Genomic DNA, 144,179 nt, shown 5'->3' with positions numbered 1-144,179 from the left:
GGGTCCCATAAGATCAATGTGTAATAAATCTAATGGCCATTCAGCCAAGATAGCCGTTGTTTTCTTGTGAGTTGTTTTAACTTGTTTTCCCAATTGACAGGACCTACACACAGAAGTCTCCACTTTACCCAGCTAAAGCATTCCTACCACCATCTCTTTCTTGGCAATCTTAGACAGATTTTTATGATTCACATATCCAAGTTTTTGGTACCAAAGGTCTGTAGCGTCACTCTTAGCACTATTGCAATTGTACTAAGGGTAGGAGCGATGCCATAATAATTTTCAGATGTCCTAATTCCCTGCATCATACAGTTCCTATTATTATCTAAAACAATGCACATTTCTTTTGAAAAATGGACTTCGGCACCATTATCACACATTTGACTTATACTGAGGAGATTTGATTTTAGTCCATCAACAAACAAGACTTCCCTCAAGATAGGCAATCCAAGTATTTCAATTTCACCCCTTCCAATTATATCAGTTTTTCCACCCTCTCCAAATGTTACTATTCAACACTTGTACTCTTTAATTATTTTAAACAGACTTTTATCACCCAATATGTGAAGAGAACATTCGCTATCAAGGTACCACACATAGGTGTCTCTGGTCTTTAGAGCAATGTGTGCTACATCGCACATGTTTCTTTCTCCATTTATGACCCACATGTTTCTAACTTTTGGAGGATTGCCCTTTTTGGTAGTCGACAGTCGATCTAACTTGATACTTAGCTTCCCATTCTATCTAGTTAAGGTCTTGACTTGACTCCAAAGATTCAAATGCCCTCTTCTTGATTGTCTATTTTAATCTCTCATGGGATTCCTTCTAAGCTCATAGCAATTTGGTCGGATGTGACCAACCTTACCATAAATATGGCACACATAGTTCTCTTTGATATCTCTTTGTCCTCTGAAAGATGAGATATACTTAGGAGCAATTATGAGATTTTTACCCATTTTTAGATAGTACACACTTCTGCTTTGAGAAGTTGTATGATCATACACGATGTATCTTTTCAGTTTAAAATAGTCTGTTACAACATGACCAGTCTTACCACAGTGGTGGCAAATGGGACTTGTATTTCTAGCTCTTGATTTCTCGTGAGACGAAACACCCATTTATACAACTGAGGATTTCTTACCCTTGTCATATGGGTTAGCATTCCCATTAGCAGTTGATTCACAAATAAGCACAATTTTCTTCCTATTTTTATAGGAGACCTTTGAGGTGGTAGCAGCATCAGATTTCTCTGCATCATACCCCAGTTCACTCTTGTCACTAGGGGGCTTTCCTGAGCTCAAGATTTCATCCAGCTTTTGTTTCCTGATGGAGAAAGATTTCAGTTTATCCTTCAGCAAAATTATCTCACTTTCTTGAATCTTTAATTTATCTTCTAGAGAAACATTCTTCATTTTTAACAAATCAGCTAGACCAATGGCTTCATTTAATTTGCATTGAAGCCCTTCATTTTCTCGTTTGGTAAAGTCTATCTCCTCAATGTACGCTTTGTTGAGTTTTCTCAATTTAACACATTCCTTGTATAACTTCTCATAGACTTCTTGTAACTTATCTTCATACCTAGATTCATTTCTGGATATACTCTCATCATCAGACAATTTTTCACTACATTGACTTTTACTATCAACAGAGGTAGTGAATGCCATGTAGTTGAGATTTCTTTTTGGAGAAGAGTTCTCTGATGAGTCACTTGACTCTGATTGACTCACTCTCACTCAGAGATGCAATCTTAGCTTTTTCTTTTGCCTTTTTGTAATTTGCACATTCCAGGCGAATGTGTCCAAATCCATGACATTCATGACACTACACACTAGATTGTACCTTGTCTTTATTTGCTCTAGTGTACTTCTCAATGCTTCTCTCCTTGTTCCCTGAACTTGAGCCTCTATTATATTTTTCAAACTTTTTCTTCTCTGGCCTTTGGTTCTTATTATTTCTAGCCACAAACATTCTCCTGAATTTCCTAGGATAAAATGTTATATCTTTGTCACTCATAGCTAACTCATCGGATGACTCATTTGACTCCTCTCTAATAGTATTGAGGGCTATGGACTTGTACTTTTTATCCACAAGAAGAGTATGTTCATATGCTTGTAGGGAGCCCACCAACTCTTTAATTCTCATAGTGTTTAAATCTTTACTTTATTCAATAGTCGTAACTTTAGGGCGAAACCTTTTAGGAAAAGATCTGAGAACTTTTCTCACAATTCTGTTCTCAAGAGTTCTGTTCCCTAAATTAAAATGAGAATTGACAACATCATTTAGTTTGGCATAGAAAGTATCAAATGTTTCATCATCCTTCATTCTCAATTTTTCAAAACTAGTGGTCAGCATTGGAAGCTTAGAATTATTTACAGCCTTGGTACCTTAATGGGTAACCTCAAGAATATTCCTAGCCTCTTTGCAATTTTGACACATGAAGATCCGCCTGAACTCCTCCTGGGATACAGTCATGAAAATTGCATTCAGGCCTTTGCTATTCCAACCACACTCATTTATTTCATCCCTATAGTAATTTTTCACACTTTTGGGGGTTTGACCTCCCTCAATAATAGCAACTGGTTCTTTCCATCCTTTTGTTATGGAAACCCACACTCGTTCATCCACAGACTTTAGGAACGCTCTCATTTGAACTTTCCAATAAGTGTAATTGTTTCCAACAAAATATGGTGGTGATGTGAGAGATTGAGACATATCTATTTAAACCACTACAACAGGATCACACTCAGGAACTGAATCCTAGCGGACTAAACCCGCTTTGATACCAACTGAAAAAGTAGTGGTTCTACCAATCACTATACTTAGAGGGGGGTGAATAGGTGTAATCCAATTTTGATGGCCTTTTCAAAATTGTAGTCAAACAAACAGTTAATCCATGAATCAAATAACATAAATAATCAACACAATGATTTTGATCACAACTCATTTGAAGAATATCTTCAAAATCTAAAACCACCCTGGGTGTAAGACACCACCTCAAATCCACTATAGAAAAGAAGTTTGTTACAACCAATTTAGAGACACTCATAAAACTTTTGTAGTAGCTAAACTTGGCTTGCAATACCATAAGTGACCCACTCGATCTCTACATGCATGTAGTGCCGGAACTCCAACCTTTCCATAGCTTCCCAAGAGAACCTCTCAATCTCTGTATCAATAACAGCTCCAGACTCTTCCGGCCAATGAACATGTCCACTTCAATGAACTCATATAAAGTTTGATCTTGAGTGTGGTGTGGTAGAGATGTGCTTATCCAAAAGAGAATCAACCATGTGGAGGAGAGGTTCCTCTCAAAAGCTCTTGGAAGCATTTAGAGTTTTTGCCTGATTCTCCACACCAAAGAACACAAGTGAGCTATTCTATTTATAGTCCCAAGTGAAAGAGGTGCTCAAAATCCTAAATTTTAAGTTGTTTGGAATATTGGCTCGAGCGAAATGTCGAGCGAGTGTCAAGCACATATTGTCTTTTAGAAGCTGCTCAAGCACCCCGTTTAGCGCACATCGAGCGACCCACTCTGGAAGGGTCTCACTCGAGCGCCACGTCGAGCACACATCGAGCGACCCAATCTGGAAGGGTCTTGCTCGAGCTCCACGTCAAGCGCCAATCGAGCGAGCGATCCACTTTGGAAGGGTCTCGCTCTAGCGCTAGTTGAGCGAACTCTCTGTTTTGAGTTCTGCTTGACCCGTGTTGAGCACACTTCAATCATTTTCATGTTATACAACTTCAACACTTGTTACAACACTATTTTACACATGTTTTCACAAAAATATGTCAATCAACTCATTTTTCCCTCGACAAATCCATTTCTCTTTTCTCTCACAAATGATTTCTACCGAATGGAACATCATCCCGATATTCTAATCTTGTAGATTTTGTCAATTCCTTCCTTAGGAAAATAAATATTCACGGGATCTTGTAGTATATCTACAAAAATCTCATATCACGATATTGGTGTTCTTGCTTCCTTGCTACCTATTGGGTGCTTATTTTTTTGTAATTAGATCAAAACCTTTAGTCTCCAGGTGTATTTCCTACGTATTGTTTTTTTGGTCTCTTGGGGGTAAGTCAATGGTTTTTTTTTTTTTTTTTCTTAAAGTAGTGTGTTATTAATTTTCTTTTTGGTTTCTTGTAAATGGCTTGATCTAACACAAAGTGTGTCTATGGGCACAGGGTGAGTCACAAGAATGTGAAAGGGTGTTACGTCATAACGAGGAGTGATGGTGATCATGAGGTTTTCCTTGATTCACAAAAATTATTAATTACTCCACTTTCTATGCTAAAGGCAGGCTGATTGGTGTATCATGTGATAGAATGTATTTGCACATTTTCTATAATTGTTCAAATGTTAGCCTATAAGTCGTTTAATTCCCCCCCTCCCCATGACTATAGTTTTGGTTGTATCATTTCTCTGCCATTGGTGCTATTTATTCTATCTTAAGTACTTATTCATGAGTTTCTCACGTTAATTTACATTTTTTATAATTAGCTTTGGGTCAATATGAATATGCAGTCCTTCTAATTTCTATATTTTTCTATGATTACTAATTTAATTGCACGAGTTAGCCTGTCTTGTTGCTATAGGTGTGTGTATATGGGACTTTTGTTGCTCTTTTATAACATTATTGTTCATGAACTTTTAAGAAATTTATGTTGTTTTTGTATGAGCATAGATTTATGCACAAATTGAATATCTTTAAATAAAATTATGGATGGTATCAATTAACTTGCACAATTATATTGCACGCATGTACATTTCTCGTAAATACTTTTTTACAACAACAAAACTCGCTGCAAATAAGTGTTTGCAACTATATTTAATCATGGTTTGCATAGTTTTTGCCTCTTGATATATGACTTTTGTGACAACAAATAGTGCTGCAAATGTACATTATATTTGAGGCCAAAAATTTATCGTTGCAAAATACCTTTTGTGGCACTTCTTTCAAGGCCACTTTGCGGCCATAAAAAATCTATGGAAATACTATTTTATGGCAAAAGTAGCTACTTATTATGGCTATTTTGGTTACCGCAAATACTTGTATTTCTTGTAGTGATGGCTACACACCTTTTAAAAAGAGCACACACGTACATGCACTACGTTGAGGAATGATAATGCGAGAACAGTAAAGAAAACTAGAGAAAAACAATCACACTGTTTGCCTAGTTACGTCCGCTCGAATATAGAACCAATCTCCATGCTCAACATACATGAGCTCACGTTATTCTGAGGCTTGATCCAAAGCATAAGCAGCACTACTTTATTAGAAGAAAGCATAAGCAGCACTACTTTATTAGAAGCGGCTAGAGCATAATTTATAAGTTACTTCCCCTTCCCGCACACACCTTTCACAGGAATATAAGGGCAAGCATTAGGAGCAGAGGGTGGCACCGGCCCTTTTCTGAGCGGAACTTTAGTAGCATAAACAGGTTTGGCGGTGACAATTAACAACATAAACAACGTAATGCTGCACAACTTGCTGAAGAATATAATTGCCTTGCGAAGTTCCATTAATAACAGCTGGTGTTTCAATCTAACGAAAGATCGAAAACGTTAGGGCGTGGTTGATTGAATCTTTGAGTTCCTCATGAAGCCAAGGCCCAGGGGCTTTTATAGATGGATGCGGCTTGCCAACATTAATACTTGATCGATCAACATGATCTGGATTTAATAATTATTTTCTCCTAGTGGGATAGATGAGTGGAAGTGTACTTCATAGGGCTTCTTTGGAATTAATAGATCTCATTTCAAAATTATCATCTAAATACATCTTATCTCTTTTCCAAATATAATTCAAATATGCAAAACTTTCAAACTAATCATTATAACTTTTTCAAACTAATTATTACAATTTTTTCAAACTTTCAAACAAAAAATAAAAAACAATTCAATATTTTCAAATTTTCAAATAAAATAATATTATAAAATTATATTCTAATAATATTTTAACTTTATAATATTTTTATTTAACTTTTTCTTTTTCCTTTTCTAAAACTCAAAAAACACTCAATTTAAATTATCTTACTACTATTCACAAACTATATTACTACTCTATTTATAAAATTATCTCACCTCATCTCATTTGTTAAATGAGACCAATGTGATCTTGTCATGATTGAATGCGTAGGAGCGTATGTAGAATAATGACGATTGCATTAAACTAGTGAAATCGAATGGCTGCTCTCTCTCTCTCTCTCTCTCTCTCTCTCTCTCTCTCTCTCTCTCTCTCTCTCTCTCTCTCTCTCTCATGTGAAATGGCTTGAGTTCTTTCTTAATTTGGGATAACAGTCACCAGGGGGCAAATTAAAGCAATTCCTGATGATCGCCACTCCTGTACATGATGAACACCATCGATGATGATAATTCAAACTCCCATATTACAACCATATAGCACAAACATTAAAAATTGTACTTCATGATTGGAATTAACATAAAAACAAAATGCATGCTAGCTAGCTAGTTGGTGAATATCTTTGATTATTTTTAATTCTATGGTCAATAGAGAACATTAATAAATGACCGAACTTCTGTGAATTAATATGATTGCTTATCTACAGTTAAGGGTGCGAGGTTGAGCACTTATAAGCATTTTGGGGCCTACAGGTTCTGTACTACCATTTTGATAAAAATAAAAAAATAAAACAACTTATGTGGAACTGATAATTGTCACGTACAGTTGTACGTTTTAGAGTACTACTAATATTGCTATCTATTCATTCTAAAACAATATTGCTATCTCTAGAAGGTAGAAGCTTCTACCTTCTAGAGAAGTGCAGAGATCCCCTTCCAATCATTGTCAGCCTCTGCTCCTACCTTCTAGTTCCGGTAAGAAACATAAAGCTATGGAAAAATGATATTTGTAGTCATAGTTGTACAAGTGGCGTGCAGTCGTTTTGAAAAAAATGAATTAATATAAGACCCACATGAAAAAAAAAAAACTAACTTTTTAATCGTGGACCACACTCTTTTTTAAAGAGATTGCGCAACGTTTACAATTCCACGACTGTATGTAACATTGCTCCTGTAGAGCTATAATACCGTTCAAAATCTGGTTCAATATCTAGTTTAAAGCTGCAATACCATTCAATATCTGGTCTATGTATACCATAAAGCTGTAATACCAGATGCAATATCCAATCTTTCTTCCCTCGTAATCATCTATCCCTTCTTTCTTTTACCGAAATAATTTTTTGTATGACAGTTTGTCTATGTAATACATATATTTGCACAGTGTATGAGTATATGACTGCGCATTAAGTGTAAAGAAGGCATTGGTATTCTTCCTTGAGCAAAGGTTACATAAATGTTGCCATAAATATTAAAAATTGCTTAAACCTTCTTGAGGATAGATGAAGGCAAAATATTAAAAATTTTATTTTTGATGATTTGGGCAAGTTATGGGCAATTCACCATATTAAAAATATTATTTATATTCTTTGATTTGTTTCAAAAGTCTTACATGAATGATACTGAAACCCACAATTTTGAGATCCATATGATGATGATGGCTAACTTATTTAGGCTTCTTATGAAAATGACTGAAGTTGATAGAATGCAGATGTGTAGGTTAAGTAATATTTGATATATCTTTGTTCCATAGTCATGAGTATTATTCTATTTTTTCTTGGCCCATGCATAGTCATGAGTTAGATTTCAATTTTTTTAAGATTTGTTTTTCATATTTTCTTGTGGATATCCAAAGTGTAAAGCAGTAGCTGTTGTGAGAACTAAGTGCCATGTTTGGTCAAGCATTATCGACCATTTTTTTCATTACTTTATTACCTAATATTAAACACCTCAGCCATTATTTATTTATTTATTACCTAATATTACTTATATGTTTTTTTTTTTTTGGTCCACATAGATAGTTGGAAACTAAAGTGAAAAAATTTCATCCAAATTAGGGCTTCCCCTAGTTTTCATTGATGGAAAATTACTGCTTATATTTCTTTTTTTTTTATATCTATAGAATCGGCCTAGTCAAAATTGAGTTTGATTTGTTTTGGAAACTATGTGGGTCATTTCTTCTAACATGCATACCATTTGGTCCAAAGACCAATGTCTTTAATATCATTACAAATAAACTTAGTTGTTGATCTTAATTATTTAATGTCATAGAGTTAGAAACTCTTATTTTGCCACCAATTATTCTCTCTTTAATGGAGATATTTAATAGATATACTGACTCAGCATTTGTCTCCTTCTCAGCATGGAAAACGAGAAAGAACAGCTAACTAGTCCAAATATCCCAAATTACATGCCTGATTACTATAGACTAGTGCTTGCGTGGTTACCGTTTTACATTTTATTGACAAATAAATGATTTAATCTATTTTTATTTGTTACTTAATTATTAGCAAGATGGAGGAGATACCCGAGTCGTGGATAGATGAGATACACCTGTTGTAAAAGTACGTAGGAATTTATTTGGCCCTTTTGAGATAGATCTGTCCAATGTTGGACACATGCATGTATATTAATAAGTTTATATTTGTTACTGATTTACAATATTTAGCTGTATATTTACTACTGATTTTGAGCAAGCTGTTCCAGAAAGAGGAAACGTGGCTTTAGACATTACTGAAACCTAGCCCCAAGAAATAGTGATGCAAAGGCAAGAAAGCGTAAGTGGATCATAACTTTTTTCCCTAGTTTAATACTAATATTTATTAGCTGATTAATATTTGGAGTTTATTATTTACAGATGTAAATTGGGTTAGATGGATCACAACCGTTGGAATGATGTGATTCTTATTTGATGGATGGGGTTGTGGATGTATGTTTTTGTGTATTGAATGTATTCCAAGAAATTTTTGGGATTGAATATTTTTTGTGTATTTGATGAATTTGTGGATTTTTGTGGATATATTTTGTGGATTGAATATCATTTATTTATGATATTGACACTAGGATTGCTTTATTGTAGCATTGAAATGTTTATAATTATATGGGAACTGTATTTAACTTGTGTGTGGCGATTGCTTAGCAATTCTATTCTTGTATGTCCACTTTGATTTTCACTAACTAATTTAGGGAATCTTATTATGGATATGTGCTGATATAGGCAACAAGATTGATATTGTAATTCTTTTAATGTGCAGTACCTTGATTAAAACAAAAAATTGATTATGGCAATATTGGACAATCAAAACTTTGGAAAACTTGTCTAGAAATAGGATCTGCTTCACATGGACAATCACAAGTACTTTTGGCACCACTTTTACGACCGTGTACAGGCTAATACAAATGTACAAGTCCCTCAAATACACAAAAATGTACAAGTTCAATACCTAAACACACAATTCTATTAGCATAATGGATCCTACTCTTGTCACATGCATAGATGCACAAAAAGTAGCTGCTTTAAATCATTTATTCTATTGCCTCTGCTTCCTTTTCTTCCCTCAAAATAAAAAACGACTTGGATTAGTTCACCTATAAAGTGTACTCTTGGAAACATTTGTAGTAGAAGTGGCATCACAATAAAAGATCAAAAAAAAAAAAAGAAAAAAATCAAATGGAAAACAAGGATATTGAAGATTACCAGAATGTGTACATGTATAATTCGACTACATCTTTAAGGAATACAAAGAACTCCTCATTTTCTGTGTATTAAGTACAGCCATAGTTTTAGGGGATAAATAAAATGGAGGGGTCGCAGCAACACTCATCCAAGAGGCAACAGCAACACAAAGCTGCAAGGCTGCATAATCACACAAAATCTGTCAAGATTGGAATATCCCATAGATATATAAATATATATATATAATATGTATGTATATGTCTAATAAACACTAAGAATCAATTATTAGATACAAAACTAGTTTATGATGCATATCATCCCTCAAGAAAACCCGTTTCTCTTCGAGGTGGTGCTGGAGCCGCAGCATACTGAGGAGGAGCCATCACAGGAGGTCCTTGATAAACACCTGCACCAAATTATGCCTTTTTCAATAAAATATTCCATCTTTTATCTGCTATTTTTTTGCTCCTCAAATAAATAACATTCCATCCCTCTATGTGAAATTACAAAGTAGATTTCTTAGATTTCCTATATGAAAGATTACAGAGAGGAACAAAGGATCAAGAGGTTGAAGACGACGGGTTTGTGGGTTTTGTTTATTAGGTAATAAATTAATAAAAAAAAATGGTCGATAATGCTTGACCAAACATGGCACTTAGTTCTCACTACAGCTACTGCTTTACACTTTGGATATCCACAAGAAAATATGAAAAACAAATCTTAAAAAAAATTGAAATCTAACTCATGTCTATGCATGGGCCAAGAAAAAATAGAATAATACTCATGACTATGGAACAAAGATATATCAAATATTACTTAACCTACACATCTGCATTCTATCAACTTCAGGCATTTTCATAATAAGCCCCAATATGTTTGCCATCATCATCATATGGATCTCAAAATTGTGGGTTTCATTATCATTCATGTAAGACTTTTGAAACAAAGCAAAGAATATAAATAATATTTTTAATATGGTGAATTGCCCATAACTTGCCCAAATCATCAAAAATAAAATTTTTAATATTTTGCCTTCATCTATCCTCAAGCAGGTTTAAGCAATTTTTAATATTTATGGCAACATTCATGTAAGCTTTGCTCAAGAAAGAGTACCAATGCCTTCTTTACACTTAATGCGCAATCATATACTCATACACTGTGCAAATATATGTATTACATAGACAAACTATCATACAAAAAATTATTTCGGTAAAAGAAAGATGGGATAGATGATTACGATGGAAGAAAGATTGGACATTGCATCGGGTATTACAGCTTTATGGTATACATAGACCAGATATTGAATGGTATTACAGCTTTGAACTAGATATTGAACCAGATTTTGAACGGTATTACAGCTTTATGTTTCTTCCCGGAACTAGAAGGTAGAAGCAGAGGCTGACAATGATGGGAAGGGGATCTCTGCACTTCACTTCAAAAGTTAGAGGAATACCGTTAAAAAAAAAAAAAAAAATGCAGATGGATGAAGACCCAAAAGGAACCCAGACGACGGCGACAACGACGGAAGACGACGGCACTTTAGTGAGGCGATCAAGTTCTTCAAAATCTAGTTTTGGTGGGTTCGTGGGTCTGGGTTCTTCAAAATGATTTTCCCTCTCTCCCCGCTCCGCATTTTGTTTCTACTTTTCAGTCTTTGGACTTCTTCTTTTTTAATATAATATTATCCACGTCAGCCACCAGGCCGCACCGAGGATATGGGACGTTTGTCCCTAGTATTTTTCTTGATCTATTGGCCGCCTAACCAATTCTTTTTTTTTTTTTTTTTTTTGGATAACCTTGGGTGTCCGGGCCAGCTTACGCGCACCTCGACTAATCTCAAAGGGCCCTGAAGTTAACGACCAGGTAAATCCTCCAGTGGCCCTGAGGGGACTCGAACTAGTGACCATTGGAGAGCAAACCCAAGGCCTGACCAATTGAGCTACCCCTCGAGGTTCCTATCCAATTCTAATAAGAACATGGACCACCACCTACATGATCACTTTCATTAGTCTAAATTCAGCCCACAAAACAATTCCGCTCTATATTATTCCTGAAAACACGATAATCATGCATACGCTTAGAAATTAGCAGCCCAAAAGTAACCCTGGCCTGCTGTTACAAGCTGGTCCACAGAGAAGTAAACCGTAAAAGTACTAGAAGTTGATGATCAAAATGATCATGATAGTCATCTCTTGTTACCTAGCAGCTAACGACTATATAAATATATATATATATATATATCTGAATTCATAATTACCTCATGATTTACTCACTAACTCACCCTATCATCGAAATCATGTTACGTACCTAAACATGAGCTCATCTGAATTACCCGATTAATCAGTATCCTGAGTGAAAGATATGCGTGAAAAAGAATACTTACAATGAATTAGTATTGTGTCGTACTGTCATTGCATGCGTTGTGCGTACAAATAATGGCCAGCCTCTTAATAATTTATTGATCAAGTGATCTGATTGATAATCGAGATCATCTAAATTGAGATATAAACCTATATATTTTATATATATCTCATTTAATTTAATTAAGGTCTTATATATATTTCTCGAAGTAAATGGACCTTAATTGTGATGACCCGCTTTTGAGTGTATTTTTGCTGAAATAATTGTTTTTATTTTAATTAATATTTTAGTTAATTATTTTAATTTATTTGCGTTTTAAAATTGTTTTTAATTTAATTGACGTTGTGTTTTATTTCTTTTAGTTGTTTTGTGAGTTTTAATCTCTTTTTGGCGGTTTAGTTTTGTTTCCCAGAATGAGGATTAGACCTCATCTTTTCCCTACATCTCTTTTCCTTTTTCTCTTCTTTTTCCTTTTTCTTTTTTTTCCTTTCTTTTCTTTTTCTTTCTTTTCTTTTTTTTCTTTCCTTCTTCCCGCTCGAGCACCCCCCCCGGTTTCTCTCTCTCTCTCTTCTCTCTCCCTCACGCCGGAACACTTCTCACCCCCGATCTACCGCCGTCCGGCCACCGTGCGGCTCACCGCCGGTCCCATTCGCTTCGTCTCCCTCCGGCGCACCTCCCCACCGAATCTCACCTCCAACCGGCCGGCCGTTTGGCCGGAAATCCTCCTTAAAGCCCGCACGGCCTTGGCTTTGATCCGCCGCCGTCGCTCCACCTCCAGCCACCATTTCTTCACCACTTCATCACCGGTCCTTTGCCGTCCTAACCCACCTATTTCTGGCCTCCAACGACCACCGAAACAGCTCCTACGAGCTAGCTTTCCTTTTTGGGAAATCCGGCCTATTTCCGGCGATTCCGCCGCCACCCACGGCCAACCACCACTTCCAATAGCTTCACAACCATCCCTAGACCATTCCCTATCAATCCCAAGCCCTAGTTTGTTCCCGTTCAAAAGTGGGTTTTTCACAACCCACGGCCACAGTGAATTTTCACTGTGACGTTGCTTTTTCGCCGCCGTTTGCAACACCTCGTGTTTTCTAAAATTGTCATATAGCGCTGTAAGTATTTTTCAAACCCTATTTTCAAATTTAAATATATATTGCTCTTTCAATTAATTAATCTGCTGGTTGGTTGATTCCGGATTGAGTCCGAGGAGTTCGGGGGTCGGATGGATGGAGAACGGAGTTGCTTGTTTTATTGATTTATGTTGTTGGATTATTTTATTATGCATTGATATGGCATTACATGGTGCATGCACGTGTGTTTTTGTTTAAGTGTGAAAAGCTTGTGTATTGGCGTAAGTGGTCTTACGAGTGCGTGTGTATCACGACCTCAAGCCGGGATGGGGTATTATCCCGGTGGAGCTCCTCTGGTCACTCGGGAGCGGAATAAACTGAGTGATGTCCCCTGAGTTGTCGCTAGACGACGGGAGCGGGGGCTAGGGGTTGCTTGGCTACTAACGCGCCGGGCGCGGAACCGGGCATCGCTCTACGCACCGACTCCGTGGCCCTTCGCTGGTGAGGGCTAGAGGATGCTTGGCTACGAACGTGCGGGGCACGGAACTGGGCATCGCTCGTTAGGTGTCACATGCGTGGTGATACTCTACAGTGTGGCACTGGAGCCAGGGTGTGCGGATGACCCCTAGGGGAGGTCATGGTGCATACGGATAAAATGTGACTTTTAGCGTGTTTTTCGGAAAGGATGTGTTTTTGGGCCAAATGGGTTTTTGGCGTGTGTGGAAAACTGTGTCTTTGGGTTTTGTGTATTGGGCATGTTTCATGCATATTTTTTGAGTTTTATGTGTTTTTATCTGGTAGTGTTTGGGTTTTTACTTACCTGTGGTACCATTTTTAGTTCCGTAGCTTTTGGTGCAGAGTTAGAGGACGAAGAGGAGGAGGCTGAGCCCGAGGATGCGACTCCGCCGGGTTGCTGATGCTATGTTTTATATTTGTTTAAAACTGTATTTGTGTTTTTGTAATATTTTATCTATGTACGTTTTAAACAGCTTGTATTACGTTAAGAAAAATTCTGGTACTTAGTTATGACTTTCGTTATCCGCTGCGTGTTTCTTTGTACACATATGTTGCCTTGCACACTCGGCACCCGTCGTTAGGATGGTGACCCGGGTTGTCACCGTCCGGACTTCTCGATTTTCCCGTGTTCGGGCGTGGGGATTTGGGGGCGTCACAGGTGGTATCAGAACGGTTTGGCTCTGGGTAAAACCACATGTCCCGTAGGCAGTACCAGAATGCTTTTTAAAGTTGTGTTTTGGAAATTATGTTAAGTACAGTTGTTTTATTTGTTTTATTTGTTTGAGCTTGTTTGTTTGTTTGTATTTATTTGGTTATGTTTTTGCAAGCTGGTTTCTTTTGTTTCTTGCTGTGTGGTGTTGGTTTTGTTTTTGTTGGTTTTATGATGGTTTTATCTGTTTTCTTAAAGGAGGGTCAAGTGTGGTGTTGTGACAGGAACATGGGGAGACCAAGGAAATCTACCCAAGAACCACGGGACAATACCTCCAAGGATGACTCCCTAGCCGAAGCAATACGGCAGATGACAGAATTTATGCAGCAGAGTGCGAGGTCTCAACAGACAGGGCCTTGGCCACAACAATGGGGTCCTTGGCCACCATCAGGAGGGCCTTGTCCACCATCAGGAGGGCCTTATCCACCGTCAGGAGAGCCTTGTCCACAACAAGGAGGGTATTGGCCACAACCAGGAGGTCCCTGGCCATATCAGGGAGGGCCTTGGATGTATCCAGGAGGGTCCAGTAGCATGGTGCAAGCCGGATGCACCTATGAGCGCTTCCTGGCGCATAGGACTCCACAGTTCACTGGAAATGAGGATCCACTTCAGGCTGGAAAATGGATCAAAGATCTGGAGAAAACCTTTGAGGTGTGTGGATGCACTGAGGCACAACAAGTACTCTACGCCAGCTATCTCTTGCAAGGTACTGCTTCTGATTGGTGGGATACCAAGAGGGTGTTGTTGGAATCTGAACTGGGATCTTTCGCTGCGGTGACCTGGCAGCGTTTCAAGAAGGAGTTTAATGACCGCTTTCCCGCATTGGTAAGGAAACAAAAGGCAAGAGAGTTCTCCAATCTGGTCCAAGGGGGCGCGACAGTGGAACAGTACGCCCGGAGGTTTATAGAACTTGAGCGATTTGCTCCTCACCTTGTCGCCACTGAGGAGATGCGAGCAGATCATTTTCAGGAAGGGCTACGCCATGACATACGCCGTATGGTGGTCAGCCATCGGATATCCACTTTTCAGGAATTAGTGGATGTGGCTACCCTTGTGGAGCGGGAAAATAATCTGAGTGTGGGTTCCCCTCTAGGGCATAAGAGGCGGAGTTTTTCTGGTGAAGGAAGCAGCTTGGGTTCGCCCCAGAAGTTTGTTCAGCGGACCGGAACTCGACCTCCAACGTCCTCAGGTGTTCGTATGGGAGGACGGGTGCCTATTTGTAGAGCTTGTAATAGAGCTCATGAGGGCGAGTGTCGGATGAGTAACGGACCCCAGTGTTATCGGTGCGGCCAAGTGGGACATATCGCTCGGAATTGCTCCGTCAGAGTTCAAGAAAGCCGTGGAGGTAGACACGGTGGAAGAACCAACCCGAGACAAGCAGTACAAGCCCGGGTTTATGCTGTCACACCCGGAGAGGTGGATGATGAGGCACCAGCGACCCATGATGCTGGAGTAATTACAGGTATGGTTTAATTTAATTTTAAGTTGGATTTAATTCTTGGTGTATGTGGTTTATTCTTTGCTTTTTTGGATTTCATGGGTTGATGTGTTTGGTTCAGGAAGAGTCCGTTTGTATGAGTTTTATGCTTGTACTTTGTTTGATTCCGGTGCTTCACGGTCGTTTGTATCTTCCACGTTTGCTCGGGTGTGTAATTTGGTCACGGAACCATTGCCGAAGTCTATGGTAGTGGCTCTACCCGATGGTGAGATGGTGTGGTGTTCCAAGGTTGCTTTGGGATGCCCGTTAAATTTTGAGGGAAGGTTCTTGGATGCTAATTTGGTGGTGTTCAAGCTGTTGGGCTTCGATATCATCCTCGGGATGGATTGGCTATACCGATATTCTACGAGTATTAATTGCAGAAGTCGGATAATTAGTTTTCAGCTTCCAGATGGTGATTGTCTGGAATTTGTGGGGAGTAGATTAAAAGAAAAACCAATAATTATATCGGCGATTCAGGCAAGATGAGAGATTGCATAGGGAGCGGATGCATTCTTGGTGCAGATGGTGTCCACGCCATCTGAGAAGAAGTCTTTGGCAGACATTCCAGTTGTGGAAGAATTCCCCGATGTGTTTGTGGATGACTTGCCCGGACTACCCCCTGTTCGGGAGATGGAGTTTGTTATAGAATTGGAACCTGGAGCGGCTCCTATGCATAAAGCTCCTTATCGCATGGCACCGGCTGAATTGAAAGAGTTAAAGACTCAGTTGCAAGAACTGGTAGAGAAGGGATTTATTCAGCCTAGTACGTCGTCGTGGGGTGCATCAGTTTTATTTGTTAAAAAGAAAGATGGAACCCTCCGTATGTGCATTGATTATCGGGAATTGAATAAGGTGACCATCAAAAATAAATATCCTCTCCCGCGGATAGATGATTTGTTTGATCAGCTTTAAGGAGCAGCCGTGTTCTCTAAGATTGATCTGAGGTCGAGATACTACCAGTTGAGAATCAGAGACCAGGATGTGCCTAAAACTGCTTTCAGGTCGAGGTATGGGCATTATGAATTTAAGGTGATGCCTTTTGGGTTAGCTAATGCCCCTGCAGCTTTCATGAATTTGATGAATCGAGTGTTTCGACCTTATCTGGATTCCTTTGTGGTAGTATTTATTGATGATATACTGATTTATTCTCAAGATGTTGAAGAGCATGTGTATCATCTTAGTCTGGTACTTGAGAGGTTGAGAGAACACCAGCTATACGCCAAGCTCAGCAAGTGTGAATTCTGGTTGGAAGAAGTTAAATTTCTTGGGCATGTAATTTTCCGGGGCGGAGTGGCTGTTGATCCTAGTAAGGTAGAAGCCATTTTGTCATGGCAGCGCCCGACTACAGTGCGCGAGGTCAGGAGTTTCTTGGGGCTGGCCGGGTACTACCGAAGATTTGTAGAGGGTTTTACTCGCCTATCCGGACCTCTCACAGCTTTGACTCAGAAGAATACAGAGTTTGTTTGGTCAGAGAAATGTGAGAGAAGTTTCCAGGAATTAAAGAACAGGTTGACGACGGCACCAGTGTTAGCACTCCCAGAACCGCATAAGCCATTCGTAGTCTTCAGTCATGCGTCTAAGTTCGGTTTGGGTTATGTCCTTATGCAGGAAGGACGGGTTGTAGCCTATGCATCTCGTCAGCTAAAGGACCATGAAAAGAATTATCCGACGCACGATCTAGAATTGGCTGCGATTGTTTTTGCCCTTAAGATCTGGCGGCACTTCTTGTATGGGGAAGCTTGCGAGGTATTTACTGATCACAAGAGCTTGAAGCATCTGTTTTCCCAGAAAAATCTGAATATGAGGCAGAGGCGATGGCTGGAGCTAATCAGTGACTATCAGTGTGAGATCAAGTACTATCAGGGAAGGCTAATATAGTTGCTAATGCTTTGAGCCGGAAGTCACACTTGGAAGATGAAGCCGAGCCATCAAAATTGGATTCGTTGCTTTGTGGGATGAGAAGGCTCCTTATAGAGAGTTCGCAGCAAGTGGAGATTTTGTCTTCAGTTCTCGATATTCGGGTAACTGATTTTGAAGAATTGAAAACTCTCCAAAGAAAGGATCTGAAGCTGCTGAACATCAGGAAAAGAGTCAGAAAATCTCGAGGGCCGTTGCATTATAGCATGGATAATTTATTTGCGTTTTAAAATTGTTTTTAATTTAATTGACGTTGTGTTTTATTTCTTTTAGTTGTTTTGTGAGTTTTAATCTCTTTTTGGCGGTTTAGTTTTGTTTCCCAGAATGAGGATTAGACCTCATCTTTTCCCTACATCTCTTTTCCTTTTTCTCTTCTTTTTTCTTTTTCTTTTTTTTCCTTTCTTTTCTTTTTCTTTCTTTTCTTTTTTTTCTTTCCTTCTTCCCGCTCGAGCACCCCCCCGGTTTTTCTCTCTCTCTCTTCTCTCTCCCTTACGCCGGAACACTTCTCACCCCCGATCTACCGTCGTCCGGCCACCGTGCGGCTCACCGCCGGTCCCATTCGCTTCGTCTCCCTCCGGCGCACCTCCCCACCGAATCTCACCCTCAACCGGCCGGCCGTTTGGCCGGAAATCCTCCTTAAAGCCCGCACGGCTTTGGCTCCGATCCGCGGCCGTCGCTCCACCTCCGGCCACCATTTCTTCACCACTTCATCACCGGTCCCTTGCCGTCCTAACCCACCTATTTCCGGCCTTCAACGACCACCAGAACAGCTCATACGAGTTAGCTTTCCTTTTTGAGAAATCCGGCCTATTTCCGGCGATTCCGCCGCCACCCACGGCCAACCACCACTTCCAATAGCTTCAGAACCATCCCTAGACCATTCCCTATCAATCCCAAGCCCTAGTTTGTCCCCGTTCAAAAGTGAGTTTTTCACAACCCACGGCCACAGTGAATTTTCACTGTGACGTTGCTTTTTAGCCGCCGTTTGCAACGCCTCGTGTTTTCTAAAATTGCCATATAGCGCTGTAAGTATTTTCCAAACCCTATTTTCAGATTTAAATATATATTGCTCTTTCAATTAATTAATCTGCTGGTTGGTTGATTCCGGACTGAGTCGAGGAGTTCGGGGGTCGGATGGATGGAGGACGGAGTTGCTTGTTTTATTGATTTATGTTGTTGGATTATTTTATTATGCATTGATATGGCATTACATGGTGCATGCACGTGTGTTTTTGTTTAAGTGTGAAAAGCCTGTGTATTGGCGTAAGTGGTCTTACAGGTGCGTGTGTATCACGACCCCAAGCCAGGATGGAGTATTATCCCGGTAGAGCTCCTCTGGTCACTCGGGAGAGGAATAAACTGAGTGATGTCCCCTGAGTTGTCGCTAGACGACGGGAGCGGGGGCTAGGGGTTGCTTGGCTACTAACGCGCCGGGCGCGGAACCGGGCATCGCTCTACGCACCGACTCCGTGGCCCTTCGCTGGTGAGGGTTAGAGGATGCTTGGCTACGAACGTGCGGGGCACGGAACTGGGCATCGCTCGTTAGGTGTCACATGCGTGGTGGTACTCTGCGGTGTGGCACTGGAGCCAGGGTGTGCGGATGACCCCTAGGGGAGGTCATGGTGCATACGGATAAAATGTGACTTTTGGCGTGTTTTTCGGAAAGGATGTGTTTTTGGGCCAAATGGGTTTTTGGCGTGTGTGGAAAACTGTGTCTTTGGGTTTTGTGTATTGGGCATGTTTCATGCATATTGTTTGAGTTCTATGTGTTTTTATCTGGTAGTGTTTGGGTTTTACTTACCTGCGGTACCATTTTTGGTTCCGTAGCTTTTGATGCAGAGTTAGAGGACGAAGAGGAGGAGGCTAAGCCCGAGGATGCGGCTCCGCCGGGTTGCTGATGCTATGTTTTATATTTATTTAAAACTGTATTTGTGTTTTTGTAATATTTTATCTATGTACGTTTTAAATAGCTTGTATTACGTTAAGAAAAATTCTGGTACTTAGTTATGACTTTCGTTATCCGCTGCGTGTTTCTTTGTACACATATGTTACCTTGCACACTCGGCACCCGTTGTTAGGATGGTGACCCGGGTTGTCACCGTCCGGACGTCTCGATTTTCCCGTGTTCGGGCGTGGGGATTTGGGGGCGTCACATTAATAATTAACATGACTCAACAGGCACAAATCAACTGATCAGCACACCATTGCAATAGCCCAAAATCATGTTTATATTCAACTTAATTAACATTAATATTTGGGCCATCGATCCAGTACTTGAGCCGACTGATCAAACGGCCTCTCCCTTCAGTTGAGCCAAAATTATGAGCTAATTCAAATGATCGACAATCCAACTTTACTGAAATTTAGTGTCATCCCATTAATCTTCAAATTAATTAAGTAGAAGCAACTAATTGCATCCCATGAGCTATTGATCATCAATCATAAATGAAACCATGCAAGTATTAAAAAAACAAAAAAAAAAAAAAAGGAAGTGTCTTTGGTAAACTTAGGACAAAAATAAAAAAATACAACAGCGAGAAGCGTAAACTACCTTGAAATGTATACCTTATTTATTAGGCCGACGTACAGAGTCTGACGAAGTTAGAGGTGGCCTGTAGTAGAGAGATGGTGGTAGCTCAAGCTTGGGTGGAAAATCGTGTGTTGGGCCATGTGTTTTACTACGTACGACACCGGCCTTGTTCGTTTCAAATTAGAACTCATTTGTGCAATTATCAATATGATATATAGAGAAGTACTAATTGAGTGTGGTACTACTTAATTATTAATTATTTATAGTTCTAAATCCTATTGAGACTTGGATTATATCCTAGCTCGATCCCCTCTCGAAGAAAGGTGATATATAGCTAGAGAGGTTGACATAAATAAAACACCAAGGGAGACAATCTTATTACATGGAAAGAGAGATAATTATAACAAAACCATGCATGATATCTCGGGCCTTATTCGATTAATTCACTAGTAATTAGCTAGTTTATTATGGAAGTACTGCATGGGACATGCAGGCGGGCGAGACTTGCATGGTGCTGAAAAACCTTCCTTGTATATTGTTCTTGTCTTGCTATTTACAGAATGAGGCAAGACCTCAATATATAGTGATTACAAATAAGAGGAATATTCCTCTGTCACAAAATTACAAAATGCAGTGCAGTGTGTGTGTGTCCTTCTATAACGGATGGTTAGTGGAGATGAGTCTGGCACAGGCAATGCAGGAGGAGAAGTGCTTTGTTGGCTCTACATGGTGTGGTCCTGCTTTAGGTGGTCCTGCGTGTAAGGCTTTGTTGAGCATTCTGCACCTGCACTGTACGTTGGTGAGTCTGCTGTGTAAGACGTAGCATGGCATGCATGGTTTGCATGTGATGCCTTAACAGGCCCCCTCAAATCAAGCGGCAAATAATGCAAGCGAAGATTTGAATAGAGGTATTGGAACCGTGCAGCAGACAAGGGTTTTGTAAGCACATCAGCTAACTGGTCTTTCCCAGAGATAAAAGCCACTGATAAAGACTTGTTAAGGACTCTGTTACGCACAAAGTGGAAGTCAATTTCCACGTGTTTTGTGCGTGCATGAAAGATGGGATTTGAGGAGAGGTAGGTTGCTCCTATGTTGTCACAGTAAAGTGTTAGTGCTTGAGTAATTTGAATCCCAAGATCTCGGCATAAATGTTGAACCCAGATAACCTCGGCAGTGGCATTGGCAACTGCTTTGAACTCTACTTCAGTTGAGGATCTGGCTATGGTTGCTTGTTTCTTTGAAGACCATGAAATGAGGTTGGATCCTGAGAAGATGCAGTAATCTCCCAGGGATTTTCTGTCATCTGGGCAGCCTGCCCAATCGGCATCGGAGAAGGCTGTTATGTTCATTGATGAAGACTTTGAGAAGAGCAACCCGAGGTTTGGTGTTTGTTTCAAATATCGAAGAATCCTTTTTTACTGCCTGCCAATGTGGAACACGAGGAGAGTGCATATATTGGCAGACTTTGCTCACTGCAAAGGCCAAATCAGGTCGCGTAAAAGATAAGTATTGCAGGGATCCCACAGTGCTTCGATAAAGTGTAGAGTCTTCAAAGAGATTGCCAGAGTTGATGCTGAGTTTCTCAGAGGTTGTCATGGGAGTCTTGACTGGTTTTGCTTGAGACATGTTGGTGCGTTGGAGAAGGTCTTCTATGTATTTCTGTTGAGTGAGCAGCAGTCCTTTTTCTGTGTATGTGGCCTCAATGCCCAAAAAATAGTGAAGCTGTCCAAGATCAGTAATGGGGAATTCAAGACTCAAAGCATGAACCAGGTCACTTATTAGGCCCATTTTCGAACCTGTGATAAGAAGGTCATCTACATAGACCAAAACATAGAGAACATTTGTGTTATGAATTCGAACAAAGAGGGAACTATCTGCAGATGATGAGTGAAAGCCAAGATCAATGAGTTTGTCACTTAGTCTCGAGTACCAGGCCCTTGGTGACTGTTTCAGTCCATATATTGCTTTCCTAAGCTTGCATACATGTGTTGGGTATTGAGGGTGAGCAAATCCTGGTGGTTGGCACATGAATACAGTTTCTGTTAGAGGGCCATGGAGAAAGGCATTTTGTACATCATATTGGTGTACTGGCCAATTTCTGGTGACTGCAAGAGCTAGGACAAGCCTTATGGTTGTTGTTTTAACAACTGGACTAAAGGTTTGATCATAGTCTAATCCGAGTTGTTGAAGGAAACCCTTAGCTACTAACCGAGCTTTCCTACGCTCAACACTACCATCGGCAAGTTGTTTTGTTTGAAAGACCCATTTACATGAAATAACATTAGGAGCTTCATCAGCTGGTACAAGTGTCCAAGTGTTGTTTGCAAGGAGTGCATTGAATTCCCGTGTCATTGCATCTCTCCATTCAGGGAACTTTTGTGCAGTTGAAAAGCAAGATGGATTTTCTGGTATTGGAGACAGCACAGATACATGTGCACGTGGTGGTGGCCACCTGATAGTTCCATCAGTGAATTGACGAGGTCTTTTGTTGCCAGTTTGTGAGCGAGTCATCACAGAATTTAGATGCTGTTGAGTATCTGGTATTGAACTTGGAGTTGAGGAGGGTATGGCTGGAGAAGGTTGGGGTATTGGACCAAGTATTGACTGAGGTTGAGTGTTGACAGTTTGAAGAAGGGGAAGGTTGACATGTGTAGGCTCAGTTGTGATGGTGGGGTTTGGAAGAAAGGAGAAAGGAAAGTGGGTCTCATTGTATTTAATATCCTTAGAAATATAAATACGATGAGATGAAATGTGATAACATATGGATCTCTTGTGGGCTGGACTTAAATCGAGATAAGCACATTCAAGAGCTCTATAATCAAATTTATGATGATTGAAAGGTCTGGTGAGGGGCCAACAAGCTAATCCGAAAACTCTAAGGGACTTAAAGTCAGGTTCAGTTTGATGCAAAATGAAGAAAGGAGAGATGTTGTGAAGTGTTGGAGATGGAAGCATGTTGATCAATTTGACTGCATGCTGAAAAGCATAGGGCCAAAATGACAAGGAGATTGAGGCATGTGCAAGCAATGCCAAGCCCGAGTCCACTATATGTCTGTGTTTCCTTTCTATGATTCCATTTTGAGTGTGTGCATGAGGACATGTTATTCTATGTATGATTCCCAGGTTTGAGAGAGTTTCTTTGAATGGTCTAAACTCACCTCCCCAATCTGTCTGAACTTGTTGGTTTTGAATTGTGTATTAACATAAGCATGGAATTTGATGAATGTAGACAGTGCTTGAGACTTTGCTTGTAAGGGAAAAATCCATGTGTAGCGAGAGTGGTCATCAACAAAAGATATATAATATTTGAAGCCTTCATTAGAAACATGGGGGGATGGACCCCAAAGATCACTAAAAATTAAGGAAAAAGGTTCAGTTGATTTGTGGGATCTTGCATGTGCTGGCTGTCTATGATGTTTAGCCATGGCACAAGCATTACAGAAATTTAAAGAAGAAAAATGATCAAAAAGAAGACCATGCTTGTGTAGAACAGAATGGACTATCTTTAGGGAGGGGTGGCCGAGCCTTGAATGCCAAGTTGGTAGGGAAGTCAGTGAGCTTGTGTGAGCTTGAGGTGGTGAGGAGAAGGTGTATAACCCATTAGTTGTGCTCCCTTGGAGTAGAGTTTTCCCCGTGATGCAATCCTTGACAAAGAAATGATGGGAGAAAAATTGGAAAAACACATTATTATCTAAGCAAAACTGTCTAACAGAAATTAAATTTTTGGTGAAAGAGGGAACACATAACAGTTTTGTTAAGATGAAAGTGGAAGAGTTGGAGGGAAAAGTGGCAGAACCAGAATGTGAAATGGGAATGGGTGTGTCATCACCAACTCGAAGTTCATCACCATGATGTTCCTCAGCATGTAAATTCAGGTTGGCAAGCTCACTGGTGACATGATTGGTGGCTGCCGTGTCGGGGTACCAAGGTCCATTAGATGAGCTGTAGTTTGCAGATGGAGGGGCTGCTGCTGTATATTCTTGGTTGAATCTGTTAAGACAGGTGAGGGCCAGATGTCCCACTCTGTTGCAAACTTGGCAAACGGGTCTTGAGTCAGTCATTGATGGAGAAAAATGGGATGAAGATGTACCTGAATAACGGGATGAACCACGTGCAGATGAAGAGTTTGAACGACTCCCACGTCCTCTTGAGCCTCGTGCTCGTGAACCACGGCCACGTCCATAAGAGGAATGGGCAGTGAAGTTGGCAGATGCTTCAGGTGTAGATAGCAGAGATGCATTAGTTGAATGATGATTCAAGCGAGCCTCATGAGTGAGTAAGTGGCCTAGAAGAACCTCAGTGGGAATAGGATCTATTCTTAGTGTAATGGATGAGACTAATGCATCATAGTCTGGTCCTAGACCAGCAAGTAGATAAGGAACAAACTCATCTGCAGGTAAATGTTTTCCAGCAGCAGCCATCGTATCAGCATGTGTTTTGGCATGTTGGTAGTAGGTTGCAATAGAATATGTGCCTTTCTTGAGGCTAGCAAGTTGGAGCTTAGTTTGCATAAGGCGAGCTTGGGAGGCAGAGGCATAGGTTGATTCAATGGAAAGCCACACATCTCGTGCTGTTTTGCACCCTACTACTTGAGCAATGATGGAGTTAGACAGAGAGGAGATCAGTGCAGACATGACAAGCTGATCTTGTTGAAACCAAATTTCATGTTTTGGATTTGGTGAGTTATTGGGAAGCAACCTGGGAGGGGCAGGACATGACCCATCTACATATTTGAAGAGCCTCTGACCTCGTAGATATGGGACTATTTGAACTTTCCATAAAAGAAAGTTTTCAGGTGTTAGTTTCACAGAAATAATGTGTGAGAAACTAGGTAGAGGAAGGGTGGGAAGGGAGGTGGGAGTAGACTCAGACATGGTGCCTGTAGAGTCAGACATGAGGTTTTAGAGCTGGACGATTAGTCCTTAGTGAGCTTTGATACCATGCTGAAAAACCTTCCTTGTATATTGTTCTTGTCTTGCTATTTACAGAATGAGGCAAGACCTCAATATATAGTGATTACAAATAAGAGGAATATTCCTCTGTCACAAAATTACAAAATGCAGTGCAGTGTGTGTGTGTCCTTCTATAACGGATGGTTAGTGGAGATAAGTCTGGGCACAGGCAATGCAGGAGGAGAAGTGCTTTGTTGGCTCTGCATGGTGTGGTCCTGCTTTGGGTGGTCCTGCGTGTAAGGCTTTGTTGAGCATTCTGCACCTGCACTGTACGTTGGTGAGTCTGCTATGTAAGACGTAGCATGGCATGCATGGTTTGCATGTGATGCCTTAACACATGGAAAGCACACAAGAGGAGCAAGTTCAGGAGTGATTTGGGCAGTGTCCCCGGTGATCGTCCCCAGGCACATAGGTGCAGGCAGAAGTAGCAGATGGAGCCACTGGAGTTTTTGTAGGCAGAAGTTTTGTCACTTTCCCATTGACTTGATCTAGCTTCTGATCTTCAGTTAAAGGCCTGAAAGCTGAGACAGATTTGGCTGTGATAAGAATTAAAAAGAGACAGAATATCATCTTGCAACACCTTTAGTTAATTTCATTACAAACTTCCATTGTTGAAGACATAAAAAGTATTAATGGATTACACAAGTAATGAATTCGATGGACTGGCTCTGAAATTTATAGACGTACGAATAGGATCCAGTCAATACCCTGTCTTCTTACTCTCTTGTCATGTTAGTGTGACTGTGAACGTGAGGTGTAACATTTATCTGCTCATAGAAAGTGACATCTTAGTTTAATTGATACCACGTCGTCATCAGTACCATCACCACCGAAAGAGATGCTGTTGAACGCATCCACGACTGGAATTCCTAAAAGGAGCCGATGGGGATCTGATTTGGATTCTAATTTCATTGGGTTTATGAACTTTTGACTGTCAACGCTAATCACTATTTGTAGATAGCATGCTAAATGGATATATAGCGTAAGATCACGGATCCCTGATCTCACTAGATAAGCCTCAATGCCATTTGTCGGTTTTCCCTTCCACTATTACGTAATGCTCTCCTCACAATATTTCACCCATATCAAGGATTCCATTCTCTGTTTTCCCCTTTTTGAAGTAGCTAGGCAACTTAAGACAAATGCTCTTATCCTAAGTTTTAAGTATAGGGAAGGGCTGTCGGTACTTGGAGCGGTATGGTTGATTCCCTAGTGCATAAAGATATGGACCCTTTGATTTCTCTGAAGTAGTGAGACACCGTAGCTCTAAATTAGAGGGTGAGCTTCTAGAGATATTATTAGATAAAGCTACGTTCTTTGACGCAGATCATAAGGAATATATATGTCTATTTTAGTTTTAGAAAATTAAACCATAAGATAATTAGGTAGGCAGAATCAGACAAAATTGAAATTTGGCTGCATGAGAGCAACGTTAGTACTACTGCATGGACACTCCGGTAGGGTTAGCGTAAGGGTGGTCGAATCTCGAAAATCTAATGTCGAGAAAGCATACAGATAGAGCAGCTTGGACAACACTAGAGACTCACAGGTTGTTTATTATTTTGATACATGAGTACGTACCCGCTTATAATTCGTGTTGTAGATGTTGACACTTGACATAGGTTTAGGAAGTGGTACACGTGTGTATGAAGAGGTCCCGGACGTAAACGATAGATCAACCTCCACCATATTCAAAGTTGAAGAAAAGAATATAAAAAGCTAGGTTTCTGTGCACCAAATAGGGAAGGGGAAGTGGCCTCGGACGTACACGATAGATCAACCTCCACCATATATACTCAGTCGAATAAAGCAAAGAAAAGAATAAAAGTTAGATTTCTATGGACAAAATAGGGTAGGATAGGTGGCCTCCGATACGGGATATGGTAATTAAAGTGTAGAAATTAGCTGGTTTTTAATCTTTGTTATAGATGGTGAGGCAAAAGTGTTTATCCCTGCGCCTGCCGGCATTAATATTTGAAAAGTAATGTTATATTTTATACTCTCATTCTATTTTTAGTCTATTATATAAGATGTAACATATTTATTATCATTAGATGATAAAAAATTATCTAATAAATAATTATTTAATGATGATAAATATGTCACATTTTATATAATAAGATGAAAATAAAATTGTCGTGTAATGTATAGAATTTTTTATATTTTAAAGATTCTACAAAAATATCATTATCCATAAAATATTCTACCTTCCTTTATTATAATATAATGTTGGGTAATTGCATGTAGCTGATGTAAGTGTTTTTTTTTTTTTAAATACAAGATCAAGAAACGCTTTTACTTTTTAATACAAGAATTAGAAACACTTTACGTACGATAGTGTCCATCTATAGAGTGTGGTGCAATAAATATTGCGTCAATATGCTATTATGCATGTAGAAATCACATATTTGGATTCGAGCTGTAGCTGATCAACCAGCTGACATAACCCTTTTTTTTTCAACAAAAATGTTTAGTAAATTTTCTAAAATAATGTGGAAAATGCTACTTATGAAGTAAGAAATCATGATCACGGGGGAAATGGAGACGAGTCTTCAAGTTCGGAAGAATTTGACTACTCTTCTTCAAGAGTAATCATCATTCTTGATCCGAGTAATCATCATTCTTGATCCTAAATTATTGACAGCTAGGTATATTTCTATATGTATATTTTCATATATTTAGCCTCCATGAAATCAGCACCAATTAGCTCCTTTACCATATGTGATTATTTCCATTTTAGTTCGTTGTAAAAGTCTATTTATTTATAAATCACCGCCGACCAATACAAGATATTCAACTCAAATCATTCTCTTCTCTTTAGTTTTAACATGGTATCAACCTAATCGATTCTTACACCATAGCCATATGGCCAAGGCCCCCCCCCTCCTCCCCTTCTCGTTCCCTCTCTTACCTTTTTCACCCATCAGATTCTCCCAATCTCATCCTCATCACTGGTCTCCTCACTGGTGACAATTTTTTCAAATGGTAGACACGGGCACTCAATGCAAAAAATAAATTAAGTTTTGTTGATGGCACTCTCACCCATCCTGACCCCTCTTCAGCAGCATATTCTCAATGGAACCAAACAAAAGACATGGTTCTTACTTGGCTCCTTAACTCCATCAGTCCATCCATTATCAATTCTCTTGAATACCATACTGATCCTCATACTGTATGGGTTGATTTATCTTCCTGTTTCTGTCATGGCAACAACACCCGAATTTATCAACTCAAACGAGCCCTCTCTTCCCTGCAACAAACAACCAACTCTTTCCATGAGTATTATAATCAATTAAACAGCTTTGGGATGAACTTGGTCATCTCCAGAGTAGTATCGACCTCAAAGATCTGCAACAACAGGTTGAAGATGAGCAAGTTTTTCAATTTTTCCTTGGCCTCTACGATTCTTACTACAAGAGAATTGGTTTTTTGAGACAAAAAATTGTCTCAAAAAATCCAAATTTCATCCCTAGAAGTTTTTGGAGACGAAAAAATTTTGTCTCTATTTTGTCTCAAAAAGACTGTCTCAGAAAATTTTTGGAGACAAAAATAAAAAGTACTTTTATGGATGAAATTGGGTAGAATCAGTCGAAACCATTTGAAAGGAATTTTTTTTTAGACAAAAAAATATCGTCTCAGAATCAAGTTCAAATGAAAAAATTTCTGTTCGAACAACATGAAATGTTAATTCGAACCAATAACCATATCTAACTAAGGTCGTTCAAACCAACACATTTTTCAGTGACTTTTGTTCTAAAAAAATAGTAACTGTTCAAACAGACAATCAAATAAATATTTAATTGTTCAAATGAACGTACCGAATGTATTTCTCGATACGTTCAAATGGGTTTTTTTTTTTTTGTTCAAATGGATCTGTTTTTATTCGAATATATGCATAAATGGTAATTTACCATTTGAATGAGTTATTTAAAATTCGAACGGTATTGATCAAACAAAATGAAATTTAATTAAAAAGAACATACTAATACAAATTGTAATCTATAAACATCAATTGTTTAAATGTTTACAAACATCATAAATAAAGGCAACTAAAAAAATTAAATGAATTATGATTGTGGTGGTAGTGGTGGCATAGAGTTTTGAAACATCATTGACTGGAATTGTTCAAATATTTTTTGGTTATTTAATTGTAGCCTCTCTTCTAATCTTTCATCTAAATCTACTGCTTGATTTAATCGGATCAGCAACTCTTTTTCCTTTGACCCCAATCGTTCTATCTCAAATGCAGCTTTTTCTAATTTCTTAGTCTTGTCGTCATTCGATCTGGTTTTAGAAGTGGATGACGATCTTGAGGATAGTTTCACACCACGTCCTAAGTCCCTCAAATATCTAGAATATGATTCAAGAACTTGAAAAAAGATTTGAGCATCGTTAACAGATGATTCATCAAATGGATCCGCAACAGCTTTTTTAAGAGATATCATCTTGTCCTATTAAAAGGAAAACATTAAAATTAGTATATGTAACAAAAATATTTTTAGACAATGGAATTAAATATACTTAAATTTGCATAATTTGCTTCTACCTCAGAATTGCTCCAAACACCATCACAATTTTTATATATTTTAGCATACAATTGGGTCAGATCATAGTCAGCAGGAGTTTCTTCTTGCTGCAAAATGAAAATCAATATCAGAATTTAAACCAGAAAAGTGTATATATTAATATTTAATGAGGACTAAAATAACTAACTATTTTTTTACAAGCGATAAAAAGATCGAGAACCCTCATGATGGTGTATCGTTAAATTTGATTTATTTGCTTTGTTCACCATACTCCGTTTCTAAAAATAAAAGTATTATAATTTTATATTTAATACATCTATCATATATTATTAAAAAAAGATAGCAACGAAATTACCTGATAAGCAGAATCTTCAAACAAATCACAAACTTTCTCCCATTCGTTTGGCGACATTGTTTGGAATGGATTTTGACACGCCTTTGGCATAGTACTGAACTTCTGATAGTTTGCATGGCATCGACCTTTGTACTTCTGGAATGCATTCGACATCAGTTCCTCAATCGTTAGTCGATCCTCTCGCCGACTAAAATTTAGTTCAAACTCGTCCTTCAAAAAATTATAAACAATTAGTATAATTTCATAAGTTATTTAAATAAAAATGTTATACAAAGTAACTTATTACCAAACAACGATTTTTAATGTGATCTTTCACATCTTGGAGAACTTTAGCCCAGGAAGATGTAGTCATCGATGCATACATGCGAGTAAGTGTACTAACGTAAGAAATAAGCTAAGCTGCCGAATCCCTAGAGCCACCGGTGTGATTATCAGGTATATCAACTTTAATTTTACCCACTTGCCTTACTTTCTCTATGCAGACATCTCTCGTAATGCCTCTAACTCGGCGCTAGTTTATAACAACTATATATACAAAAATTAAAGCATATATTTTAATTAAACTATTTTATTTGAAAGATATACAGTGATAAAATATCTTGTTCTAGTTCTGGTGATGTTGGCCCACCATTGTTGACAGGTTAATCACACGAGGAGTTAGTAAGTGGTGGGGATGGCTCACGTATTCTTTTGTGTTTAGTAGGCATATCTATTTGAAATTATAATAAATTATTATTTGAACAAGATATTTTTCATATTTTTATAAGAATTATACCTACACAAATATATGTTTGAAAATCATTCAGTATCAGTTTTGTTGGAGTAGTTGCTCTCATCCTCAGTGGACACTTCAGTTGATTCATATTCTTCCGACATGTCACCTTCAATTATTTCAGGTTGACCATCTTCTCTGCACAATGGGACCATGTCATATTGGCTTAGATCAACAAATAGATTGATGTTTTATTCATTTTCTTGATATGCTGCTTCATGGTCTGAACTATCAATTTCTTCATATGGTTTTTCTACCTCTGAAATATAATCATATACATTTCTTGATGCAAACTTCTCGACTATCCACCATAGATTTCTGAACTTTGGATCATCTAAATAAAAAACTTGATTTACTTGGCATACGAGAACAAAATGATCTTCCTCATACCATTTACAAGATATATTGACACTTACAAAATATTCATCCTTACGCACCCCCAACCTAGGATTTGAGACATCCCACCAATTACATTTAAATAATCAGACCATATATCCCCACACATATTTTAACGCTATAATATCTTCCACAATTCCGTAAAAATCAATATTATCATCCTCATGGCTTCCTTCGACTACGACCCCACAATATTGAGTTTTCCTATATCGTTCTCTATCTTCTATGTGAAATTTATATCCACGCACCAAACATCCTGAATGTTGGATAGCCTGCTTAGACAAACCACATGCCAAAGCATATACTTCTGGTGAGATTTCACCTGAATGTTCACTATATTTCGATGCAACCTACATAAATAAATATTATTCTACTTATATCAATATCATATATAAATATGGTGATACTTACAAAATGTATAAAGTTCAATATAATTGTGCATGTTTTTTTTAGTAATACTGTATGTTCAAACCACGAGGTAAATTCTTCTTTGTGTGTCTTTTTTACGTCAGTCACACCATTCGTGCGAAGTAATTGTATATATTCATTGCGTATGTTAATGTGAACTATTAATTTGTATCAATATATACTATATTATTATAAATGCACTTAAAAATACTATTAAATTAGATAATCATCACTAACCTTAAATAGTATTCAATCTCTTCATAGTTATTCAAGACGCACTATCGAACTCTTTCAAACTCTCACTCACATAGGTCATAGCCCCCTTATGCACATATGAGACATACTTTCTAGGAAAACACAGTAAATGCTGACGAAACTCCCAGTTGTCCACCTTCATAATTTCGATCTAATCTTGTAAATCTAGTATCAACCCCACGAAAATATATTGAACAAAATGTATGCCACTCATTATGAATGTATGATTCTGCGATCGATCCTTCCAGACTTATTCCCCACAGATCACTTAAGTTTTTCTAAAAACCATTCAATAGGGTACATCCATCTATACTGAATGGGGCCAGCAACTAAAGCCTCATGAGATAGATGCACAACCAAATGAACCATTACATCAAAGAATGAAGGCGAGTACAAACTCTCCAACTTGTACAATATCAATGCAATATCAGCTTCTATTTTTAATAAGACATCAACTTTCAACGTTCTACTGTAAATACTCTTGAAAAATCGTCATAAGTCTATAAGAGCTATACAAACATCTCGAGTAAGCTTTTTGAGCACACCGACTGGCAACAATCGCTGCAGAAATATATGGCAGTCGTGACTTTTGAGATCAGTTATCTTCCAATCATGATTTCGGACACATTTTAACATGTTTGAAGCATAACCATCGGGTAATTTGATTGTCATGAACTAGTCACAGAATTTCTTTCTCTCATCACTTGAAAGTGTATAACATCCAAGAGGCATATAAGCTGACGACCCAGTATCTTGCAAATGTAACTCTGATCTTATTTCCAACTCTTTCAAATCTTTACGAGAGTTGACTGTATCTTTTGTCTTCCCTTGCATTGACATCAGGGTATCCAAAATATTCTCACATAAATTTTTTTTCAATGTGTATAACGTCTAAATTGTGACACAGTGTCAAGGTAGACCAATATGGCAACTCAAAAAAAATATTTTTTTTTTACATTACACTTATCTGATGTCCATCTTGACTCATGACACACCAAACATGAATCAAATTCTGCATATTACTTCCAGAAGAGAACACAATCATTCTTACATGCGTGGATGATATTATAATCAAATCCTAACCCTCACTTCAATTTCTTCGTTTCATAAAAATTTTGAGGTACTACGTTATCTTGTGGGAGAGCCTCTTTAAATAATTCAAGCAGCATATCGATGGTGTTTGCAGAAATATGATAAATAGACTTAATATAGAGTAGCCTGACAATGAATGACAACTTGCTATGACGGGTGCACCATTTGTACAATTCTCATTGTGCATCCTTACACAATGATCCAAAGTCTTCATTTCCCTCAAATGATTGTGTAGATATTCCTTCTACATCCTTGGCACCAAATATGCCTGCGTCAAGATCCCCTAACATTTCAGTCATATCTTCACTATTATCATAACTATCATCAAAAGCATTAATATTTTTGTCCTCCGTGTCGATCTCGTTACATTCATCCATTTGATTAAGATGACTGCCAAATATAACTCTTTTAGGAAATGGTTCACCATGTAAAACCCAATGTGAGTATTTAGGATCAATTCCATTTATGAATAAATGATCCTCCACTACGATCATATTATATGAACTAAGGTTTTTGCACTTCTTGCATGGACATCTTATAAATCCTCAACTGTCAACACTCCCACAAACAAATTCTAAGAAATGCTTCACCCATTGTGCATATCTAAGAAATGCTTCACCCCTTGTGCATATTGCTTATAATCTCGACCAAGTCCATCTCCCAACAACATCCAACTCTTATCTATCTATCAAAAAAATCCAATTCATGAGATAAACACTATCAAGAAACTATTACAATACACGTGTTTAATTACCATCTATTTTTAAAATAGTTGGTCCTAACTCATTCGAGAGACTATTATCTATATTGCATATATACTCAGTCCAAAACTTGTATGTTAGTAAAATTTTTAGCAACATTTCCCCACAATTCTCCAGGTATGCTAGTCACGATAAGTCGTCGACCCTATTCATGGGCCGAGAAACTTACAAACTACATACTCGAAGAATGTAAGAAAATGCTAAACCAAAATTTTAATTAACTAATATAAGAGTTTTAACTAAATATATATGCCATATAGATGATAGAATCCCAAACTGTCCACTTTGGACAATTCAAGAGTTGTACCCAAATATTCTTTAAGAGAATATTTGGCCACAACTCTCGAATGGATTTAAGGTTTAACTGCATATAAAATAACTAGAAAATTCAACAGCTCAGTAGTAAACATAATAATGTTATAATCACATTCCAAATCAAAAATACATTGCAAAATTATATTACAAGTATACATGATGGGCCGTTAAAGATTTTGAAGTCGACCCTATAATTATTTACTTAAATATTTTATAAGTATAAAATGAAGTATTAATCTATTTAATTAGAGTACTTAACTATTTTCAATTATACATTATAATTCTTTAATTAAATATTTGATAAGAATATTTCAATTAGACTGCTTAAATATTTTTAATTATACATTATAATTCTTTAATTAAATATTTTATAATTATATTTTAAGTATTAATCTATTTAAGTAGAGTACTTAAATATTTTCAATCAGACATTATAATTACATAATTAAATATCTTATAAATATATTTTAAGTATTAATCACTTTAATTAGGGTGCTTAAAGGGTTTGATACTGTTTGAACAAACACTCCAAATGTTCGAATGGAATTCTGGTCGAATCAGATTCCGTTCGAACTGAGTAAATTCAATTCAAACGGGATTCAGAGTGTTCAAATGGGATCAAGCCAAAAACCAGTCACAAAACAAAGCAAAAAACTTAACCACAAAATCCAATTTTTACATACATGATGGCATATTTTAATACAATATATTGAAAACTATATGATTATCTCTAAATATGATTATTAAATAACTTAGAAAACTATAAAAACTTACATTTAATTTTTGCAATCCAATAAAAATATCAATCCACAATACCTATATATGCATAAAACACATTAAACCTCTGTTCTATCTGAGGAATAAATGCAACAAATAATTGAATAAAAAATAACCAAAAAAAACATATTACCTTTTGTGCACCTCTTTTCTCTCTCCAGAATCTCTTTTCTCTCACTTCTTTCAAGCTCTCTCTCCCCACAACACTCTCTCAAAGCCTTCTGCCACTCTCTCTCTCTCTCTCTCTCAAACTTCAATCTGAGTGAAAATGAAGTGAAAGGACCGTGTTAATAATATGTGAATTTCCGTTTGAACGGATTTTTTAGAAGTTGGAACGTGAAAATCAAAAAATTACGAATTTTTTCCACAATATTTTCCCATTCAAACCAATAATATTAGAGTTCGAACAAAAAAAAAAAGAATATTCTCTAGTATATACCGATAATTTGTCACGAATTTTTCCTCCAAACAAAAAAAATTTATTCGAACAGACTTTATCTCTATTCGAACTATTTTTATATTCGTTCGAACAAATAATTATAGCAATATATAAATATACACATAATACACCCAATATTATTATTAGTATATGTTAAAGCTATATACACTATATAATACTAAGTGTCACTAATAGTATAATACTAAGTTTCTTATCAATCTATAATATTAAGTATTACTAATAGTATAATATTTTATTTAGTATCACTAATAGTGTTATACTTATAATTAGTATCACTATAAGTATAATACTAAATATCACTAATAGTATAATACTAGGTGATATTATAGTACAGATAGCATAAATATATGAATACTAATAGTACTATAATACTTTATAATATATTCTAAATACTTAGTTTATTACTAATCTACAAACTAAATATATGTATTTTATACTTATATTTAATGCAATGCTTTACACAATACTGATTATACTCATCTAATGCATAATAATATAGTGTTATATATATACTAGCTACTTATAATATATATAGGTTTTTAATTAAATACTCTATACTATATAATATAGTTATCTAATGTGACGCCCCCAAATCCCCACGCCCGAACACGAGGAAATTGAGACGTCCGGATGGTGACAACCCGGGTCAACGTCCGGATGGTGACAACCCGGGTCACCATCCCATCGACGGGTGCCAAGTGTGTGCAAAGGCAACAAATGTGCACGAAAGAACACGCAGCGGATAGCGAAAGTCATAACTAAGTACCAGAATTTTTTCTTAACGTAATACAAGCTGTTTAAAACGTACATAGATAAAATATTACAAAACACAAATACAGATTTAAACAAATATAAAACATAGCATCAGCAACCCGGCGGAGCCGTATCCTCGGGCTCAGCCTCCTCCTCTTCGTCCTCTAACTCTGCACCAAAAGCTACAGAACCAAGAATAGTACCGCAGGTAAGCAAAACCCAAACACTACCAGATAAAAACACATAAAACTCAAACAAGATGCATGAAACATGCCCAATGCACAAAGCCCATAAAACACCAGTTTTTCACACACGCCAAAAACCCATTTGGCCCAAAAACACATCCTTTCCGAAAAACACGCCAAAAGTCACATTTGGCCTTTATCCGACTCAAACCATTATCCATATTAACCGCATGCACCATGACCTCCCCTAGGGGTCATCCGCACACCCTGGCTCCAGTGCCACACCACAGAGTACCACCGCGCATGTGACACATAACAAGCGATGCCCAGTTCCGCGCCCCGCGCGTGCGTAGCCAAGCATCCTCTAGCCCTCACCAGCGAAGGGCCACGGAGTCGGTGCGTAGGGCGATGCCCGGTTCCGCGCCCGGCGCGTTCGTAGCCAAGCAACCCCTAGCCCCCGCTCCCGTCATCTAGCGACAACTCAGGGGACATCACTCAGTTTATTCCGCTCCCGAGTGACCAGAGGAGCTCCACCGGGATAATACCCCATCCCGGCTTGGGGTCATGATACACACGCACCCGTAAACCACTCACGCCAATACACAGGCTTTTCACACAATTCCACCAACACACGTGCATGCACCATGCAATGCCATAACCATGCATAATAAAATAATCAAACAACATAAAACAATTAAACAGACAACTCCGTCCTCCATCCATCCGACCCCCGAAACTCCTCGGACTCAGTCCGGAATCAACAACCAACAACAATAAATAAATTGAATGAGCGATATATATTTAAATCTGAAAATAGGGTTTGGAAAATACTTACAGCGCTATATGGCAATTTTAGAAAACACGCGGCGTTGCAAACGGCGCCGGAAAAGCAACGTCACAGTGAAAATTCACTGTGGTCGTGGGTTGTGAAAAACCCACTTTTGAACGGGGACAAACTAGGACACGAAATTGATAGGGAATGGTCTAGGGATGGTTGTGAAGCTATTGGAAGTGATGAACGGTCGTGGGTGGCGGCGGAATCGCCGAAAAATGGCCAAAAAACCCAAATCGGAAACTAAGCTCGTAGGAGCTGTTCCGGTGGTCGTTGGAGGCCGGAAATGGGTGGGTTAGGACGGCAAGGAGTCGGTGATGAAGTGGTGGCCGGAGGTGGAGCGACGGCAGCGAATCGGAACAAAATCCGTGCGCCCTTCTTGGAGCTTTTCCGGCCAAACGGCCAGCCGGTTGGGGGTGAGCTTTGGAGGGGTGGTGCGCCGGAGGGAGGGGAAGAAAATGGGACCGGTGGCGAGCCGAGTGGTGGCCGGACGGCGACGGTCTGAGCTGTTGAAGGGACGTCCGGCGTGAGGGAGAGGGAAGAGAGAGAGAGCTCGGGGGGGGTTCGGACGCGGGGGAGAGAAAGAAAAAAAAAAGAAAAAGAAGAAAAAGAAAAAGAAAGGAAAAAGAAAAGAAGGGAAAAAGAAAAAAAGAAAAAAAAAAAAAAGAGAAAAAGGAAAAAGATGTGAAAAGAAATGAGGTCCAATCCTCACTCCGAGAAAACGAAACAAACCGCCGAAAAAGATTAAAAACCACAAAAACAACTAAAAGAAATAAAACACAACATCAAATAAATTAAATTAACTTAAAAAAATCAATTTTAAAACGCAAATAAATTAAAATAAATAACTGATATATTAAATAAAATAAAACAACCATTTCAGCGAAAATACACTCAAAAGCGGGTCATCACATCTAATATATATTATATATATACTATATTATATATACTAGTCTAGAAATTTTCTTATTAGTATTATATACTAGTATTAGTAATATAAAATGTATTTTTTTACCTCTTGTACTTATATATATTTTTTTTCATTATTATATAATTCATTCGAACTTATACCATTTCCGTTCGAACTTATACCATTTCCGTTTGAATGAAATTACGTTATATAAGTAGTGATACAGTTTCTTCTCCATTCATTTCGTGCATCCTCTCATTTGAACCGTTGAATCAAAGCCTCCGCCGTTCGCAGCCACAATACCGTCACCAATTCCGACCAAGTCCTCAAATCTCCTAGAACAAGAGGTATGGGTTAAATAGTTGTTATTTTTAATTAAATTTTGTTGGTTTTGGGGTGTCATATTTTGAATTAATCTGATCCCATTTTGTTGTTTTGGGGCCAAATGACACAAAAGTAATTGGTAGAAATAACAGGGCTTTACTCCTAAATCATTTCTACCGATTAAAATCTTGGATTATAGTGAGTCCAATAATTGTAGATTTGGGACTGAGTCAACTCAGCCATGTCTGTTTGACTCAGTTCCGTTCGAATGAACCTAAATTCCATTCGAATGAAATTCAAGGTCATCCGAATGGAATTTATTGTTATTCGAATGGAATTTAGGCTCATTCGAATAGAGTTTTATAAGGTCATTCGAATGGATTTTAACGTCATTCGAATTGAATTTTAATCATTCAAACTAAAGATGATATTTGGCAACCCTTATTCGAACAAGCAGTTGCCAAACACTGCAGCACAACATCATCATTCCTCTAATTCACTTTAATTAGATTACATAACTATTTTGTAGATTAACAGTATACTAATGGCAAGCAGCAGCAGAAGAAAACGTTCCCGACCCCAGACAGGCCAAAGTAGCGAAGCAGCTCCTTCTCAACCAACCTTGAGGCCTATACTAGTTGAGTGGGAGATCATTCTGGATGATTTTCTCGATTTCACTTGGAAAGGACAAAGCATTCACGACATCATTACCGATCGTGGATGAACCCCGATCTATTGGCAGAGGGGCATGGCATATCCTGAGATAGTCGATGAGTTTTACCGTGCCACAGGAGAGTAGTCTAGTGATGCTCTGTGCTACAACTTAGTAGTCCAGGGAGTGAGTATTATCTTCCCTCCCTGCATTATTGTTGAGTTTCTTGATCTACAGCGGGAGCTTGGTGCATATCCTGCAGCGAGAGCCCGGTGCATATCCTGGAGCAGCAGCGAAAGCAACGACTGTACCATCTGGAGAGGACACGCCAATCGTATCCTCATCACCAGCGCCAGATGTAGAGACCACAGAGCTGGATGCTAGCTCGAATGATAGTACGAGCGGCGATGAGGTACCTGATGATGGTCTCACAGACAATCAGGTTCGTGACCTAGTGCGAGACCCTTCGGCTCCTCCATATGATGCAGTAAAGTGATCCAACAAGCCGACTGTATAACATTTTTTAAAATGCTTAATCTAATTTTTTGGTATAACATTGATCCGAAAAAATACAAGACTGATTTTGAGATCGAGCAGACCAGATTTTTGTTACGATTAGCACAGGGAAAGTCGATTAATCTGGCATTATATTTCTTCCTCCACATTCGAACAGAGTCACGCTATTCGGGTGGAAGTAGTCTACCATTTGCACTGCTGATATCTAACCTCCTACTCCAATCGGGGGTTACAGTGACTTCGATTGAGAGGAGGTCGCCACAAATGGGGCCCGTTAACAAGATCACATTTAGCAAGAGCAATGGTCACTTGCCAAAGACTCATACAGTACAAGATCAACCTCCACCTACTGATCCAGCTTCTACTGCTGCTGCCTCTGTTGAGAGACAGCCTGCTGGGACTACTCCAGCTGAGGTACAAGCTATATTAGCAGAGCACCACCAAATTATATTGAGGGAGTTCATTAAGCCCATCATGGAGAAGCTTAAGGACTTGGAATGACGCTTACATACCTTACAGGAGGATTTTGATTTACTTAACAAATAGATATTATTAGTTATTATTTTACTTTTTTTATGTTGTATAGAAGGTCTAACTCCTTTTGGGATGTAAGTAATGTATGATTTTTATTTTTAATATTTGCTAGCCTCTTTATTGTTAATTATATTTTCTTCTCATTATACTTAATGTTCACGATAATAGAAAAAATGACATTATCTTTAAAGTAATATTTATTTAACTAAAATATTTTTAAATTAATTATATAAAATTAATTTATGAATTCATAAATATTTTAATTCATTGTAAATCATAATATATAATATATAGACATTTTTATTTACTTTGAAAATGATAAAAAATTAATAGAAAAAATATGTATTATTACAATTTTAACAATATATTATTACAATTAAATAATACCGTTCGAATAAGGTAATACTCATTCGAACCTATTATATTGCATTCGAATATATTAATTATCTATTCGAATTAAATTTTATTAGTTCGAACGGTTTAGACTTTTGGAGACGATCTAATTCATCTCAGAATCTCCGGTTCGAACTAATATATATTAGTTCAAACGGATTTATAAGGTTTTTCATGTTTTGAGATTAAATTTCATCTCTAAAAAATATTTTTAGAGATAAAATAAATTTCGTCCCTAACAAATTTCGTCCCTAAAAATCAAATTTGTTGTAGTGCCTTTCACTTTTCTCTGAACTCAAATCTTGGCAATGGATCCTCTTCCCTCCATCATCAAAGTGTTCTCAATTATTTTCCAAGAGGAACAACAATGGCTGCTTCATTTTCACAGCACTCCATCTGAAAGTTTGGCTCTGGCTGTTCGTCCCTCTGGTCTGCCCAAATCCACCTTCAAATGCACAGTATGCGACAAGGATGGTCATACTGATGACCGGTGCTGGAAAGTCGTGGGCTAACCACCGGGTAGCGAACCACGTCCCAAGCCGCAGAGCTCCATTCTTGGTCAACCTCCGCCGTTGACACACCAGACCACCACCATCCACTTGGCATCGAGCCCTATCCCTGGTCTCTCACTGGATCTCTATCAGAAACTCATCTCCTTGCTAGCGCCGATGACTCCATCTCCTTCATTCTCCACTGCCCATTTTGTCAGTAACACTTTCTCCCCTCCTTCCTCTGTTTTTCCCTTCAATCAGGACCACCATTGGGTGGTAGATAGTGGCGCAAGCCAGCATATTTGTCATCAAAAATCTTGTTTCCGTGACTTAAAAAGACTGGAAACCAGTCACTTCGAACGGCTTCCCAATGGACATGAAGTCCTAGCCGAAGGCATCGACACGTCCATCCTTTCTCCCATTCTCATTCTCTCAAATGTCTATTATATCCCCACTTTTTCTTTTAATCTTTTATCTATTTCCCAACTTACCCTTCAAAATTCTTATGTTATTTTATTTTCTTCTAACACTTTTATTTTTCAAGACCCACAATTGATGAGGCCGATTGGAACGAGTGATCTTTGCAATGGACTATGTATATCGCCTTGACCCTCCTCTTGCATTCGCTGCACCCACTACCATTAATAAGCTCCTATGTCATCAACATCTAGGTCATCCTTCTAGTTTTATTATTTCCAGTCTTTTTAATTCTCCTTGTATTCTTTCTGATTGCGACATTTGTGCTCGTTTTAAGCATACCAGATTGTCTTTTTCTAATTCTTCTAATAAAAGTATTTTCCTTTTTAATCGTATTTTCTATGATATTTAGGATGGTTATCATACTTCTTCTTTATGTGGGGCTCATTTTTTTCTCACTATTGTCGATGATTTTTCTCGCACTACTTGGATCGATCTCATGCATTTTAAATTCGAAGCCTATACTCATTTAATGCATTTTTTCGCTCTTGTTCAAAATCAATTTAACACTACCGTTAAAATCATTCGAACTGATAATGGACAATAATTTTTATCTCATCAATTTCAAAATTACCTCAAGGATCACAACATCATTCATGAACGTACCTGTGTTGAAACTCCTCAACAAAATGGTGTTGCAGAGCGTAAACATCGGCACCTTCTAAATGTTGCTCGAAGCCTTCACTTTCAAGCCCACCTACCCTTAAAATTATGGGGTGAATGCGTTTTCACTGCTACTTATCTCATCAATCATACTCCTAGTCGCATTCTCCAAAATAAACATCTTTTGAAACTCTTTTTGACAAACCACCCAACTATGATCACCTTTGCGTGTTCGGGCGTCTTTGCTATGCTCAAACTCTATGTGCGCATCGTGACAAATTTTCTCCCCGTGCTACCAAATTTGTATTTCTAGGCTATCCTAGTACTCATAAAGCCTACAAACTCTATAACCTTGACACTCAATTTATTTTTTATTCTCGTTATGTCACATTTCATGAGTAACAATTCCCTTTCCAACATATTTCTAACTCCCCTTCCCGCTCCACTCCCATCATTCCCCTTCCTCTTCCTGAACCTATAGTGTCCTCTCCTCCCTACTTTGATTTCCCTATTATCTCATCTTCTCCACCTCCATCACTTCCCTCTCCTCCCCCCTCACCTGTTCCTCGTCCTCATTGCACCATTACTCGCCCCACATATCTCCACGACTATATATGTCCCACCTTATGTACGGAGCCCACGGCATCCTTACCTGCTCTACCAGTCTCAGGTATTGCTCATCTTTTATCTGCTTTTCTTTCATATTCTCGTTTTTCTCCCTCCCATATTTCTTGTTTAACTACTCTTACCACTTGTATTGATCCCACATATTATTCTGAGGCTATTCGTCACTCTCATTGACGTGAGGCCATGTCTTCTAAACTTCGAGCCTTAGAAGACAATTCGACTTGGACCTGTGAGTCCCTTCCTCCTGGTAAGAAACCCATTGGCTGCAAATAGGTCTTCAAAACCAAACTCAAAGCTAATGGTTCTATTGAGCGGTAAAAAACTCGTCTTGTTGCCAAGGGCTATACTCAAATTGAAGGTCTTGATTATCATGAGACTTTTGCACCTATTGCCAAAATGACCACTGTATGGTGCCTGTTAGCTGTTGCTACCTCCAAACATTGGATCATTCATCAACTAGACGTTAATAATGCCTTCTTGCACGGCGATCTTGATGAATAAATCTACATGACCCCACCACCCGGCTATTGCCCCAAGGTGGAGACCCATGTCTATCGCCTTAGAAAATCCCTTTATGGCTTCAAACAAGCCTCCAGAAACTAGTTTTTTAAACTAACCAATGTGCTTCTTGATGTAGGTTTTCATTAGTCTCAGGCTAACCATTCTTTGTTTACTTTTGTCAACTGCACTAGCATCACTCTTGTTCTTGTTTATGTTGATGATATTTTTAGACGCTAGTAATGACATCTCTCAGATCGAGTTTTTCAAAAGAGTTCTCTCTATTCATTTCAAGACTAAGGATCTTGGTTCTCTAAAGTACTTTCTTGGCCTCAAAGTTGCCCGGTCTCCTAATTGCATCTTTCTTAATCAACACAAATATGCTTTTGACATACTCTCTGACAGTGGACAGCTTGGTGCCTAGACTGCTTCTTTTCCCATAGAACAACACTTGAAGCTCAATACTCAAGACAGTGATTTACTTCCTGATCCTTGTCCCTACAGGCGTCTCGTTCGTCCTCTCATCTATCTAACCATTACCAGACCTGACATTGTTTATGCCGTCAACATCCTCAATCAATTCATGCATGCTCCTCGGGTTCCCCACATGACTGCAGCTATTCGCATTCTCTGCTACATCAAAGGCAGCCCCGGCCAAGGCCTCTTATTTCCTTCTTCTACAAGCCTACATGTCACAGCCTACACTGATTCTGATTGGGCCAGTTGTCCCACCACTCGTCGTTCAACTACCGGCTACTTTATTCAGATAGGCACTAGTCTGATCTCCTGACATACAAAAAAACAGACTACTGTGGCACACTCTTCCGCTAAAGTAGAGTATCGGGCTATGGCTGTCACTACTTGCGAGCTCACCCGGCTCAAGCAGCTTCTCACTAATTTTGGTCTCTCTCATCCTGAACCTTTCACCTTACATTGTGATAATCAGTCTGCTCTCTACATTGCTCACAATCCTGTTTTTCATGAGCGCACCTAACACATTGAGATTGATTGTCACATTGTTCGTGATAAGATTTGTTCTAGTCTCCTCAAAGCTTTTCACACCTCTTCACATGATCAAGTTGCTGATATCAGCTTTAGGCCAGGATCTCTTTCATCATTTTTCGCACAAGTTGGGCATTACAGATCTCCATGCACCAACTTGAGGAGGGTATTGACAGCTATGTATATTTTCATATATTTAGCCTCCAAGAAATCAGTACCAATTAGCTCTTTTACCATATGTGATTATTTTCATTTTAGTTCATTATAAACATCTATTTATTTGTAACTCACTAACGAGCAATACAAAATATTCAACTCAAATCATTCTCTTCTCTTTAGTTTTAACATAAATCTACATCAATATCTACGATTTTAAAGCTCATATTATATATATATATATATATATATTATAAAATATATGTGAGTGATTCTATATTTGGCATTAATGGGGTAAGGGTATGTTACCGCACAACTTAACACCTAATTAATTCTAAACTATAAAGTTAGCATTACTATTATTACTTTAAGATACTAATTTTCAAATTAACTACATACTAAATTAGTCATTTGATACCACAATAATTGATTAATATAAATATATATGTATGGAGTAATGTCATACACCACACTCTCATTCTATTTTCATACCACTATATATAAAATATGTCATATTTATCACTATTAAATGATAAAAATCAATCATCATCTAATAGTGATAAATATGTCACATTTTATATAATAAAATAAAAATAGAATAGTAGTGTAGTGTATAAAATCCTCCATATATATAATATCTTTAACATACACTGCACTTGCAAAACTAATAAAAGAATACTAATACTGGATCATTTGAAACTTAATGCTCAAATAGCTCTTTTGACGTGGCACTACCACGTAGTGTCATATGGTTTATTAAAGACAAAAAAAAATATTCAAGTTAAAAGGACATCTAAAATTATAAAAAGATAAAAGATTGAAATCACATTACATTACATGGTAATATTACGTTAAGAGATTCATTATAATTAAATAGAATTATTCTTAATTAAAAAAAAATAAAAAATTACGTGCTGCAATTCTGCTCATCTATTTGTTGGTTTTGTACAACTGTCCAGACCCATTCATTTTAAGGCTTCCCTCTAATTAACTCGAAGAATGGATCAAAATGTATATACTAGCTTAGATATTCAAAGTACTTCACGACAAGTCAATTGGAAAAACCAGCACGAAAGCTAAAAATTTCTTGCAACTTGGCCAAAGTCATGACGTAATCCAATATATATAGGGACCATATTTGTCACAAACGATGCCAGAGAATTGTGCGACCCGCATTAATAATTGTGCTTTGAATCGTGCCGGCCTCTTTGCCCTTGATTACGACTCATGCTAGCTCCCAAATTGCATAAAAATTAGAATAAGAAAACGTCGCCGTATTTGTTTGCGATAGATAAAAACTTATTGTAGATTTTTATGGGTTTGGTTTTTGGAAAAATCTACATGAAGAAAATTCCACTTTTAAATATAAACTTGAGAATTGATATAGTGTGAAAATTATGACATGAAATACAAACAGATCAGTTTGACCCGCAAAATGTAGCACAAGTCGACAACTACTACTTTGACTGATCATTGTCTGTACATCAGTACTCCATCTGATCCCTCTCCACGATCCTCACCGGTAGCCCACCTTTTATTGTGGAAGTGAAGTAAGAAAGAAATTCCGGCTCCACACCTTCTTCCAGCGCCGGCACCACCTTAAACCGCCTTAGAACCCCTGCCAGCACCTTCTTCATCTGCAAGAACGCCATATCCTTCCCCAGACAAATCCTCGGTCCCGCCTGGAACACTGGGTACGTGTACGGGTCCCTTCCCACAAACCTCCACTGCTTATCCATTTCGTCCCTCTCAAGCCACCGCTCCGGCTTAAACACCGCCCAGTCAGAGCCCCACAGCACCTCCGACCTCCCCATGGCGTAAATATGGTACGTCACCATCATTCCCTTCTTCACCATCGTGCCGTCCGGCAACACGTCTTTGCCGACGACCTCCTTCCCGTCGGCCAGGACAGGCGGGTACAACCGCATGCATTCACACAAAGAAGCTTGAGTGTACTCCATGTCTTTCACTCCATCATAGACAGGCGCTTCTGATTTTTCTTTGATTTCCTTTAGAACCTCGGATTCAACATGCTGGTTCTTGGAAAGTAGCCAGAAACACCACGTCAAAGCAGACGAGGTAGTGTCCCGTCCAGCAAGTATGAAGCTTATCACCATGTCCATCACAAACTTCTCGTCTGAATGGCCTGCGCTCAATAATCTTGACAAGAGATCAACAGAATCGAGCGAGGCATTCTCGCTGAGCTTGTGTTTCTTTTCTCTTATAATTTTTGTGGCGAATTCTCGCATTTCTGAGACTACGATTTTCAAACGCTTCTCGGAGCCAACATTCAAAAGCTTCTTGATTTTCCAGACCATGGGGATCAACGCACTAGCCCTCATGCCGCTGAGTATGAGGCCTTCTTCAAAAACGTCAGCGAACTTGGTTTTTGGAAGAGAGGGCAACAAGTAGGCAGGGTCGAATCCAAAAGCTATTCTGCATATATTATCGAAGGCGAACCTCTGAAGAATATTTTGGAAATCTAGGACAGTTCCGGTTTTGGCCGCCGAAGAGAGGATGGGAATGAGGCGATCAGAGAGCTCGGAATCCACAACAGTCTCGATGAACTTGCGCAGAGACTTGTTGTTGAACTCTTGGATGGCAACTTGTCTCTGGAACTTCCAGGACTCGCCGTCGACGTTGAAGATTCCGTTGCCGAGCAAGTCTTGGAGGGAGCGACGTGACTCGTCGCCCTTGCCGTAGTTGTTGAAGTTGTTCTTGAGGATGTGTTGGACAACGGTGGGGTTGGCCGTGAAGACCTGGTGGGTGTTAAAGAAGGAGCGGTGGAGGACGTAGGTTGCCGACGGTGAGTTTTGGAGGAAGTCAGTGATCCATTGTAGAGTACGGTTGCGGTTAGCTAGTATGTCAAAGATCGAACCAATTAAAGGGTAGGATCTTGGGAGACTGGTGGTCGAAGAGGATGAGGGAGATTGTCTTTTAGGATTTAATGTTTTGGTGAGGAAGATGAAGGAAAGCAGAAGAAGTACGAGGAGTGAAATTGAGGCTAGAAGTTGGAGCAACACCATGGCTGATATTTGGAGATCGAGCTCTTTGCTTCTGTTGATATTTCGGAGTCTTGGATTTTATTTGTGGGTGAGAGTTGAAGGTCGCATTTTCAAGATAATTGATGTTTGTTGGGTATTTTTAAATTCTGTTTGTTAACTACGCATGCGAGTCTATCTTCTTCTTCTTCTTTTTATTTTTTTAATATTAAAGGATTTGAGAAGGGTGATCAAAGTTAAGACCTCTTTTATAGAAATTGAATCTCATGTTATGTGAACCACATATTCTGAACCATGCAAATCTATCTTATGTACTATTTTGGAGCTCCATTATTAATATTTCTTATTGTAATAGAAAAGAATGGAGTGGAGTAGTGGACTTCTCTTTTAAAGTCAAGAACCATATATATTGTCCTCAACATAATAAAAATTTATAAGTTGAATTGAAGAATGCTTTTTATTTTTGGAAAGTGTTACCCTTATTTAAAAAAATTATAAATTTAAATTTAATTTCATATAATATGTTAAATTTATTTATTATAAAAATGAATTAAGTCTGTAATTTTGCATATTATATTAATTTATAAAAAAAAATATTATTTTTTAAATGACAGATAAGTCAGTTGGAAGACTCTATTACTTTAAAAAAAAAAAAAAAAAAAAAAAAGACGAGACACGAATACTTTTGCATCTCAAATGTAAATCAATCACGGGTATCGATCACACTAACATTGAAAAGAGACGGCGGCGAAAAGAAATCAAAGATAAAGATGCAGGCCCCTTTAGTACTGAGTCACATTCAAAGTCATGAATGAAACAAGTAGAATGACTGACACACGGCTCTTATAATTTTTACGTCTTAAACGAATACCATTTTTATTAGATATGACAATAAGTTTTTTCCTTATGGTTTAAATGAATGATATTTTTATTTATTACGAAAATTATATAATTTTGTTTTATAAAATTATCTTTATTTAAAGTAAAAAGAGAAACATAATATTGATAACAAATCAATTTTATTTTTATGAAAATTATATAATTTTGTTTTATAAAATTATCTTTATTTAAAGTAAAAAAGAGAAATATATTATTGATAACAAATAAATTTTATAAAATAAATTTATAAATTAACATGATTTAATATGTAAATTTGGTTTTATAAATTTATATGTATAAAAGGGGCCATGACCTTATAAAATAAGAAATTATATATACAATTTTAGGATAGACAGGTCTCACGCATTTTTTTTTTTAAATTGATAAATTTGATACACATATGAAAAAATTATTTTTTAATAATAAATTTTACTTTTTAAAAAAAATATGCAAAATATAATCGATGAGTATATCTATCATTACTGTTATCACACTCTGAAAGTTTAAAAAAGCGAAATATATATATATATATATATTAAAGAGAGTGGACACTAATAATCGTACGTCAACGTTAAATTATTTTGGAGAAATGATATTACGCATTCATCATCTTTATAATTATTGTTTTACTTGAAAAGATTAATAGATGATGAAAAAGATTATGAATAGTATTTTTTTTTATATTAAATGAATGAGATTGTGGATAGGACTGTTCATCAGGGCCGGATTTTATCCGGCCCGGCCCGGAACCCGGATAACCGGGTTCCCGGTTATGGGTTTCGGCCCGGATTTGAACCGGGCCGAAACCCGGATTTATATAACCGCTGTACCCGGTCCGGACCCGGGTATGATACCCGGGTTATAATACGGAACCCGGTTATACCCGGGTGTATATAAACTGAAAAAAACCCTAGCCGTGACTCTGGAATCCGTCCCCTACCTCTCTCGCGCCGAACCCTCTCTGAGTCTCCCCGAAACCATAGCTATCATCCCTAGCCATCGTCCCTCTCTGATTCTCTCAGAAAATCTAGCCGTCGTCTTCATCATCGTGCCTCGTCGTCATCCTCGTGCCGATATATGTAAGTAGATGCTTCTGTAATGCTACCGTCTTCATCCTAGATGCTTTTGTTGGTTGATTATATTTTATCTTGTTTTGGTCATTTCGTGCCTATAGTTTCTCGTCTATGGTTGCCCATTTTGAAAATTTAAATGGGTTTGTTTAGCTTAGACTGCCGACAACATTCTTCTCTGTTTTTGATCTTGATTCTTCTCTGTTTTTTTTTTCTTCTCTGTTTGTTGGAAATCGATCACGATTAATCTGGGTTCATTATTTAACTATATATTTATTTATTTAAGAAAAATCGAGCAAACTCTCTTATCTGATCACATATATATATGAACTGCTCATGCTCAGAACCCGTACCAACAATGGAAGTTTAGTTTCAGAAACCCATGCATTTAATTAAAAATTTTAAGCATAGCATTGCATGTTCTTGGGCCATCCTTAATGGCTTTGGTACCAGATGGGTGGATCATCTGGGGGCTCTGGCCTCTGAATGTAATGTCTTTGTCACTCACTATACATGTACTGAGTGTTCTGAATGTAATGTAATGTCTTTGTCACTCAAGAAATTATTTTCATCAAACAAGTTATAACCAAAGTTTAAAATTTCCAGATTCCTTAAGCTTGAAAGCTTTTCAAATCCTGCAAAATATTTCTTAAGAAATAAATGAGTTTAATAATTCATGAGTATTACACAAGACAAGAAACCTTTTTTTGAATATGTATTACATTTATTGCACATGCAGAAATATGTATTACACAAGACAAGAAACCTTTTTTTGTTGTTGTTTTGAAATGGATATGTTTCAGCCAGTAATACAAAAGAAAGAACAAAATTTAGAACAGTACAGATTGGCCCTTAGATTTGTTTATATAATGTTCGATTATTTGTTTGCTGTGTTTGATTTTTTATTCTACTGTGTTTGTTACTCAATAACAGATGGAAGAAGATTCTGTGAGTTGTAATGTCGGTACAACTCAAGGGGTTGGTAGTGACTCCTTTTCTCTTTCAGTTGATGTGGAGGAGCATGAGAATCTACCAACTCCTTCATCCACATATACACAACAGCCTACCCATTCCATCCCACCTTTACCCAAAAGATCCAAGAAAACACCTAGTAACCAGTCAGTGGTTTGGGAACATTTTGAGAAAGTACTACCTATTGACCCCAATAACCCAAAAGCTAAGTGCAATCATTGTGGTAAGCAGTATAGTTGCCACTATAGGAATGGCACTTCTTCTATGAATCACCACATTTATAATGTATGTGAAAATTCCCCTCTTAGGATTAAAGGAGCTGGAAAAAGTAAATCCTCTAGTGGTAAAAGGGATGCGGAGGCAAGAGTATGTAGCCCACAAGGTGTAGTAAAGTATGACGCTGAAAAACTTAGGGTGTCAACCGCTAAGTTTTTTATTAGGTGTGAATTGCCTTTTAGGCTAGTGGAGCACTTGGGGCTTATTGAGTATGTGGCTGATTTAGAGCCTCGATTTTCATTGCCATCCCGACTCACTCTAAAAAGGGATTGTATTAAGCTGTATAACGAAGAAAAGATACAGCTAAAGAAATTATTAGATGGTCAAAGGATTTGTCTAACCACTGATACCTGGACATCGGTGCAAAACATGAACTACATGTGCATTACTGCACATTTTATTGATTGCAATTGGAGATTGCATAAGAAAATAATAAAGTTTTGCCAAATTCCCAATCATAGGGGCGAAACTATTGGGAGGATGTTAGACTTGGGGTTGCATGATTGGGAGATTAATAAGATTTTAACCATCACAGTTGATAACGCCTCCTCTAATGATGTTGCTATTGATTACATGAGGAGGAGGATAAAGGATAGTGATTGTACCATATTGGGTAGTGAGTTCCTTCACATGAGGTGTGCTGCCCATATATTGAATTTGGTTGTTAATGACGGTTTGAGAGAGGTTAATCAATTAATATCAACGATTAGAGAAGCCGTCAAATATGTGAAGTCTTCACCTTCAAGGTTTTCCAAGTTCAAGGCTTGTGCAATAGAGGAAAATATTAGCGGGAGGATGCTTTGCTTGGATGTTTCCACTAGATGGAACTCCACATACTTGATGTTGAGCACCGCTATAAAACACAAATTAGCCTTTGAACGCTATTATATGTATGTGGATAATGAATTCGTGAACCCCACTAGTGATGATTGGAAAAAAGCACAGATTTTTGTAGAGTTATTGAAAATATTTTATGATGTTACATTGAACATTTCTGGTTCTTTGTATGTGACAGCTAATGTATATTTTCAAGAATTGTGCACAATCGAAGATAGATTAATTGATATGTGCATGAGTAATGATAGCATCACTAGGACCATGGGCACGAATATGAAAAATAAGTTTGAAAAGTATTGGGGTAGCACAGATAAGTTTAACTTGATGATATATGTTGCATTTGTGCTTGATCCAAGATACAAAATGTTGTCAATGAGGTTTTGGTTGCGACGATGCAAAGGGGATGAGTTGGGGGATAAGATAGAGTCTAAGGTTAAACTCTTGTTAAGCCGCTTAATTGAGCAGTATAACAAATTTCGTGTGGCTAGTGGGGGGAGTTCTAATGTGGCTCAAGAGAGGCCAAGCACTACTTATATTTCTTCTAGTAGCTCGACTAATTTTGATAGCAAGTTAGAGAAATACCTTGAGGAGCAAGGGTTCATGGAGTTTAGATCAGAACTAGATAGGTATTTGTCGGAGGGATGTGCACCAAAATCACTCAATTTTGATATCTTGGATTGGTGGAGACTTAATGCCGCCCATTATCCTGTTCTTGCTGAGGTAGCACGTGATGTGTTAGCCACCCCCATTTTCACTGTTGCCTCGGAGTCCGCATTCAGCACTGGAGGACGCATCTTGGATCCTTTTAGGAGTTCATTGTCTCCAGAGACTGTTGAGGCTCTCATTTGCACCCAAAATTGGTTAAGGACCAAACCTGTCGACATCCGGGAGTTGGAAGAATACATAGAGTTGATGGACCTTGAAGGCAAGTTTGAAACTTGAAATATTTTTTTAATATCTATCTAACTTAATTTATTATATATTTAACTCTGTTTTTTTAATATTTTTTTTAGATGATTATCTAGCTTTAGCTTCACAGCAGGCTGCTGTGAATCAGCCTTCCCAATCATGTTGAAGAAAAATTAGAGTAAGTGAAACTTTTCTTTGTTATGTTTATCTATTAATTAATTCTCAATACTGAAGATATTGATGATTAATAATTATTATATGTTGATGCGTGTCTGCTTTTCCTCCATGTTGAAAAAATACAGCTTGCAAATACAGCTTGTATCTTGGATCTGTCTTGATACAAATACAGTAAGTGAATTTGTCTTGATACAAATACAGCTTGCAAGATTTCTAATTCCTCCATGTTTCTAGACTAGTTTTAAGCTCTTGTGTCCATGTTTATGTTGTAATGACCTAACTTAATCATATCCAGGAACCCAACTATTCCAGCACGTGCATAAGTTTATGTTTATGCATAAATTCCTCCATGTTTCTAGACTAGTTTTAAGCTCTTGTGTCCATGTTTATGTTGTAAACTATATAGGAATTAATTTAAAAGTCACATGTTAAGATGATTTTCTCAAGCATTTTTCTTTGTTCTTGGCTTTACTACTGTACGTACACAGTCCATGGCTTTTGCATGTATATGGAATTAAGTGCCTGCCTTCTTTTGTTGAGATCATTTCCAGAATGATATCATAATATTTTCTTCATAATTTAGATTTGGTTGACATTCATTGCCAAATCTTCTGGCCCCCCTTCTGCAATTGAAAATCTGTTCATTGAAATTAGCAGGTCGAGCAATGGAAGATCTCAGGAGTTCTCTCTACAATGAATGTTTTGGCTGAAGGTTTTGTGGGCTAGTGGTGGCATTGATTCGAGCTAATAGGCTGTCCCTTTTTTTTTTTCTTTTTTTTTTTCTTTTTTTGGGAGTTTATGCTTGTAAGGAGTAAGCACAGGTTTTTGGCTTGATTTGAGCTAACAGCTGATAGTTTTAGATGCATTTTTTTCTTTATTCTTTTTGTTCTTTTTCTGGAAAGGGGGGTTTAAAATTTACCCCTTTAATTGTCTGCATGTACAAGAAGTGTAAAGCTTAACATTTAGTTTTGTATGTTCTACAGGTGATGGGAAGTAGGATTTATCTTCCCAATTTTTCATTTTTAAGGCCTTCTATAGCTCCCAGTTTATAACTGGATTTACAAAAAAAAAAAAAAAAATCCGGTTTTAACCCGGAACCCGGATTCCGGGTTTTTAAAAACCCGGATACATCCGGGTTTCGGACCGGGTCTCACCCGGCTTGATCCGGCCCGGGTTCCGGCCCGGATTTGAGATCCGGGTTCCGGTCCGGGTGTACCCGGGTTCCCGGGTTGGAACCCGGATGAACAGCCCTAATTGTGGAGATAAAATCGAAAAATAAAATAAACATTAACTGACATGGGATTGCGCGCTATTCTTAATTAGACACTTCTAGGATCCAATATTAACAAATTTTTGATTTTCCAACCCGTGGAGATTAGCAAAGTACAGGTTCTTGTTGCTAATCAGGACGATTTCTTATTATGAGTCTACTAATTACTTATGAGTATAATCTCTCTCGTCTATCTGAGAAGGTAGGGGAGAGGCCATTGTCTCGGCTTACTCTCTTGAGAATAAGAGTGACAAGTCACCTTTAGCAGGGTGGTGCGGCGATGGAACATGGAGGAATTAGAGCAAGTATAGGACCAATTTCAATTATCAGAAGAGGAAAACTATTTGATAAATCTCGTCGTAGGTATATTTGAAGAAGTATTGAGAAAGGGAGAACGGACTCTGGTGGGGAAGATATGTGTTGATCGAACAATTAGGCAGGAAGTGCTCTAGTCTACTAAGGCCAAAGTCCAGAAATTGAGCAAACTAGCATCATTCAAGGAGATGAAGCAAAATTTATGTATCATCACGTTTGTGAGCAAAGCAGAAAAGGAGAGTGTTAGGCGTAGACCATGGTTCTTTGGTCGATCGTCATTAAAGCTTTTGATGGCTTCTCTCATGAACCACATATGATTAATTTCAATTCAGAGGCTTTTTGGGTTCAACCATTAACTTTCTTCTCACCTGTATAAACAATGAAAGTGGGAACCTTATTGGAAAGTCCATAGGAGATGTGTAGGAATTCGGTGTGCGTGAAGACAAGGTGAGTTGGGGAAAGTTTCTTAGGATAACAATCGAAATTGTCCTGACAAAAGCCTTAGCTAGAGGCAGAACTATGAATCTACAAGGAAGGATATGGGTGCCATTAAAATACGAAAAACTTTCTCTCTGAGTGTACTTCAATTGCGAATGCATCATGCACAAACCATAGGGTTGCACTAAAGCGGGAAACTAGAAAATGAGCATTGGGTCAGAACAACAATGTGGGTTGTGGCTAAGGGTTGAATCCTCACGAAAGAAGAACTTCATAAGATCAAAGGAATCTGATGATGAAATTCTAACTAAAACCGACCAGCAGCATGGCTGGAAAGAACTGGGGAGCTACACCAACGTCACTAGTGTAGGCACAACAATAGTCGGAGAATCCAAGAGTGGGACTATTTTAGGAAAGAGCAAATTAGAAGGCGATAATAATGGAAAATCAAATGGAGAGAGAGAAAGAATAGACTCGAAAGGAGACAAACGAAGAATCGACAGAATCTAGATCTGACAACGCAATCACAGATGAAGTGAAGGAGAATTTCTCGAAGACGAATCTGGGGGGATATTCATAATCCCGAGTGAATATTAGCCCCGGTGGTTAAGGGGGTGGAGTGACTTTGGGCCAGGTAGATATGAGTTCCCAAATAGTTAATATTGGTCTTACCAGTAGGCCCAATCCAAACTGCTTCACCAATTTGAGTAAGGTCCCAGCCCACGAGCAAGAAACAATTAGGACAAAGGGTGTGGTGATGAGGAAAACCAATTGGAATAGGAAAGCAAGAGAAAAAGGTACTTCATCTTACTTTAGTTTGTATAGTCCTTCCAATAAACTTTAAAGAGGGACTAAGTAAGAAGACAAGAATCGTGAGTGACAAGGATTTCACTAACCCTGGATTAGCATTGGGAGTGGCTGCTAGACGGCCCTACCAGCCATAATGAAAATCCTAAATTGAAACTGTCATATGCTTGGGAAATCTTGGATAATTCAGGACCTTTGATTTTTGGTAAGGGATAAGAAACCCAATGTAGTCTTTTTTATTGAGACTAAACTAAAAAGATGAAGGTTTGAGTTCCAAAAAAGAAGAATTAGTTTTGATAGCTATTTTGTAGTATAATTGATGGGAAGGAGTGGTGGTCTAGCCTACTCTATGGAGTTCGGAAGTGAATATTGAAATTGAAAACTTCTCCCAGCGACATATAATGGTTGGATTGAAGATGAAGATCTTACTATGAGATGGCTCCTTAGTGGTTTTTATGGGCAACTAGATATCAGTAGAAGAAATGAATCATGGAATCTTTGCTTAAAGCCCTTGACCAGTATGCATGGTGTTTGATAAAGGACTTTAATGAGATTACCTCACAAGGTGGAAAACAATAAAGGAGCCAGAGACCAGAAGCACAAATGCTGAAGTTTGAGAGGCATTAGAAGACAACAATCTGTTTAATCTTGGTTGGAGGGGTGAGAAATTCACCTGGAGCAACAACATTGGTAACATGACCTTTACAAAAGAAAGACTAGAGAGAATTGTAACAAACACAAAGCGGTCTGAGAATTATAAACATCAAGCGTTGGGGTTGAGTGCCTTACTACCAGATGTTTGGACCACAAACCTATCATTCATGGTGTGAAAGAAATGATTATCAGAATTGGGCTGAGGAAAAAGGATTTTCAGATATAAGGTCAGGTGGGCTATAGTTGAAGAATGTGGAAGGGTTATAAACTCTTAAGTGGTTGGATGGTGTAGATGGTCAAAGCCCTTTAGATAGATTCCAATACCTTCAAAAAAATTTCAGTGGTGAATTGGCTAGCTCGAGTTCTCAGAAGTTCAATGACAATGATAATGTTCTTATGGCTAAATTAGAAAGACTTATCCTTCTACGAGATGATGAGGGTCTTCATAATATAGAAGGGATCAAAAGAGTAAAAAGAAACTAGTATCAGTTAGGAGACAAAATACAAAATATTCTCATGCATGTCCACGCAAAGAGAGAAAGAACACTATCAAGTTTATAACAGACTCTCATAATAGATCATTGAAGGAGCTAGGAAAGATTGAATGGGTTTTAAGAAGTATTTTGAAGAGATTTTCAATTATGATCCTTCCTCTCAAGAAGACATTACAAAATGTATAGTGGATATGGAGACTTGAGTTACTGAGGACATGAATACCCCCAAAAGGAGTTCAGAAGGGCAGAAACTAAGGATGCACTGAAACACATTGCCCTTTTCAAGTCACCTGGTCCTAATGGCTTTGGAGCTTGTTTCTTTCAATCTCGTGAAGCTTAGTTGGAGATGAGGTTTGTAATGGTGCCTTGCATTTTTTTTCAAGAAGGAGAAATGATTAACTCTCTTAACAGTACATTTATTGCTTTAATCCCAAAATTCAAAAATCAAGAAGGATAAAGTGAAATGAAAATGGAATAAGAGAAACAAAAATTGAAGAAGAAAGTGAAAGAGTATAAGGGGATACAGAACCTGGAGAAGAAACATCCAGCGAGAGAGAAAAGCGGCAGAGGCACAATACTGTAGTGGGAATATGCTAGGGTCTTAGAGAGAGAGAGGGCTTTTAGGGAGGGGGTTTAAAATCTGGGGCAAACACGTGTATCGGATTTAGGGGTGAACACGAGTTGACTTGACCGACCATCAAGAAACCAGCCACCAAAGTCAAAAATCGTGAAGAACTGGTCAGCCAGTGATAGAAAATAGTTAGAACCATCGAACCGGTCGATATAATATATATTTATATATTTCTGATAAAAAAACGATGCTATTTCACTTAAATGATTTAAACGGCATTGTTTTATATCCAGAGTTTTGAAAAAATATATATATATATATATATGTGAAATGATTCTATCATTTTGAGTTAGTGTTGAAGCCCTAACCCCCTGAGCCCCCCTTCCCCTCACTTAAATCGATGAGAACATCAATGAACCAATAGTAATCGATTTCACCCCCCTTCATCAACGGTTTCGGTTGTTATCTACCTTTGAAAAACACGTCGATGCGGTTTCCACATTGATAGGGTTTGTTTTCACCCCTAATTGGGTTTTTGTCTTTTGAGCTTTTTTTTATTTTTTTAATAAAACCGAATACCAGATTTAAACCTAGGTTTCGAGATTTAAATTCGATACCTGGATTGTATACATTCAAATATTTTTTATGAGGTCATCGGTTTCTAATTTGATATAGGCTGGAATCCAGTTATTCAAGTTTTAGATCAGGCCAAGAAAAAAATTCAATCTAGATGAATAGTCCTAGAATTGCATTCATTTTTTTAATTATAATTATTATATTCAGCAATTTACTCAAATTATATTCAACAAGTTGTTTATATAATGTCCATTTTTTAAAAAATTAATGAAGAAATAACATTTTAATAATATAAAAAATAATAGCTTTTTTTTAGAAAAAAAGAAATATTTTATTGCTCATAACGAAAATTTAATTTCATCGTCTCACTTGTTACAATATACGGAATACAACTTAAAATATCTTCTAAATTATAAAGGGATGGTCTACGTCAATCGTTAGAGGCTCTCATTGGAAGCTCTTGCTAGGTATTTTAATTATTTTTTTTTACATTTTTTTAACACTTTTAAATATTTTTTGAAGAAAAATTTATAATATTATTAAATAATATTTTCTTAATTACTTTAAATAAATAATAATAAAAAAATGGAGGAGGAGCGGTAGCTTAAGCTGTCCCAGCGACATCTCTTACTTTTTCTAATTATAAGAGCATTAGCATTAGTTTCATGAAAAACCAATGCATTTTTAAATTTTGATGAATTTATTTAAAATGAACTTGTATTGGATTCATCAAAGGGGTATTTAGGACGCTTTGAGTTACAGTATTTGTTGTTCTTCTTTCAAATTTAAAGGTCTACTATTCCACATTCAAACTGATATTTTATTCTAATTTTAATAACCAATAGTTTTATTTTATTCTATTCTAAATTAGTTGAAAATTAATTATTTAAGTACTAAATTAAACTATTAATGTCCATATGGTTAGTATAATTACAAAATATGAAGAAAAAAATTAAAAATATTATTATTAAAAAAATAATATTATATTATTATTTTGATGAATCTAATGGCTAATCCAATATGGAATTATAGATATGAAGGTTTTGAATTTATGAAAAATTTGTACTTTTCATCAAATTTTAAAGATGAATTTGATGAGTCCATTGCGAGCACTAGCATTGGCTTCATCAAAAGCCAATGTATCTTCAAATTTTGATAAATTTACTTAAAATGAACTTACATTAGATTCATCAAATAGGTATTTGGGAAGCTTTGAGTTACAATTGTAACAGTCCGCTAGAAATTCAATTGTAAAATTTTTATTAACTTTAGGAACCTCGTGAAAACCCCATAAGTTTTCACGAATCCATTAATCGTATACGTTTTTGTCTAACTACATAGTTAGTATTATTATTTACTATTGTATCATAAGTGTGTTTTTAATTATTGGAGATAGTTAGAAGTGTCAAAATGTATTATGGTTTGTGCCATTAGACTCGGATGGTTATTTAAAGTCTTATGGCGCAATAACATTTTTTCATATTTTCGGACAAAACGTCTGTTCAAAACTGTAGATATTATTGAATAAAAAGAAATATCTTGAGGTAATTTTCATAAATATTATTGGGTAAAAATATTTTGAGTTGATTTTTATAAATATTATTAGATAAAAATATCTTAAGTTGATTTTTTGTAGATACTATTGAATAGAATATTATAAGATAATCTTTTATAGATATTTTGGGTAGGAGAAAACTACACTCAACTCTCAACTCCAGCCTCATCTCTTCCATATCTCATCCATAAGTATCTCCAGCCACCTCTCCCCACAAAATTATCTTCATTTACACTTTCCATTGAAAAAATATCAAACACTCTCTCTTGGACAGCTTTTAGGAAGTCTTTTGCACACCCATTTCGAAACTTTTGTAAGTATTTTATCATAAAGTCTCCTTCATATAAGTTGTTCCTTTTTTAGTCTAGTTTACGTGGATATCTTATTTGTCCCATTTGAAGATCATTTGGTCATTCAAATATTATATAAACTATAGAAAGGTCATTCTGGGAGATAAACTGGAGAATATGTTATAGTTTGGAGTTTTTGACCAAGATAATGGATAGATATTAGTCCGAAATTTTTATGGAGTATTGTTAACATGTGTATATGATTATTGGTTGAGGATTTTTGCATGATTAAAGGTTTTGATGAAAGACTTTTTTAGATTTAGAAACTTAGAAACTGGAAGAGGAAAAACAGTTTCTGTTTTGAGAAAGTTTAACTCTTTGGTGGTCTAAACCTATTCCAATGACTTTGATAATTTTATTGGAGGATCCTAAACATCTTATATACATGTTATATTATTATTTTGAAGATATTTGATGTTAGTTTCAAAGATATGAAATTTTATGCAAAGAGATATTCAGATAAGCCAAAGTGTGGATATTCTTGGCTAAATTTATGTTTTGATTAATTTCTAACCATGTGATCTTGAATTAGAAGCTTATATATATATTTTAGGACATCTTTTTAAACCATGTGATGGTTTGGTTTGAAGATCATATATTTATAAGTCATAGATCAAGAGATTTATCAAAACTAGTTGAGGAAAAAGTTTCTGTTTTTGGACTAAATGTAAAACCAAAAACTCCAAATGTTATTTTGTGATTTTGGTGACTTTAGTTTGATGATTTAAAGCATGGTTGATGTTAGGATGATATTATGAATATGTTAGAAGTAAGATTTGATTTTTGAAATTTTTGGAGATGTTTTGATTTAAGGTCAAAACTTGTGATTCAAGTGCTTGGATCTTTTTACAAAAAAGTTTGGTGTTAATTATTAGCTTTTTCTAAATGGATGTTTTAAGTATGGTTTTGAACTTAGGATTGGAAGATGTTTGTTGCAAAATTTTGGTTTAAGCATGAGTTTTGAAGTTGAAAGGAATTGCAACAAAAATCAAGGGAAATGGCCTATGAATGTTTCGGCCATAGTGTGTTCTTCATAGTTGTGTTTTGTTTTAAATTTTTCTGAGTTGATATTTAAGTTTAGGACAAAATTTACATGAGGAATGTAAATTTTAGAAACTTTTGGAGTTAGTATGCAAAATCCTTAAGTTATGAGTAAAATGGTCATTTTCCCACATGTAGAGAGTAAAATAAAAATTTTACTCTTTAAGTTAGTATTTTCCATATTTCAAATATTTAATGATTTAGTTCTAACTTTTAGAATCACTAATTACAGTTCCTCGTAGTCGCACTTGAAGTTTTATAAAAAACGCAGAGATTGAGGTAAGTTAGCTTTTAACTTACTAGCAATCTACTGTGTATGTGTGCTAAGTAAAGGAATTACAGTGTATGTATGTGTGTTATCATATATGTCATGTCATACCAAGTTATCACGTAATTGTCTATTATACAGAATTTATTCTGTCGTCAATTTTTATCTGTTACATAATATATTCTGTCATGTATTACTGTACCTTACAAGTACGTCATGCTAAGTATGCCATCTATTACATGTATGTCAAGTCATGTAATATTCACTGTTGCAAGTATGTCATGTTAAATATGTTGTCTATTATATGTTATGCAATGTTACGAAATATTTCTATCTCAAGTTGGTCATGTATTTCAAGTTATATTCAAGTCACGTTATGTTACGTCAAGGCTTCAGTCATTTCGTATTCCAGTCACGTTTCATCTTGATTACTTATGTATGGGGTCACAGCAATTGTGACGCATACACTACGTGAGACACAGCAATTGTGACACGTAGAATACATGGGGCCACAACAACTGTGGAGTATGTATTTAAGCAGTTAAAGAATAAGTTTCCGTAGAATACATGGGGCCACAACAACTGTGGAGTATGTATTTACACGTAGAATACATGGGGCCACAACAACTGTGGAATATGTATTTTTCATGTTAAGTTAAGTTTATGTAGAATACATGGGGCCATAACAACTGTGGAGTATGTATTTACACGTAGAATACATAGGGCCACAACAACTGTGGAGTATGTATTTTTCATGTTAAGTCAAGTTTCAGATCAAGTTCATGTCAAGTCAAGTTCAGTTCATGTTTCAATTTAAGTTATGTCAATTATGCTATGTTGTACGCCAAGTTATGCTTTAATTACTTATGAATTTGATTATGCATTTATACTTTTACTGTCATGCATGCATCATTAGCTTGTGTGGAAGTTTTTTTGTTAACTTACTGAGATTTGTAATCAAATCTCACTTTGGTAGTCCCAACTACCATTCCCCCCGAATGGTAGATCTTGTTACAGGACCTGAAGGAGAATCAGGAGCTAATCAACTAGACACAGTTGACTAAGCGACGGTGCGACGTCAATGTTAATATAGTAGTTAACGTAAATTATTACTTGTACAATGGAGTTGCATCTTTAGTATTTTTTGGATCATAACCATTTTGGACTAGTGTTGTGATCTACTCAATGGGTCTTTATGTATGAAGTATGTTTTAAGCATTTAGGATATTTTCAATTTGGTGTATAGTATTGTTAAAGAAAAAAATTATCCGCTGCGAATATTGCATAATGTTAGATGCATGTTAGGAACATTGCATCTTATATGTCATGAACGGGAGCAGGTAACCTTGTGTTGCATGTCTCGACGCTTCAAATGTCCGTCCGATCCCAAATGGAATTTGGGGGCGTCACAACAATAATTGTTGCTCTTTCTTCAAATTTAAAGGTCTACTATTCCACATTCAAACTAATATTTTATTCTAATTTTAATAGGCAATGGTTTTATTTTATTTTATTCTAAAGTAGTTGGGAATCAATTATTTAAGTACTAAATTAAACTATTAATATCCATATGGTTAGTATAATTACAAAATATGAAGAAAAAAATTAAAAATATTATTATTAAAAAATAATATTATATTATTATTTTGATAAATCTAATGGCTAATCCAATGTAGAATTATAGATATGAAGATTTTGGATTTATGAAAAATGTGTACTTTTCATCAAATATTGAAGATGAATTTGATGAGACCAATACTAATGCTCTTAGCTCTAAAGTCTTCAAAATAGAAAAAGTGACCTCATAATTAAATTTGACTAAATTTTAGGAAATTTTTAACTAAATAAGATATATATATATTTAAAATTATTTAAATACATTTAAAAAATATGAAAATATATATATATATATATATATATATATATCTATAAGTATATATAAAGTGTCGATCGCTTAACAGCAATGTTTTCGTCTAACTTTTTTTTTCCAATTTTGCCATTCACTTTATTTGACAACTACGGCAGTTTGCATTTTAAATGTGTTTTACCGACAGACATTTTGGTCTTATTACCTTCACACCGACAGTTTTACTTTTTCTTGTTTCATTTCCATTTTTGCCCCTTAATGGTTCATTGTTCTTGGTGATGTTTTGCTTCGCCGACTTGATTTTATTGTCTTTTTACGATTAAAGATTATCAGTTTGTCTGACAAGTTCAACCGACTGAAATTAAAATGTAAATGTTACTTTCATTTCGTATCTTGTCTTCTCTACTCTCCGTATTCCAACTTCTAAAAAATAAGTATCCTAACGAAATTCCTCGTGAATCTCCAGTTCTAGGTATGTTCTTATTCTTTTCTCAGTATGTCAGTATTGTATGAATGAATTAGTTACAGTATGTAATTAGATGATATGCATATGCATCACAGCAAAAATAAAAATGAAAGAAAATAAAAAGTACATTTTCGTATTTACATGTGTATTTTACAGAGAGTAAACCCAACAAAAAAATCAAACACATGATACAAATTCATCTTCTGATTTGCTTCTATGTCCTGAAAACACAAAAAAAAACACCGAGTTAGCGTGAAAAAGGAAAACGGAGTTGTTCCAAAATTTTTGAATAATAAAAACTAACTTTAGGAAAACAGATCACAAGTGAAATTTTTGTTGTATAGATCTGAAAAATACAAAACTGATATAAATCAAAACAAAGTATAGATCAAGCGCAGTATACAAAAATAGAAAAAATCAAACGCACTATAGATCAAACACAGAACAACAACGAAAAAAAATTTGCAGAAATGAAACCCTAGGAAAAAAAAAGTGGTAGGAATCAAACGAAAGCGAAAATAAGAACTTGGATATCAAACGAGAAAACCCTAGAAATACATATCTGAAAAAAAAAATACTTTTCTTATACAGATCTGAAAAAAAAAATCTGTGCGAGGAAAAAAAAACACAATATGAGACAGATCAGAACGCAAGCAAGATAGAAAATAAGAAGAAAAAAAATTACAAACAAAATCGACAAGAAATCAAACGGAAGGAATCAAACGAAAGGGAAAAGAAAACCTTAGATCTGAAACGAAAAAACCCTAGAAATACATATCTAAAAAAAAACAAATACTTTTCTTATACAGATCTGAAAAAAAAAAATGTGTGCGAGGAAAAAAAGAACACAACATCCGACAAGAACAACATGAGACACAGATCAGAACACAAAGAAGACGGAAAATAACAAGAAAAATAAAATCGCAAAGAAAACCAAGAACAAATGAAACACATATTAGAATGCAAAGGGAAAAAAAAAAAGCAAAAATGTAAAAATTTGTGCGAGGAAAAAAAAAACACAACATGCGAGAAGAACAACATCAGATACAGATCAGAACCCAAAGAAGACGGAAAATAACAAGAAAAAGAAATCGCAAAGAAAACTGACAACAAATGAAACACATATCAAAATGCAAAGGAAAAAAAAAAGCAAAAAAAAAAATGTAAAGAGTAGGAGAAGAAGGGGGGCCGAGGAAAAGGAAACAGAGAGAGAGAATGCAAAAGGAAAAAAAAAAGCAAAAGAAATGTTAGAGGACGAGAAGAAGGGGGGGCGAGGAAGAAGAAACACAGAGACAGAATCCAATGGGGGTGAAATAGAGAGAGAGAGAGAGAGAAGGGGGGCGGAGAAGAGAAATCTGGAAGGGAAAATGGGAAGACTTGCTTTTATACTTAGTGTTTTGGTGGTGTGAAAACGGCACCGTTTTGGTTATAGAGGGAGTGGGTTGAAGTGTTTACACGGTGACGTTTTGTTGTGCGAATTTTTTTTAATAATAAATAAATAACATTAATTCTTATATATATGTTTATTTAGATATTAGGAAATAGTTCATCTAATTTTTTTCATTTAATGTTTGAATTTTAGATATAGTTCTATTGATAATATAAAATATGAAAAAGTAAATTAAAAATGTTGTAAAATTTTATTTGTCTTGATTTATATATTAAATTTTGATTGCTTATGAATTAGTATATTAATGCGTTTAATTTTTTTCACTTAATTTTGCATAAAATTTTATTAACAATTTAAAATGTTTTTTTCCTTAAATTTAAGTTTGAAATTTTTCTACTTAACATATCAATTTTACATAAAATTATATTAAGAATTTAAAACGTCAAAAAAATTTTTGAAATCTTGTAAAATTTAATACATTTTGTTGAGAATTTAAAATCTAAAAAAAATACTTTTAAAATTTTATTTGTTTTAATTTATACAATAATATTTTTTTGCAAATTTAATAAAAATATCTATAAGAAAAAAATTCAATTAAGTGGTATGTTATGAAAAAATATTAAAAATAATTTGTAAGTTCAGACTTGTTATGCAGTAGGACAAATTAGAAAAAAAAAATTGTAAATAGGCTAAATTGAAATATAAAAGAAAATAAAAAATCATATACAATAAATATTTTATACAATAAATTTTAGATTTACTGTGATAATAAATCTAAAATTTGCAATGAGAAAATAAAATCTTATTCTTTGTTTTCAATATTTTCAATAATAACTATTGCAAATTTAATAATAATGTTTTAAAAAAAATTAATCACTTCTGTATTAGGGCATAATTCATTTAAAAAGTGACTCAATTTAAAAAGTAATATTTTTGAAAAAGTTGTAAACCTATTTAATTTTTTGAGTTAGTTTACATATAATCTCCATCATACAAACTCTATTTAAACACTACTTATGCACACCCATGCAACTATATTTAAAAAAAATACAAATTACAATAATATTATTTTTTAAAATAATATTATGATCCCTTTTTATCCTTAAAATCTCTAAATATAATTTTCTTATTTAAAATAAGTGTGCCAAAACTGTATATTTATATCAATAAAAAAATGTGATATTCATAATATTTTAATAATTTGTTCAGTTAAATTTTTTATTCTTTTTTTCTTTGAAAATTTTTCATTCTATAGATGTTATAAAAAAAAATTATAAAATTTTGTTTGAAAACATATTAAATTTTCATATAATTGTTTAAAAAAATATTTAAACATATGAACTTCAATTTTGCACATGATTTAATTCTACCATTGTTCATATTTGTTTTTTTTATTTTATTTGTCCTTATTTTCAAGTTTAATATTAACTGATCAATTTTTTTCATAACTATTTCTTATTAAAAAAAATATTTCATTCAATTTTTTTCTCATTCTATTTACTATCTTGTTGTCACTTTTTAAATATTTTTTTAAAGTTTTTAATTTATTTTTCAAAAAAATTGTTTTGCTAAAAGAACTATTAGTGAAATTGTATATTTTTTAAATTGTTTTAATAATTAAGGATGGTAAAAAAATAATTAAAAAATAACAAAAAATAAACATGAATGGAAAAGATAAAAAGATTAATAACACATATCTAAATGCAAAAAAAAAATAATAAACAAAAAAAAAGACCATCAAAGCAAACGAGTAAGAAACAAAAAAAAAAAAAATACTTTGAAGGAATTGAAAAAAAAAAAGAGAACTTCATCATCAACCACGGGATGAAAACTAAAAAGAAAACATAGGAAGAACACTCGAAGCCATCTGAAAAAACACTCCAACAAGACAAGAAAAAGATCAAGAACATTGCCAAGGCATCATCGACTATCGCAACAAAAAAATGGGAAAAACCCACAAAGAAATCCCTAAAAAATCCAAACAAAAATAAGCAACCAAACAAACCCTCGCAAAAACCCATCGAAACCGTCCCAAAATGACGAAAAAAATTCCAACTTTCAACCCACAAGAGGATCCCAAACACAAACAAAAAAATCAGCAACACCCACAAAATGCCATTTTATACAGCAAATCAACCACAGATCTGAAATCAAAGGGCAACAAAAAAAAAAAAAAAAAGCAAAAACCAAACAAAACAATATGTAAAAGCAGGAGAAGAAGAGGAGAGGGCACGGGGAAGCAAAAACAGAGAGAGAACGAAAGGGCAAAGCAACCAGAACGAAAGGGGGAGTGGGGAAGGAGAATCTCGAGGGAAAAAAAAAAGGGCAAAGCAACCAGAAAGAAATGAAACACACATCTAAACACAAAGAGAAAAAAAAATGTAAGAGGAGCGGAAGAAGGTGGGGCACGGAAGAAGAAACAGAGAGAGAGAGAGAGAGAGAGAGAGAGAGAGAGAGAGAGAGAGAGAGAGAGAGAGAGAGAGAGAGAGAGAGAGAGAGAGAGAGAAGGGAGGCGGGCGAGAAAGATCTGGAAGGGAGAGAGAGGAGTTTATGTTACTTTTATAGTTAGGGTTTTGCTGGTGTCAAAAAGGCGCCGTTTTGGGTAGGGACAGTGCAGGTTGAAGAGGTTTAAACGGCAGCGTTTTGATCTAAATTTTTTCACTTAATATTTCAATTTTTCTATACTTTTATTAACAATTTAAAATATGAAATTACATTAAAAATGTTGTAAAATTTTATTTCTCTTGATTTATATATTGATGATTAATTACATATTTAATAATAATATTTATAAAAAAAATTTAATTAGTTATGTATTAGTATATAGTTCGTTTAAATTTTTTCACTTAATGTCTAAATTTTGCATAAAATTTTATTAAAAATTTAAAATGTTTTTTCCTCTTAAATTTAAGTTTTAAATTTTTCTACTTAATATATCAATTCTACATAAAGTTATATTAAGAATTTAAAACATAAAAAAAATTTTGAAATGTTGTAAAATTTTATTTGTTTCAATTCATACATTAATAATTATAATTATTGTAAATTTAATGATAATGTTTATAAAAAAATTTCATTATTTAACTATAAACATATGCTTCATTTAAATTGTTTCAATTCATATATGAATTTTATATAAAATTATATTAAGAATTAAAAATATAAACAAATAAAATTTAAATGAATAATAAAATTCATATATGCTGTTAAATTTATTTTTTTTAATTTATACATTAATAATGACTCAAAATTTAATAATAATGTTTATAAAAGATTTTTGTTATCTAGATATTAGTACACAGTTCATTTAAATGTTTTTGCTTAATATATGAGTTATAAATAAAATTTCACTTAGAATTTAAAATGTAAAAAAAAAATAAAATGTTTTAAAACTTTTTTTTGCATTATAAAATTTTGATTTGTTTGTTTAGCTATTAGGACATATATCTTCAATTATGATTTGTAAATTTGCATGCATGGATCGAATATTTAATCTTATTTTTTAATATATAAAATTGTGCATATGATTATATTAAAATTTTAAAATAAGAAAAAAATTAAAAATTTGCATTATTGTAGAATTTTATTTATAGTGAGGTGGGCTTGACTGAATATTTTTTATAACTACTGACATGTAATTTATTGAATTTTTTTTCTTTCACTATTTTATTCGCTCTAATTTATACTATAATAATTGTTGCAAAGTTAATATCAATGTTTGGAAAGTTTTGAAATTTATAATTGGAAAGTCTGCAAAGTTAATATCAATGTTTGGAAAATTTTTAAAAATTTTATAAACAATTCTTGATTAATATAAACATTATAAAGGAAAGTAAAAGAAATAAAGTCATCTTTTTTATATTCTTTATTTTTGTCATTTTTTTACAATCTTTTATTTACAAAACTGATAAGAAAATTGTCTGAATTCTTATAATTAACTGTTTATTTAGAATCAAAGAGTAAAACACCATTACCATTTTGCTTACTAATCACTTCAAAGTTATGGTTATTAAGTTTTTATATATAAATCTAGTACTTAGTCTTTTTATTTTGAAAATTTGTTTGAAAAATTTTAAAAATTTGATGAACATTAATTTATTAACAAAAATATTATAATAAAAAATAAAACAAAATAGCATTTCCATTTTTTTGTAGTATTTTTATAGCCTTTTATCTTTTATCTTTTATATATTTTACTAATATGATTTTTTTTATCGTTAGAATATTTGTTTATGTATGTATTTTTTACAAATTTGTGCTTTCACTTTTATTTGACTGTTCATCAATCTGGTTGGTATCAATTCGTTGTGCCCACGTTGTTCCTCTGTTTGTGCTCCACTTCTTGGTATGTTCATTTTTATTTCTCATTTGAAAAAATATTATTTAATTTATTTATGTTCATGTAAGTTCGCTTGTAATTATGATAAATTAATGATATTAATTTAATTTGTTTTAATTTATACATCAATAATTATTGCAAATTTAATAATAATTTTTATCATTTTTTGTTCACACATAATTTGTAAAAAATTTTTATTTTATTTAGAAATAATGTAAATGATAGCGTGATTAATAAATAAAGTAATTTTTTGTTATTTGCTTTCAAACGAACACTTAATTATAAGAATTCACACAATTGTTTTTCTTAACAAGTTAAAGATTAATTGAAAAAACATTTTAAATTTCATTTTTCTATCAATACAATTTTTTATATTTTTAATTTTTAATACAATTTTATACAATTTTTATATTTTTAATTTTTAATACAATTTTATGTAAAATTGATATATTAAATGAAAAAAAAAATAGAATTTATTTATATCATCTTTTTTTTATTGTTAGAATATTTTTTTATGTATGTTTTTTTTTATAGATTTGTGCTGTTGGTTTTATTTGACTGTTCATCAATCTGGTTGGTATCAATTCGTTGTGCCCACGTTGTTTCTCTGTTTGTGCTCCACTTCCTGGTATATTTATTTCTATCTCTTTTGAAAAAATATTATTTAATTTTTTATGATCATCTTAGTGTACTTATAATTAGGATAAATTGATGATATTATACTATTGTTATGTGAATATTTTTTTTTCATTATATTCATTTCTTTTCATACATTTATTTTATTCTAAAATTTGTTATCTTGTTTGATTCATTTAATATGATGTGTGAAATTATTTCGAATTAATTATTTTCTCATTTTATTTGTAGTATAAATGTTTATGATATTTCTTATGCATATATATTGCCATATGTATATATCTATTCACATCTTTGATATACTTTCAAATTTTTTTTAGATTACGCTCCAAAATTGACACCGAATTTAAAATTTTTCATAACTTTATGCCGACTGGTAAGACAATATTATTAAATGCAAAAATATACTTAAACATTATTAACATAATTTTCTTTTTTATTTTATCTAACTTCTTTTATGAATAAATCCAAAAGACAGTGAAAACAATCCACCAAAAAAAAATTGGTAAAGTACCCAATCAAATGAAAAAAAAGAAGAGATCCGTCGAAAAAAAAGAGAGAGATATGCTAAGTTGAAAAATCTTCGACATAATGAAATACGAAGGCAAAGACAGTTTCAGAATGTCCTCTCTGTTTCTTCAAACAACAACGAAGGGATTTGTATAAGAGAGATTGGATCGTCTTCGAATATCAACTTCTCTGAAATTAGCATTCATAACAATACCTCAACTTCAGTATTGACCAATCAGGTTTATTCATAACTATTTTTTACTAAAAAAAATATTTCCTTCAATTCCTTTGTCATTCTATTTAATAAATATTAAAAAATACTTTTATAGGTTAATTATTTAAATGAAGATGAATTCAATTTTGAAAGAACGTCAACTTTCAATTTAGGTAATGTACAAACACACACATTTTTTCATTAATTTTTACATAAATATTTAATATTTTATCTTTAATAATTTTATTTTTTATTTTCTTAATATAGGAAAACGACAAAGAAGATCTTCTTGTTTTAGACAAATATTACACACTACAATTCTTGAACCAAATTATTTACCATTGGTACCGTCATGTCAATATTGTGGAGCAAAAAAATTTTATCATGAACCAAACGGTTTTTGTTGTGCTGATGGAACCATATCGTTAGCTTCTAATTCCTAATGAATTTTGTCAGTTATTTACTTCTAATTCAAACGAATCTGAAAATTTTCATACATATGTGCATACATATAATAATAAATTTACCTTCACATCATTTGGAGTTAAGTTTAATACAAATTTATGTAGAAGAAACAGAGGAATTTATACATTTAGAGTTTAAGGACAAATCTATCATTACTGTGATGACCCGCTTTTAAGTGTATTTTCGCTGAAATAATTGTTTTTATTTTAATTAATATATCAGTTATTTATTTTAATTTATTTGCGTTTTAAAATTGGTTTTTAATTTAATTTAATTTATTTGAGGTTGTGTTTTATTTCTTTTAGTTGTTGTGTGGTTTTAATCTTTTTCGGCGGTTTGTTTCGTTTTCCCGGAGTGAGGATTGGACCTCATTTCTTTTCACATCATTTTCCTTTTTTCTCTTTTTCTTTTTTTCTTTTTCCTTTCTTTTTCTTTTTCTTCTTTTTCTTTTTCTCTCTTCTCTCTCCCCGATCGGTTCCCCCCCCCCCCCGTGCTCTCTCTCTCTCCTCCCTCTCCCTCACGCCGGCGTCCCTTCAACAGCCCAGACCGCCGCCGTCCGACCACCAATCGACCCCCCACCGGTCCCATTCTCTTCCTCTCCCTCCGGCGCACCACCCCACCCAAGCTCACCCCCAACCGGCCGGCCATTTGGCCGGAAAAAGCCCAACAAAGCCGCACGGTTTTGGCTCTGATCCGCCGCCGTCGCTCCACCTCCGGCCACCACTTCTTCACCACTTCATCACCGACTCCTTGTCGTCCTAACCCACCCATTTCCGCCCTCCAACGACCACCGGAACAGCTCCTACGAGCTAGCTTTCCGTTTTGGGTAATCCGGCCATTTTCCGGCGATTCCGCCGCCACCCACGGCCGTTCACCACTTCCAATAGCTTCACAACCATCCCTAGACCATTCCCTATCAATCTCGTGTCCTAGTTTGTCCCCGTTCAAAAGTGGGTTTTTCAAACCCACGGCCACAGTGAATTTTCACTGTGACGTTGCTGTTTTTCCGCCGTTTGCAACGCCGCTTGTTTTCTAAAATTGCCATATAGCGCTGTAAGTATTTTCCAAACCCTATTTTCAGATTTTAATATATATTGCTCATTCAATTATTTACTGTTGTTGGTTGTTGATTCCGGACTGAGTCCGAGGAGTTTCGGGGGTCGGATGGATGGAGGACGGAGTTGCCTGTTTATTTGATTTATGATTGTTGGATTATTTTATTATGCATTGTTCTGGCATTACATGGTGCATGCACGTGTGTTTGTGGATTTATGTGAAAAGCCTGTGTTTTGGCGTAAGTGTATTGCGGGTGCGTGTGTATCACGAGCCCAAGCCGGGATGGGTTATTATCTCGGTGGAGCTCCTCTGGTCACTCGGGAGCGGAATAAACTGAGTGATGTCCCCTGAGTTGTCGAGAGCGATGACGGGAGCGGGGCTAGGGGATGCTTGGCTACGAACGCGCCGGGCGCGGAACCGGGCATCGCCCTACTCACCGACTCCGTGGCCCTTCGCTGGCGAGGGCTAGAGGATGCTTGGCTACGCACGCGCGGGGCGCGGAACTGGGCATCGCTCGTTAGGTGTCGCATGCGTGGTGGTACTCTACGGTGTGACACTGGAGCCAGGGTGTGCGGATGACCCCTAGGGGAGGTCATGGTGCATACGGTTAAAATTGGATAATGGTTTGTGAGGCCAAATGGGACTTTTGGCGTGGGCCAGATGGACTTCTGGCGAGATATTGGGCCGGATGGACTTCTGGCGAGATATTGGGCCAAATGGACTTTTGGCGTGTTTTTCGGAAAGGATGTGTTTTTGGGCCAAATGGGTTTTTGGCGTGTGTGGAAAACTTGTGTTCTATGGGCTTTGTGCATTGGGCATGTTTCATGCATCTTGTTTGAGTTTTATGTATTTTTATCTGGTAGTGTTTGGGTTTTACTTACCTGCGGTACCATTCGTGGTTCCGTAGCTTTTGGTGCAGAGTTAGAGGACGAAGAGGAGGAGGCTGAGCCCGAGGATGCGGCTCCGCCGGGTTGCTGATGCTATCTTTTTATTTGTTTAAAACTGTATTTGTGTTTTGTAATATTTTATCTATGTACGTTTTAAACAGCTTGTATTACGTTAAAAAGAATTCTGGTACTTAGTTATGACTTTCGTTATCCGCTGCGTGTTTCTCTGTACACATTTGTTGCCTTTGCACACACTTGGCACCCGTCGATGGGATGGTGACCCGGGTTGTCACCATCCGGACGTCTCGTTTTCCCCGAGTTCGGGCGTGGGGATTTGGGGGCGTCACAGGTGGTATCAGAGCGGTTTGGCTCTGGGTAAAACCACATGTCCCGTAAGTAGTACCAGAATGTTTTTAAAGTTGTGTTTTGAAAATTATGTTAAGTATAGTTGTTTTATTTGTTTTATTTGTTTGGGCTTGTTTGTTTGTTTTTATTTTATTTAGTTATGTTTTGGCATGCTGGTTTCTTTTGTTTCTTGCTGTGTAGTGCTGTTTTGTTTTTGTTGGTTTTATGATGGTTTTATTTGTTTTCTTAAAGGAGGGTCAAGAGTGGTGTTGTGACAAGAGTATGGAGAGACCAGGGAGACCAAGGAAAAATACTCAGGAACCGCAGGACAATACCTCCAGGGATGACTCCATAGCCGAAGCAATTCGGCAGATGACGGAGTTTATGCAACAGAGTGCGAGGTCTCAACAGGCAGGGCCTTGGCCACCACAAGGACCTTGGCCACTACAAGGGGGTCCTTGGCCACCATCAGGAGGGCCTTGTCCACCATCAAGAGGGCCTTATCCACCGTCAGGAGAGCCTTGTCCGCAACAAGGAGGGTATTGGCCACAACCAGGAGGTCCCTGGCCACATCAGGGAGGGCCTTGGATGTATCCAGGAGGGTCCAGTAGCATGGTGCAAGCCGGATGCACCTATGAGCGCTTCTTGGCGCATAGGACTCCACACTTCACTGGAAATGAGGATCCACTTCAGGCTGGAAAATGGATCAAAGATCTGGAGAAGACTTTTGAGGTGTGTGGGTGCACTGAGGCACAGCAAGTACTTTACGCCAGCTATCTCTTGCAAGGTACCACTTCTGATTGGTGGGATACCAAGAGGGTGCTGTTGGAATCTGAACTGGGATCTTTCGCTGTGGTGACCTGGCAGCGTTTCAAGAAGGAGTTCAATGACCGCTTCTTTCCCGCATCGGTAAGGAAGCAAAAGGCAAGGGAGTTCTCCAATCTGGTCCAAGGGGGCGCGACAGTGGAGCTGTACGCCCGGAGGTTCATAGAACTTGAGCGGTTTGCTCCTCACCTTGTCGCCACTGAGGAGATGCGAGCAGATCGTTTCCAGGAGGGGCTGCGTCATGACATACGCCGTATGGTGGTCAGCCATCGGATATCCACTTTTCAGGAGTTAGTGGATGTGGCCACCCTTATAGAGCGGAAAAATAATCTGAGTATGGGCTCCCCTCCAGGGCAAAAGAGGCGGAGTTTTTCTGGTGAAGGAAGCAGCTCGGGTTCGCCTCAGAAGTTTGTTCAGCGGACCGAAACTCGACCGCAAGCATCCTCAAGTGTTCACATGGGAGGACGTATGCCTGTTTGTGGAGCTTGTAATAGAGCTCATGAGGGCGAGTGTCGGACGAGTAGCGGACCCCAGTGTTATCGGTGCGGCCAAGTGGGACATATTGCTCGGGATTGCCCCGTTAGAGCTCAAGGAAGCCGTGGAGGTAGACACGGTGGAAGAACCAACCCGAGACAAGCAGTGCAAGCCCGGGTTTATGCTGTCACACCCGGAGAGGTGGATGATGAGGCACCAGCGACCCATGATGCTGGAGTAATCACAGGTATGGATTAATTTAATTTTTAAGTTGGATTTAATTTTTGGTGCATTTGGTTTCTTCGTTGTTTTTTTTGGATTTCATGGGTTGTGTGTTTGGTTCAGGAAGAGTCCGTTTGTATGAGTTTTATGCTTGTACTTTGTTTGATTCCGGTGCTTCACGATCGTTTGTGTCTTCCACGTTTGCTCGGGTGTGTAACTTGGTCACGGAACCGTTGCCGAAGGCTATGGTAGTGGCTCTACCCGATGGCGAGATGGTGTGGTGTTCCAAGGTTGCTTTGGGATGCCCGTTAAATTTTGAGGGAAGATTCTTGGATGCTGATTTGGTGGTGTTCAAGCTGTTGGGTTTTGATATCATCCTCGGGATGGATTGGCTATACCGATATTCTGCGAGTATTAATTGCAGAAGTCGGATAATTAGCTTTCAGCTTCCAGATGGTAATTGTCTGGAATTTGTGGGGAGTAGATTAAAGGAGAAACCGATAATTATATCGGCGATTCAGGCAAGACGAGAGATTGCATGGGGAGCGGATGCATTCTTGGTGCAGATGGTGTCCACGCCGTCTGAGAAGAAATCTTTGGCAGACATTCCAGTTGTGGAAGAGTTCCCCGATGTGTTTGTGGATGACTTGCCCGGACTACCCCCTGTTCGGGAGATGGAGTTTGTTATATACTTGGAACCTGGAGCGGCTCCTGTGCATAAAGCTCCTTATCGCATGGCACCGGCTGAATTGAAAGAGTTGAAGACTCAGTTGCAAGAACTGGTAGAGAAGGGATTTATTCAGCCTAGTACGTCGCCGTGGGGTGCACCAGTTTTATTTGTTAAGAAGAAAGATGGAACCCTCCATATGTGCATTGACTATCGGGAATTGAACAAGGTGACCATAAAAAATAAATACCCTCTCCCGCGGATTGATGATTTGTTTGACCAGCTTCAAGGAGCAGCCGTGTTCTCTAAGATTGATCTGAGGTCGGGATACTACCAGCTGAGAATCAGAGACCAGGATGTGCCTAAAACTGCTTTCAGGTCGAGGTATGGGCATTATGAATTTAAGGTGATGCCGTTTGGGTTAGCTAATGCCCCTGCAGCGTTCATGGATTTGATGAATCGAGTGTTTCAACCTTACCTGGATTCCTTTGTGGTAGTATTTATTGATGATATACTGATTTATTCCCGAGATGTTGAAGAGCATGTGTATCATCTTAGGCTGGTACTTGAGAGATTGAGAGAACACCAGCTATACGCCAAGCTCAGCAAGTGTGAGTTCTGGTTGGAAGAAGTTAAATTTCTTGGGCATGTGATCTCTCGGGGCGGAGTGGCAGTTGATCCTAGTAAGGTAGAAGCCATTTTGTCATGGCCACGCCCAACTACAGTGCGCGAGATCCGGAGTTTCTTGGGGCTCTCCGGTTACTACCGAAGGTTTGTAGAGGGTTTTGCTCGCCTATCCGGACCTCTCACAGCTTTGACTCGGAAGAATACAGAATTTGTTTGGTCAGAGAAGTGTGAGAGAAGCTTCCAGGAATTGAAGAACAGGTTGACAACGGCACCAGTGTTAGCACTCCCAGAACCGCATAAGCCTTTCGTAGTCTTCAGCGATGCGTCTAAGTTTGGTTTGGGTTGTGTCCTTATGCAGGAAGGACGGGTTGTAGCCTATGCATCTCGTCAGCTTAAGGACCATGAGAAGAATTACCCGACGCACGATCTAGAATTGGCTGCGATTGTCTTTGCCCTTAAGATCTAGCGACACTTCTTGTATGGGGAAGCTTGCGAGGTATTTACCGATCATAAGAGCTTGAAGCATTTGTTTTCCCAGAAAAATCTGAATATGAGGCAGAGGCGTTGGCTGGAGCTAATCAGTGACTATCAGTGTGAGATCAAGTACCACCCGGGGAAGGCTAATATAGTTGCTGATGCTTTGAGCCGGAAGTCTCATTTGGAGGATGAAGCCGAACCGTCAGAAATGGATTCGTTACTTTATGGGATGAGAAGGCTCCTTATAGAGAGTTCGCAGCAAGTAGAGATTTTGTCTTCAGTTCTTGATATTCGGGTATCTGATTTTGAAGAATTGAAAGCTCTCCAAAGAAAGGATCCGAAGCTGCTGAACATCAGGAAAAGAGTCCGAAAATCTCGAGGGCCGTTGCACTATAGCATGGATAGTGATGGGATACTTCGGTTCCGAGATCGCAGAGTGGTCCCAAAGGACTCAGATTTCAAAGAACGGATCATGGCGGAAGCTCATGCGGCCCCGTATTCAGTTCATCCCGGCAGTACAAAGATGTATCGAGACTTGAAGAAAAATTACTGGTGGGATGGAATGAAGAAGGACGTTGCCTTATATGTGGAGAAATGCCACACGTGCCGTCAGGTAAAGGCCGAGCATCAGAGACCTGCAGGTATGCTCCAACCCCTCCCAATTCCTGAGTGGAAATGGGATGATATCACGATGGACTTCGTAGTGGGTTTGCCGAGAACGCCTAGTGGGAAGAATTCTGTTTGGGTGATCGTGGACCGGTTAACGAAGAGTGCTCATTTTCTGCCTGTTAACAACACCGACTCTTTGGGTAAGTTGACCCGTTTGTATGTCAAAGAGATAGTGCGACTACACGGCGTACCAAAGAGTATAGTGTCGGATCGAGACCCGAGGTTTACGTCGCAGTTCTGGAAGAGTTTGCAGGCAGCTTTGGGTACTAAGTTGAAGTTCAGTACTGCTTATCACCTGCAGACAGACGGCCAGTCAGAGCGTACCATTCAGACCCTGGAAGACATGTTGCGAGCATGTGTCCTGGAATTCCAAGGGAGTTGGGAAAATCATTTGCCGCTTATTGAGTTTGCCTACAATAACAGCTATCATGCGACCATTCAGATGGCTCCCTATGAAGCTCTTTATGGGAGAAAGTGTAGGTAGCCCTTGTGTTGGGATGAAGTTGGGGAGAGTAGGGTAATTGGACCCGAAATAATTCAAGAAATGCAAAGCCAAGTCCGGATCATTAGAGATAAAATGGCGGCAGCTCAGAGTCGCCAGAAAAGCTACGCTGACACCAGGAGGAGGGAATTGTCATTTGAAGTTGGTGATTGGGTTTATCTTAAAGTCTCTCCCATGAGAGGTGTTAAGCGTTTTGGTAAGAAAAGGAAATTAGATCCGAGGTACGTCGGCCCTTTTCAGATTCTGGAGAGAGTAGGGTCCGTTGCCTATAGAGTCGCTTTGCCAGATTATTTTGGGGATGTTCATGATGTCTTCCACGTATCATCCCTGAAGAAGAGCTTTGGGCAGCAAGAGCCTCGCTTCGTCGACCCAGCAGGTATTCAGTTGCAACCGGATCTCACTTACGAAGTTGTTCCGTCGCAGATTTTGGATTGGAAGGAGCAACAGTTGAGGTCCAAGACGATACCTTTAGTTAAAGTGGCTTGGGGAGATCCGTTAGCTCAAGACTTCTCTTGGGAGCGAGCAGCGGACATGAGGGAGCAGTACCCGTATTTGTTCGAATGATGAAGGTATGCATCTTAATCTTGATCTCAGTTGGTTTATGAGCGGTTATGTGGCTTGCTTTAAGTTGGTGGTTGATTTGCAATTTCGAGGACGAAATTGTTTTTAAGGGGGGAGGATGTGATGACCCGATTTTAAGTGTATTTTCGCTGAAATAATTGTTTTTATTTTAATTAATATATCAGTTATTTATTTTAATTTATTTGCATTTTAAAATTGGTTTTTAATTTAATTTAATTTATTTGAGGTTGTGTTTTATTTCTTTTAGTTGTTGTGTGGTTTTAATCTTTTTCGGCGGTTTGTTTCGTTTTTCCGGAGTAAGGATTGGACCTCATTTCTTTTCACATCATTTTCCTTTTTTCTCTTTTTCTTTTTTTCTTTTTCCCTTCTTTTCTTTTTCCTTTCTTTTTCTTTTTCTTCTTTTTCTTTTTCTCTCTTCTCTCTCCCGGATCGGTTCCCCCCCCGTGCTCTCTCTCTCTCCTCCCTCTCCCTCACGCCGGCGTCCCTTCAACAGCCCAGACTGCCGCCGTCCGGCCACCAATCGACCCCCCACCGGTCTCATTCTCTTCCTCTCCCTCCGGCGCACCACCCCACCCAAGCTCACCCCCAACCAGCCGGCCATTTGGCCGGAAAAAGCCCAACAAAGCCGCACGGTTTTGGCTCCGATCCGCCGCCGTCGCTCCACCTCCGGCCACCACTTCTTCACCACTTCATCACCGACTCCTTGCCGTCCTAACCCACCCATTTCCGACCTCCAACGACCACCGGAACAGCTCCTACGAGCTAGCTTTCCGTTTTGGGTAATCCGGCCATTTTCCGGCGATTCCGCCGCCACCCACGGCCGTTCACCACTTCCAATAGCTTCACAACCATCCCTAGACCATTCCCTATCAATCTCGTGTCCTAGTTTGTCCCCGTTCAAAAGTGGGTTTTTCAAACCCACGGCCACAGTGAATTTTCACTGTGACGTTGCTGTTTTTCCGCCGTTTGCAACGCCGCTTATTTTCTAAAATTGCCATATAGCGCTGTAAGTATTTTCCAAACCCTATTTTCAGATTTTAATATATATTGCTCATTCAATTATTTACTGTTGTTGGTTGTTGATTCCGGACTGAGTCCGAGGAGTTTCTGGGGTCGGATGGATGGAGGACGGAGTTGCCTGTTTATTTGATTTATGATTGTTGGATTATTTTATTATGCATTGTTCTGGCATTACATGGTGCATGCACGTGTGTTTGTGGATTTATGTGAAAAGCCTGTGTTTTGGCGTAAGTGTATTGCGGGTGCGTGTGTATCACGAGCCCAAGCCGGGATGGGTTATTATCTCGGTGGAGCTCCTCTGGTCACTCGGGAGCGGAATAAACTGAGTGATGTCCCCTGAGTTGTCGAGAGCGATGACGGGAGCGGGGCTAGGGGATGCTTGGCTACGAACGCGCCGGGCGCGAAACCGGGCATCGCCCTACTCACCGACTCCGTGGCCCTTCGCTGGCGAGGGCTAGAGGATGCTTGGCTACGCACGCGCGGGGCGCGGAACTGGGCATCGCTCGTTAGGTGTCGCATGCGTGGTGGTACTCTACGGTGTGACACTGGAGCCAGGGTGTGCGGATGACCCCTAGGGGAGGTCATGGTGCATACGGTTAAAATTGGATAATGGTTTGTGAGGCCAAATGGGACTTTTGGCGTGGGCCAGATGGACTTCTGGCGAGATATTGGGCCGGATGGACTTCTGGCGAGATATTGGGCCAAATGGACTTTTGGCGTGTTTTTCGGAAAGGATGTGTTTTTGGGCCAAATGGGTTTTTGGCGTGTGTGGAAACTTGTGTTCTATGGGCTTTGTGCATTGGGCATGTTTCATGCATCTTGTTTGAGTTTTATGTATTTTTATCTGGTAGTGTTTGGGTTTTACTTACCTGCGGTACCATTCGTGGTTCCGTAGCTTTTGGTGCAGAGTTAGAGGACGAAGAGGAGGAGGCTGAGCCCGAGGATGCGGCTCCGCCGGGTTGCTGATGCTATCTTTTTATTTGTTTAAAACTGTATTTGTGTTTTGTAATATTTTATCTATGTACGTTTTAAACAGCTTGTATTACGTTAAAAAGAATTCTGGTACTTAGTTATGACTTTCGTTATCCGCTGCGTGTTTCTCTGTACACATTTGTTGCCTTTGCACACACTTGGCACCCGTCGATGGGATGGTGACCCGGGTTGTCACCATCCGGACGTCTCGTTTTCCCCGAGTTCGGGCGTGGGGATTTGGGGGCGTCACAGGTGGTATCAGAGCGGTTTGGCTCTGGGTAAAACCACATGTCCCGTAAGTAGTACCAGAATGTTTTTAAAGTTGTGTTTTGAAAATTATGTTAAGTATAGTTGTTTTATTTGTTTTATTTGTTTGGGCTTGTTTGTTTGTTTTTATTTTATTTAGTTATGTTTTGGCATGCTGGTTTCTTTTGTTTCTTGCTGTGTAGTGCTGTTTTGTTTTTGTTGATTTTATGATGGTTTTATTTGTTTTCTTAAAGGAGGGTCAAGAGTGGTGTTGTGACAAGAGTATGGAGAGACCAGGGAGACCAAGGAAAAATACTCAGGAACCGCAGGACAATACCTCCAGGGATGACTCCATAGCCGAAGCAATTCGGCAGATGACGGAGTTTATGCAACAGAGTGCGAGGTCTCAACAGGCAGGGCCTTGGCCACCACAAGGACCTTGGCCACCACAAGGGGGTCCTTGGCCACCATCAGGAGGGCCTTGTCCACCATCAAGAGGGCCTTATCCACCGTCAGGAGAGCCTTGTCCGCAACAAGGAGGGTATTGGCCACAACCAGGAGGTCCCTGGCCACATCAGGGAGGGCCTTGGATGTATCCAGGAGGGTCCAGTAGCATGGTGCAAGCCGGATGCACCTATGAGCGCTTCTTGGCGCATAGGACTCCACACTTCACTGGAAATGAGGATCCACTTCAGGCTGGAAAATGGATCAAAGATCTGGAGAAGACTTTTGAGGTGTGTGGGTGCACTGAGGCACAGCAAGTACTTTACGCCAGCTATCTCTTGCAAGGTACCACTTCTGATTGGTGGGATACCAAGAGGGTGCTGTTGGAATCTGAACTGGGATCTTTCGCTGCGGTGACCTGGCAGCGTTTCAAGAAGGAGTTCAATGACCGCTTCTTTCCCGCATCGGTAAGGAAGCAAAAGGCAAGAGATTTCTCCAATCTGGTCCAAGGGGGCGCGACAGTGGAGCTGTACGCCCGGAGGTTCATAGAACTTGAGCGGTTTGCTCCTCACCTTGTCGCCACTGAGGAGATGCGAGCAGATCGTTTCCAGGAGGGGCTGCGTCATGACATACGCCGTATGGTGGTCAGCCATCGGATATCCACTTTTCAGGAGTTAGTGGATGTGGCCACCCTTATAGAGCGGAAAAATAATCTGAGTATGGGCTCCCCTCCAGGGCAAAAGAGGCGGAGTTTTTCTGGTGAAGGAAGCAGCTCGGGTTCGCCTCAGAAGTTTGTTCAGCGGACCGAAACTCGACCGCAAGCATCCTCAAGTGTTCACATGGGAGGACGTATGCCTGTTTGTGGAGCTTGTAATAGAGCTCATGAGGGCGAGTGTCGGACGAGTAGCGGACCCCAGTGTTATCGGTGCGGCCAAGTGGGACATATTGCTCGGGATTGCCCCGTTAGAGCTCAAGGAAGCCGTGGAGGTAGACACGGTGGAAGAACCAACCCGAGACAAGCAGTGCAAGCCCGGGTTTATGCTGTCACACCCGGAGAGGTGGATGATGAGGCACCAGCGACCCATGATGCTGGAGTAATCACAGGTATGGATTAATTTAATTTTTAAGTTGGATTTAATTTTTGGTGCATTTGGTTTCTTCGTTGTTTTTTTTGGATTTCATGGGTTGTGTGTTTGGTTCAGGAAGAGTCCGTTTGTATGAGTTTTATGCTTGTACTTTGTTTGATTCCGGTGCTTCACGATCGTTTGTGTCTTCCACGCTTGCTCGGGTGTGTAACTTGGTCACGGAACCGTTGCCGAAGGCTATGGTAGTGGCTCTACCCGATGGCGAGATGGTGTGGTGTTCCAAGGTTGCTTTGGGATGCCCGTTAAATTTTGAGGGAAGATTCTTGGATGCTGATTTGGTGGTGTTCAAGCTGTTGGGTTTTGATATCATCCTCGGGATGGATTGGCTATACCGATATTCTGCGAGTATTAATTGCAGAAGTCGGATAATTAGCTTTCAGCTTCCAGATGGTAATTGTCTGGAATTTGTGGGGAGTAGATTAAAGGAGAAACCGATAATTATATCGGCGATTCAGGCAAGACGAGAGATTGCATGGGGAGCGGATGCATTCTTGGTGCAGATGGTGTCCACGCCGTCTGAGAAGAAATCTTTGGCAGACATTCCAGTTGTGGAAGAGTTCCCCGATGTGTTTGTGGATGACTTGCCCGGACTACCCCCTGTTCGGGAGATGGAGTTTGTTATATACTTGGAACCTGGAGCGGCTCCTGTGCATAAAGCTCCTTATCGCATGGCACCGGCTGAATTGAAAGAGTTGAAGACTCAGCTGCAAGAACTGGTAGAGAAGGGATTTATTCAGCCTAGTACGTCGCCGTGGGGTGCACCAGTTTTATTTGTTAAGAAGAAAGATGGAACCTTCCGTATGTGCATTGACTATCGGGAATTGAACAAGGTGACCATAAAAAATAAATACCCTCTCCCGCGGATTGATGATTTGTTTGACCAGCTTCAAGGAGCAGCCGTGTTCTCTAAGATTGATCTGAGGTCGGGATACTACCAGCTGAGAATCAGAGACCAGGATGTGCCTAAAACTGCTTTCAGGTCGAGGTATGGGCATTATGAATTTAAGGTGATGCCGTTTGGGTTAGCTAATGCCCCTGCAGCGTTCATGGATTTGATGAATCGAGTGTTTCAACCTTACCTGGATTCCTTTGTGGTAGTATTTATTGATGATATACTGATTTATTCCCGAGATGTTGAAGAGCATGTGTATCATCTTAGTCTGGTACTTGAGAGATTGAGAGAACACCAGCTATACGCCAAGCTCAGCAAGTGTGAGTTCTGGTTGGAAGAAGTTAAATTTCTTGGGCATGTGATCTCCCGGGGCGGAGTGGCAGTTGATCCTAGTAAGGTAGAAGCCATTTTGTCATGGCCACGCCCAACTACAGTGCGCGAGATCCGGAGTTTCTTGGGGCTCTCCGGTTACTACCGAAGGTTTGTAGAGGGTTTTGCTCGCCTATCCGGACCTCTCACAGCTTTGACTCGGAAGAATACAGAATTTGTTTGGTCAAAGAAGTGTGAGAGAAGCTTCCAGGAATTGAAGAACAGGTTGACAACGGCACCAGTGTTAGCACTCCCAGAACCGCATAAGCCTTTCGTAGTCTTCAGCGATGCGTCTAAGTTTGGTTTGGGTTGTGTCCTTATGCAGGAAGGACGGGTTGTAGCCTATGCATCTCGTCAGCTTAAGGACCATGAGAAGAATTACCCGACGCACGATCTAGAATTGGCTGCGATTGTCTTTGCCCTTAAGATCTAGCGACACTTCTTGTATGGGGAAGCTTGCGAGGTATTTACCGATCATAAGAGCTTGAAGCATTTGTTTTCCCAGAAAAATCTGAATATGAGGCAGAGGCGTTGGCTGGAGCTAATCAGTGACTATCAGTGTGAGATCAAGTACCACCCGGGGAAGGCTAATATAGTTGCTGATGCTTTGAGCCGGAAGTCTCATTTGGAGGATGAAGCCGAACCGTCAGAAATGGATTCGTTACTTTATGGGATGAGAAGGCTCCTTATAGAGAGTTCGCAGCAAGTAGAGATTTTGTCTTCAGTTCTTGATATTCGGGTATCTGATTTTGAAGAATTGAAAGCTCTCCAAAGAAAGGATCCGAAGCTGCTGAACATCAGGAAAAGAGTCCGAAAATCTCGAGGGCCGTTGCACTATAGCATGGATAGTGATGGGATACTTCGGTTCCGAGATCGCAGAGTGGTCCCAAAGGACTCAGATTTCAAAGAACGGATCATGGCGGAAGCTCATGCGGCCCCGTATTCAGTTCATCCCGGCAGTACAAAGATGTATCGAGACTTGAAGAAAAATTACTGGTGGGATGGAATGAAGAAGGACGTTGCCTTATATGTGGAGAAATGCCACACGTGCCGTCAGGTAAAGGCCGAGCATCAGAGACCTGCAGGTATGCTCCAACCCCTCCCAATTCCTGAGTGGAAATGGGATGATATCACGATGGACTTCGTAGTGGGTTTGCCGAGAACGCCTAGTGGGAAGAATTCTGTTTGGGTGATCGTGGACCGGTTAACGAAGAGTGCTCATTTTCTGCCTGTTAACAACACCGACTCTTTGGGTAAGTTGACCCGTTTGTATGTCAAAGAGATAGTGCGACTACACGGCGTACCAAAGAGTATAGTGTCGGATCGAGACCCGAGGTTTACGTCGCAGTTCTGGAAGAGTTTGCAGGCAGCTTTGGGTACTAAGTTGAAGTTCAGTACTGCTTATCACCCGCAGACAGACGGCCAGTCAGAGCGTACCATTCAGACCCTGGAAGACATGTTGCGAGCATGTGTCCTGGAATTCCAAGGGAGTTGGGAAAATCATTTGCCGCTTATTGAGTTTGCCTACAATAACAGCTATCATGCGACCATTCAGATGGCTCCCTATGAAGCTCTTTATGGGAGAAAGTGTAGGTAGCCCTTGTGTTGGGATGAAGTTGGGGAGAGTAGGGTAATTGGACCCGAAATAATTCAAGAAATGCAAAGCCAAGTCCGGATCATTAGAGATAAAATGGCGGCAGCTCAGAGTCGCCAGAAAAGCTACGCTGACACCAGGAGGAGGGAATTGTCATTTGAAGTTGGTGATTGGGTTTATCTTAAAGTCTCTCCCATGAGAGGTGTTAAGCGTTTTGGTAAGAAAAGGAAATTAGATCCGAGGTACATCGGCCCTTTTCAGATTCTGGAGAGAGTAGGGTCCGTTGCCTATAGAGTCGCTTTGCCAGATTATTTTGGGGATGTTCATGATGTCTTCCACGTATCATCCCTGAAGAAGAGCTTTGGGCAGCAAGAGCCTCGCTTCGTCGACCCAGCAGGTATTCAGTTGCAACCGGATCTCACTTACGAAGTTGTTCCGTCGCAGATTTTGGATTGGAAGGAGCAACAGTTGAGGTCCAAGACGATACCTTTAGTTAAAGTGGCTTGGGGAGATCCGTTAGCTCAAGACTTCTCTTGGGAGCGAGCAGCGGACATGGGGGAGCAGTACCCGTATTTGTTCGAATGATGAAGGTATGCATTTTAATCTTGATCTCAGTTGGTTTATGAGCGGTTATGTGGCTTGCTTTAAGTTGGTGGTTGATTTGCAATTTCGAGGACGAAATTGTTTTTAAGGGGGGAGGATGTGATGACCCGATTTTAAGTGTATTTTCGCTGAAATAATTGTTTTTATTTTAATTAATATATCAGTTATTTATTTTAATTTATTTGCGTTTTAAAATTGGTTTTTAATTTAATTTAATTTATTTGAGGTTGTGTTTTATTTCTTTTAGTTGTTGTGTGGTTTTAATCTTTTTCGGCGGTTTGTTTCGTTTTTCCGGAGTAAGGATTGGACCTCATTTCTTTTCACATCATTTTCCTTTTTTCTCTTTTTCTTTTTTTCTTTTTCCCTTCTTTTCTTTTTCCTTTCTTTTTCTTTTTCTTCTTTTTCTTTTTCTCTCTTCTCTCTCCCGGATCGGTTCCCCCCCGTGCTCTCTCTCTCTCCTCCCTCTCCCTCACGCCGGCGTCCCTTCAACAGCCCAGACTGCCGCCGTCCGGCCACCAATCGACCCCCCACCGGTCTCATTCTCTTCCTCTCCCTCCGGCGCACCACCCCACCCAAGCTCACCCCCAACCGGCCGGCCATTTGGCCGGAAAAAGCCCAACAAAGCCGCACGGTTTTGGCTTCGATCCGCCGCCGTCGCTCCACCTCCGGCCACCACTTCTTCACCACTTCATCACCGACTCCTTGCCGTCCTAACCCACCCATTTCCGACCTCCAACGACCACCGGAACAGCTCCTACGAGCTAGCTTTCCGTTTTGGGTAATCCGGCCATTTTCCGGCGATTCCGCCGCCACCCACGGCCGTTCACCACTTCCAATAGCTTCACAACCATCCCTAGACCATTCCCTATCAATCTCGTGTCCTAGTTTGTCCCCGTTCAAAAGTGGGTTTTTCAAACCCACGGCCATAGTGAATTTTCACTGTGACGTTGCTGTTTTTCCGCCGTTTGCAACGCCGCTTGTTTTCTAAAATTGCCATATAGCGCTGTAAGTATTTTCCAAACCCTATTTTCAGATTTTAATATATATTGCTCATTCAATTATTTACTGTTGTTGGTTGTTGATTCCGGACTGAGTCCGAGGAGTTTCGGAGGTCGGATGGATGGAGGACGGAGTTGCCTGTTTATTTGATTTATGATTGTTGGATTATTTTATTATGCATTGTTCTGGCATTACATGGTGCAAAGCCTGTGTTTATGTGAAAAGCCTGTGTTTTGGCGTAAGTGTATTGCGGGTGCGTGTGTATCACGAGCCCAAGCCGGGATGGGTTATTATCTCGGTGGAGCTCCTCTGGTCACTCGGGAGCGGAATAAACTGAGTGATGTCCCCTGAGTTGTCGAGAGCGATGACGGGAGCGGGGCTAGGGGATGCTTGGCTACGAACGCGCCAGGCGCGGAACCGGGCATCGCCCTACTCACCGACTCCGTGGCCCTTCGCTGGCGAGGGCTAGAGGGTTTGTGAGGCCAAATGGGACTTTTGGCGTGGGCCAGATGGACTTCTGGCGAGATATTGGGCCGGATGGACTTCTGGCGAGATATTGGACCAAATGGACTTTTGGCGGCCAAATGTGACTTTTGGCGTATTTTTCGAAAAGGATGTGTTTTTGGGCCAAATGGGTTTTTGGCGTGTGTGGAAAACTTGTGTTCTATGGGCTTTGTGCATTGGGCATGTTTCATGCATCTTGTTTGAGTTTTATGTGTTTTTATCTGGTAGTGTTTGGGTTTTACTTACCTGCGGTACCATTCGTGGTTCCGTAGCTTTTGATGCAGAGTTAGAGGACGAAGAGGAGGAGGCTGAGCCCGAGGATGCGGCTCCGCCGGGTTGCTGATGCTATCTTTTTATTTGTTTAAAACTGTATTTGTGTTTTGTAATATTTTATCTATGTACGTTTTAAACAGCTTGTATTACGTTAAAAAGAATTCTAGTACTTAGTTATGACTTTCGTTATCCGCTGCGTGTTTCTCTGTACACATTTGTTGCCTTTGCACACACTTGGCACCCGTCGATGGGATGGTGACCCGGGTTGTCACCATCCGGACGTCTCGTTTTCCCCGAGTTCGGGCGTGGGGATTTGGGGGCGTCACAATTACATTAATGATTTAATTCCTGAAAATGGATGTCCTTCGTACTTGCAACTATACTTCTATGATACTGAACATGAATTAGAAAATCGTGTTAATGATGCAGAAAGATTAGATGCTTCCATTATTAGTCAATTAATGGCTATACTCAGAGTTAATCCATATAGTCATTTTTTTCGAAGTTTGAGCAACATTCCAAATCTTGAAAATCATGTAATTCACATAGGATCAGACGTTGGATTAGATCAACGTGTTTATAATACCCCATCAATATCACAAGTTGCAGCTATTTGGACTGAATCTGACAATTATGCAGAAGAAACAAATCGAAATATTATTGTTTTTAGTCATACAGGTCAAAATCATATTGTTCAATATTATTTTGGTTGTTATGATCCACTACAATGTCCATTATTATTTCCTCTTGGTGATTCTGGTTGGCATGAAGGAATCGAAAAAATAAAAAAATGAACAATATTACTAAACAATCAAATATCAACACTAAATGATTTACACAAATCAAAAAATGCAGAGAAACTATTTCGAACTGAATAAATTGTTTTGATGAAGAAGAAGAAACAACCAACAATTTCATGCCGTGAATATTATTATTTCAAATTACAAATAAGGCAACATAACAAATCAATTTTATTATTATCTGGTCGTTTATTACAACAATTTGTTGTTGACATGTACATTAAAATTGAAACATCAAAATTAAATTATTTTCGTTCAAAACAACAAGAAATTAGATCAGATATATATCAAGGTATTGTTGATAGTATTTCAATTGGAGAAACTAATGCCTCCAAAATTGGAAGACGAATTATCTTACCTTCATCTTTTATTGGCAATCCAAGAGATATGCGCAAGAGATATATAGAAGCAATGACATTAGTTCAACGTTTTGGCAAACCTGATATTTTCTTAACTATGACATGTAATCCAAGTTAGAAAGAAATCTTAGATGAATTCGAACCATATGAAGAAGTTCAAAATCGTCCTAATTTAATTGCACGAATATTTAAAGCAAAATTAGAAGATTTAAAAATGAATTATTTAAACGAGAAATTTTTGGTAAAGTTGCAGCATACGTTTACACAATTGAACATCAGAAAAGAGGCTTACCGCATGTTCATTTCTTAATAATACTACAAAAAGATTGGCGAATTTATGCACCTGAATCTTTCGATGAAATTATTTCAGCAGAAATTCCTGATAAAACAAAAAATATACACTTATATAAAACTGTTGTCAAACATATGATGCATGGTCCTTGCGGAGTATTGAATCCAACTAATATATGTATGAAAAAAAATGAAATTTGCAAAAATCAATATCCCAAAAAATTTACATCTAAAACAACTGTTGGAATTGATTGTTTTCCATTATATAAACGTTTTAATGACGGAACAATTGTGAAAGTTAGAGGACAAAATTTAGATAATCGCTTGGTTGTACCATATAATCCATACCTTGTTTCAAAATTTAATTATCATATAAATGTTGAAATTTGTTCTACAATTAAAGCTGTCAAATATTTGTATAAATATATTTACAAAAGACACGATCGTATCGCTTTCAATTTAACGAATGATGAAAAATTGATGAAATTGAACAATTTCAATCAAAAAGATGGATTACAGCACCTGAAGCTACATGGAGAATAAATGGTTTTGTATTTAACGAAATGTATCCATCAGTTTATAGTTTAGATCTACATCTTGAAAATCAACATTTAGTAGCTTTTGTGCACATGAAAACTTAAACAATATTTTAAATTCAGATTTTTCAACAAAATCAATGTTAATTGAATTCTTTTAACAAATCAAATTGATCAAAATTCACGCAATTTATTATACAGAGAATTTCCTGAAAAATTCTTTTGGAATTAACAATATAAAATTTGGACTCCAAGAAAAAAAGGAAATGTTATAGGCCGAATTGTTAGTGCAAATCCAATTGAAGATAAAAGATATTACTTATATTACTGAACCACATTAGAGGGCCAAAATCATTTGAAGATTTAAAAACATTTAATGGTATTGTTGTGCCCATATTTCGTGAAGCAGCTAATTTACATGGTCTGTTAAACAAAGATAGTAGTTTAGAAGAATGTTTAGAAGAAGCTTATTTATACCAAATGCCAAATAGTTTAAGACGTCTTTTTGCAACAATTTTAGTATATTGTAATCCTACAAATCCAAAAAAACTTTGGAAACGATTTGAAAAAGAAATGTCTACAGATTTTTATTTAACAAATACAACAGCAGAAGATATTAAAAAAATGGTATTACAAAACATTTCTTTTATGCTTGAATCAATGGGAAAGAATATAAATATGTATCATCTTGCTCCAATTGATATATTCTCTTACGATGAAGAATTTAGACATCAACAAATTGATGATAAATTAACTGTTATAATTCCACAAGAAGATCTGCTTGCATCAAATCATTTAACTTCTGAACAAAAACACGCATATGAATTAATTCTTGAGACCTTACTTCTCAACAAACCTGCTGCATTTTTCATTGATGGTCCTGCTAGCACTGGAAAAACATTTCTATACAAAACACTTATTGCTGAAATTAGATCAAAACATATCATAGCACTTGCAACTGCATCATCTGCTGTTGCTGCATCAATTTTACCTGGAGGCCGAACAGCACATTCACGTTTTAAAATTCCATTGAATATAGAAAAAAAAGTACATGCAATATTAACAAACAAGGAAATCTTGCTAAATTATTGCTTCTTGCAAAATTAATTATATGGGACGAAACACCAATGTCTGGAAAACATTCTATAGAGGCAGTGGATAAAATGTTACAAGATATAAATGATACAAACCTTCCTTTCGGTGGAAAATTTATTGTTTTTGGCAGAAATTTTTGTCAAGTATTACCTGTAATTCGAAAAAGCACAAAAGAAGAACAAATTGATGCAAGCTTAGCATGTTCTCATTTATGGTCTTCTTTAACTAAAATTAAATTAACAGAAAATATGAGAGCTAGAATCGGATCCTGAATTTTGTCGTTATTTAATTGAAGTGGGTAATGGTAATGAACCAATTACTGTTAAAGATGTGATCAAAATTTCAGTAGAAATGCTTATTCAATATAACAATGATGCTGAATCTTTAAATTCCTTATTAGAAGCTATTTTTAAAGACATATCAAATTATTCAAACAATTTAATTGAAATAATAAATCAAGCTATATTAACACTAAAAAATCACTCAGTTGACGAAATAAATGCCATAATCATTGAAAAATTTCCTGGTGATATGGTGCGATATTATAGTTTCGATAAAACAATTGATGCATCTGAACAAGGTATAATGGAAGATTTTTTAAACACTTAGACACCAAATGGATTGCCACCACATTAATTATTGCTTAAAAAAAAATTACCCCATCATGTTACTTAGAAATATAAATTCTTCATAAGGTTTATGCAATGACACACGACTAATTTATTGTAATTTTAACCGTAATATTATTGATGCAAAAATTTCAGTTGGCCATCACAAAGGGAAAAGAGTTTTTATACCCAGAATTCCATTCTTACCAAATATAAATGAAAATAACGGTTTTTCATTTAAACGAACACAATTTTTCATCAAATTAAATTTTGCAATGACAATAAATAAATCACAAGGACAAACATTAAATTCTGTCGGAATATATTTACCTGAACCAGTATTTTCTCATGGACAATTATATGTAGCATTATCGAGAGCCAAAACTGCCAATTCAGTAAAAATTCTTATACGACCAACTACAATTGATAACTATGAAAAAAATTATACAAAAAATATTGTGTATAAAGATTTTTTAAAAATAACAAACTCATTATAATGCTATATAAATAGTTATATTTAATATCTTCTTTAATTTGCTCAACTGATGTTTTTCAAATATTGTTATCATTTATACATTCTATTATTTTTTTAATTACATTATACAATTATAATATGTATGATAATGCTTATCTATGTTCTAATATGTAGACACAACAAATATAAGAACTATTTATACATCAATCAAAGATATTACTCCAACTACACAAAATTGGAAAATAAAAATACTCATTGCAGAAAAATCTCCAAAAAACATCTGCCTTCAAGTTACATTCATTTAAATGCATTTGTCATGTGACAGGATCCTTGAAAAACTTCCACTGATTGTTCCCATACAAAGGCGGAAGCTACAATTAGCCACTGTTTATCAGCTTAAATTTCATGTTGGGCGCAAAGCCCATATTCTTGGGGTATGTGATGACCCGTTTTTGAGTGTATTTTCGTTGAAATATTTGTTTTTATTTTAATTAATATATTAGCTATTTATTTTAATTTATTTGCGTTTTAAAAATTGGGTTTTTAATTTAATTTAGTTTATTTGATGTTGTGTTTTATTTAGTTGTTTTGTGATTTTTAATCTTTTTGGCGGGTTAGTTTTGCTTCCCGAAAAGAGGTTTGGACCTCATCTTTTCCCTACATCTTTTTCCTTTTTCCTCTTTTTCCTTTTTCTTTTCCCTTCTTTTCCTTTTTCCTTCTTTTTCTTTTTTTTCTTTTCTTTCTCTCCTCTCCCGCTCGACCGAACCCCCCCGGTGCTCTCTCTCTCTCTCTCCTCCCTCTCCCCCGCGTCGTCTCTCTCTCTCCTCCAGCCCAGCGCCGTCCGGCCACCAACCGGACCCCCACCGGTCCCAAAAGTTCCCCCTCCCTCCGGTGCACCTCCCCACCGAAAACCACCCCCAACCGGCCGGCCATTTGGCCGGAAAAAGCTTCCAAAGGGCGCACGGATTTCACTCCTATCCGCCGCCATCGCTCCACCTCCGGCCACCATTTCTTCACCACTTCATCACCGGTCCCTTGCCGTCCTAACCCACCCATTTCCGGCCTCCATCGACCACCGGAGCAGCTCCCACGAGCTTGTTTTCCGATTTGCCATTTTCGGCCATTTCCGGCCATTCCGCCGCCACCCATGGCCGTCCGTCACTTCCTTTAGCTTCACAAACATCCCTTGACCATCCCCCATCAATCTCGTGTCCTAGTTTGTCCCCGTTCAAAAGTGGGTTTTTCAGACCCACGGTCACAGTGAATTTTCACTGTGACGTTGCTGTTTTTCCGCCGCTTACAACGCCGCTTGTTTTCTAAAATTGCCGTATAGCGCTGTAAGTATTTTCCAAATCCTATTTCCAGATTTAAATATATATCGCTCATTCAATATATTTTGCTGTTGTTGGTTGTTGATTCCGGACTGAGTCCGAGGAGTTTCGGGGGTCGGATGGATGGAGGACGGAGTTGTCTGTTTATTTGTTTTATATTGTTGGATTATTTTATTATGCATTGATATGGCATTTCATGGTGCATGCATGTGTATTTGTGGTCTTATGTGAAAAGTCTGTGTATTGGCGTGAGTGGTTTTACGGGTGCGTGTGTATCACGAGCCCAAGCCGGGATGGGTTATTATCTCGGTGGAGCTCCTCTGGTCACTCGGGAGCGGAATAAACTGAGTGATGTCCCCTGAGTTATCGAGAGAGATGACGGGAGCGGGACTAGGGGATGCTTGGCTACGAACGTGCCGGGCATGAAACCGGGCATCGCCCTACTCACCGACTCCGTGGCCCTTCGCTGGCGAGGGCTAGAGGATGCTTGGCTACGCACGCGCGGGGCGCGGAACTGGGCATCGCTTGTTAGGTGTCACATGCGTGGTGGTACTCTGCGGTGTGACACTAGAGCCAGGGTGTGCGGATGACCCCTAGGGGAGGTCATGGTGCATACGGTTAAAATTGGATAATGGTTTATGAGGCCAATGTGACTTTTGGCGTGGGCCAGATGGACTTCTGGGGAGATATTGGGCCGGATGGACTTCCGGCGAGATATTGGGCCAAATGGACTTTTGGCGGCCAAATGTGACTTTTGGCGTGTTTTTCAGAAAGGATATGTTTTTGGGCCAAATGGGTTTTTTTGGCGTGTGTGGAAAACTTGGGTTTTTGTGGGCTTTGTGCATTGGGCATGTTTCATGCATCTTGTATGAGTTTTATGTGTTTTTATCTGGTAGTGTTTGGGTTTTACTTACCTGCGGTACCATTCGTGGTTCTGTAGCTTTTGGTGCAGAGTTAGAGGACGAAGAGGAGGAGGCTGAGCCCGAGGATGCGGCTCCGCCGGGTTGCTGATGCTATCTTTATGTTTGTTTAAAACTGTAGTCGTGTTTTGTAATATTTATCTATGTACGTTTTAAACAGCTTGTATTACGTTAAGAAAAATTCTGGTACTTAGTTATGACTTTCTTTATCCGCTGCGAGTTTCTCTGTACACATCTGTTGCCTTGCACACACTCGGCACCCGACGATGGGATGGTGACCCGGGTTGTCACCATCCGGACGTCTCAATTTCCCCGTGTTCGGGCGTGGGGATTTTGGGGGCGTCACAGGGTAAGTACTTTTATTTTTCGTATTTACTTTTATTTTTTTCATACGTGTGTCATTTCTTTTTCTTTTTCTTATTTTAAATAATTATGCACAAAGCAAGAATTTTAAGATAAAGTAATGCACATTTATTAATGAAATCAATTTAACTGAAATTAAAGAAAATGTAGAGTTACACTATAAATTCGCGAGGAGTTATCCATACCAACTGTATTTAGCATATAGGACCTTTTATGATTTCCAGTTTTTATTCAAATTATGTTCGAATAATTTTGAAATATGTTTCAAAAATAAAAAAATAAAAAATTGTGCAGATCCAAAAACAGCAACCTCAAATCTGTACATGGTCAACAGTCTGATTTACTTCTACCATTCCAACCACTATCTTGTTAATTAGTTTATTTAATCTTAGTAAATATAATTGATTAATTTCTTTAGTTTCAATAGAAGAGTGATTGATAGAGTGCATGAGATTTATGACACTAAATTAACAAACCTATGATGGAAAAAAAAAATTATTCACTTTTAATCAACTACTCCACAACAAGCTTGAATTTACTAACTTAAGATTATTTAACAAATTGAAATATACAAGGAAAAAAAATAGTTTAAAAAAATTTTGCACATTAAATGTTATTACAAATAATTACGGCATATAAAAGTATTAGGCAAAAATACTTTTTCTCTAATAGTTCCATTTGTTAATTTAGTTGTTAACACATAGTTCATTTAAATTTTTTCACTTAATATATCAATTTTACACACAATTCTATTAAGAATTAAAAATATAAAAAATAAAATTTAAAATGTTGTAAAAAATTATTTTGTTCTATTTAACTTCTTCACTTAGGTATTAGCACATAGTTCATTTGTAAAATTTTATTTATTTTAATTTATACATTAATAATTATTGTAAATTTAATAAAAATGTTTATTAAAAATGTCCAATTTACTAATGTCCTATCGAAAAATATAAAAGATGATGCATTGTTTGAGGTTGGGTGTGAAATATGGGAAAATGGGAAAAAAAATTCGTAAACGAATTAAATTGAAATGTTATTCGAAAATATTATTATCCTATTTAATTCTCTATTATTTACATTTGTATATATAATAAATATTTAGATTATATTTTCTTTTTTATATAATAAAAATATTTTATACTTAAAATATAACTTGAACTAAAGAAGTCAATCAGTATTTATATGATATATTAATTCTTCGTTAAACAAATTTTATTTGCAAAATACTGACCAATTAAGTTAGGTAATATTTCTTTGAAGACATAATGAACTCATCAGCATTAAATCAAATAGAGATTTTAATATTAATGTATTGGCTACTTCTGAAGGAGAAGCATCCATACCATATGCAAGTATGGCAGCCCAAGTTCCACGGTGGTTAATATCTATATTGGACGCCAACTTCTATGACCCATGTAAAGCACACAAAGATAAAAAAATATACTCTATTCTGCTTAAATTGTGATGGCAGAGTGTTATGTAAAAGTTGCAAAACCCAATGCAACATCCATGCAGATCACACGGTTCTACAGATAATTAAATTAGAGTTCCTTTTTATTTTTCTCATCAAATATATGATTTTCTTGCCCCTTTAACTGTTGGATTTAAATTCTTTATACGTTTCTTACTTTTTTAGGTGCACAAAGCTTCGCATCGAGCTGCTGTTCGATTGAAGACATTAGTTTGTTATTCAAAATCTCCGATATCTATCCTTATAGAATTAATTCTCACCCTATACTCTTTCTTAATTCAAGAAAAAAGAACCAAACGCAAGTCATGCACGCTAAGGATGCTCACAAGTGTGAAGTATGTAGCTATGAATTCCAGAAATCATCCAAGTCTACTTCGTGCAACAAAAGAAATTCTTTCAGATTTTGTTCGCTCGCATGCAAAGTACATGCATAAAATCATCAGTTTTTAATTATTTTTCACTACTTTCTTGTTATATAATTTTAAACTAATTTTCAAAAAAGATTTGCATGCTTTTGTAATTTCATCATTTACGTAAATAATTCTTTATTGCAGGCCAAAAGTATGATGGATTTAACCAATGCAAATGGATGTGCTACAACTAAGGCATTGATCATTGAGTTTTGTTACATACAAGGACAGTCACGCACTAATCTGTGTACCAATACTGATTTATTCATACTTAAAATTTAAATTAACATTGTTTTTAATAAAATCTACTTTTTAACTAATCACATCACATTGGTGTACATATTAGTACACAATTATGCTTGCAACTATATTTTTCCTTGATCATTACCTCAATTAAATCTTTTCGCAAAAAAAGTAGGAAAGGCATACCGAGAATGGCTCCTTTGTTTTAAAATCATATGATCTTGTTATATTATTTTTTTTAGAAAAATGAGACAACGTAAAATGAAACTAGTTAGAAAATCTTTATTTATCGCAAAAAAGGCTCATTTGTTTTAGGATCATATGATGTTGTTATATTATCTTTTTGGCAAAAGTAAACGACGTAGAATGAAACTAACTAGAAGATCTTTATCTCTATAACTTTTTGAGAAAAACAGACGATGTAAAATGAAACTAGCTAGAAGATCTTTACTTTTGTGACTCTTGTGTTCTCTTTTTTGGATTATCATGCGACATAATTATTCAATTATGCATGATCTTAGAACAAATTTATATAATATTATAAAACTTACATTATAATAATATTATCACACATATATGCATGATACATACGTTCCTGCACGCAAAGTGCCAAGAACCCATCAAGGAACTTCCATGGTAATCTAATCGTAATAACAACAAACTTTTTATTAATTGCATGTTGTCCTTTGCGTTCTGATCATCAAATTAATATCATAGAAACTATATATATATATGTATAATATATACTAGGTAGGAGCAACGTGCAAAGCATGTTTGTCTAATTTTATGAAATGATTATTTGTAAAAAATAATATATATTTTATAAAAATTATTGATGTCACTTAATAATTTAAGGCATATTAGAGAAAATAAAAAAATTAGTTCAAAATATCATATAATCCAATACATGTTTATAACATCTATAATTTTAGCAAAGATGTATACGAAAAATTTAATAAAAATCTAATATAAACGGTAGTTCAAAATATGTGTCGTTTGATGTTTGTATTATTATTCATCAATTTATGTCATCCTGTAGACGATCAATAAAGATAACATTGAAATTCTTATTTTGCTGTTGGTTGAGTCGATCAGGGACAACATAAAGTTAAAACATAATCTTTTTATAAAATTTGTGGTATAATATTTTCTATATATAGCATATATATAAATCCTAAAATATATTTTGAAGTTGTTAGTCGAATTTACTCTTTCTTAATTAACTCAAGGATCACGACCTTTGTCACGTACCCATCATAGCAAGCCTACGTGTGGAATATGACTTATCGGAAGTTACTTCCTACTACCATGGGAAAAGAAAAAGCACTTTGATTAAACACACTTATATTATATATTATATGAGATTTTTAAATTTGAAATATTCAATAATCTGAGTTAATGAAACGTATAATACACGTATATTATATTTAGGAATTTACGTCTTATGCACCTAATACACGTGTATATGTTAAGAAAAATGAGAAAAATATAATAATTAATCTTTAATTACTTATTATTATATAAACTATTAAGTATTATTATTATTGTGATTAATAAATCATATAACAACATTGAATGTTATCTCTCTCAATATTTATGTCTTCATTTTATATGTCAAACCGTTAAAATAAACGGTGTTAACTTTAACGGAAAAACAAGAAAAACCGTTAAAACAAGATTTTCCGTTTCATACACACTTTTTATATATAGAAGATATTGTGGGTGTTATTAATTGCATTTAGTTGTTGTTAATCCACTTTTGAATAAATTTGAATTCTATTTTATCTATATTATTTTTTGCATCAACTTTCAAAGAAAATTTTTTTGGACATAAGTATATTATGTTTGATTTGCTTGAAGTGATTTAAGTAAATTTTGATCACTTTAGAAATTCCTGATCTACTATTTATATGCATCAGTATAATTCACAATTTATTTTATCAAAAACATAAAACTTAACATTTATAATTTTTTGCTCCAACAAGAATTCTTAGATTTATTTTTGTTAATATTTATTTTATTAATAATCAAACTTTATGTTATAGTATAAATTATCCCCCCCCACTAGGCAAACACGTTACATTTACTAGTATATATATAATAGCGAATGCTTTAATGTAGTCTACAGACAACCCCCACGATTCATGTCAATCTTTTACTTGTCACTTTTCGAAGCAGCAGAATCGAAAACCCGACGGGAGAAAAGAGCACGTGAATTTTAAGTTCCGTACACCTCATTAAATCAAAAAAATTAATATACTAAGAATTAAACATAGGAATATTAAAAAAGGAAAACTTTGGTCATCAGCTGCGCACTTATACTGGTATCGATTTAATGCGATTAGTAGTAAAGTTAAATTTTAATAAAAATAATATGAATTTGAATTTTGAAAATCAAACGGTATTGATATCAATATACAGATTAATATATAAAATTATTTATATGTGATAAAACTCATTAAAAAATATATTAATATATAAATTGTAGTAGATGATAAAACATCCACATTGATCAATATATATACATATACAAAGTTATATTTGTATAATATGAGCCTATATTCATTTACATTAGATTATATATCTTTAAATATTTACATAGCTATAAGTAATACATTTACATATTTGAATAGCTACTATTTACTCTTCAAAACATATTTTTTTTTCACTCCTCACATTCTCTTTCTATATATTTTACCTTTACATATTTTACTTATTTACAATCTAAAAAACATTTTACTCAAATATTTTACATATTTGAAGATCAAACCCTTGTACCTCTCTCATACAGATTCTGAGTACATATATTGTGTGCTAATTGCATGTATTAACCTAATACTAATACATAAAAATTACAAACTCTATAAAAAAAATAGGTAAAAAATAATAATAAAATGATAATATTTTATTATTATTTTATCTCAAATTTATATAAATTAATGTGAAAATTTTACTTGTATGGCAAATTAAATCTTCAAAAAATATGATTTTGTATATGTATTTGCATAAAACAATGTAGATGCTCTTATTATGGTTTGGCCATAAAGATTTCTTATCTTAAATATAAAATTTTTATTTCATCATTACAACTTTCTCAAATCTTCGTATAAAATATAATAAACAATTTAAAATTTTCATATCTCAAAATAATAATAATATTAAAATATTAAAACTTTCAAAGCATAACACGCATGTTTGGATGCATGCAGATCAGTCTTTCGCATCATCCCTCTCAACAATCTTCACCGGAAGCCCACCTTTCATTTTGGAAGTCAAGTACGATACAAACCCCGGCTCAAACCCTTCTTCCATCACCGGCACCACCTTGAACCTCCTTAGAATTCCCGCAACCAACCTCTTCATCTGCAGGAATGCCATCTCCTTCCCCAAACAAATCCTCGGCCCCGCCTGGAACACTGTGTATGTGTATGCATCCCTTCCTACGAACCTCCAATGCTGCTCCTCCTCCTCGCTCTTCTCCAGCCATCGCTCCGGCTTAAACTCTGCCCAGTCCGAACCCCACAGCGTCTCCATCCTTCCCATGGCATATTGGTGGTACGTTACCCTCATTCCTTTCTTCACCACCGTCCCGTCCGGCAAAATGTCGTCGATGGCGGCCTCCTTCGTGTCTGCAGCGACGGGCGGGTATAGCCGCATGCATTCGCACAAAGAGGCGTGGGTGTACACCATGTCTTTGACTTCATCATAAATAGGAGATTCGGATTTTTCTCTGATTTCCTTCAGAACCTCAACCTCAACACGTGGGTTCTTGGAAAGTAGCCAGAAATACCATGTCAAAGCCGACGAGGTAGTGTCACGCCCTGCAAGTATGAAGCTTATCACTATGTCCGTCACGAAGTTCTCGTCCACATGGCCGGATCTCAAGAATCTTGACAAGAGGTCGATGGAATCGAGCGAGGCCTTCTCGCCGAGTTCGTGCTTCTTTTCTCTTATAATCTTGGTGGCGAATTCTCGAACTTCTGATACTGCGATTCTTAGACGTTTCTCGGACCCAATATTTAACAGCTTCTTGATTTTCCAGACCAGGGGGATTAGCGAAATGAACCTCTCGGTGCTGATCTTGACGCTTTCCTCAAAAGCTTCCGCGAACTTGGCTTTTTGAAGAGACGGCAACAAGTAGGCAGGGTCGAACCCAAAAGCGATTTTGCATATATTGTCGAAGGCGAACCGCTGAAGAATATCCTGGAAGTCTAGGACAGTTCCGGTTTTGGCGGCAGCCGAGGATAGGATGGGGATGAGGCGGTCAGAGAGTTCGGTGTCGACGACGGTCTCGACGAACTTACGTAGAGACTTAGTGTTGAACTCATGGCTGGAGACTTGTCTCTGAAACTTCCAGGACTCGCCGTCCACGTTGAAGATGCCGAAGCCGAGCAAATCTTTGAGGACTCGGTGGAAATTGCCTCCCTTGCCGTAGTTATGAAATTCGGTCTTGAGGATATGCTGGACGACGGCCGGGTTGGCCGTGTTGACCTGGTAGCTGGCGAAGGATCGGCGGAGAACGAAGGTGGCGGAGGGTGTGCTTTTCAGAATGTCCGTTATCCATTGCATGCGTCGTTCTTGGTTTGCGTACACTGCAAAGAAAGAACCGATTAAAGGGTAGGATTTTGGGAGCTGGGTAGTAATGGTACTGGTGGAAGGTGGAGATTTTTTTTGGGGTTTTGATGTTCTGGTGAGGAAGAAGAATGAAAGCAAGGGAAGAAGAATAGCCAGAGAAACAAAGGCCAGGAATTGGAGCGACTCCATTGCTGATCGATATTTGGTAAAGTTTTCTTCGGATACCTTTTGTTGATCCTTTTCGTGTTTTGTGTTTGAAGGTTAGGACCGAGAATGTCTTATTTATAATATGGTAGGAGGGTGATAAGAGTTTTGGTACAAAATAAAGTCGCGTACTGCACATTAAAATCGGATTATACAAATTTGGTATATGTTGAATTTATTTTATAATAAAAAAATTTATTAACACGATTTATTATACCAATTTATAAATTTATTTTTATAAAATTTTGGTCTACATTTCTCGTATAGGTGCCTATTTGAATTTTTGTTTTACTTAATTGATTTCTACCTACTTTGGTCTTGGAAATGATTTATTTGGTACTAGTTTTGAGTTCCATTTAGAATAGCTCGTATTGTGAGAAGAACGTGGAGTGGATCGGTTGCTTTGCTATTTTAAATTCAAGAGAGAGAGTTAAAGAGGCTTTTTAAGATAACACGAGGTAGCAGTTGTGATAAAAGAAATTAATCTGCCTTATAATATTCAGCCTGGCTGAACGAGTTGTTTGTTTAGTAATAAAAGTTGAAGGAATGATTGGCTATGAAGAATGCATGCTTTTTTGTTTTTAGAAAAATATAGTTATAATTATAATTATGCGTAATGTGATTGGTCAAAAAGTAAATTTTATTAAAAAAAATATTAATTTAAATTTTAAATATAAAAAAATCAATATTAATATATAGATTAATATGTGTTTATATATTTATATATAATAAAATTTTTTGTTTTTATCCATGCACGTGTGTAAGTCAGTTTGAATAATTATTTAATTTTTTTTTAAAAAAGAAAACAGAGCATTTTTTTAAAAAAGAAATTTCAAACTAGATAGGAATCTTTTCCCAGCTTAAAAGATGATCAATCACGAGTATCACGCTTACGTTAAAAATAGCAATATGTCTAGGTAGGTACAGACGAGTTGGTGGATGAAACCGCGTACCAATCCGATGTCGACTGCTGTTGTCAGAACCATTTTTATTTATTAAAAAAAAAAAAAAAAAAAAAAAGGCATCAGCTTCCCAAATCCCCTCCCCCAAAACCCCTCATCCTCTCAAACCCGCTCTCTCCCATCTTTCTCACTGCCAACGCAGTCCCATCCTCAATTACCGCCTTCTAAACAATGCTCGCCCCGCTGGCTCCCAGCATATATGCCGAGGCCTTGTAAACGTCTCTATCACGTTATCAAAGATCTCACTTCGTCTCGGTGGTTAGAATTTTTTCTACAATTAAAACTTCCATTTTACTATCTGCTTCTTCATTTCTTTCTCTAAATCTCTACGCTTGCTCTCTGTTGAAGCAATAACACACTCTGGCACTCTGCAGCCACGATCCATGGTAGTGCGCATGGCAAGGCACAAACCAACACTGCTGTACCAGACAGCACAGACCACAACCAGAAGCAAACAAAGAACTCATGCACAACGGCTACAACAGAGCTTCTGCCAAAAGCATCTTCAAGAGAACCAATGAAAGAGCTCCAAGTGTCCTAGGTCTAGAATATCATTTTCAATCCTTGTGTAAATCTGAATTGATTCTTTGAATAGTTTTTGGATATAAATAGCACACAAATGTAATGAACAGTAGGTTGGAAATATACAAGAATACAAAGGAAAATTTTCCTCTCTAGTTGCGTCATTTCATCAAGCACCTTGTGTGTATTGCAGTTTACTCCATACGTGATTTATTACTCTCCCTCCTTTTGTTGGCATTCTGTGCGGCAAGACTACCTTGGTTTGTGCCGATTCTGATTGGTTTTGGCTTTCATTTCTTTTATCTTGAGTTTGATTTGATTGAGAATCATTGATTGAAGTGCTTTGGTTTCATATAGGTTAAAGTTGGTTGCTTCTGAAGTCTCTTCGCCGAGGCAGGACCAAGCCATGGGGTTTATGCGAACCGCGTCGTGTTTGATGCTCGCTTCTACTTTCTTTTCTTACTTCGTTGCCGCATTTTTTGGTTTGAGAATGTTGAGTGAGAGATCGATTGTATAATTTTGCGGTATTTGTTCTGAGAACTCTGGTGGAATTATATTGTTGAAAGCCACCCAAGTGGCATGAGTTGCACATGCACCGTAAGGTGCATTGTTTTGGTAGGTACCGTTTGGTGCTTTGTTTTTGTTAGGCATCCATCCCATAATTTTAGCAGAAATTTGCTGCACCGTATTCAGCAGTTGAGGAGAACTCCTTCTATAAATATGAGAGTTCTGATCTGCAGAGAAGGCAGTGGAGAAGAGAGAAAAGAAAGAGAAAGAGGGACATAAAAGAATTGAGAATTTATAGATTTTTATAAATCTTGTACAAATTCTATAAAAGAGGCTCCAGTGGACGTAAGCAATTTATTGAATTACTTTAAAATTGTTTTGTGTGATTTTCGGACAGGTTAGAGGCACAACATATATCTTATTGTGAGAGAGGTTCAAGTAGCGCAAATTACGTCCACCAAAACCAAGAGGCAAAGAACCGTTAAGCATATTTGAAGACAAATCTAAAACTTCAACCGAGTTTAAACCACTTAGAACACTACCAGAAAAGTAATTACTCCTTAAAGAAATAATAGTCAGATTCTGCAAAGGAGTGAGATTTTGATGTATCTTCCCGAAAGTGCATTATCAGAAAGATTCAGCAACTCCGGTCCATGACACTTCCTGCTCGCGTACTCAGCCAGCGCTATCATAAAATGAAACGAACCGTTTTATTTACCATCCAGGTGGATGGTTGGTGCGCCGTTCATCCCCCAAACCGACTGTATTCAGAGTTTTCCTTTTACATAAGAGTTTTGTTACGTACAAACAAAGTCGCGTACTAATCTGCATATCAATATTGATTCCTTCATATTTAAAATTTAAATTAATATTGATTTCAATTAAATCAATTTTTTGACCAATCACATTCAATTAGTATACATATTAATACACAGTTATGCTAGTAATTAAAATTTTCCATTACATAATATAATGCGAATGCTGTAAGTGTAAGGTTCAGAGTCAACAGACAACCCCCCACGATTCGTGCGCGTTTTTTACTTGTCACCTAGTAAAGCAGCTGCAGAATCGAAAACCATGCACGATGGCAAAAAAGAGCACATGGAATGTTCGTCGTACAAGTTTGCTACACCTCATCTCATTTTTTGATAATTACTATGTTTTTAAATTAATCATAATACATTCGAAGATTTCTGTAGAAAAATTATGATTCAAATGGAAAGATTCTATAATTACATCAAACAAATTAATATTCTAAGAATTAAACATGGGGATATTAAAAAACACACTAAAATATTTGTAGTACATGAGATTATCAAGGCATGTTTGGGTGCATGCATGTCACTCTTCCGCATCAATATCCCTCTCAACAATCCTCACCGGAAGCCCACCTTTCATTTTGGAAGTCAAGTACGGTACAAACACCGGCACAAAACCTTCTTCCATTACCGGCACCACCTTGAACCTCCTTAGAATCCCTGCAACCAACCTCTTCATCTGCATGAATGCCATCTCCTTACCCAGACAAATCCTCGGCCCCGCCTGGAACACTGTGTATGTGTATGCGTCCCTTCCTACGAACCTCCAATGCTTCTCCTCCTCCTCGCTCTTCTCCAGCCATCGCTCCGGCTTAAACTCTGCCCAGTCCGCACCCCACAGCGTCTCCATCCTTCCCATGGCGTATTGGTGGTACGTCACTGTCATTCCTTTCTTCACCACCGTCCCGTCCGGCAAAATGTCGTCGATGGCGGCCTCCTTCATGTCTACAGCGACGGGCGGGTATAGCCGCATGCTTTCGCACAAAGAAGCGTGGGTGTACACCATGTCTTTGACTTCGTCAAAAATAGGAGATTCGGATTTTTCTCTGATTTCCTTCAGAACCTCAGCCTCAACACGTGGGTTCTTGGAAAGTAGCCAGAAATACCATGTCAAAGCCGACGAGGTAGTGTCACGCCCGGCAAGTATGAAGCTTATCACTATGTCCGTCACGAAGTTCTCGTCCGAATGGCCGGAGCTCAAGAATCTTGACAAGAGGTCGGCTGAATCGAGCGAGGCCTTCTCGCCGAGCTCGTGCTTCTTTTCTCTTATAATCTTTGTGGCGTATTCTCGAATTTCCGATACTGCGATTCTCAGACGTTTCTCGGACCCAATATTTAACAGCTTCTTGATTTTCCAGAGGGGGAATACCGCAAGGAACCTCTCGGTGCTGATCTTGACGCCTTCCTCAAAAGCTTCGGCGAATTTGGCTTTTGGAAGAGAGGGCAACAAGTAGGCAGGGTCGAACCCAAAAGCGATTTTGCATATATTGTCGAAGGCGAACCGCTGAAGAATATCCTGGAAGTCTAGGACAGTTCCGGTTTTGGCGGCAGCCGAGGATAGGATGGGGATGAGGCGGTCACAGAGTTCGGTGTCGATGACGGTCTCGACGAACTTGCGTAGAGACTTGGTGTTGAACTCATGGCTGGAGATTTGTCTCTGAAACTTCCAGGACTCGCCGTCCACGTTGAAGATGCCGAAGCCGAGCAAGTCTTTGAGGACGCGGTGGAAATTGTCTCCCTTGCCGTAGTTATGGAATTTGGTCTTGAGGATATGCTGGACGACGGCAGGGTTGGCCGTGATGACCTCGTAGCTGGCGAAGGATCGGTGGAGAAAGAAGGTGGCGGAGGGTGAGCTTTTCAGAATATCAGTCATCCATTGCATACGTCGTTCTCGGTTGGCGTACACTGCAAAGGTAGAACCGATTAAAGGGTAGGATTTTGGGAACTGGGTAGTAATGGTACTGGGGGAAGGTGAAGATTGTTTTGATGTTCTGGTGAGGAAGAAGAATGAAAGCAAGGGAAGAAGAACAGTCAGAGAAACAAAGGCCAGGAATTGGAGCGACTCCATGGCTGATCGATCTTTGGCAAAGTTTTCTTCGGCTACCCTTTTCGTGTTTTTCGTTTTGGATACCACAGTATATGTTTGAAGATTGGGCATTTATAAGAAAAAAAAAATGATATTTGTGGTAATTATTTTTAAAAAAATAAATATATATAAAATATATATAAAAAAATTAACTTTTTTATAATATAGCTCACCATTTTTCAGAAGTGAGGTAAGCGGGGTTAGACTTAAGCCACCGAAACCTCCACCTCGTGCGAACACGGAACCATCCATTCTTTTTCCCTTGTCCAAGGATGTTGAAGGCCAAGCAAATCAGAGTGCTATTGGATTAAAGTGTCCCGACTCTTCATTATTCTTGAAGGCGAAGCTTATGGGAACGTTCGATTAAGGATTTGTTTGGACATAAAATAAGTTGTTATTTCAAAAATTTAATATTTTTTTAAACATCACTAAAATTTAAAATATTTTTTATTTCAGATCTTTGATATTTTATTTTAATTATTATCTAATTATTACAAATTTTTCAAATTTTTTTTTTAAAAAAAACAATATTTTCAAATTTAACACTGTTTAGAATATTCTCATCTAACTTTTTACCGTTTGTATGACTCAAAAATATATAGATTAATGGTCAATGTTCTTTTATTTTTAAAATCTTTTGGTCCAACACGATCACCGTGTTTTTCGTGTCCATTCCTAACTTGGTCCCACCAGATAAAAACTAAGGAAAATACTGGATCCCCAGCCGCTCGCTCCCAGTATTTTATTTTATTTTATTTTCTTAATAATTAAAAAAAAAATTTGTTTAATATTATTATAAATTTTTTTTATTTTTTAAAAAATATTTAAAAATATTAAAAAATGATATGAAAAAAAATTACTAAAAAAAAAATTTCTAAACCAAGCGGGAGCTCTTAACGGTGACTGCAGAAGGATCCTAAAACTAATATTGGGTGACGTCCAAGTCTCGTATACATATTTTCGTCCATCCTTGCGAAATGAAAGTCTTGTACCTTTTTATCTAATTCATAAAGAAAATGATGGATTTGTTGCTCATGTACCCAGTTTTAGCTGGCCTTATTGACCATGAAGGAAGCAAATCATCAACTACCTGGAAGGCCACCAGACTAAACGTGGTATCAAGATAGTGACTCGTAAATATTAAGCTATAAATACATATTATAATTATTTTCTTTTATTCAGTTATTTGATTCCCTATATTATAAATAGTGACTATACAAGGCAAATCAATACAATAAAAAAATTACAAATTAATTTCCCATTCTTTTTGCTTTCGGTTGCTCATCATGCTCATCACTCAACGCATGTTCAACTATGTTACTTCATCTTCTACCTTGCGATTGTATCATTGTTAATAGGCCTCACTAGCTAGTTTAACTATGTTCACATCCAATTTCCAGAAATATTATTGATTAATGGGTAACAAGTTTTGGTAGGTACCACTCCCACAAGAAAATTCAAAGGTCCATTATCTATATCATATTTCTAAATTTCATGAACTGGATTCCCAACTTAGAACAGGAGAAATCCTCTTTTTTCTAGAAGGATGGATTATTCTCAGAACGAATGTTCTTCCCATTTTAGAAGCTTAATTCATCATATATGTTCAGACACGTCCATTCATACCCAAATATAAAAACATGCAAATCGATTCAAGGAATCAATGATATATCATTATCAGATATGAACACATGCAGAAGCAAGGTATTTTGTCAATCAAAATGAATTGAGAATAGTAGATCAAGACGGTTGGTAGAAAGACGTGGGTAGTACGTCACACGTGCGAATTCTATTCCGCATGCATGGGAAAATATTTGGAATTGCCTTTGATCTATAATAATCTTTATAAGCAGAAACATTATTATTATCTGTATATATATATATTATAATATAATAACAACGTAAGTACTAGTTAATTTTTCTATATATAATAGGGATGGATGTTGCATGCATGCAGTCTTGAGAAGAAGAAGAAGAACATTAAATTGAAAAGAAATCACCCGTTTTACAGTACTCTGATAAATCAATTTGTTACAAATATGAAAATCAAAATAAGATTTCATGTATAAATGATGATGTACAGGAACCTCATAAGTTCTTGAAGAAGTAATTAATAGTTTTTATAGTATGATCATCAAGAAATATGGATCCAATCGGACTTGAAATGAGGAGTATTTTATAACGTAGTTTGAATTTCATACGTAGGCTCTTTTGTTGGATGTATCTATGAATACATAAACAAGATATCAAGGGTACAAAGCAATCTAGCTTGCCGTACGTATTGCAAGAGTTATCTTGCAATTGAAAAAAGGAAAAATATCTTATTCGTTTTAGAAACTTATGTTATTACTTATACCTACTAACATAAGAAATTTCATCAGGCACTATTTCTTTCGTTTTTCGATTACTGGCAAGCAATTTGCTTAATTATGGCTCGTTTGATTACATATAAATAAGGTGAATAATTATAAATCGTAATGAGATGATTTATAAAAAATAATAAAATAGTTTGAATTAAGATGTTTATATATATGATTTTAGTGAACTCGACCTAAACCCTAAATAAAACCTCCAAAGACAATAAAGATCCAATCTTCGGTATTTTTTAGTTCAAAATTAAGAGCTGCAAGTACATTCTTTTATAGTCTTCTGGAGGCTCTACATTTGGTTTACAAGAGAAGGGGTTTTTAAGGTCTTTCATTGTAAGTTATTTATCTTACAGTTTTCATTTTTCTCTATCACACTACAAGAAAAATGGTCTTTTACGACCAATTTAATGCAACGAAAAGACTATTAGCAACCAATTTTGGTTGCTAATAGTCTTTTCGTTTCATTAAATTGGTCGTAAAAGACCATTTTTCTTGTAGTGTCATTTTTTCCGTCGAAAGGAATTAATATTATTTTATTTTTAAAATTTTAAAAAATTGAATTATTTATTATATTTCATGTGAGAATTTGAAACCTATTTCATGCATTATAATATGTTTCGATCAAGTTTGGAGGTCAAACGCCCTGCGTCAGGCCCTGCATCAAGAGCTATTGGTTCCAATATTTCAACTTCATGTGCTTTGAATATGCTAACCAATTTAATCAATTTGAGACCTAACATTGGGGATTAGGAATGCCAATGGTTGCAACTATTGTTATTCTTTTTTTTTTTTTCTAGGACTTGCAATTATTGTTAATTGTCATAGAGACTTCTGAGTACATATGTTACCGAGTAATGGCATGAGGCATAATTGCATTATCTAACTATCTGATGATTATGAAATTAGCATGCAGAACGATGAAGTAAAGCCCAATAACCGTATAATTGGTAGGAAAATTATGATTTCTTTGACAGATTTTGGGATCCTTAGAGAAAATGAGCTACTTTAAAGTGTCCACGTTGACATTGTGGTGAACCTTCATTAATCATTACTGAGGAAGGGAAGCAAGATTTGATCTAAGAGGGCTTTAAAAGATCTCTTGAACCATAGAACATTGTTATAAAATTGAAACCCTGACAGGTCAGAACTAGCCAAATAGTGGCATAAAACAAATCCACATGCAATTGTTATAGATAAATTCAACCCAATTATTATTGCGAGAATTGTCTCAAAAAGGGTAAATATATAGAATAGTCACAAAATATAATTCTCGCTATGGGTAAATCAAAGGTGGATGATCCTACAATATTTGAGTTTTAATGAATTTTATAAAATTTTAATATTTTCTTCACGAATGAAAATATATTTGATGGTAGAGGTGCTACCTGCCCATGTGGGAGTGGGGCGGATGGAGGCAGCACCCCCACTACCCACCCCTATTTGATAGAATGTAGTTACTCGACATAGTTGATGATCACAATTGCTCCTCACTATATATAATCATGTTAATCTGTTCTAATTAGTTTGCATCTAACTATTCAGATACCATTGGAATTAGAGATTAGGAAAGGTTTTAATGAAGGTATTCCTATAGTTGTAGTAGCGTCAAATTCTGCAGTCTCCAAAGCATATGGTAGTTTGGCCCAAAATATTATCAACAGACTCGAAGAATTGTCCAATGAAAAACCTCCTCTTGAGATTTTCATTTGAAATCCTATGGTTGATGGCCATAAGTTACTAAACTAGCTCCTTCATGATCTACTAGCAGTGAGCACTTTTGGATGGTCATGTTTTTGAAATTTGCCTCTTGAATTCTAGATACTATGAATATTTGTAATCTATGCCTCTTGAATACTAAGTGTACAAACAAACAGAAGCATATATCGTCCGTTGGCGGTTTGATACATCTCTCGCTTGCTATATTCTTATATAAAGCGAATGCTGTAAGTGTAAGCCGTAAGGTACGGTACAGACTCTATAGACAACCCCCCACGATTCATGCGCGTCTTTACTTGTCACCTAGTAAAGCAGCTGCAGAATCGAAAACCATGCGCGATGGCCAAAAAGAGGAAATGGAATGTTCGTCGTACAAGTTTGCTACACCTCATCTCATTTTTTGTTTTTAAATTATTCATAATACATTCGAAAGATTTCTGTAGAAAAATAATTATTCAAATGGAAAGATTCTATAATTACATCAAACAAAATTAATATTCTAAGAATTAAACATAAGGATATTAAAAAACACACTAAAATATTTGTAGTACATGAGATTATCAAAGGCATGTTTGGGTGCATGCATGTCACTCTTTCGCATCAATATCCCTCTCAACAATCCTCACCGGAAGCCCACCTTTCATTTTGGAAGTCAAGTACGGTACAAACACCGGCTCAAAACCTTCTTCCATTACCGGCACCACCTTGAACCTCCTTAGAATCCCCGCAACCAACCTCTTCATCTGCATGAATGCCATCTCCTTCCCCAGACAAATCCTCGGCCCCGCCTGGAACACTGTGTATGTGTATGCGTCCCTTCCTACGAACCTCCAATGCTTCTCCTCCTCCTCCTCGCTCTTCTCCAGCCATCGCTCCGGCTTAAACTCTGCCCAGTCCGAACCCCACAGCGTCTCCATCCTTCCCATGGCGTACTGGTGGTACGTCACTGTCATTCCTTTCTTCACCACCGTCCCATCCGGCAAAATGTCGTCGATGGCAGCCTCCTTCATGTCTACAGCGACGGGAGGGTATAGCCGCATGCTTTCGCACAAAGAAGCGTGGGTGTACACCATGTCTTTGACTTCGTCAAAAATAGGAGATTCGGATTTTTCTCTGATTTCCTTCAGAACCTCAGCCTCAACACGTGGGTTCTTGGAAAGTAGCCAGAAATACCATGTCAAAGCCGACGATGTAGTGTCACGCCCGGCAAGTATGAAGCTTATCACTACGTCCGTCACGAAGTTCTCGTCCGACTGGCCGGAGCTCAAGAATCTTGACAAGAGGTCGGCTGAATCGAGAGAGGCCTTCTCGCAGAGCTCGTGCTTCTTTTCTCTTATAATCTTTGTGGCGTATTCTCGAATTTCGGATACTGCGATTCTCAGACGTTTCTCGGACCCAATATTTAACAGCTTCTTGATTTTCCAGAGGGGGAATACCGCAAGGAACCTCTCGGTGCTGATCTTGACGCCTTCCTCAAAAGCTTCGGCGAATTTGGCTTTTGGAAGAGAGGGCAACAAGTAGGCAGGGTCGAACCCAAAAGCGATTTTGCATATATTGTCGAAGGCGAACCGCTGAAGAATATCCTGGAAGTCTAGGACAGTTCCGGTTTTGGCGGCAGCCGAGGATAGGATGGGGATGAGGCGGTCAGAGAGTTCGGTGTCGACGACGGTCTCGACGAACATGCGTAGGGACTTGGTGTTGAACTCATGGCTGGAGATTTGTCTCTGAAACTTCCAGGACTCGCCGTCCACGTTGAAGATGCCGAAGCCGAGCAAGTCTTTGAGGACGCGGTGGTAATTGTCTCCCTTGCCGTAGTTATGGAATTTGGTCTTGAGGATATGCTGGACGACGGCAGGGTTGGCCGTGATGACCTCGTAGCTGGCGAAGGATAGGTGGAGAGAGAAGGTGGCGGAGGGTGAGCTTTTCAGAATGTCAGTCATCCATTGCATACGTCGTTCTCGGTTGGCGTACATTGCAAAGGTAGAACCGATTAAAGGGTAGGATTTTGGGAACTGGGTAGTAATGGTACTTGGGGAAGGTGAAGATTGTTTTTGGGGTTTTGATGTTCTGGTGAGGAAGAAGAATGAAAGCAAGGGAAGAAGAACAGTCAGAGAAACAAAGGCCAGGAATTGGAGCGACTCCATGGCTGATCGATCTTTGGCAAAGTTTTCTTCGGCTACCCTTTTCGTGTTTTTCGTTTTGGATACCACAGTATATGTTTGAAGATTGGGCATTTATAAGAAAAATAATGATATTTGTAGTAATTATTTTTAAAAAAATAAATAAATATAAAATGTATCGGTTGCTTAAGTCTAACCCCGCTTACTTCACTACTGTAGAATGGTGAGTTATATATTTTATTATATTTTATGTCAGATTTTGAAACCTTTTTCATGCATTATAATATGTTTTGATCAAGTTTGGAGGTCCAAGGCCCTGCGTCAGGCCCTGCGTCAGGCCCTAACATTGGTTCCAATATTTCAACTCCATGTGCTTTGAATATGCTAACCAATTTTATTAGTTTGAAACCTAACATTGGGGATTAGGAATATATGCAAGGTTGCAACTATTGTTATTCTTTTTTTTTCTAGGACTTGCAATTATTGTTAATTGTCATAGAGATTTCTGAGTACATATGTTACCGAGTAATGGCATGAGGCATAATTCCATTATCTAACTATCTGATGATTATGAATTTAGCATGCAGAACGATGAAGTAAAGCCCAATAACTGTATAATTGGTAAGAAAATTATGATTTCTTTGACAGATTTTGGGATCCTTAGAGAAAATGAGCTACTTTAAAGTGTCCACGTTGACATTGTGGTGAACCTTCATTAATCATTACTGAGGAAGGGAAGCAAGATTTGATCTAAGAGGGCTTTAAAAGATCTCTTGAACCATAGAACATTGTTATAACATTGAAACCCTGACAGGTCAGAACTAGCCAAATAGTGGCATAAAACAAATCCACATGCAATTGTTATAGATAAATTCAACCCAATTATTATTGCGAGAATTGTCTCAAAAAGGGTAAATATATAGAATAGTCACAAAATATAATTCTCGCTATGGGTAAATCAAAGGTGGATGATCCTACAATATTTGAGTTTTGATGAATTTTATAAAATTTTAATATTTTCTTCACGAATGAAAATATATTTGATGGTAGAGGTGCTACCTGCCCATGTGGGAGTGGGGCGGATGGAGGCAGCACCCCCACTACCCACCCCTATTTGATAGAATGTAGTTACTCGACATAGTTGATGATCACAATTGCTCCTCACTATATATAATCATGTTAATCTGTTCTAATTAGTTTGCATCTAACTATTCAGATACCATTGGAATTAGAGATTAGGAAAGGTTTTAATGAAGATATTCCTATAGTTGTAGTAGCGTCAAATTCTGCAGTCTCCAAAGCATATGGTAGTTTGGCCCAAAATATTATCAACAGACTCGAAGAATTGTCCAATGAAAAACCTCCTCTTGAGATTTTCATTTGAAATCCTATGGTTGATGGCCATAAGTTACTAAACTAGCTCCTTCATGATCTACTAGCAGTGAGCACTTTTGGATGGTCATGTTTTTGAAATTTGCCTCTTGAATTCTAGATACTATGAATATTTGTAATCTATGCCTCTTGAATACTAAGTGTACAAACAAACAGAAGCATATATCGTCCGTTGGCGGTTTGATACATCTCTCGCTTGCTATATTCTTATATTTTCGCTTCTCCTTACGAAGGATCATAGGAAAGAGACAATGAAAGTCTCCTACAATGAGTCTAGACTAAAAAAGTGCACCACAATATTTAACTGCAGCTTCCAATTATAGTATTACGGTCCGTTTATCGAACTATATCAAAACTGCTTCATGCGGCTTTCCTTTATGGGAAATGGGCGGGGGTCAAATCATTTGTTCCAAAATCCTCCTTTTTTTCCTCTCTCTCTCTCTCTCTCTCTCTCTCTCTCTCTCTCTCTCTTTCTTGTGTTGTATTTGCAGGTTTGGAATGAATGTTGGGACCTCCCACCCTGTGTAACTCTTGTATCCTATAACTGTGATATATCTATAATATGCTTGCTTAAGGGGTAAAAAAAACATAAATGGCAGGAAGCCAATTTTGGGTGCACATGCACATCAAGTCATAACAGAGCATGTGCACATACCTGAATTATTATTAGAACTGGGAAAGTTACTTGAAGAACTTCAAACCCAGAAGCTGGATGCTTAAATGCCAATATGCTACTGTGCTAACCCCTAAATCTTGTTGATGCATGCTCTTGTACTAGGAAATTTTAGTAGCAGGCCCCCCAAAGTACAGTGAAAAATACCAATTTAAGGTATCAACCATGAGCTGCTATATTTGTTGAGCTTCTAAATCCTATATTTTGTTGTGAAGTAAGCAAATCTGATATAAGATTTGCTACTCATGCTACGGTTTTAATGGTACGCTTTGGCACAAATCTTCTATTCAAGTTTGGGTTCAGATTGAACTTTTGAATCGAAAAAGGTTAGCTGATGAAAGACAAAAGAAGACAATTAGATCAAGAATGGTAGAAAAAGATGATTCTGGATTGGAAAGTGCCAAAACAAAAGTAGGAAAATTGGGTCAAAGTTTGAAAGCACAAACCTTTTGATGAGAGAGGTGGGGTGGGGGGTTTATTAATAATATAGGCACCATTTTAAGATGTTTGGAAGAGAATTGAAGTTTGTGGGGGTATATCCCAAAAACGGGAATATGAAGCTGCAAAAGAATGGGTGATGGAGTAGAGAGATTGCTAGAAATAATATATATGCTTTTGCTTACCCCATTCCAACTTGGATGCCTTTTCCTTATTCCATCCCAAGATTCATAGCCACCGACATCATAAAATAAAGAACATATTCTTAAATTCACGGCCGAAATGAAATTCGATTATAGAATATGCATTTTATGTCCAGACTCTAGACCTACGATTGGATAGATTTTTAAAAATATTTAAATTTAATAAATAAAAATATTATCTATATTTATAATTTTACTTGTATAATCATATGATAAAAATTTTAAAATTTAAATTAAAAAATAAAATATTAATAAAATATGGATCTCATTCAATAGGTATACTATTATGCGTAAAATTATAAGTAGATGCGTAATTTTTTTTTTTTAATTTTTTGGTGGGGTTCTTAATTAGCAGGTATTATTTATATTTAGAAAAAGAATGATCTATCAAATATTATCAAAAATGGTTAAAAAATAAATTAACAAAGATTCCCCCTCTCCCCACTCCCCACTCCCTATTTTTCTTTTTTCTTTACGAGCATCCCCACATTTCCACTTGCTTTGGAGAAAGTCTACACTTGAGCGATACCGCTGGGTAGCATAGTAGGCTATTACATCTATATATTATATAAAAAAATAATATTTATAATTGTAGTTGTGTATTATATAGTTTTAAAAAAAAATTAATATAAAATTTATGTGAAAAAAATTAATTTTTATAATTATAAATCTCATTTTTTTTAAATAATTATGTGATATTTATATAACATTATTCATAACATTTATATACGATATAAACCTTTCAAATCTAAAACCTATAAAGAAAATTCCAATAATATTTTATGTTTTTTTTATTTTTTCTGGTTTATTTTTGCAAGTTATTTAAGGCGCCTTCAGCGATTCTCACACACGCTCACTGTTTCTTTCTTCTTTCTTAAATCTTTATTCTTAAAGAGTGGAATGCCTATCCACCTGCTAACTCTCAAAACCCCAGTCCCTTACCATGGACCCTCCCTACTCCCAATTTCCCCTCAGAGCCCTAGGCTGGCCCACCCCATTATCCCGCCAACCCCACGATCCGTCCTCAGTTGCAGAGGCGTTGGAATCCAAGTCTCTCCCCCGGAGCACGGCTCCGGTTCTAAGAACGGTGTCGTGCAGCAGGATTGGAAACTGAGGGGCGTCGGAGTCAAAGATATAGACGTTGCGACCTTGGGAAATCTCTGCGTAGATATTGTGCTTAGCGTTCCCAAGTTGCCCCCGAAAAAGCTCCACGACCGCAAGGCTTATATGGACCGGTTATCGGCTTCCCCACCCGATAAGGTTCGGGTTTCGGTTCTCTGTTGTCAAATTCTCTCACTTTCTATTCTTGGAGTATTTTTACACATAAAAATGAAATATTTAGGGAGTTATGTACTAAACTTGTGAATGTAAATGTGTTCAAAACTCTAATTTGATCGATTTATCTTTTGTGTCTCAGAACATAGGATTTTTACTTATATTTTTTTCTGTAAAATAAAATCGAAGTGGTTTTAACTGTTGTGTTTAATCTTAATTTTGTCTGGATTTGATCACATCTTCAGCTTGTTTTGTTAAAATCGTTGAAACAGATGTGACTACGATGCTTGAAGTTGTATGCGATGAATTACGATTCACAAATAAATCTAAAAATCTTATGGTTTTTTTAATTTGTATCGAAATTATGAATGTTTCTTGGAGATAATATTTTAGTTGTTGATTTTCTACCCTTTTTTTGTTTGTTGTTGTTGTTGTTGTTGTTTGTTTGTTTGTTTTTTTTTTTTTTTTTGTATAAAACTAATCACTTACCTCAGCTGCTAATGCTTTGGACATTGAATATATGGTATTTGGGTATACAGAAATATTGGGAAGCTGGTGGTAATTGCAATATGGCAATAGCTGCAGCAAGACTGGGACTTCGTTGTGTCTCAATTGGTCATGTGGGTAATGAAATTTACGGGAATTTCCTCCTAGATGTGCTTCGCGATGAGGGAATTAGTATTGTTGGGATGAGTGAATATACTGATGTTGTTGATGATCCCAGTGCCTCTTATGAAACACTTCTTTGCTGGGTTCTAGTGGACCATTTGCAAAGACATGGATTTTGCAGGTAAAAATATTGAACTTGTATTTATATATAAACTGCTTTTGAGATGCTTCCTGAACATGTCCCTTGTCAACGAGTTGTATCTGAATGAACCTATTATATTTATCAGTCGAGCTGATTTTAGCAAGGAGCCTGCATTCAGTTGGCTGAGCAGCCTATCTGAGGATGTAAAGATGGCTGTCAAGAAGTCAAAGATCCTCTTCTGTAATGGTTACGGTTTTGACGAGCTTTCTCCCAAGCTGATTAACTCAGCTATAGAGTATGCTGTTGAGGTTGGCACATCAATTTTCTTCGATCCAGGACCACGTGGAAAAAGCCTTTGCAATGGAACACCTGAAGAACAGAGGGCACTTGGCCAGTTTTTGAGAATGAGTGATGTTCTCCTTCTGACATCTGATGAGGTTTGATTGACAACGTTGCTTGATGTTATGAAATGATCTTTTAATTTTGTTGTTGTTATTGTTGTTGTTTGTTGGGTTATTTGTCTGTATGTGTGTTCTTTCATGTTTCAGTTTCTGTTGCCATGTACCTCTTGACTTCCAATGTTTTGTGGTAAATATTGTACTTCTTAAAAAAGCAAAAAATATAATGTTAGTCTGCCACTCTTCTCTCAAGATCATTTCTGTTTCTGGTTAAATCCATTAATCATTGCTCTTGTCATCTATTCCTTGATCTTCAGTCCTTTTTGGTTGTTCTCACGCCCTTGGAGCCCCTCCAATTTGAAATGCATTGAACCTTGTGTTGTAGGCATTAGTTTTCTTTATCCATGTCCAAAATGCCTTAACCCTCTTTCTGTCAGTTTGTCACTTATTATGCTAAACATTTTTGTTAGGCTAGGCAATCTGTGGGCATGGTAAATGTTGATCGCATTTCATATATCAGTGGATGGCTTGATCATTATACTGTAGTTTCCGTTATGTTTGATTGGTCTATATCGATCAGTCAACACTCGGGTGTCTAGATGTACCTATCCCAATTGGTCAGGAACCTCATTGATTAATCAGGATCACCCTCATGTATTCCTCTTTTGCCATTCTATCTTTTCTAGCCTTTCTGTCATTTCAAACATATCTTTCTTAGTTCTTCTACCTGTGTTTTTTAACGTGATTTAATTGCAGTGGTTATCAAGTTAATGTGAGTCATTAAATTACAGAAATTAGTCTGCACAAGCTTTTGGTGATTATATTGGAACCAAATTTTGACGTAAGTGGGATTGAAAGAGTTGGCTCATTTTGATGGGTGGTGGGGGTTGGCTCTATTTCATCAGTTGTTCAGAATATACTGAGCTAGTTTCCATATGATCCTAATTTTTTTTTTCCAAGTATTTGGGACGGGAGTGGTAATATCCATGGCATTTTGGTATTTCTGAGAAGCTCACAATTGATTGACTTTTAATTGCATAGATGGAATAATTGTATTTTAATGAGTCGTCCTTGCAATGAATACCAAAAGATTACATTGTACTGTTGATTTATTAGGATTGTAAAGTTCCATTCGCCTTAATGGAAACATTGAATCATGTTGGTGTGGAATAAGTTATGACTTAGCACAAGGAACTTTTTCTTTAGTTGCTACCTCTTTGGAGTGCCTCTCGTCATAGTAACGAACCTTCTGATTTCGATCTCTGAATTAACATGCAAAACTGTGTTTGTTTCTAGTAAACTAGATAATTGTTTCCTAATCCAGTCCCCTTATGTTAATGATTTACCAGGCTGAAGCGTTGACTGGCATAAAAAATCCAATAATAGCAGGACAGGAGTTGCTCAAGAAAGGGGTGCGCACAAAATGGGTGATTGTTAAGATGGGATCAAGGGGTTCAATTTTAATAACCATGTCAAGTATATCTTGTGCTCCTGCATTCAAGGTATTATTTACAATCCAAACACACTCTCTTGTGATGTTTCATAAGTTTCTTTTGAACTTATTTGATGCCACTATGTTAATGACTGTTGTTGAACGTTGTGTTTGTGCTCCATAGAACAGCCTCTCGTTTGGGTTTAATAATGGCACTCAGTTTTTTTTCTTCAGGATCAATATAAAAGTAAATATTTTTCCTTTTTCTTGCTGTCGCACCATAGTGGAAGGCTTTTGTGACAAATCATGTTAGATTGTTAAAATAATAATATAAAACCCCAAGAGTTGGAATTGGACATGCAGTGAACACAATTGTCTGAAATTATTTTGTTTCAACCTATGATGTTAACTAAATAGTACAAAATAGTTTTTCCCCCAAAAATATGAAGTGGGTCTATGATTCCAATCCGTCTGAATCTCTTTTCCATCTTCCTTTCTTTCCTAATATCAGCTGCAATGTAATCAGGTGAACGTCATTGACACTGTTGGGTGTGGAGATAGTTTTGTGGCTGCTATTGCATTTGGTTTCATACACAATGTGCCCATGGTTAGTTCATTAGCAATCGCAAATGCAGTTGGTGCTGCAACCGCAATGGGTTGTGGTGCAGGTAGGAATGTAGCAACCTTGGAGAAAGTAATAGAACTAATGAAGGTGGCTGACCTCAATGAGGATGATAAATTTTGGAAAGAAATGCTTCCTGAAAATTTGGACTCTCAAGAAATTACATTCCTCTCAAAATTTGTTGTAAATGGAACAAACAACCAGCTGAAACACATTGCGCTACAGAAGGTGGTCTCTGAATTGCTGCCGAAGCTTAATTCTTTAAGCGCTGACGGAAAAGTGCTATCTTGAGAGATTAGGATGCACAGTAGCTTTTCTGCAATGGATATGATTTTGTAGGAACTATTTCAATCCTATCAGTTCTGTTGGGTTTGGTTGCATTCAAAATTCTAATGCCACGAGTGGGACACTAAACACAGATTGGACTCATATCGACCAAAACAGATGAGGTACTTTTTGGCTAAAGCAAAGCATGGCTCAAGGAGTTAACATCGTTGCAGAGCCCTAATGTTTTCTTTTCAGCAAGGATTTTGGTGATCGTGTTGCTTTACCATTATAGCACCGAGAGCTTTACATCTGACCCGGGTTTCTGCAAGCAGCTTTTTTTTTTATGTTCGTACCATTGCAGCATGAATGCTTCCAAAGTAGATGCCAGAATTTCCTTATGTAATGTCGGTCTTGTAATGCTATTTTTTCCGACGTCAATGTCATAAAGGAAGGGATCATACTTTTGAAACTGCATGTATCAGACTTCTGTGACCAAACATTCCCCTTAAAGTTGGTAGGAATTCGTTTAAAATTATTTCTTAAATAAGAACTTGGTAACGTTGGATTGGAGTTTTTCCGTTCATGAAGGGTTCATAAGGCTCCATGGAGGTTTGAATTCTTCAATCTTCTTTTATTATTGTATGACAAGAACCTTGGAAAATTTAGATTACTTCTATAAATATATAAAATAACTTCTATAAATTTAAGAGAATCCTTGTAAGCGTAAATTACGAAAAATCGTTTTAATTATTATTATAATTGGGGCTTTACTACCCAAAAAATAACAATAATAATAATGTGGGTAAAAATAAAATAAAAGGAATGGTATGACCATAGCGTCCGGTCTCGGATGGATCGAAGAGTTACTCCCTGTTACTTAATCTCGCATTTCAACAATATATTTATGGACTCCAATTTCTCGAATAATACATAGATCTAATTGTTTTAAACCAACTATTCCCAAAATAATTAACTAAGAAAACCTCAAAGTCTTAAAATAAAAGTCGACCTTCCAAAATACCCAATCAACAAAGCAAAACGAGACTACTTAATAAAGTTCTCAAATCACCAAAGTACTCTCTTTGTATTGAATCTAATATACTCACATAGCCTTATCCATGCTTCATATTCTTAAACTTTAGTTAAAATATCGAAAACATCTAAAAAATATTATGGAGATAAAGAATGAGTTATCAACAATTTAGCAAGCAGAGCACATATACTAGTATGTAAATATGAGCATTTACAGAGTTCAAAGTATAGAACAAAACATTTACTTTTAAAATGTAGAATCAAAACAATGTTATTAAAATATTATAGCGAAACTTTTAGAATACTTTCTTATTTAAAAATCCTTTGGCATATCATAAACTCAGACATCGTCTTCATATTATATTGGAACATCATATCGGGACTAATACCATGTTTAACCCCCCTGGTAGGGTTATAAACCACTATTATACCCGTAGTTGAGCCGTATACCATGTTTAACCCCCCGTGATAGGGTTATAAACCATCATTATACCCGTGGTTGGGCCATATATCTTGGTTAACCTCCATGGTAGGGTTATAAACCACCATTATACCCGTGGTGGGACCATATGCCACTATTATACCTATAGCGGGGTGTATACCAATATTATACCCACGGCAGAGCCTTAACGAAAACAAAATAGAAACATCATCGGAACGAGATCACATTCAGATACAAAATCAAAAATTTATGCTAAAGTTTTCAGATGACACATCATATCAAAATAGAATACTGAGTAGCTTTAGATCATTTCACATATTCAACAAAACAAAAACAAAGTATCTTCATTTAATCAAAGCAAAACTTTTTGGATCTCATATTAGCTCTTTACAGTTCAAAAATAGAATACTAAAATAAGCTTATGCCTACATCAACCATGACAAAAATACTTTTTTGTTTTATACAGATTTCATTAATAATGCAAAACATGGTCCATGCTTGCTACTCTATTTCAAGTGTAGAAAACAGAGGTGTTCCGTGGGTTTATGGTGCAGTGATGCTAAGGCTTGCCATCAGTTGCTCGCTTGTGAAGGAGGTATGGTGGTCTGTTGGCGTGCATGGAGGCTGACTGGTTGACGGTATCCATTGGAGGTGTAGATTTGTTTTGAGGTGGCTTCTTGCTTGGATGATGTACGGTTTAGCTGCGCCAATGTGCTTGGTGGCTTGTGGCTAGGTGGTTATTTTGTGGGGTTAGGTGGTGGCGTGAGGAGATGCAATGGCTAAGGTGGTTTAACCATGGGCTAAGGAAGGGTGGTTTTCTATGGTTTCGGCATCCAACGAAGGGTGGTGGTGGTATACGGTGAAGGGAGGGCTGTGGTGCAATGGTTGGGCTACTCTGGTGGTTCTCAGCTAGTCATGGGTCCTCCGCAGTGCAATTGGGCTAAGGTGGTTTTCTATGGTTTTGGCTTCCAACGAAGGGTGATGGTGGTATACAGTGGAGGGAGGGCTGCGGTGCAATGGTTGGGCTACTCTGGTAGTTCTCAGTTGGTCATGGGTCCTCTGTAGTGCACTTGGTTTCCAGTCGTGTGGTTTTGAACGTCAAGTGGTTGTAGGTGCAGAGATCATGTCTCCATGAAGCAACCATGTGTGGCTGTGCTATGAGGTGTTGGGAGGCGGCGAAACTCACAAAAAAATAGAAATGTCTATGTTGGTTGAGGACAAAAAAATAAAAATGTGGAGACAAAGTTACAAGATGAGCAACAGTCGAATGGGTGTGGGGTGATGGGCAATTGAACAAAATATACTATACATGGGGAGGGACTTAGGCAGTTGACAAAATATGCTATATGGAGGAAGGGTGCAGCCGTCCATATATGGGGTCTACAGAGAGCGGGTTTGTGTATTAAGAATGTGTATAAACATATAAAGCTAGAAACCCTCAAGGAGAGGAAGAAACGTGCATGGCATGAACTTTATAGCAAATTGGCCGATTTTCTCTTGCATCTTGGCTTGTTTCATGGCCATCATTTAACAATATTAAAATTTTAATTTCTAAAACGAGCTCAATTTATCCGAAACATACTTTTAGGTCTCAGCTCAACTTCTAAAAATAATCAAACTCCTTCAATAAATTTTTCGGCCACTTACCAAATGAAATAGATTCTATTTGGCCCATAATATATGAAATGATTTTAACCTAATTATCAAGTCCAATAAATAAAAATTTATATTTTCAATTGGACTTGGAGTGTAAATTTTAACCGGTAAACTAGAAAACCGGCCCGTCCTGGACCGGACCGGTTGTGCCGTTTTGAACCGGTCCGGTCTGGAACCGGTTTCATAAAATGAAAAACCGGCTGGAACCGGTCCGGTTTCGGTTCCAGTCATTTTTAGACCGGACCGGTACTATTTAATGTGTATATTTTTTTTTATTTAATGTTATATATTATATATTTTATATTATATATAATTTTTTATATATAATATATAATAATATAAATTATAATTATATATAAGATAGTGTTATTATAATTTATAAAATAAAAGTTTAATCTTAAACATGAAAATTTAATTGATCATATGCTTTAAATATATAATATTATAAATATATATTATTTATTAATAACATTTTATCATAGATTCATAAGAAGTAAGAACTTAAAAAGAAAGAAAATCACAGAAATATTATTACTAAATTTTAATGGCCTAATACACTTAAAACTTTTCATATTTTTTTTGATAAGTACATAAGATATTAGTAGATAAATATAAATTATATATATTAGCATATAATTTATATAAAGCTATATTAATAGCATAATTTTTTTACATAGCACTTTTTTTTTTACATAACAGTCTTTTTATATAGTAGTTTTTTTTAAGTAGAATTTTTTGACATAACAGTTTTTTTTTTTATAAACAGATTTTTTTTATAATAAATATATATTTTATTAAAACCAGAAAATCGGACCGGAAACCGGTAAAACCGGAATACCGGTTTAGGAGGGTAATCGGTGCATAATCGGTTTTGAAAAATGTAAAACCGATACCTACAGGTTCGGTCCTAGATTTTGTCCAAAACCGGACCGGTTTCACCCCTACTTCCCATACATATTAATCTAAAAAATTCATAAAACTCGTGCTTGGCTTGGATTTGGAGCTGAACTTGGTGTTACAATAAGGATTTGATATCTAGGAGGGTGATGCTATAGTATGCTTTGTTGTAAATGTTTGATGATTATTCTGATTTGGGATGGACTCTCTATTGTATTTATGTGGGTTGATTAACGTATGAATTTCAGTTTTATTTTTAAAAAAATGGTACGAAAGGGACGACAGGATGACGTAAATACCCTCAAATCTGAGCAGGCGAACCCGAACCTTTGCCCCTCCAAATTTCTGTATCTTCACCTTCTCTGCCCTTCATCTTTCAGGTTTTCCCCTCTTTAACCCTAAAAAACTCTACCCCCCCCCCCCCCCCCCCCCCCCCCCCCCCCTCCCTCCCCTCGCTTTCCTCTCTCCCTCTCCCTCTCCCCCTCTCTCTCTCACATTTATTTTTTTTCCGCACTTTTTCTTAATTGATATTAACGCCTTTTCCTTCATTTTCACTTAATTTTTCTAAATCGAATCTTTCATAATTAATGATTTTATTTTTCTTTTATTTCTTTTTTAAATTTCTTGCAGGGTTCTCTTGAAGCTTGTTTCCGGGAAGGTTATGCTAAACGTGAGTTCTTCATTGTGCTCTTTTTTCTCTATCTGAGCGGATGCTTTTTCTGTCTGGGTCCCGAGAAATTTAGCGAAAAGGAAATAAAATTTTATTGCTCTTGGCTTCACAGTGAATAGAACTTTTAACTCAACCCAGTTACTAGTTACATGTACCCAGTGAAAAGAAAAGGAAAACCAATGTAAATCGAACGGTGGCGTAATTTCATTAGGCTTCGCAGCGTCATGGAAACTTTGAGTCTATATATGTTTTGATTTCTCGAAGAAAAAGAAACACAACTAGTGTCTAGTCCTAAATAATGACAAACATTAAGATATTATTGAATGTTATGAACTTGTTCCTAACATTAATGTGGCTTCTTTGCAAGTTCGATTTCTCTTCATGAACTTTGTGTTTACCGATATTATCTCTCTATTTATCAGTTTTTTCAGCTTAATTCGTACAAGATCTCTCTGTTGGAGCAAAACGCGGGTAGATAGCAAAAAACGCATGTTGCAAATGTAGTTTTAGGTAAATCTCTTTCCATACAATAATTATGACCTTGTTTATGCCTTCTTTTTTTTGTTTTTTTGTAATTCTAGTGCCCTGTGTGGGACGAAACAGAAAAGATTCATAAATATTTGTTTTCTGGACAGGTCTAATTGGAAAAACACATATTAAAGAACAAATTTCTTTTGGCTATAAGTTGAGCTTTTGATTTCATTAATGGGGTTGCGTTAATTGTTAACTGTTACATTTGTTATGCTAACCATGACTTGATTCTCAGGAAAAATTGGTATTTTGTAGTTTATGCTGGATCATCATTTGGCACTAGAGCATAATAACAATCTCATCATGGGCCATGGTCATAATTCAGGGTTTGAACAGACCCATGATATTGATATGGACTTAGGTGACGGCCATGACCATGGCTTGGGTTTAGGACATACCCACGGACTAGCTCTTGGGTTGACATATGAACACGGAATGGCTCCTCAACATGCAGATGTTGCAAATTGTGAAGAAGATGGTTTAGAATTTGACGGAAATAAAGTTTCTGAAGCTGATCAAGAACATACTGATGCTGAAAACCATAATGATGAATTGGCTCATACGGCTCAGGATCATGCCCTTGTTTTATGTGATACTCATGAGTTGGTTGTTGTAGAAAACCATGATCTTCAGGAGAGCTTAGATCTAGCTGTGGACCAGAGTCATGAGATGGGTATCATACCTGTCTCAGATATGGCACCTCAGCTAGTTGGTACTCCTGTCCTCCAGTCCAGAGCCCTAGTTTTGGATTCTGATGACAAACTGACTGTTGGACAAGAGTTTTCTGATGTCCATAGCTGCCGAAGGGCACTGAGGGATGCAGCCATTGCTCTTCGCTTTGAGATGCAGACAATCAAGTCTGACAAAACTCGTTTTACTGCCAAATGTGCTAGTGAGGGATGCCCTTGGCGAATTCATGCTGCAAAGCTTCCAGGTGTTCCTACCTTCACAATTAGAACCATCCATAAGCCACATACCTGTGGTGGAATTACCCATCTCGGTCATCAACAAGCCTCAGTGCAGTGGGTTGCAGAGTCTGTTGAACAGCGCCTGAGGGAAAATCCAAATTACAGACCGAAGGAGATATTAGAAGAGATACACCGGGTCCATGGAATCGCATTATCATACAAGCAAGCATGGAGGGGGAGGGAGCGAATCATGGCCTCAGTTCGTGGATCATTCGAGGAAGATTATCGTCTGCTTCCGCAGTATTGTGACCAGATAAGAATGAAAAATCCAGGAAGTATGGCGTTCGTTCATGGGAATCCTGTTGATGATAACTGTTTCCAACGCCTATTTATTTCCTTTCAAGCATCAATTTATGGGTTTTTAAATGCATGCCGGCCTTTTATTGGACTTGATAGGACTCCTTTGAAAAGCAAATACCTTGGGACGTTACTTTTTGCCTCTGGTTTTGATGGAGATGGTGCTTTGTTTCCTTTGGCATTTGGGGTGGTTGATGAGGAAAATGATGATAACTGGATGTGGTTCCTTTCTGAGCTGCATAACCTGCTTGAAATTAATGCAGAGAACATGCCAAGGCTTACACTTTTATCTGATAGGAAGAAGGCAATCGTGGACGGAGTAGAAGCAAACTTCCCAACTGCTTTCCATGGGTTTTGCATGCGCCATCTTAGTGACAGTTTCCAGAAGGAGTTCAACAGTGCCATTCTCATCAATCTTCTTTGGGAGGCTGCTCATGCTCTCACTATCATTGAGTTTGAAGCCAAAATCCTTGAGATTGAAGAGATCTCACAGGATGCTGCCTATTGGATTCGACGAATCCCACCTCGCTTGTGGGCAACTGCGTATTTTGAGGGAACAAGATTTGGCCATCTGACGGCTAATATAGCTGAATATATGACTACTTGGATAGTTGAAGCTTCTGGGCTTCCAATCATTCAAATGATGGAGTACATTCGTCGGCAGCTGATGACTTGGTTCAATGAGCGTCGTGAAGCAAGCATGCAGTGGACAACTATACTTGTTCCTTCTGCCGAACGGCGCGTGTCAGATGCTATTGAGTGTGCACATAACTATCAAGTTCTCCGAGCAAATGAAGCTGAATTTGAAGTCATATCACATGAAGGCTCACATATAGTGGACATCCGAACCCGTTGCTGTTCATGCCGTGGATGGCAACTTTGTGGGCTGCCTTGTGCTCATGCTGTGGCAGCTCTTCTCTCTTGCAGGCAGAATGTTTATCGATTTACGGAAAGTTGTTTCACAGTGGCAAATTATCGCAAGGCATATTCACAAACGATACACCCAATTCCAGATAAAACAATGTGGAAGACGTCAGAGGTATTTCAGAATGACGGGGATAAAGATGTTGAGGTGGTCATAAACCCGCCAAAATCACTCCGGCCACCTGGACGACCAAGGAAACGGCGAGTTCGTTCAGAGGATGGTGGTCCTGTGAAACGTGTTGTGCATTGCAGCCGCTGCAATCAGACCGGCCATTTTCGAACAACATGTGCAGCACCTATATAGAGAGAGATTTGTCTAGCTATAGTTTTTAGCTGCCTTAGTTTTCAGGATTTTTTTCCTCTATTATTTCATAGGATTCTCTATAGAAATATTCAGCTTAGATAGGCGACAGCTTCACATGTGCACTCCATTGTTTCTGGTTTTAAATATTGTCCATTGCATTGTTTCTCTAGAGCTCATCTGCCATCTTTTGCTTTTATTTACGTTATAATGCTTTCCTTATTTTTCACCCATGTCACAAGTCAGACTTGATCGGGTTTAATGGCATTTGCGGAGGATTTGAGATTTGTAAATATTTACTTGCATCTTTGAACTTGTGACACTCTTGATGATATTATTTCTAGATAATCTGTATTATGACAACGTAATCACCACCAAAATGTGCCAGCACAGACAATATAATAGAAGGACAATGCTAGGACCATCGAGAAATGTGATCTTTGCATGGTGTCGACAGTGCAACTCGCACTTTTATTTTTATATCTTTTTTTTTTCTAAACATCTTTTGAAATTCCTATAAACATTTTGAAAAAAAATTATAAATGAGTTTTATTATACTAGGTAAAAGTAACGTGCATGCACGTTTGCTTAATTTATATTTAATTTTTTTTGTTAAGAATTAATTTTTTATTAGTAAAGATGTAATGTTTTTGGTTAATTAAATAATTAACGATGTAATGTTAATGTAATTAATAAATAATTACACGTTGTGATATATTATAAAAGAAAAGTATTAATAGAATCTATAGTATGGTCCTATAAATAAACATCGTTCATAGTTTTATGAAAGCTGTTTGAGATAATTTTAATTCTAGGATGACAATCTAACATTTTCCTCATCTTGCACTGCTTCAATAGAGAGGATATTAAAATATCTATATTTTTTCTCCTTTAGTTTCTCTAGATCTACATAAACTTGAATCTTCCAAATTTTTTTTTGATAATTTCACCACAATGCTTTTAACATATGGTTGATGTTCCTAAAAAATAAATTTTGAATAGTAGATTAATCTTTCATATATTCAACGTATAAAGTAAGAAGATAACAAAATATGAATAAACTATAATTTAACTATTGATTAAGAGAAAAACTCAACAAACCATAAACTCAAGAATTTCAAATTTTTTAAGTGTAGCTTCTAAAGAACCAAATGCAACATTATGATTTTCTTTCTATCATAGCTATAATAATACATCAACAAAACCAACCAATGTTTATGAAATCAATCCTAAACTATTCGTTGAATGAAAACATTTTCCTCTTAAATTTAGTGATCCAAGATAAACTAAGTAATTTGTAAACAAACTGAACCTATTTTATATGAGAACAAATTGTTTCATAAATTGTTTCCCTTATCTTTATATATAAAAAGTGGCTATGAAACGGATTTTTGTTGTTTTAACGGAACTTTATTGTTTTACCATTAGTTTCATTGTTCCCATTAAAGTTAATTCCTTTTACTAAATCTGTCCAAATTCATTTCTAAATTTTTAATGAATAGTTTGAAAGCATGTATTTGAATGATGTTTGGAAAGAAAATGAGATGTGATGAAATTAAATAAGATATGTTTCCAAACATCTCCTTAGGTGTCATTTGGATAGTGAGTTAAGATTAAATAAGTTGAAATGAAAATTGAAAGTTAAATAAAATATTGTTAGAATATTATTTTTTTAATATTATTATTGTTTTAAAATTTGAAAAAATTGAATTATTTTTTATATTTTGTATAAAAATTTGATAAAGTTGTAATTATGAGATAAAATATTTTTACTATCTAAACATAGCCTAAAGATGCTTAAGGACATTTATAGGTTCTTTTTCTTGTAAAGCGAGGTTATTAATTAACACTGTTTGATATAGATTAAAAAAAATGATTTGGAGACAATTTATTTGTTAACAATTTTTACAAAACTAATGACATAATAATAATTTTTTAAAAACTTTTATATTAATGTGTTTAGATTTTATAATATATTTATCTTTTTATCACTTCTTAAAAAATAACTGATATGATATTTTGGGAGCTGATGGGCTGTTGATGGAATACAGGTTGGTCCAATCAGGACCTTCGAGATTTGAATCTAGACGAAATCTAGTTCTTTGTGTTGATGATTGGGTGTTCTTTATTAGGTGAATGTTGAAGAATGTCTTACAGGCAGTACAAGAGACGATGACCGTTGAAAAGCTTATATACACGTCCTCCTTTTTCGCTCTTGGACCAACCGATGGACATGTTGCTGATGAGAAGATAATAAATGAATTCAGGTAAACGGAGTTAACTTTTAACAAAAACAGTAAAATTAACAATAGAACAATAAATTTCTGTTAAAACAATAAAAATCTGTTACATAGCCACTTTTAATACATAGAAGATATAATTACTTTTACGTATTTGTTATATATTTTATCAAAAACAAGTGATACAATTAATCACATTAATTGAATGTGCAAAAAATACACAAGCACATAAAATAGATCGATTAGGTTACACTAAAATATAGATCGGGTAGGTTACACTAAAATCACCCTCTCGCACTGTGACCTCCGAACCATTCATTTCATTTTGAAAATTAAGCAATGATGTGCACTTTTAGTGATTGAATAACTTGTATTTAATTAAATAGTTGACATAAAAATCTATATTAACTGTGCCGCATTAGTAGAAGACAAATTATGGACAAAGATTGGCATTCTCTTCCTTATTTACCGAGCAAGTTTCTGCTATTCTTTTATTTTTTCACCAGTTGATTGCAAAGAAAGTTAAGTAGGTGGTTTAGATGAAATCAGTAATCAATAAAGTGAAACTGCATTTTATGAGTCGTTTGAACATCTTTCTTAAGGAATCATTATGTTTTTAGATATACGTTGCAAGCAAAGGCTTACGCCTTCCAACATTGATCTTGAAAGAAAGAATGATGAGCTTTCTGTGCGGATTTTGCGAGTTCTTTCGCTGTCAACGAAAAAATAAGTAGACCTCATTGAAGGACCAGAGTAGCAATAAAAACAAGAGGGTATTGACACCGAAGCTAAAAAGGCCAAACACATTGGTTCATGTATTAAGAAATGGAAGACAAAATGTCATCAGATTCAGGAACATATTGATGTGTCCAACGCTGAACTCGCACAAACAAAAACCGCACCGGCTTCTCAGTAACCATAACTATTGCCATAAGCCAAACCAAAGTCAGGGCCAGGTGCAGCATGGCCTGTGTGTCCACCAGTGTTGGACTGTGGAGACGCATATGCAGCATGCCCTGGATAAGCATTATAACCCTGGTTGGTTGATCTCCCGGTTGGGTTCTGTGTAGAGGTTGCAGCTTCAGCCATGAAATTCTGCATCATTGCATATAGGAGTAAGGGGTTTTCAGGTGAAGGTAAAGCACCAGCGAGAGACAGACATGCATCACATGATGGTAACCAGAAACCTATACTCAAACAACATTGAAGTATCGGCAGTTGAAATCAAATATAGATTTCAAAACCGGCTATGTTTTGTTCAGAAGAAAAAAAAGACTCGTCAGAATATTGTTCAAAACAGAAGTTTTATGCAAAAAAGGGTCTATCCTCCCCCATCTCCCACCACGCAGATGGGGAGTTGTTCAGGAAATAAAAAGATAGTTATGTTTTCATATTTCATAAATACATCTGAGTCTCATAAGTAAAAGCTAGAACACATAGCACGAAAGCGCATGAAAACTCACCATAAAACAGACAAAACTTTAACACTACGGCTGAACTACATCTAGAAAAATCATATCCATTCATACTCTAATTACCTATTATCTATTTCAACAAAACCAGTAAAACATACAACTAAAAAACAGAACGCAAATACCACTTCAGATTTCATGCCAGTACCAAATGAAGGAAAAAATTCAAAGTACTAAAAAGAGACAAGAAAATAACCATCATAAAATAGAAATAAGACTGGCAAAATAAGCAAACAAAATCATGCTAATTAAACTGAAAGGAACAAGAGAATAAAGGCAAGCATTGCACATGTACCAACCACAAGAAAAGTAACGTATACCTGAATTAACTGTTGAGCTGTTTGTATTTGTGAAGCCGATCCATTTATCTCAACAGTCATCTCCCCAGGCGCACCCGTTGTTTCCTGTATTGCAATACTTGCCCCACTTGCACGACGTATGTAGCTTATATTCGCACCAGATTTACCAATTACAGCATCTGCATATAATAGAGGAATTTGCATGTGTTGCATAACCTACACAACAGAATTAAACAGCATAATATATAAATATTCTTCTGATCGAAGAAACCAACCCCCTCCCCTCCCTGCTGCCACTCTATTTCCGGGTTTTTAGGAGGAGAAAAATACAAATAAAAAAAATCAGTTGCAACTTGTAATTTTTGTGTGATTAAAGTTACTGAACAAACCCCCTAATTTGGAATGTTTTCATATATTATTTAACATTACACTAACGTGCTAGTTATAAAGCAGATTGAATAATTGACATCACACCAAACGTTCATTTTCAGAGCAGCAATACGAATAAAGCAGTTTTCCTCAGCAAAACAGAAAAGACAAATTATGTGGGCCACAAAAGGAGAGTTCTGGCCCAATGATGCTTTAAAGAATTATGGTCCGGACCTCTGGCGTCAATACCATCAGCTCAATCCCTTATTTATGATAGTTGAAGCCAAAGGACATGCATGCATGCATAACAAGTTTTACCCTTCAAACAAAAACACTTGATGGGTATAAATTTTACAGAGGACGACTCCTCAACCAAAAAGATCAAAAGTGAGACAAAATCCAAAAATCTGTCATTTCTTATCATTTGCTCTATTATCAAAGATTTTGGATTTCAACTCAAAGGTAACAATATCATGGTGATTACCCACATCAGATTCTTAAAAGTAGTCAAGATCGTAGCAAGCAGAAAGAACCTTCGTATCCACTGGTTGTTGTGGCTGCCCAATTGATGAACGAAGCCCCACAGAAGCATCCCTTCCATACATAGGAGGCCCCTGACGATGCTTACTGTCCAAAGGAGGTATTTCAGCAGGATGGTAATAATTTTCATTATGACGTGGAGGCTGCTGCATATATTGAGCGCTAGGAGCAAAACCAGATCCAGCACCATCACTAATTGGAAAAGCTTGAGTAGGCGGGCCCCAGGATTGGTGTGGAGGAACATTCTGATTTGCTCGGACATTTGGCATTTGCATCTGACCAATAGAAACAATTATACATGTCAAAATAGGTGGGTGACTAGAAAAATCTAATAGCTACCTAAAACCAATCAAAGCTACCCACCCTAAGCCCACAATACTCTTGCAAAAAGAAAATGTAAATTGGCTGAGAAAATGGGTCAAAATCTACATCTCAACTTTTCTAGAAGCAAAAACATTTGATTAAAGCACATTTACATAACTTCTTACCAGGTCCCACATGAATTCTAATCCTATATTACTCAAAGAAGAAACTTACTTGAGTTTCAAATACCCCAACAATACTGCGGTCAACCAAGAACTTCCTGAGATGATTCAAAATCAGTTCAACTGCTTTTTGCACACCAGTGGATTCCCCTTGTATCTCAACTAAACTATCATCTCGCAGAGAAAAAGTTGGCAGGTTTTCTGCAGTAAATTATGACAAAATTCAGGACATTGAAGCAGCCTTTCTGTGATATACATTTAACAGTCAAATTATCAACATTATGATGGACTAAATTGAGTCCCTCATCTTTGGCAACACAGAAAAACCAACAAATGCAATTCTCAACCCAAAGAATGCAACTACATTGTCTCAAAATCTTCAATGAAGAAAAAACATGTAACATTCTTAGGAAATAATATTTTGCAAGATTACCTGCACCAAGAACACGGATGGTACAATTAGAAGCATCTTGAATAGACTTTATAGTGGAGCCATGCTTCCCAATTAGGCTTCCTGCCTGAATATCTGCCACTAGAATCCTTGTAGTAATAGTGCCCATGGCACCAGTTACAGCATGTGTAGGGTCAGTGTCTAAGTCGACAAGTTGTTTATGAACTCTTAATAAAGCATCCATGGCAGGAGAAATATGGAGATCCGGCTCTTCTTTAGCAGAAACCATCACCTTAAAAAAGCAAGAGAGTCAAACAGTGAAGATAGCAACATTAGCAAACCATGATTCTTACGAGAGAAAACATCCAGCTGTGGCTCATGAAGTTCATAGAAAACAGAAAAAGAAACCAAAACTTTATTCAACCTTTTAATCCATTGAAACACAAAATTAGCTTCTTACAACAACACAATTAATAATCAATGTTATAATATCTGGAAAGAAGTGTTCCATCCAGTCCTGATCTGTCTAATCATCCATACAATACATCAAACTAAAAATATTTCACAATACATAGATGAAAAACGGCCACAGTGCTAACACTGTGAAACTGTCATTAAAGTGCCACATACAGGAGACTTGAGGAACGCATGACTAAAATTGATTAACGTAGTCCACAAGGACAAGGAAATTTGGGGGTTTGCGAGAAAGGAGGGAGGGGCAGGAGAAGCATTGACACAACAATCACCAAAAACCATACAACACCTGTGTTCCAACCTTTCCTAGCAAGAAACCACTCTGTTATCAATTTAAAGGTTTTTGACATGGTGGTGGTGAAAAACCAAGACCCCAAAACCAGAGTGATGCATACATATTAAGACATGATAAGAATAAAATCCTGAACACAAGAAGTTTAATATTTCGCATCTTTTGTGTATGCATTTTACCCTTTGTCTATTTGTGTTAAAATTTATATGTTTAAATGACTTTCTTAGGACTACTAATAAGCTATTTACTTATGCCACTCTAGTGGTAAAGTGGATTGAGACATATTTCATATTCTAGATTTAGTCAATGCTTTGACAAGCTATATTACTTTCCTTTCACTTAGTTTGGGCTAATTCAATATTATGTGGAACAAGTTTGTGAGGCTTGTTAGTAATACTAGATCATAGTGATGACAATTTAAGAGTTTCCTAGTACAAAGTTTAACAGTGTCCAGCAAGACACCAGCGACCAAGTTCTGTAGTTACCAGATAAAGTGAAAGCTTCACGATACCAAATTCTGCACAATGTAATCCTGATTGTTAAGACAAAAAGAACTTTTCAGCAATTGTAATGCTCAGAACAGATCCCTGCAAACTTGATCTTTGGTTCTTCTAGTTTGAAGCCACTTTGTTCACTGATTTGTTGCCTTAGATATGCGAAGAACCTGCACACATTCATTTTGGTTATTGTGACAAAAGACACTTTTTCGTCTGTTTTAGATTTAGCCTCTGTTAATTTCATTTCACCTTTCAACTTCAGTCTTATTATCTTTTACAATTTAAAAAAAAAAAATTAAGTAACCCAATTTTCTTGGCAGCTATTTTAAATATTTGAGTGAACATATTTTATTATAAATGACAGCGTTCATCTGTTGCTAGTTACTGCGTTCAGACCAACATAAACAGTTAGTCCTTCTGTGAACATTTGATAGCAGTGGTTGTTCCAAACATCTGATAGTGATTTCATTACAAACAAGAAGCTTCATGCATCTATTTCATGGACTTCCAACAAGCAATACCAAACCAATAACAATTCTAGAGTATATAGCACTGCACACATCAATTAGGTTAAAGAAAAAAACCTACAAGACTGCACCCGTTAATTGAGATGTCACATATCAACATCTTCATTTAACAAATACCCCCTATTTTCAAACACATCACCAAACTTAAAATTACTGCAACTGATCTCCTAATTTGAAATTTCGGAGTGTTTCATGCATGTGGCGTGTGCACTTTGGCCATGTAAAATAATCAAAGAACCTCTGAATAGAAAATGACCAACTTATACAGACAATGTGAAGAAAGAAAAGAAAAACCATATATATCACGTGCAGAATGCTCTTATCCATCCAGTCACTGTTTCACAATCCAAAGATCTCTCGGTCTTTTTTCATAAAGAGGCAGTTTTTAAAAGGAAATCGATGTGGTATTATGGGATGGGACAAAACAGATGGGTATTGAACTGATTAAGAAGACAAGAAAATGTATGAGACAGAACTACTTTTCTGTGCCTCTACTTCTTTGCTCCTTTACAATTGTTCTTGTATTGTCTCTCTTCCCCTTTAGAAAACCCCAAAAAGAGTTCTCCTATGAGAACTCATTGTTTCTGCAATATCAAACTCTCTTTTTTGGTGTCTATGCAATAAGAGATATGCAAATAGAGTACAGAAGCTCTTTACAATATAGAATATTGCTGCAAGCTATGGAAGCTGCACACTTCACCGCTGCAAAAAGCATGTCCGCCACAGCCAAGTTTCATCCTGATCCCCCAGAAATAATAGGATCTTTTCCAATTCATCTTAAATGAATAAAATCCCTTTAGTGCAAAATATAAGGTGTTTTGGCAATTTGGCTTCCAAAAAATTTACATGGACAGATGAATGACCAAAACACCTCATATCTTACACTAAATGGATTTTCTTTTTAATAAGTAATCAAAGATTTTATTAAAAGACACAAAAGGCAAGGCCCTAGCACACAGGTAGTATGTAGGGTATACTCTGAATCCTTACCCCTCCTGGAAGGGCTCTGTCCCTTGGGCTAAGATGGCAACATCTCGCAACCAGGTTAGATCTTGGGTCCATAAGAGCTTCCTGAAAATTCTAGTAATCGCTTAACTTTGGCTATAGGGTTCTCTTCCATTTTATTACATTGGTGCTCGGGAAATGATTGTTTGGGCTCCATGTTCAAGTTGCTAGTTTCTTTTTTTGCAATAACTGTCGATGTAAAAGTGTGAAACACAAAAAGAAAAAGGTAACCTCCCCCCCCCCCCCCCCCCAAAAAAAAAAAAAAACAACAACACCACAAAAACAAACCTAGTGCCACCGGCCACCCTCCTTAATTAAACTAGGAACTAAACTCATTTGTTTCATCCCGCTAATAGATAGGGTCATAAATGGTGAATTTGGGTCCCAATTTCTCTTCAGAGAAGTTTCCTCATTTCACATTGATCAAATGCAAGCTGCACATGTCAAGCATTTTCCATCCAAATTTATGTATAATTTACATGGTTATTTATGAAGAAATTCATGGCCCTAACTCATCTCATAAAACCGGTTCTAAGAGAGAGGTTTGCTCCAACCTTATAAATATGCCAAGACCTTATCCACATGCAATATGGGATTTATTCCTCAATACCCTCCCTCACGTGTAGGCCAGTATTTTTTATGGTCCTTGTCATGGGATAAGTAGTGTGGACCCTCATTCATCCTGTGGCTAGCTCTGATACCATGAAAAAATTCATGGGCCTAACTCATCTCATAAAACCGGTTTTAAGAGAGAGGTTTGCTCCAACCTTATAAATATGCCAAGACCTTGTCCACAGGCAATATGGGATTTATTCCTCAACAATTTACCTAATAATAAACGTACACAAAATAAGAAATTTGAAGATAGATGTGTAGGACTACAAGGAAAGATTAGTTGGTGAATGCAGTCATCCTTTTTAAGATAAGAGGTGTCTCCCATTAAGAAAAAATGATGAGATACGTGTTTAAGATTGTTTCATCACGTGTCATGGAGACCAACTAATGACACATGATGAAACATGATTTTATTTAATTCATGTTAAGAAGGAATATTTTAGTCAAGGGTGATCCAGGGAACATGATTATCACAGGAAAATTATACATGTTAACAACCTCAACTAGTTAAAAAGTATCCATAGGTTTCCCCAACTAAACTGAAGTTAAGGCTATGTTAAATGAGTTCAGTACTCCACACATTTATATCACAAGAAACATGAGAACAAGAATGCTACTAGCAACAACTCTAACCCATTTCATAAATCAAAAGCAGGTTAGATAATCATTCAAACCATTATACGGTAAAAATATATGGGAACATCAAATGATTGATAATTTAAACAGAGAAAATGAAACAAATACAAAAATGCCCAAAACATAAGGATAAACCCCCAATAAATATAAATCTATAGAAAAAGCAACTCACTGCTCTTTCAAAGGTCCCAGGAGGACCATCCAGGATTTTAACCCGAGCCTTCGTCTCCTCAATGATTTTCTTAATGAATTCGCCCTTGCGACCAATAATGCCACCAACCTTCTGAACAGGAACCAACATCCTGAATACATTCTCTCCAGGCCATCCAGGCCACTTTTTTTCTCCACTTCCCTTTAAATCAATATCAGATCCTTCTTTCTGTGGAGGATCTATATTCTCGGGTGCATCAGCTGACTCATGTTCATTTACATCTTCATTAGCCATTTCAGTGCTTCCTGGGAAAAACCAACCTATGGAAACTAATTAATATGTACATCTATAATTTAACATATTAAAGAACAAACCCCCCCCCCCCCCCCCCCCCCCCCCCCCCCCCCCCCGCCCCCAGCCCCCACACCCCACCCCACCCCAAAAAGAAAAAAAAAAAGGACTGGCTGCTTACACCTTATCTACATTTCATCAAACCATGAGTATATGAAGTTAATTAATCTTTTATGTAAATGACTGCAAAAAAAAAAAAATCTAGTTGTGAATGAAAAACTGATGCAGCAAATCCAAGCTTTCCCAACTGTGACTAATCTTCCATATCTACTTAACAACTGCCGAGTATTAAAAATTTTACAATTCCTATTATATCTTAAAGCCAAAAATATGCAATTTCTCAGTCTTAATATGGCATTTCGCCGTCCTTTCCCATATTTAACATGTAAATCAAAAGTTAACCGAATTCAATCATCACACAAAACCTCAAAGCTACACAGCGAGTTCCAGACACTAAATCATTTGGATACATTGGATACACAAATACGCATACGCACTCCTATTAACGTATTTATTTGAAACCCTAGGGGGGGAAACTCAATGAGGAAAAAGGAACAGAATAAACAGCGTACAGTAAACGAAGGCTACCCGTAGTATATTAGAGATTGACAACTACTTACAGAGAGATCAGTCTTTGAAATCTTCCGCGCAGAGAGAGCTAGGGAGAGAGCGATTAGAGCGTAGCGTCTAGGTTAGGAGAGAGAGAGAGAGAGAGAGAGAGAGAGAGGGAGATAGAGAGCGAGTAGTAAGGTTATTTGTTTTTTTTAATAAAAAAAAAAAAATTGAAGGCGTCGTTTTAGATAGAATGATACAAGAGTTGAGACGAGTAATAAATATTATTAAAATATTATTTTTATTTTTATTTTAAAATTTATAAAATTAAATTATTTATTATATTTTATATTAGAGTTTAGAAAAGTAATAAAATAAAATAAAATGATCACGTGTGATTGATCGAGTGGACATCCGGAATAAGATGTCATGCAAAATGCCATTGATAAATATGATTTTACACTTATAGTTAATACGATGCAATCTTCAAAATATAACAAAAATATTTCATCCAAGGGGAATATTATGAAGATAAATATGTGTTGTCAAGTTAAATTGTAAAATTCTTTTATTACAAAATAAATATTATGTATGTCATCAAACCATATCAATTTATAAATTTATTTTAATCTTTTTATTAAAAATGGCATTCTACACTTTTCCAAAAAATTAATTTAGCTGTTAAAATGAAATGAGATAGCGTAGTTCCATTTTTAATAGTTGGATAATAAAATTATGTGCAATACCCTTAATATTTTAGGAATGTAAAGGTATATTTTTTCAATAATTTATTTTTTTTTTATGTGAGAAAGATAGATAAAGTATGATAATTTCAATATTGGATGTTGGAAGATACTGAGATCAACTTAATTCAGTCTAATTTTAAACTGAGTCTAACATGCAAACACCCAACTCTCAAATTATTAAACTCATCTCAACTCAAAATCTCTTTACATATAAGACTCACAACCTTTTTTAACTCAACACATTTTTACATGCGAAACTCACAACTTTTTTTAACTTTCCATAAATACATTTAAATTCATATTAACATCCAAATACATCTTAACTCATCTTAGGTGGGTCTCACAAAATTCACTCCACCATTTTAATTCTTAATTCACTATTATTCATAAAAAAATTCAATTCATTTCAACTCAGCTCAACATTTAAATGGGGCTTTAGATCCAATCTTTAAGATTGGTTACCTATTTTTTATTTATTTTAATTATCAGAATTATGGTTTAAAGTGTTGGCATCTTTATAGTTTGAGGGTGTAATATGCAAAATTCTTAATCGTTTAAGGGTCCAAAGTATGGTTTTTTTCCAAGATTTTAAGTTTCAAGCTGTGAGAAACATACACGTTAAGTAAGATGATCTCAATATGTTCATTTGAAATCGAAGGTCTAGAAAGAGAGACATAAAAAGTTTAAAACAGATGAAATGATCCATAGAATATTTGTTGAATAATTACTTATTGTTTTTATAGACTCAAACGATCATCAATAAATATTTTATGAGTTATTTGGTGTGTAATGTGTATCTCTCATTCATTCCAGGTCTTAAAATTCAACTGAAAAATCAGAAGGATTCCCATTTCATACATTTTATATGTATTGTTTGGTTAAGAGACAGTTAAAATAATAATAAATACTATAAGACTATCTACAGTAACATCTAGCTGATTACCCGGAGACATGACCAAGTTTCTAAATTCTAATGTATAATGCAGCTGCATGTATTATTCAAATGTCCAATGGAATTAGCGGTAACGATCGAGATGTTTGGTCATTAGAAAGTTTGAGAAAAACAAAAATGGACATTTGAATAATATTACAGCTTCTTCAATGGGCTTGTCCGTTCATGCCCAACTGGTTTGCGTGGAAAAGTATTAGCAAGACATATTTACCATCCCAAGTAATGATACTCACACGGAATTGCAGATCATCCCATAAAACATCTTGTGTGTCAAACAATTCCCAAGCAAATATATACAGTAGTTTCGATCTTGATTCTTTATCTTTAAATCCCCATTATGAATTTATCATGATGTGTGTGAAGAACATGTCGCAACCTTAAACATGGGTCGAAGACCATGCTAAAAGGTATGTCAACTTTGTCGAGGTTGCAGGCTCTCTCGATTATGATGAAGTTTCCAATAATTTGCCCAAATCATTGCAACCTGTCCTCCTAAATATTTCTGGTCCATCGATAGACAATAATCCTCGCTAGTTTATAAGCATCATAACGCGTACGCATCACAAAGTTCGTACACAGCTAGAACATGGAAACTGAAATTCTTCTTCAGCTTCTTTTTCTTGGATCTGGAAGAGGTGGGAATCCACAAAGCGATATGATTCTCTGCACGAGGTAGAATTTCATGGGAAATTGAAACGTAAAAAAGTCAAAAAAACAGCTCGGTGATCATCAAGTTGATATGTACGCAACAAGTCAAATATCTCAGCAATGTCTGTTGGTAAAAGTCAGCAGACACTGCAGCAAAGTGATCTTTCGCTTTTGGGGGGCGGCGCCTTTCTTTGCTTTTAGCTTGTTTAGCAACTGTGAATCCCTTCAAAACAATCTGTCGTCATTCTTGAGAACTTTTTTTCAAAAGTCTGAGATAAGCAATGAAGCAGAAGGGTAAGTGTAACAGCCCGCTAGAAATTCAATTAAGGAATTTCTATTGACTTTAGGAACCTCGTAAAAACTCTGTAAGTTTACACGAATCGACTAATCGCATAAATTTTAGCCTGTCAACATAGTTAGTGTTATCACTCACTATGGTGCTAGAAATGCGATTTTAATTATTTGAGATAGTTAAAAGTGTCAGAATACATTATAGTCTACACCACTAGGCTTAATTAAATATTTAGAATTTTTCAGTACTAAGTTTATTACGTTTATTTTTGGAGTGAATAGTAACCTCGGTAAATGTACTGAGCGCAGTGTTTTCAAAATCATAGTGTGAAATGTCCAAATTAGGATAGCGATATTTTATTTGGACACTTGGCAAGATCTTAACCACACATAATGAATAGTATTAGATACTTGGCACAAAGAGAAACCATTAGATGGAATTGTGAAGGAAATCAAGGTGTGAGATCATGATACCTAAGCAAAATACACATTTGGAAAATATCTTAAGAATAGAGATTTAAAATACACATAGAAAGATTTTAGCCACCTTACTCTTCCAAGTCTACTCCACATTTGGAAAATATATTGAGCTGATTTTTATAGATATTATTGGATAGAATATTTTGAGATAATATTTTATAGATATTTTGGGTAGGAGAAAACCACACTCAACTCTCAACTCCAGCCTTATCATCTCCCTTATCTCTTCCATAAGCATCTCCAGCCATCACCCACGAACTTATCTTCATTTACACGTTTCTTTAAAAGAATATCAAACATTCTCTCTCGGACAGCTTTTAGGAGTTCTTTTGCATGCCCATTTCGAAGCTATTGTAAGTGTTTTATCATAAAGTCTCCTTCATATAAGTTGTTCCTTTTTGAGTCTAGTTTACATGGATATCTTATTTGCCCCATTTGAAGATCATTTGGTCAGTCAAATATTGTGTAAACTATAGAAAGGTCATTCTGGGAGATAAACTGGAGAATATGTTATAGTTTGGAGTTTTTGACCAAGCTAATGGATAGATATTGGTCCGAAATTTTTATGGAGTATTGTTAACATGTATATATGACTATTGGTTGAGGATTTTTGCATGATTGAAGGTTTTGATGAAATATTTGCTTAGATTTAGAAACTTAGAAACTGGAAGAAGAAAAACAGTTTCTATTTTGAGAAAGTTTAACTCTTTGGTGGTCTAAACCTATTCTAATGATTTTGATAATTTTATTGGAGGATCCTAAGCATATTATATACATGTTATATTATTATTTTGAAGATATTTGATATTAGTTTCAAAGATATGAAATTTTATACAAAGAGATATTCAGATAAACCAAAGTGTGGATGTTCTTGGCTAAATTTATGTTTTGGTTAATTTTTAACCATGTGATATTGAATTAGAAGCTTATATATGTTTTAGGACATCTTTTTAAACCATGTGATGGTTTGGTTTGAAGATCACATATTTATATGTCATAGATCAAAAGGTTGATCAAAACAAGTTAGAAACAAAAATCAATAGAAATAGCATATGAGAATTTCGGCCCTATGAAGTTTTAATAGTTGTGATTAGTTTTAAATTTTTCTAAATTGATATTTGAGTTGAGGATAAAATTTACATGAGGCATGTAAATTTTGGTGACTTTTGGAGTTAGTATGCAAAATCCTTAAGTTATGGGTAAAACGGTCATTTTCCTACATGTAGGAAGTAAAATGAAAATTTTACTCTTTAAGTTAGTATTTTTCCATATTTCAAATTATTAGTGATTTAGTACTAACTTTTAGAATCACTAATTACAGTTCCTCGTGATCGCGCTTGAGGTTTTATAAGAAACGCGGAGATCGAGGTAAGTTAGCTTTTAACTTACTAGCAGTCTACTGTGTATGTGTGCTAAGTAAAAGAACTACAGTGTATGTATGTATGTTATCATATGTGTCATGCCATGTCAAGTTATCATGTAATTGTCTATTATATAGAATTTATTCTGTCATCAATTTTTATCTGTTACATAATATATTCTGTTATATATTACTGTACATTACAAGTACGTCATGCTAAGTATGTCATCCATTACATGTAAGTCAAGTCATGTAATATTCACTGTTGCAAGTATGTCATGTTAAATATGTTGTCTATTATATGTTATGCCATGTTACGAAATGTTTCTATCTCAAGTTGGTCATGTATTCTAAGTTATGTTCAAGTCACGTTATGTTACGTCAGGACTTCAGTCCTTTCGTATTCCAGTCACATTTCATCTTGAGTACATTATGATGTGTAGAATACATGGGGCCACAACAACTGTGGAGTATGTATTTACACGTAGAATACATGGGGCCACAACAGCTGTGGAGTATGTATTTTTAATGTTAAGTCAAGTTTGTGTAGAATACATGGGGCCACAACAACTGTGGAGTATGTATTTAACTACAATTGTGATGCGTAAAATACATGGGGCCACAACAACTGTGGAGTATGTATTTTTCATGTTAAGTCAAGTTTGTGTAGAATACATGGGGCCACAACAACTGTGGAGTATGTATTTTTAATGTTAAGTCAAGTTTGTGTAGAATACATAGGGCCACAACAACTGTGGAGTATGTATTTACACGTAGAATACATGGGGCCACAATAACTGTGGAGTATGTATTTTTCATGTTAAGTCAAGTTTGTGTAGAATACATGGGGCCACAACAACTGTGGAGTATGTATTTTTAATGTTAAGTCAAGTTTGTGTAGAATACATGGGGCCACAACAACTGTGGAGTATGTATTTACACGTAAAATACATGGGGCCACAACAACTGTGGAGTATGTATTTTTCATGTTAATTCAAGTTTCAAAGCAAGTTTATGATAAGTCAAGTTCAGTTCATGTTTCAATTTAAGTTATGTCAATTATGCTATGTTGTACGCTAAGTTATTCTTTAATTACTTATGAATTTGATTATGCATTTATGCTTTTACTGTCATCCATGCATCATTAGTCTGTGTGGAAGTTTTTTGTTAACTTGCTGAGATTTGTAATCAAATCTCACTGTGGTAGTCCCAACTACCATTCCTCCCGAATGGTAGATCTTGTTACAGGATCTGAAGGTGGACCAGGAGCTGACCAACTAGACACAGTCGACTGAACGACGGTGCGTCGTTAATGTTAATATAGTAGTTAAATTACTACTTGTACGATGGAGTTGTATCTCCAGTACTTTTGGATCATAACTATTTTGGAATAGTGCTGTGATCTTAGTTATTCAATGGATCTTTATGTATGAAGTATGTTTTAAGTATTGGGATATTTTCAGTTTGGTGCATAGTATTGCTAAAGAAAAAAAATTATCCGCTGCGAATATTGCATAATGTTAGATACATTTAGGATTATTGCATCTTATATGTCATGAACGGGGGCAGGTAACCTTGTGTTGCATGTCTCGACGCTTCAAATGTCCGTCCGATCCCAAACGGAATTTGGGGGCGTCACAGTAAGACACTGGTAATATTGAAGAATACAGTACCTAGAATTATTAGAATCTATCTTATTAAATTGCAGGCTAACAAACAAAGCCTCAGAAAATAATCTAACTATAGAGATGAGTTGTGTCTTTGTGATACTGAAGCAGCTGCTTAGCCTGCTTTGTACGAACTTGGTCATGTTTCGATGCGACAACTCCAAAAGGGTACTCATTTCTTGTGGAATGTGAAAGTGCAACCAAAATCTTGTTTTAGATCCCTCGGGCTCTAATATCAAGAAAATAAAAATGGAACTGAGCCTTTTTTAAGCTCATAAATTTTTCACATCTGATGCA

At 36.9% G+C, this 144,179-nt stretch overlaps 6 protein-coding genes and 1 long non-coding RNA gene across 10 annotated transcripts; 3 read left to right on the top strand and 4 right to left on the bottom strand.

Moving 5' to 3' along the window:
• Nucleotides 1-45,489: 45,489 nt before the first annotated feature.
• On the bottom strand, nucleotides 45,490-47,411 carry LOC122305294 (cytochrome P450 94A2-like). Its single transcript, XM_043117702.1, has one exon. The coding sequence runs from the start codon at nucleotides 47,171-47,173 to the stop codon at nucleotides 45,632-45,634; it is 1,542 nt and encodes a 513-aa protein (XP_042973636.1). The 5' UTR covers nucleotides 47,174-47,411; the 3' UTR covers nucleotides 45,490-45,631.
• Nucleotides 47,412-98,925: 51,514 nt separating this feature from the next.
• Nucleotides 98,926-100,635, bottom strand: LOC122305293 (cytochrome P450 94A2-like). The gene has a single exon (XM_043117701.1). The coding sequence runs from the start codon at nucleotides 100,556-100,558 to the stop codon at nucleotides 99,005-99,007; it is 1,554 nt and encodes a 517-aa protein (XP_042973635.1). The 5' UTR covers nucleotides 100,559-100,635; the 3' UTR covers nucleotides 98,926-99,004.
• Nucleotides 100,636-101,400: 765 nt separating this feature from the next.
• LOC122305292 lies at nucleotides 101,401-102,776 on the top strand. 3 transcript variants are annotated; one of them, XR_006241073.1, is made up of 3 exons: nucleotides 101,401-101,793; nucleotides 101,910-102,317; nucleotides 102,415-102,776. It is a non-coding gene; the product is annotated as an uncharacterized LOC122305292 (long non-coding RNA). The 3 variants fall into 3 exon arrangements; XR_006241072.1 differs by having other exon boundaries at nucleotides 101,884-102,317; XR_006241071.1 differs by having other exon boundaries at nucleotides 101,401-102,317.
• Nucleotides 102,777-103,691: 915 nt separating this feature from the next.
• Nucleotides 103,692-111,757, bottom strand: LOC122305290 (cytochrome P450 94A1-like). Its single transcript, XM_043117699.1, has 2 exons — nucleotides 111,618-111,757; nucleotides 103,692-105,370 (listed from the first exon to the last, which is right to left on the bottom strand). Exons 1-2 carry the CDS (start codon nucleotides 111,695-111,697, stop codon nucleotides 103,906-103,908), a joined length of 1,545 nt encoding a protein of 514 aa, XP_042973633.1. The 5' UTR covers nucleotides 111,698-111,757; the 3' UTR covers nucleotides 103,692-103,905.
• A 3,462-nt stretch (nucleotides 111,758-115,219) lies between these two features.
• On the top strand, nucleotides 115,220-119,707 carry LOC122305291 (fructokinase-1). The gene is made up of 5 exons (XM_043117700.1): nucleotides 115,220-115,639; nucleotides 116,194-116,444; nucleotides 116,551-116,842; nucleotides 118,153-118,305; nucleotides 118,762-119,707. Exons 1-5 carry the CDS (start codon nucleotides 115,280-115,282, stop codon nucleotides 119,146-119,148), a joined length of 1,443 nt encoding a protein of 480 aa, XP_042973634.1. The 5' UTR covers nucleotides 115,220-115,279; the 3' UTR covers nucleotides 119,149-119,707.
• A 3,708-nt stretch (nucleotides 119,708-123,415) lies between these two features.
• Nucleotides 123,416-127,135, top strand: LOC122305289. Its single transcript, XM_043117698.1, has 3 exons — nucleotides 123,416-123,531; nucleotides 123,782-123,821; nucleotides 124,608-127,135. Exons 1-3 carry the CDS (start codon nucleotides 123,416-123,418, stop codon nucleotides 126,843-126,845), a joined length of 2,394 nt encoding a protein of 797 aa, XP_042973632.1. The 3' UTR covers nucleotides 126,846-127,135.
• A 2,736-nt stretch (nucleotides 127,136-129,871) lies between these two features.
• On the bottom strand, nucleotides 129,872-137,963 carry LOC122305288 (flowering locus K homology domain-like). 2 transcript variants are annotated; one of them, XM_043117697.1, is made up of 7 exons: nucleotides 137,807-137,963; nucleotides 136,857-137,155; nucleotides 132,681-132,930; nucleotides 132,300-132,448; nucleotides 131,756-132,037; nucleotides 130,875-131,069; nucleotides 129,872-130,177 (listed from the first exon to the last, which is right to left on the bottom strand). In XM_043117697.1, the coding sequence occupies exons 2-7, from the start codon at nucleotides 137,127-137,129 to the stop codon at nucleotides 129,992-129,994; spliced, it is 1,335 nt and encodes a 444-aa protein (XP_042973631.1). In that variant the 5' UTR covers nucleotides 137,130-137,155; nucleotides 137,807-137,963; the 3' UTR covers nucleotides 129,872-129,991. The 2 variants fall into 2 exon arrangements, with proteins under 2 accessions (XP_042973631.1, XP_042973630.1); XM_043117696.1 differs by having other exon boundaries at nucleotides 136,857-137,140; nucleotides 137,807-137,961.
• Nucleotides 137,964-144,179: the final 6,216 nt, after the last annotated feature.

This window comes from Carya illinoinensis, chromosome 3 (assembly GCF_018687715.1).
Source record: "Carya illinoinensis cultivar Pawnee chromosome 3, C.illinoinensisPawnee_v1, whole genome shotgun sequence".
Taxonomy (NCBI): domain Eukaryota; kingdom Viridiplantae; phylum Streptophyta; class Magnoliopsida; order Fagales; family Juglandaceae; genus Carya; species Carya illinoinensis.
Note: the sequence above shows the minus strand (reverse complement) of the source record. Positions and strands in the feature narration are given on the sequence as shown.

What these genes read in the sequence shown, in the direction of transcription:
- LOC122305294 (XM_043117702.1), bottom strand. Translation starts at nt 47,173, where the DNA reads ATGGTGTTGCTCCAACTTCTAGCCTCAATTTCACTCCTCGTACTTCTT.
- LOC122305288 (XM_043117697.1), bottom strand. Translation starts at nt 137,129, where the DNA reads ATGGCTAATGAAGATGTAAATGAACATGAGTCAGCTGATGCACCCGAG. An exon ending in CTGGGACCTTTGAAAGAGCA is followed by an intron (nt 132,931 to 136,856) that starts GTGAGTTGCTTT and finishes TGCTTTTTTAAG; the next exon opens with GTGATGGTTTCTGCTAAAGA. An exon ending in CAGCTCAACAGTTAATTCAG is followed by an intron (nt 130,178 to 130,874) that starts GTATACGTTACT and finishes GCAATGATGCAG; the next exon opens with AATTTCATGGCTGAAGCTGC.
- LOC122305291 (XM_043117700.1), top strand. Translation starts at nt 115,280, where the DNA reads ATGCCTATCCACCTGCTAACTCTCAAAACCCCAGTCCCTTACCATGGA. An exon ending in TCCTTCTGACATCTGATGAG is followed by an intron (nt 116,843 to 118,152) that starts GTTTGATTGACA and finishes ATGATTTACCAG; the next exon opens with GCTGAAGCGTTGACTGGCAT. An exon ending in CTTGTGCTCCTGCATTCAAG is followed by an intron (nt 118,306 to 118,761) that starts GTATTATTTACA and finishes CAATGTAATCAG; the next exon opens with GTGAACGTCATTGACACTGT.
- LOC122305293 (XM_043117701.1), bottom strand. Translation starts at nt 100,558, where the DNA reads ATGGAGTCGCTCCAATTCCTGGCCTTTGTTTCTCTGGCTATTCTTCTT.
- LOC122305289 (XM_043117698.1), top strand. Translation starts at nt 123,416, where the DNA reads ATGGTACGAAAGGGACGACAGGATGACGTAAATACCCTCAAATCTGAG. An exon ending in CTCTGCCCTTCATCTTTCAG is followed by an intron (nt 123,532 to 123,781) that starts GTTTTCCCCTCT and finishes AATTTCTTGCAG; the next exon opens with GGTTCTCTTGAAGCTTGTTT. An exon ending in CCGGGAAGGTTATGCTAAAC is followed by an intron (nt 123,822 to 124,607) that starts GTGAGTTCTTCA and finishes GGTATTTTGTAG; the next exon opens with TTTATGCTGGATCATCATTT.
- LOC122305290 (XM_043117699.1), bottom strand. Translation starts at nt 111,697, where the DNA reads ATGGAGTCGCTCCAATTCCTGGCCTTTGTTTCTCTGACTGTTCTTCTT. An exon ending in TTCTTCTTCCTCACCAGAAC is followed by an intron (nt 105,371 to 111,617) that starts ATCAAAACCCCA and finishes CCTCACCAGAAC; the next exon opens with ATCAAAACAATCTTCACCTT.